The sequence below is a fragment of the Pan paniscus genome, chromosome 16 (genome assembly GCF_029289425.2).
Source record: "Pan paniscus chromosome 16, NHGRI_mPanPan1-v2.0_pri, whole genome shotgun sequence".
Taxonomy (NCBI): Eukaryota; Metazoa; Chordata; class Mammalia; order Primates; family Hominidae; genus Pan; species Pan paniscus.
In genome coordinates, this window is record NC_073265.2 from 61,901,664 (window position 1) to 62,045,842 (window position 144,179).

Consider the following 144,179-nt stretch of genomic DNA (forward strand, 5'->3'; position numbering starts at 1 on the left):
GGCCCAGGCTGGTCTCAAACTCCTGAGTTTAGGCAATCCACCCACCTCAGCCTCCCAAAGTGCTAGGATTACAGGCGTGAGCCACCGCACCCTGCCTGGTTAATTTTTATGATAATAAAAATATTCTCATAAAATTTGGGAAATTCCAAAACCTATGGAGAAGAAAATTTAAATTATTCATCATCCCACAATTTATTCATTTGCTTATTTGAGCAACAAATAAAAGTGCACACCTTATTAAGAGCAGGGCATGTTCCAAGACTGACTATCCAGAAATGATTGATAGCCTCTAACTGATTCCCTTCCAACCCGTTTCTCAGTGCACTACTACTAATAATTTTAAAATCAGATTATTTAGTTTGGAATCTCCTTTTCACCTAATATATCATAAGCCTTTTCCCAGGTTATCAAATAATATTCCAAGCTATGATTTTAACAGCTGCATAACGTCACATCATATAAATTTACACTGATTTATTAAACCATTGTACTTGGGACATAATAAGATGATCAATTTTTCAATATTATAAATAATGTTGCATGTAACATTCTTTGGCCACATACCTGATTATCTTTGAAAACTTCCCTAGAATTCAGATTGTTAGATCAAAGCCTTAAATATTTTTAAGGTCTTAAATACACAATACTCAACTGCTTTCTTGAAAGACTGTAATAGTTTTACTTCTACCAGCTACAAGAGTGTCTTTCAGTCATGCAACAAAGCCCACACCTCAAAACAATGAGTATTAGCTTTAAAAAAGTCATTGTCAACTGAGTTCAAATGGTTTTTCCTTTAATTTGCAGTTCTTACTTGGCAATGGTAAGTCAAACTGTCCAAAAAAAACTTTGTTCTCTTTTTTCATAAATTATATATGCATGCTTTTTGTCATTTTCTATGGAACTGTTAACATTTCTTCTTAGCATTCTAGTCTTAATATTTCTCAGTGAGGGATTTTTCTGACTTCATTCTGAGATCTAGGCTCCTGGCTGGGGCAGCAAGAGGTGGGATGGAGAAAGGGCGGGGAGTCAGAGTCAGGCTTGTTCTCTTAGTCCTTCCACAATCACCAAGGTGTGACCTGGGCCAACTCTTGGTATCTCTGGGCTTCAGTTTCCTCCTCTGTAAATAGAAGGGTCTTAATTAAGGTCCCTTCCAGTCGTATAAAAGGGAGTTAGAGATCCGTAGTTTCAAAGCTTCTTTCACTATCATGATTTGTGATCAGCTTTGAAGGAGGTAGTGCTAGTGGGTAAACATCAAACCATAAGCTTGTTTGCCAGTTCTAACCTACCACTACCACCTACCACTGAGAAAATCATTTCAAGGCTCTTAGTTTCCTGATCTGTAAATGGAAACCTCGTTTTACAGATTTGTTGTAAAAATTATGTGAAATAATAGAAATCAGGCCAGGCGCGGTGGCTCACACCTGTAATCCCAGCACTTTGGGAGGCTGAGGCGGGCGGATCACCTGAGGTTGGGAGTTTGAGACCAGCCTGACCAACATGGAGAAACCCTATGTGTACTAAAAATGCAAAATTAGCCGGGCATGGTGGCGCATGCCTGTAATTCCATCTACTTGGGAGGCTGAGGCAGGAGAATTGCTTGAACTCAGGAGGCAGAGGTTGCAGTGAACCGAGATCATGCCATTGCACTCCATCCTGGGCAATAAAAGTAAACTCCATCTCAAAAATAATAATAATGATAACAGAAATCAAAGTGTATAGAGCATAATATACCACAGACAGGCAGGATGCAGTGGCTCATGCCTGTAATCCCAGCACTTTGGGAGGCCGAGGCGGGTGGATCATCTGAGGTCAGCAGTTCGAGACCAGCCTGGCCAACATGGTGAAACCCCCGTCTCTACTAAAAATACAAAAATTAGCTGGGCATGGTGGTGAGTGACTGTAATCCCAGCTACTTGGGAGGCTGAGGCAGGAGAATAGCTTGAACCTGGGAGGTGGAGGCTGCAGTGAGCTGAGATCGTGCCATTGCACTCCAGCCTGGGCGACAAGAACAAAACTCTGTCTGAAAAAGGAAGAAAGGAAGGAAGGAAGGAACGAAGGAAGGAAGGAAGGAAAGAAGGAAGGAAGGAAGGAGAGAGAGAGAGAGAAAGAAAGAAACAAAGAAAGAAAGAAAGAAACAAAGAAAGAGGGAAGGAAGGAAGGAGACCATATTCATACTAGTAGCTGCTTATGACTAATAGAAGTAAGGATGAGGATTAGAAGGGATTTCAACTTTATAATACATTCTTTCCTTTATATAATAATAATGAAAAAGACAGCCAGTCACAGTAGCTCATGCCTGTAACCCTAGTGCTTTGGCTAAGGTGGGAGGATCATTTGAGCTCAGGAATTTGAGATCAGCCTGGGCCACCGAGCAAGACTCCATCTCTACAAAAACTTTAAAACAATTAGCCAGGTATGGTAGCCTGTGCCTCTAGTCCCAGCTACTAGAGAGGCTAAGGCAAGAAAATCATGTCAGCCCAGGATGTCGAGGCTGCAGTGAGCTATGCTAGTGCCACTGCACCTGCACTCCAGCCTGGGTGACAGAGTGAGACCTTGTCTCCCTTTTAAAAAAAAAATGAAGCAAATGTAACAAAATATTAACAACAGTCAGTGTTGATTCTGTGGTAGGAACATAGTTGTTTGCAAGATCATGCTCTGTACTTTTCCGTATCTTAAAAAATTTCCTGGCCAGGCGCGGTGGCTCATGCCTGTAATCCTAGCACTTTGGGAGGCCAAGGCAGGCTAATCACGAGGTCAGGAGTTTGAGATCATCCTGGCCAACATGGTGAAACCCCGTCTCTACTAAAGATACAAAAAATAAGCCGGGCGTGATGGCGCGTATCTGTAATCCCAGCTACTCGGGAGACTGAGGCAGGAGAATTGCTTGAATCTGGGAGGCCGAGGTTGCAGTGAGCCGACATTGTGCCATTGCACTTCGGCCTGGGCAACAGGGCGAGACTCCATCTCAAAAAAGAAAAAAAAAATTCCCCCTTCCCATACAAATATGCCTAGCTCATAAAAGCAATCCTAAAAGATTACATACAGTATGTGTGTAATTTTTTACTTTTTTACTTTTTAGAGTTTATTAAGCAGGGGAGTGGAGGGAAGATGTGGCATAAATAGAAGTATGTAACATTCAAACAACAGAATCTGGGATTTTTGAAAAAATCTTTCAGTTACGGTTACAGGAAGGGTCACTTCCTCCCCCAACGACACGGGGACCTCTCAAAGGAGAGGAGAGAGTAAGTCCCATAGTAGGGCCAGTGGTTGCTCCTGGGTTTTGGAATGATTTCTGCAGAGTTTTCAAGACCCTGGGCTCAGGGTGGAGACTTCATAGCGGTGGCAGCTAGACCCAGCAAGATGGCTGCAACAGTGAAGCCCTGGGCGGCGATCTGGGTGTGCATCATAAGCCGTGAACATTGGCTGTTGCCCTGGTGGAAGCAGTAGAGGCCGTTGGTGAGGACGGCCGCCGTGCACAGGAAACCTATGGGTACCACCGGATTCTCGCGGGTCTTGCGAAGGAACTTTTCCTTGAAACCCTCTGGATTGCTGTAAACAGTGGGGCTAAGCCCCTCAAAGATGGGGGGCTTTGATGATTCAAAGGGGGCCTCCGGAGTCACAAAGCCGGGAGTCGCCATGCCTAGGCCACAGCTGCAGGAGAAAATCCTTTGTTTTTTTTTTTTGAGAAGGAGTCTTACTCTGTAGCCCAGGCTGGAGTGCAGTGGTGCAACCTTGGCTCACTGAAACCTCTGCTTCCCTGGTCTCAGTTAAAGCAATTCTCCTGCTTCAGCCTTCCAAGTAGCTGGGATTACAGGAACATGCCACCATGCCAGGCTAATTTTCATATTTGTATTTTTAGTAGAGACGGGGTTTCACCATATTGGCCAGGCTGGTCTCGAACTCCTGACCTCATGATCCGCCTGCCTTAGCCTGCCAAAGTGCTGGGATTACAGGTGTGAGCCACCATGCCCAGCCTACATGTTTTATATAATGTTATTTGATATAACAACTTGGAAAGGACAAAATTATAGAAATGGAGAATAGATTAGTGGCTGCAGGGGTTAGGAATGGGGAGGTGGTGGGAAGGAGGTATATGTTTATTAAAGGGTAACGACAGGGAGGCTTATGGTGATGGAACTCTTTGTATCTTGACTATGGTGACAGATAGGAAAACCTACATGCGTGACAAAGCTGCACAGAACTAAATACACACAAATGAAGTAAAAGTGGGGAAGTCTAAATCAGATTGGTGGACTGTACCAATGTTAACATTCTGGCTGTGATATTACACAATAGTTTTGGAAGATGTTACCATGGGATAACTGTAGAAAGGGTATATGTGATCTGTCTATTATTTCTTACGACTGCAGGTGAATCTACAATTATCTCATAAGAAAAAGTAAGAAGAGGCCAGGCGTGGTGGCTCACACCTATAATCCCAGCACTTTGGGAGGCCGAGGCAAGCAGATCACTTGAGGCCAGGAGTTTGAGACCAGCCTGGGCAACATGGTGAAAGCCCATCTCTACTAAAAATACAAAAATTAGCCGGGCATGGTGGCACACTACTCAGGAGCTACACAAGAGGCTGAGGCAGGAGAATCGCTTGAACCTAGGAGGCGGAGGTTGCAGTGAGCTGAGATCACACCACTGCCCTCCAGCCTGGGTGGGCAACAACAGCAAGACTGCAAGGGAATAATGTTCTGTTTGGGAAAGAGATTGCATGTAAATAGGGGGTCTGGTAGCTGGGCGTGGTGGCTAATACCTATAATCCCAGCACCTTGGAAAGCTGAGGCAAGAGGATCACTTGAACCTAGGAGTTCGAGACCAGCCTGGGCAATATAGCGAGATTCTGTATCTATAAAAAATGAAAAAATTAGCCAGGCATGGTAATGCATGCCTGTGATCTCAACTACTCAAGAGGCTGAGGCAAGAGGATCAATTGAGCATCCAGAAGTTGAGGCTGCAGTGAGCCATGATCATGCCACTGCACTCCAGTCTGGGCGACAGGGCAAGACTGTATCTCTAAAAATTAAAAAAAATAAAATAATAAATAGAATATATAAAAGTAAATAAAAATCAAAAATAGGGATCTGGAGCTGGTAGAGAAGAAACAGAGCTGTATGGAAGAAAAGAATACTTTTCCTTGTTGATATATGGTCTGTGTCCCCTTTTTCTCCTCTTATTTTCTTTTGCATTCTTGCTCTGATTGACTTCTTTCTCAAGTGCCTCTTCTCTCTGACTTTCCCTGTGTCATTATTTTCCTCAATTCATTATTTTCCCTCTTTGCTTTGCTAAAAGACTCTATCCCTGCATCTTATTCAGAGCACACTGACTGCACTGGACAGGAGTTACAAGAGGGAAGAGGTACTCACAGAATCCTGGATTTCTAAAACACTTAAGCTACAAAGGTTGGTGAATATCAGAGTCCAATAGTCACATATTACACAGAGGAAAACTGAAGTGCTGAGAAGGGAAATAACTTGTGTCACTCACAGAGGGAATTTTTGGTAAAGTTGGAATATGAGCCTGGGATCCACTAGGACAGCTTCCCTAATTTTCTTTTCTTTTTGTTTCAGACAGGTTCTCACTCTGTCACCCAGGCTGGAGTTTGGTGGCATGATCAAAACTCACTATGGTCTTGACGTCCTGGGCTCAAGTGATCCTCCCGCCTTAGCCTCCCAAGTAGCTAGGAATGCAGGAGTGTGCCACCATGCCTGGCTAATTTTTTTGTATTTTAAGTTTGTAGAGATGGGGTCTGGATACATTGCCCATGCTGGTCTCAAACTCCTGGACACAAGTGATCCTCCTACCTTGTGCTCCCAAAGTGCTGGGATTAGAGGCGTGAGCCACTACGCCTAGCCCTAGTTTCTATAATTTTCAACAGACGGAGCTCACTAGTTGGAGAAAAAGAGATTCCTGGGGGCAGTCAATTAAAACATAGAGAAATTAGAGCAACATGGTAAGAGAAATAATCTGATCAGGTGCAGTGGTTCGCGCCTGTAATCCCAACACTTTGGGAGGTCAAGGCAGGAGGATCACTTAAGCCTTGGAGTTTGAGACCGGCCTGGGCAATATGGCAAAACCCCATCTCTACAAAAAATAAAAAATTAGCTGAGCATGGTGGCGCATGCCTGTAGTCCCAGCTACTCAGGAGTCTGAGGTAGGAGGATCGCTTGAGCCTAGGAATTCAAGGCTACAATGAGCCATGATTGTGCCAATGCATTTCAGCCTGGGTGACAGAGCAAGAGACTTTGTCTCAAAAATAGAAAAGAAAAGAAAGAAAAAGAAAAGGAAGGAAGGAAGGAGGGAAAAGAAAAAAGAAAAAAAAAAGAATGAAGGAAAGAAAGAGGGCAGCCAGGCGCAGTAGCTCACGCCTGTAATCCTAGGACTTTTGAGGTGGGCGGATCACCTAAGATCAGGAGTTTGAGAGCAGCCTCGCTAACATGGTGAAACCTCATCTTTACTAAAAATACAAAAAATTAGCCGGGCGTGGTGGCACACTCCTGTAGCCCCAGCTACTAGGGAGGCTGAGGCAGGAGAATCGCTTGAACCAAGGAGGCAGAGGTTGCGGTGAGCTGAGATTCTGCCATTGCACCCCAGCCTAGGCAACAAGAGCAAAACTGTGTCTCAAAAAAAAAAAAAAAAAAAGAGAGAGAGAAAGAAAGAAGAAAAAGATGCAGAGAGGGGAAGAGGAAAGAAGGAAGGGAAGGAAGGAAGGATATAGTTATTAAGTAGTTATGAGCCAGAATTATAAACTAGCCAGATGGTTTTGTGATAGGATTTGGGTAGAATGAAAATCTCAAGAGGTTAAATTCCTAAGAGGCAACTCTTCTCTCTTACTAACTATGGATTATTTTAAATGCACCAGATACCCCTCCTCAAGATGTAATATTATACCATAAATGTTATGGGGAGAAACTGCCCAAATGAACAGACCAGCGCTCACACTGAGAACAGGAATAGGGAGTAGCCTATTTTGAGCCTACCTTTTTAAAAAACACTTGCATTTTGGGAAAACATAAAAAAAAAATGTCCAACAGGGTTGTCCTGTTGGTACCAAAAACCTTCAGAAATTTCAGAGTATAGGATGTTGGTAAGAAGCACCAAAGCAGAAAGTACCTCTTTCTGCATGCGAGAAACCATCATTTATGTGAGAGTGATGTTCCCTAACACAAGAAAGGGTCTCTGCTAAGCAAGTGAGGGGTGGAAGGAGCTGTTGCCAGAGTCTACCAGAAGCATCCTGGTAACCAACTGCTGGTCCAAACATTTCCTACTTACATGGAACAGTGGAAAGTGCCAACAGAGTTCTCCCGACGAATGTCTTCATATTCCTCATAGATTCCCTGCTTTTGCCTGGGCAAAATAGTCCATCAACCAAAGTTTAGGTTTTCTGATCTTCTTCCCATTCTTACCCAGCTGGTGGAGTCTACAGCCTATTTCAGGTTTGACCTCAGTAGCTAGAGGAAAAGTGGTTAAACAAAATAAAGAAGTTAGAAAGGGTTAAACAAAATAAAGAAGTTAGAAGCTGATTTACCTTTAAAAATAACAAACTTAAGTTCTTGTCTACAGTAAGTTTTATGGATCAAAAACTATTCTGACTTCTTATCTCAACAGATATCTTACACATATCACACATCAGCATACATATATGCCTTTTAGAAAATTCTGTTATTAAAACTCGAAGGAAAAATGAGATCATGAATAAACTGAACATTTAAAAAAATTTATCTTTCATAACTTTTCATTCGAATATCTGTGTATTATAATCATTTATTGTTTCATGTACTAATTCATCTATGTATTTACCAATCAATAAATATAATCTGATATACACTATGATAAATGAGGTCAAAAAAAAGGAGATACCCTGATCCACACAAGATATAAAGATGAAGGGCTGGGCGCGGTGGCTCACGCCTGTAATTCCAGCACTTTGGGAGGCTGAGGTGGGCAGACCACCTGAGCTCAGGAGTTCAAGACCAGCCAGGCAAACATGGCGAAAACCTGTCTCTACTAAAAATACAAAAAATTAGCTGGCTGTGGTGGCGGATGCCTGTAATTCCAGCTACTCAGGAGGCTGAGCCTGAGGCACGAGAATTGCCTGAACTCAGGTGGTGGAGGTTGCAGTGAGATCGTGCACTCCAGCCTGGGTGACAGAGTGAAATTCTGTCTCAAAAAAAAAAAAGTGCTGTATTGAGGACTGAGACCTGAGATAGAGACAGGGATATACAACTTGAGTCATACTGTGGACTGACAGGATGGGAATAGCTAAGGGACTGTCTGAGGTGGGGATGCCTGTCTGGTTCACTTGTTACTGCCTTGTTTATGTGACTTAGATAGTACTTAGCTTCTGCTGCTGATACTCAGTGGGAGATACACCTAAACCACACAGACAGCATTATTCTGAAAAGGACAAGTTGCCAGGGAGTGTGGACCAGTAGTCTCAGTGGCCCTGTACTCTCCAAGCAGAAGTGTAGACTTCTTCTTCCCTGTGACTAGCCTTCAGGTGTAATTTCCAGTATACAGTTCCTTATAAATTCTATAGCTCAGGAGAATAAATAAGAGGCTCCTTTTCCAGAAAATCCAGTATTGGTTTTCCTCCTTTAGAGGCGTAGAGTCAGAACTCTCATGGCATGGCAGGATCCATGGAGGTGGCCACATCTCGCTTTTTCCAGCGAGTATTAGATCCCACAAGACAACCGCACAGCTAAACATAATTAAAACTTAGGTTTTATGATATTTGTTCCTTTCCTAAAACCCTCAGTGACTCCTTATTATCCATAGGGAACATATAAGCTAAATAAACGTGAACTTTTTTCTCCAAGCAAAACATTCTCCCCAGTGAATAGAAAATCTTGTTTTCCTGTGTTACCTTGAACCAAAATGGTTTTTTTTTTTTCTTTTTTTTTTGAGGCAAAGTCTTGCTCTGTCACCCAGGCTGGAGTGCAGTGGTGGCGCGATCTCATCTCACTGCAACCTCCACCTCCCGGGTTCAAGTGATTCTCCTGCCTCAGCCTCCCGAGTAGCGGGATTACAGGCGCCTGCCACCACACCTTGCTAATTTTTGTATTTTTAGTAGACATGAGGTTTTGCCAGGTTGGCCAGCCTGGTCTCAAACTCCGGACCTGAAGGGATCCATCTGCCTGCCTTGGCCTCTCAAAGTGCTGGGATTACAGGCATGAGCCACCGCACTTGGACTCCTTTAAAATTATTATTATTATTATTGAGACAGAGTTTCGTGCTGTTGCCCAGGCAGGAGTGTGGCACTACCTTGATTATAGACGCAAGTCACTGGGCCTTGGGATTATAGACGCGAGTCACTGGGCCCAGCTTTCTTTCCAGTTTTAAAGTATTATTTTTAATTATCCAAAGTAAATGTGTAGTAAATACTCTTCTTATAAATCTTTGTTTTCTTGATTGCTTCCTTAGCATATAATTTCAGAAATAGAACTGATCAAAGGGTATGCACATTTTTAAGGATTTATAATGCCAGATGCCTTCCAAAAGATGTTAACAACTTATTGAACTGACAGTATATAAGGGTGCTATAGAGTAATTTATTTATTTGAAAAACAAATCTTTATTGTGTAGAAATATGCATTTTAAAAATCCCCCAGAAAAGATGCTCTTCTCTCATTTCCCCATCCTCTTCCTTTTCTTCCACACCTCTGATATAAAGGACATTATTATATCTTATTAAAACTTCATCCACACTAGGCATGGTGGCTCATGCCTGTAATCCTGGCATTTTGGGAGGCCAAGGCAGGCAGATCACTTGAGGTCAGGAGTTTGAGACCAGCCCGGCCAACATGGTGAAATCCTGTCTCTACTAAAAATACAACAATTAGCCAGGTGTGGTGGCTGACGCTTGTAATCCCAGCTACTTGGGAGGCCAAGGCACGAGAATCACTTGAACCTGGAGGTTGCAGTGAGCTGAGATCGCACCACTGCACTCCAGCCTGGGTGATGGAGCGAGACTCTGTCTAAAAATAAGATAAAATAAAATAAAATGAAAACTTCATCCAGATGTCTAGACAACACTTTAACTATGTATTCTTCTGTATTTGCAAGTTACATGTTCATATAGCCATCTACAGATACCAGTTAGCCTTTGTAATCCATTCCCCACTTAAGTTTCACCATCTACTGGCTTTTCTGTTAATCCCTTGAGGAAAGGTTTGGAATTGAGGGGTAAATCCTTTATAAGGAGAATGCTGCAGTCTATTCGCTATTCACCGCTGACCAAGCTGCCACCTGGCCCTCCTGACTGCAGCAGGCACCCCCAGACAGTCATGTAAATGGACTAGGCCTGAGTCTGTAGTTCTTTGCTCTGAAAAAGGAGACGTAATGGCTTCTACTTTTTATCATTTGGTGGAAATAATAGAGGAGTTTCTCTAGAATGTTTTTTGATCTGGTGGTTAAAGGGACCTTGGACATTTAGTCCCTGAAATAAATTGTTGCATCTTTGAAGGAAAAGATGAAAGCAGTTTCCTACACTTTAGTGAAGAAGCCTTTGGAAAATTTTGTTCTGGATGTTGTATATTCTCTGTAGAGGAGTGTTGGGGATTCCCCAAATCATCAGAACTAAAGGGTAACTGAAGAGAACAGGGAGTGACATGTCAGATTGAGAATCACTCTTTTGAAAGTGGCAAAAAGAATATGTGTTAAAAGAAAAAATAGGGTAGAAGATAAAAAGAATAGGGCAGAAGATATTAGCTTCAATTCCTCTTTTTTTTTTTTTTTTTTGATCCTTGGGAATGATTTCTTCCTAGACTGCCAGTGTTGCATAGTAACCCTGCCCATGAAGACGACTGGAATACTGAAAAACTGCATGAAACTAAGCGCTGTGGGTTGGGCAGGGTGGCTCACGCCTGTAATTCCACACTTTGGGAGGCCAAGGTGGCTGGATTGCTTGAGCTCAGGAGCTTGAGACCAGCCTAGGTAACATGATGAAACCCCATCTCTACAAAAGATACAAAAATTAGCTGGGTGTGGTGGCATGAAGCTGTAGTCCCAGCTACTCAGGAGGCTGAGGTGGGAGGATCACTTGAGCCTGGGAGGTAGAGGCTACAGTGAGCCGTGATTGTCCCACTGCACTTCCGCCTGGGCAACAGAGCGAGATCCTGTCCCAAAAACAAAAAAACTAAGCACTATGGATTAGAAATGAATAATTTTTCATCTTTATATCTTTTTTTTTTTTTTTTTTGAGACAGTCTTGCTCTGTCTCCCAGGCTGGAGTGCAGTGGCACGATCTCGGCTCACTTAGGCAAGGTGTTTAATTAATCTCTGAAAAGTGGAGAATTTAGCACCAGGCATGGTGACTGGTGCCTGTAATCCTAGCTACTTGAGAGGATGAGGTGGAAGTGTTAAAGGTGGAGGGTGTCCAGGTTCTTGGTGTCTTGAAAAAAGAATTGGACAAAATGCACAAACAAAGCAAGGAAGGGACAAGGAATTTACTGAACATGAAAATACACTCCAGTGTGGGAGCGGGCCTGAGCTTAGAAGTTCAGTGGCTCCGTTACAGAATTTTGGGGAGTTTAAATAACCCCAGAGGATTCCATGGTTACTTCGGGTATGCCTTGTGTAAATGGAGAAGATGAAGTAAAGTTACAAAGACATTTATGGCCTATGCCCTATGGACAGAATATTACCTGTTATAGCTGAAGTGTGAATTGGCCTTATGTTCCCCACCTCCAGACCCTATTTTCCTACCTCAGAAGGATTACTTGAGCCTAGGAGTTCAAGTCCAGTCTGGACATCAATAGTGAGACCCCTGCCTCTGAAAAAAATTTTTTTTGAGACAGAGTTTTGCTCTTGTTGCCCAGGCTGGAGTGCAATGGGATGATCTCGGCTCACTGCAACCTCCACCTCCTGGGTTCAAGCAATTCTCCTGCCTCAGCTTCCCTAGTAGCTGGGATTACAGGAGCCGGCCACCACACCCGGATAATTTTTTGTATTTTTAGTAGAGACAGGGTTACACCATGTTGGCCAGGCTGGTCTTGAACTCCTGACCTCAGGTGATCTGCCCACCTCAGCCTCACAAAGTCCTGGGATTACAGGCGTGAGCCACCGAGCCCAGGAAATTTTTGTTTTTTAGACGGAGTCTCCCTCTATCGCCCAGGCTGGAGCACAGAAATGCGATCTCGGCTCACTGCAACCTCTGCCGCTTGGGTTCAAGTGATTCTCCTGACTCAGCCTCCCGAGTAGCTGCGATTACAGGCGGGCACCACCATGCCCGACTAATTTTTTGTATTTTTAGTAGAGACGGGGTTTCACCATGCTGGCCAAGCTGGAAAATTTTATTTTTAATAAATGAAAGGCAGAGTATTTATCTGAAAAAAGTGGGAGACCAAGAGTCTCGTGGGATTGTTATAAAGATTAAAAGAGAGAGTGTTACTGAAATACTTAGAAGAGCTGTTATTCTATTGCTGTCCTTTCCCCTTGTATTTGGATAGATTACCGTACTTGTTTCTTCTATGTAACTCTAATTGTCAGTGGGGTTCTCCTTCTCTTAGAGGCCTGGAGAAACTTGTCTTAAATGATTTCCCAGTTAATGAATTGGGAGAGGCAGATTTTATGTCTAAATTACAAGGGCGAGACTTAAAAGTATGAATTGGGGCTAATGTCAGTGCTCAGGTGCAGGGATCCTCCGTTTTGTTCATCACACAGCTCCCGGCACTTTAATAAATGAGGCTCAAAGAAACCACGGGCTTAGGTCATGCAGTAGTCAAATTCAGAACTCATGTTTGATTCCAAAGCCCACATGTTTTCCTAGTTTAGAAACACTAAACATTTAATTCACCGCACCGGGGGCCAGAAAGGTAATGGAGAACGCCTTAAGTATGTTAGGAAGGGAAGATTGTGGTAAAAAGGCGAAGAAATGTTTATCTACAGTCGCAGCCGCTATTCAGATCTATTTCACTGCCTTGCAGAAAAGGCCGACTGTCGTCTCTTTATCCCATGGCCGATTTCTTGTGAAATCTCCTAACTTTTAAATATTTCCAATCAAAAGACTGCCGTTCAAATGCAGCCCACCAGGAGCATGTTGGCAAACTCCGGAGTAAACAAGAGTGGGAAGCTGATAAGGTGAGTACCTCAGTTCGATAGTGACAGCCAAGAAACGGGGAGTTTTGTACCTAAGGCGAGAATGAAATTCTCCGCCGGAGTCTCCCGGAAGAAGGACTGAATTAAATGCAGATTAGAGTCAGGGCAGGGCAAGGTGGCGGGAAAACTAGGCTGCCATCCCAGGTGGCTGGCCTACCAGCCAGCGCGGCCGGAGGTACAGACCATGTACAGACCACGGCGAGGGGTGTTAGGTGCTTCTCGGGATAAAGGCAGCGAGTGGCTGCGCATTCCCTCCCCGACTCTTTCAGAGGTAAGCCTTCTGTGGAGCAGACCCTAATCCTCCCCCTGATTCCTTAGGTCACTCGGCGATTTACTTCCTTCCCCGGCTCCTCACAGTCCTCCACAGCCCTACGACTTCCGCTTGCCTCGTCGTCTGGGAAACCGCCGACTTCCGGCCGCGCAGCGGTGGGCTGAGCTAAAATGGCTGAGGAGAGAGTCGCGACGGTGAGCGCCGAGATTCTCTTTAGTTGCCCGGCCGAAGGGCAAGGCAAGCTGGCGGGTGGCTTTTGTCCCATGCAGCGGTTCCTGGAGAGAGGCGGAGCTGGGTGCCGAGCGGCTCAGGGTGGGCGGGGCGACACGGTCCCCTTTTTACTGTCCCGGGAACTGGTCGCCTGGGGCAAGTCTGGATACTTAGCAGCACAGGTCCTGTTCTAGGACTGTAGTCCCTCTTGGGGTGCGCTGGACGGAGAAGGGAGACTTCACCAGTAATGGCTCTTACCGTAGTGCCATCTTTTTCTGTCTCGGGGGTTTGGAAGGTAATGACTAGCACTTGTGTAGACAGTTTCTGTTAATCCCGTGAATTGGGAATTTAACATGACGACTGCCTGGAAGCTTGCAGCGTCACTGCCTTCTGCCAGTGGAGCGGGACTGTGTTTTTTCTGTGGTGATTAAGTTTAGGAAAGTACGGTTTTGGAATTCATCTGAAGGCTGAGTTGGGCGTTCACTCCACAGAACTGCTAATATAGAGGAACCCGATGAATTCAGGATGACCTAGTCGCTATTTTTTGAGGCATATATCTATAATTGGATCTAATTTCGGTAAAGTGCCAAGTGTGAAGCTTTGTTTACCTTGCTTTAGTGTTGGGTTTGAAAGCCTGTTCTGTCCATTTGTTAGAGTGATTTTAGGTATTCGGAATTTATTGTCTTTCGAAAAACGCCCTGGAAAACAGTACAAATAGCAGCCTTTGGCTGTTTTACAACTTAGTTTTGGCTAAGCAGCAAGGTTAGCGTTATTGTTAGAGGGCCTTTTGTTTGTTTTCTACTCTCATTTGCAGAGTAGTCATATTATTCTAGTCTAATTAGAAAACTCTGAAGACAGAAACTTTTTTTTTTTTTTTTTTTTTTGAGGCGGAGTGTCGCTGTTGTCGGCCCGGGCTGGAGTGCAATGGCGCGATCTCGGCTCACTGCAACCTCCGCCTCCCAGGTTGCAGCAATTCTCCTGCCTCAGCCGCCGGATTAGCTGAGAATACAGGCGCCTGCCACCACGCCCGGCCGAAACATTTTTATTAAGCTAAGAAATTTAAAATAGCTAGGCCGGCCGCGGCGCATCACGCCTGTAATCCCAGCACTTTGGGAGGCCGAGACGGGTGGATCACTTGAGGTCATGAGTTTGAGACCATCCTGGCCAACATGGTGAAACTCCGTCTCTACTAAAAATACAAAAATTAGCGGGGCATCGTGGCGCTTGCCTGTAATCCCAGGTACCTGGAAGGCTGAGGCAGGAGAATCGCTTGAACCCCGGAGGCGGAGGTTGCAGTGAGCCGAGATCATGCCATTGCACTCCAGCCTGAGCGACAGAGACAGACTCCTTCTCAAAAAAAAAAGAAAGAAAAAACAGATTTTAAAATAATTAAATAGGCCAGGCTCAGTGGCTCACGCCTGTAATCCTAGCACCTTGGGAGGCTGAGGTGGGTGGATCGCCTGAGGTCAGGAGTTCGAGACCAGCCTGGCCAACGTAGTGAAACCCTGTCCCTACTAAAAAAATACAAAAAAATTAGCTGGACGTGGTGGCAGGCGCCGGTAATCCCAGCTACTAGGGAGGCTGAGGCAGGAGAATCGCTTAGAACCCAGGAGGCAGAGGTTGCAGTGAGCCGAGATTGTGCCATTTCACTGCAGCCTGGGCATCAAGAGCGAAACTCCGTCTCAGAAAAAAAAAAAAAAAAAAGTAGCATGGTTAATGTTACTGGGTTTTAAATATTAAAAAACGTAGGAAAGAAAATACTTCCACTCCAGCCTGGGTGACAGAGCGAGACTCCGTCTCAAAAAAAAAAAAAAAAAAAAGAAAATACTTCTACGTAATCTTAAAGTGTAAAAGATAATGGGTAACATAACATTGCTACAAATATAGCTTATCCTCTAGTGCTCATCACAGGTGTTTGTGTAATAGAATATGAACTTGAGTCTGTGACAGCAGAATTGTCATGTACATTTGAATGTCTAATACTGTTTTAAAGAGAATAGCTTTTGTTTTGATATGACTTTAGCAATTAAGCCTGAAGTTAACTGTTTTCATTGATGTCAAATTTATTGCTAGTAGTGTTACGTTTATAGTAATTTTCATCTTTTCAAGTTACCAATGCATGGAAATGTGAATTTCTGTCCTTTTTGGAAGTGGTATTTTATCTTTTTTTTTTTTTTTTTTTTTGAGACGGAGTCTCACTTTGTCGCCCTGTCTGGAGTGCAGTGGCGTGATCTCAGCTCAGTGGAACCTCTGCCTCCCGGGTTCAAGCGATTTTTCTGCCTCAACCTCCCGAGTAGCTGGGGTTACAGGCCCTCACCACCATGCCTGGCTTTATTTTTGTGGAGATGGGGTTTCACCACGTTGGCCAGGCTGGTCTTGAACTCCTGACCTCGTGATCTGCACGCCTCAGTCTCCCAAAGTGTTGGGATTACAGGCGTGAGCCATCGCCCCCTGCCTTATTTTTTAATACAATTAAAAGAACCCAGTAATCCTACTCCTAGACCTGTGTCCCACAGAAAAAAGTGTTAAACATGAGCGTGTAGTACTACGGCATTCGTTGTAGTACTATCCGTAGTGGCAAAACGCTGGAAGCAAATTAAATGCCCATTAATAGGGTAATTGATGACTTCAGATATTTCCATACTGTGGAATATTATGCAGTCATTAAAAAGAATGTTACAACTAATTGCTTTTCCTCTCAGAAGCCCCTCTCTCTCACTAGAGAAAGCTGTTCTCCTTTCTTTCTTCTGCCTATTAAACCTCCATTCCTAAACTCAGAAAGAAAAAAAAAAAGTTACAACTAATTGACTTGGAGGGACTTCCATGGTGTAGATTTAAATAAAAGGTAGATGTGAAGTGGGGTATATTATGTGATCTTAATTTCATAACACAAAGGAAAACATATATAGATTCGTAGATAAGAATATATGGATATGGAGGAGAGAAAAGGAAAAGACTCAAAACTCACAGAATTTTTGAAGAAATGTATAGCTAAAAATCTAAGAAGGCTACAGTCAAGGCCTTGAGGCCAGAAGACACCCCATCAAAACTGAGTAAAACTAGCCCAGTGTGGGACACAGAAATTCTAATATGCTACCAAAATTACTTACGGATTGCTACCAGTTCCTTAGAAGGAAAACTGAGGACTGATATTTGTATTTTCAGTATAGTTTAGAATTCTTAAAAAATGAGCAAACAGGCTGTACTTGGTGGCTCATGCCTGTAATGCCAGGACTTGTGGAAACTGAGGTGAGAGGATAACTTGAGTCCAGAGGTTCGAGACCAGTCTGGGCAACATGTTGGAGCCCCATTTCTACAAAAAACACAAAAATTAGCCAGACGTGGTGGCACGCGCCTGTCTTCCCAGCTACTGGGGAGGATCATCTGAGCCTGGGGAAGTTGAGGCTCCAGTGAGCCATGATCATGCCACTGGACTCCAGCAGGGGCAGAGTGAGACTTTGTCTGAAAAAAACAAAAACAAAAAATGAATGAGCAACTAGCTCTGGCTTTCATGATTTGTGCTTATAAATCTTATTTTTTAAAATTATTATTTATTTATTTTGAGACGGAGTCTTGCTCTGTCGCCCAGGCTGGAGCGCAGTGGCGCGATCTCGGTTCACTGCAACCTCCGCCTTCCGGGTTCACGCCATTCTCCTGCCTCAGCCTCCGGAGTAGCTGGGACTACAGGCGCCTGCCACCACGCCCAGCTGATTTTTTGTATTTTTAGTATAGACGGGGTTTCACCGTGTTAGCCAGGATGATTTTAATCTCCTGACCTTGTGATCCGCCCGCCTCAGCCTCCCAAAGTGCTGGGATTACAGGTAAGCCACTGCACCCAGCCTATAAATTTTTTTTATAATGCCCTGATTCCCATTATTTGATGTATTTGGATAAATATGTCATCCTGTAAATTGAAGGATTAAACTGATAAGAGCAGAAAACAGAAATTAGTGCACTAGTTGATCTGGCTCAGATATAGTGCCTATGTATCAGGTGCTCCATGAATATTTGTTGGATGAATAAATGATCATAAAACTATATAAAAATGAAGAAATAACAGAATAAAATAATTTGTTCTATATAAATCCTATGAATGAGATTGAGTGGGCTAATAGAATCCTTTCCATCTCAAAATGTTCTGGAAAGTCTTGAGTAAAAGACTCATCAAAAAAATAATTCTGCTTTGTGCAGAAAGAAGGGTTGCTGACCTTTGAAGGTGCTTTTTGAGTCTTTAACATTCTTTAGTAATATATTCCCCAAAAGTTAAGAAATTCTAGTTAGATTTTAAAAAATTGAGTTAACATTTAAAAAAGTTTTGTTGAGGTATAATACACATACCATAAAATTTACTCAATTTAAGTACATAGTTTGATCAGTTTTAGTAAATTTATATAGTTGCACAGCTGTCACCAGAGGCTGCTTTTAAAACATGTCTGTCACTCCAGAAGGGTTCCTGTGTCAATGGAATTGCTGGGTTATATTGTTTAAGTATTTGTTTAAAAAAACAGAAACAGGCCGGGCGCGGTGGCTCACGCCTGTAATCCCAGCACTTTGGGAGGCCGAGGCGGGCGGATCACGAGGTCGGGAGATCGAAACCATCCTGGCTAACACGGTGAAACCCCGTCTCTACTAAAAATACAAAAAATTAGCCGGGCGTGGTAGCGGGTGCCTGTAGTCCCAGCTACTCGGGAGGCTGAGGCAGGAGAATGGCGTGAACCCGGGAGGCGGAGCTTGCAGTGAGCCGAGATCGCGCGCCACTGCACTCCAGCCTGGGCGACAGAGCGAGACTCCGTCTCAAAAAAAAAAAAAAAACAAAAAAAAACCAGAAACAAATCTGCCTAACTTCTCTGCAGGCTTATATATACGAGTTAACATTTCCATGAGCAATGCATGAGGGTTGTGATTTTTCCACATCCTTGTCAACACTTGGTTTGTCAGTTTGTTTTTATTTAGCTGTTGTAGTGGATGGGTAGTGATGGTATATGGTGGTTTTAATTTGTATTTCCTTCATGAATAATGATATTGAAGATTTTTTATATGTTTATTTTCCACCCGTATCTCTTTGGTGAAATGTCTCTATAAATTTTTGTGAATTTTTAAATCAAGATCATTAACCAAATGAGCCCCTCATTTGGGCTCAAGTGATCCTTCCACGTCAACCTCCCGAGTAGCTGGGACCACAGGTGCAGGCCACGCTTGGCTAATTTTTGTATATTTTGTAGAGGCGGGGTTTCGCCATGTTGCCCAGTCTGGTCTTAAACTCCTGAACTCAAGCAATTGGCCTGCCTCACATAAGTATTCTCTTTTATTTTGAGGATTAATTTTTGTTGTTGTGAAATATATCCTACCTGTAAAAGAGTGGTTAAAATGTCGTATGTATGCTTTAAAGGATAATATAATGGAAACTTGTGTTCCTACTGCACAGGTTAGGAAATGGGTCATTAATAACTCTGAAACCTCCTAAATGCCTCTCTCCTACTGCATTTTCCTTCCTCCACATCAGATGTAGTGTTTCTTCAATTTTATATTAATATTTTGTATTTTTTATAGTTTTACCATATATGTTTATATATATCCTTAATATATTAGTTTTTAAAATTTGTTATTAACCTTCAGTTTATTCATTATTTCAACACTGTATAGTATCCTATTGTAGTAAAGTATGTCAATTAACTTATCCATTCCACTAGATGGAGATCGGGATTATTTCTGGTTTTTAGTTATTAAAAACAATGCTGCTGCTGGGTGCGGTGGCTTACGCCTGTAATCCTAGCACTTTGGGAGGCTGAGGCTGCGGATCATGAGGTCAAGAGATCGAGACCATCCTGGCCAACATGGTGAAACCCCGTCTCTACTAAAAATACAAAAATTAGCAGGATGCGGTGCTGCGCGCCTGTAGTCCCTGCTACTCGGGAGGCTGAGGCGGGAGAATCACTTGAACCCAGGAGGCGGAGGTTGCAGTGAGCCGAGATTGCGCCACTGCACTTCAGCTTGGCAGAGCGAGACTTCGTCTCAAAAAAAAAAAAAAGCTGCTATAAATAGGGCCAAGACTAAGGAAAGGTAAGTGAGGTGCTTAGGGTTCACATTTTATGGAGTAAGAGTAAGTACCTTCTTAAGGTTTATACCCTAGGTTCTTCACTTGCCTCACTTTAGTCCTAGCCCTGAGCATTATTATGTAGGTCTTCTGATGCAATATCTAAGAGTTTCTCTAAGGTATACCTAGAAATAGATTGCTAGGTAATGGAGTAACTTTATTACTTACAGGAAACTATATGGTGGTTGTAACAGTTTATGCGTCTGCCACCAGTCATGGTGGATATGAAATTATGTCTTAATGTGATAATTTACATTGCAATTTTTTTTTTTTTTTTTTTTTTTTTGAGACAGAGTCTTGCTCTGTCACCCAGGCTGGAGTGCAGTGGCGTGATCTTGGCTCACTGCAACCTCTGCCTCCTGGGCTCAAGTGATCCTTCCACCTCAGCCTCCCGAGTAGCTGGGACCACAGGCGCAGGCCACACTTGGCTAATTTTTGTATATTAGCCAATATACAAATATTGTAATATTTGTATATAGAGGCGGGATTTCGTCATGTTGCCCAGGCTGGTCTTAAACTCCTGAACTCAAGCAATTGGCCTGCCTCAGCCTACCGAAGTGCTGGGATTAGAGGTGTGAGCCACCACACCTGGCTGTTTGTTTGTTTTGAGCCTATTCCTCAGGCTGGAGTGCAGTGGTCCAATCATGGCTTGCTGCAACTCGGCTTCCTGGGCTTAAGAGATCCTCCCACCTCAGACTTCTGAGTAGCTAGGACTAAGGGCACCTGCCACTATGCCTGGCTAATTTTAAAGTTTTTTTATAAAGGCAGAGTCTAGCTGTTTTGCCCAGGCTGGTCTCAAATTGCTAGGCTCATGTGATCTTCCTGCCTCAGCCTCCCAAAGTGCTGGGATTATAGGTGTGAGCCACCACACCTGGCTGATCTGTCTTAAACTGGAGAATTGCATTTTTTTCTACCTCCTTTCTTTTTTTTAAAAAAACTGAATTTCCATCTGTTACCCCTCCCTTTCTGCTCCTCTTATTTCATTCCTTGGAAGTTATACATTGCCTTCCTTTAATGAGTACCAAAGAAATTAAAAAATACATGTTTACTGTAAGTCCAGGCCTAAATGTTGCTACTACAGGGACCATCAAATGCTTTACTACCATCTATTGCCATCTGCAAATGTATGCCATTGTTGTTTAGTTTTGTAGTTCTTAATGTATTTTAATTAAACACCACAAATTCTGCTTTTTGTTTGTTTTGTTCAGTCCGTAGATGCTTAGAATACTTGCTTATTTTACCAATTCCTTTGCTTATTCCACTCCTTTGTTCTGGGATTATTTTTCTTTTTCGTAATATATTTTCATTAAAAGTTTATTTGGTGAGAATCTAAAAACTCTCAAATTCTGAAAGTTTTAAAAATTTGCCTTTGTTGTTGAAAATTAGTTTTGGTGGGTGAGAGAATCTAGATCAGGTGTTGGCAAACCTTTTTTTGTAAAGGGCCAGATAGTAAATATCGTGGGCTTTGTGGGCCATAGAGTCTCTGTGACAACTACTCAGCAATGCTGTTGTAGGACAAAAGCAACCATAGACATTATGTAAACATGAGTGTGGGTATGTTCTGACAAATTTTGTTTATAGACACTGAAATTTGACTCAATTTTCATGTGTTAAAATATTATTTTTTGAATTTTTTTAACCATTTAAAAATGTAAAAATCATTCGTAGCTTGTAGACCAAATAAACAGGATGGATTTGACCTGTGGGCCATAGTTTGCTGACCTCTGGTCTAAATTAACATTCATTTTACTTAGTACCTGACACTGGAGTAATTATTCTTATGATGTCTTATTGTGATATTGTCTTCCATTTTTAATTGTTGAAGAGCCAGCTGTCAGTCTTTTTTGTTTTTCTTTTTCTTCTTCTTTTTTTTTTGAAATGGAGTTTTGCTCTTATCACCCAAGCTGGAGTGCAGTGGTGTGATCTTGGCCCACTGCAACCTCTGCCTCCTGGGTTCAAGCGATTTTCCTGCCTCAGCCTCCCAAGTAGCTGGGATTACAGGTGCCTAGCACCACACCCAGCTAATTTTTGTATTTTTAGTAGAGATGGGGTTTCACCATGTTGGCCAGGCTGGTGTTGAACTCCTAACCTCAGGTGATCGACCTGCCTTGGCCTCCCAAAGTGCTGCAATTACAGGCATGAGGCACGGCGTCTGGACTTTCTTTCTTTTTTTTTTTTTTTTTTTTTTTTTTTTGAGACGGAGTCTTGCTCTGTCGCCCAGGCCGGGGGGCGATGGTACGATCTCGGCTCATTGTAACCTCTGCTTCCCAAGTTCAAGCCATTCTTCTGCCTCAGCCTCCCAAGTAGCTGGGACTATAGGCACGTGCCACCATGCCGAGCTAATTTTTGTATATTTAGTAGAGATGGGGTTTCACCATGTTGTCCAGGCTGGTCTTGAACTCCTGACCTCAAGTGATCCTCTCGCCTCGGCCTCCCAAATAACTGTCCTTTTTTTTTTTTTTTTTTCTTTTTTATTGATCATTCTTGGGTGTTTCTCGCAGAGGGGGATTTGGCAGGGTCACAGGACAATAGTGGAGGGAAGGTCAGCAGATAAACAAGTGAACAAAGTTCTCTGGTTTTCCTAGGCAGAGGACCCTACGGCCTTCCGCAGTGTTTGTGTCCCTGGGTACTTGAGATTAAGGAGTGGTGATGACTCTTAACGAACATGCTGCCTTCAAGCATCTGTTTAACAAAGCACATCTTGCACCGCCCTTAATCCATTCAACCCTGAGTGGATACAGCACATGTTTCAGAGAGCACAGGGTTGGGGGTAAGGTCACAGATCAACAGGATCCCAAGGCAGAAGAATTTTTCTTAGTACAGAACAAAATGAAAAGTCTCCCATGTCTACCTCTTTCTACACAGACACAGCAACCATCCGATTTCTCAATCTTTTCCCCACCTTTCCCCCCTTTCTATTCCACAAAACCGCCATTGTCTTCATGGCCCGTTCTCAGTGAGCTGTTGAGTACACCTCCCAGATGGGGTGGTGGCCGGGCAGAGGAGCTCCTCACTTCCCAGTAGGGGCGGCCGGGCAGAAGCGCCCCTCACCTCCCGGACGGGGCGGCTGGCCGGGCGGGGGGCTGACCCCCCCCACCTCCCTCCCGGACGGGGCGGCTGGCCGGGCGGGGGGCTGACCCCCCACCTCCCTCCCGGACAGGGCGGCTGGCCGGGCAGAGGGGCTCCTCACTTCCCAGTAGGGGCGGCCGGGCAGAGGCGCCCCTCACTTCCCGGACGGGGCGGCTGGCCCGGCGGGGGGCTGACCCCCCCACCTCCCTCCCGGAGGGGGCGGCTGGCTGGGCAGAGGGGCTCCTCACTTCCCGGTAGGGGCGGCCGGGCAGAGGCGCCCCTCACCTCCCGGACAGGGTGGCTGGCCGGGCGGGGGGCTGATCCCCCCACCTCCCTCCCGGACGGGGCGGCTGGCCGGGCGGGGGGCTGACCCCCCCACCTCCCTCCCGGACGGGGCGGCTGGCCGGGCGGGGGGCTGACCCCCCACCTCCCTCCCGGACGGGGCGGCTGGCCGGGCGGGGGGCTGACCCCCCCACCTCCCTCCCGGACGGGGCGGCTGGCCGGGCGGGGGGCTGACCCCCCCACCTCCCTCCCGGACGGGGCGGCTGGCCGGGCGGGGGGCTGACCCCCCCACCTCCCTCCCGGATGGGGCGGCTGGCCGGGAGGGGGGCTGACCCCCCCACCTCCCTCCCGGACGGGGCGGCTGGCCGGGCAGAGGGGCTCCTCACTTCCCAGTAGGGGCGGCCGGGCAGAGGCACCCCTCGCCTCCCGGACGGGGCGGCTGGCCAGGCGGGGGGCTGACCCCCCCACCTCCCTCCCGGACGAGGCGGCTGGCCGGGCAGAGGGGCTCCTCACTTCCCGGTAGGGGCGGCCGGGCAGAGGTGCCCCTCACCTCCCGGACGGGGCGGCTGGCCGGGCGGGGGGCTGACCCCCCACCTCCCTCCCGGACGGGGCGGCTGGCCGGGCGGGGGGCTGACCCCCCCACCTCCCTCCCGGACGGGGCGGCTGGCCGGGCGGGGGGCTGACCCCCCCACCTCCCTCCCGGACGGGGCGGCTGGCCGGGGGGGGGGCTGACCCCCCCACCTCCCTCCCGGACGGGGCGGCTGGCCGGGCAGAGGGGCTCCTCACTTCCCAGTAGGGGCGGCCGGGCAGAGGCACCCCTCGCCTCCCGGACGGGGCGGCTGGCCAGGCGGGGGGCTGACCCCCCCACCTCCCTCCCGGACGAGGCGGCTGGCCGGGCAGAGGGGCTCCTCACTTCCCGGTAGGGGCGGCCGGGCAGAGGTGCCCCTCACCTCCCGGACGGGGCGGCTGGCCGGGCGGGGGGCTGACCCCCCCACCTCCCTCCCAGACGAGGAGGGAGGACGCTCCTCACTTCTCAGACGGGGTGGCTGCCGGGCGGAGGGGCTCCTCACTTCTCAGACGGGGCGGTTGCCAGGCAGAGGGTCTCCTCACTTCTCAGACAGGGCGGCCGGGCAGAGACACTCCTCACATCCCGGACGGGGCGGCAGGGCAGAGGTGCTCCCCACATCTCAGACGATGGGCGGCCGGGCAGAGACGCTCCTCACTTCCCAGATGTGATGGCGGCCGGGAAGAGGCGCTCCTCACTTCCTAGATGGGATGGCGGCCGGGCAGAGACGCTCCTCACTTTCCAGACTGGGCAGCCAGGCAGAGGGGCTCCTCCCATCCCAGACGATGGGCAGTCAGGCGGAGACACTCCTCACTTCCCAGACGGGGTGGCTGCCAGGCAGAGGCTGCAATCTCGGCACTTAGGGAGGCCAAGGCAGGCGGCTGGGAGGTGGTTGTAGCGAGCCGAGATCACGCCACTGCACTCCAGCCTGGGCGCCATTGAGCACTGAGTTAACGAGACTCCGTCTGCAATCCCGGCACCTCGGGAGGCCGAGGCTGGCGGATCACTCGCGGTTAGGAGCTGGAGACCAGCCCAGCCGACACATCGAAACCCCGTCTCCACCAAAAAAATACGAAAACCAGTCAGGCGTGGCGGCGCACGCCTGCAATCGCAGGCACTCGGCAGGCTGAGGCAGGAGAATCGGGCAGGGAGGTTGCAGTGAGCTGAGATGGCAGCAGTACCGTCCAGCTTTGGCTCGGCATCAGAGGGAGACCGTGGAAAGAGGGGAGAGGGGAGAGGGGAGAGGGGGGAGGGGAGAGGGGAGAGGGGAGAGGGAGCTCTATCTACCACACAGTCCTTCTCTGAATATCCAATAACTGTCCTTTCTTTGTTGGTAATCTGGTGATATGTTTTCTTGTTTGGCTGCTTTTAAGAGCTGCTTCTTGTCTCTGGTGCAGTTCGTTATGATGTATCTAAGTATGTATTTATTTTCATTTAACCTGGTCAGGATTTGTTGAGTATCCAGAAACTAAGGATTGGTGTTTCTCATTACATCTGGAAAAATTTGAGCCATTATTTTTGCTTATATTGTGGTATGTCATAGGAAGTTGATAAAAGAAAAATTCATTTGATGGTTTTCTATGATGTTATAGTGGAAAATAATTATCTCCCTTTTAGAATTGAGTGCTAGACAGTTTCTGTGTAGATGATCTCATAAGCTTCCTTTTATCAAACAGTGATCACTTTTTTGGTTTGGCTGCTGAGAAGTATGGCATCAAGTATAATACTCATATGAGGTGTTTAAGAACTGAGTATATTTCTTATGCACATTTTACTATATACTATAATTATACATTAAAAATGCACATTGTAAATATTATAAATATGCGTTATACATTGTTAATAGTTTGGATAGCAAAAGTATGACTTGACGTTTGTTTTTTAAACCATATTTAAAATAACTCTATCACAATATGGATTTAATGGATTAATTGCATAATTGGTGAGCTACTGATTATTCTTGTTATTTGGATGCTTCTTTAAGTTAGCAAGTTTATATTGTGGTGCTTCAATATAGACTACTTATTTCATTTCAGAGAACTCAATTTCCTGTATCTACTGAGTCTCAAAAACCCCGGCAGAAGAAAGGTCTGTATGCAGTTTCATTGTATGTGTATGTTTGCACAGACAGATTTCTCTTTTATTTATTTATTTATTTTTTTGGAGGCAGAGTCTCACTGTCACCCAGGCTGGAGTGCAGTAGCACAATCTCGGCTCACTGCAATCTTTGCCTCTGGGGCTCAAGCAATTCTCCTGCCTCAGCCTCCCGAGTAGCTGGGATTACAGGTGCACGCCACCACACCTGGCTAACTTTTGTGTTTTAGTAGAGATGAGGTTTCACTGTGTTTGCCAGGCTGGTCTCGAACTCCTGACCTCAGGTGATCTGCCCACCTTGGCCTCCCAAAGTGTTGGGATTACAGGCATGAGCCGCCGCGCCTGGCCAGATTTCTCTCTCTTGTTGATTCTTTTATCTATTCTATATTATTTCAAAATGAGTGTTGGGAAAAGAAGTAATAGTCTAAATGTTCTGTCACATCTAGCTTTTATTTAATAGAGTTATTAGATATTAGGAGGTTGGTTTGACCTGGAAATTATTTAAATGGGGTTTGATTATTACGTAAGTGTGTACTAATTTTCTGCTTCTGGAAAAACCACTCTGTGAGGTTCCAGGTATCTTTTTGCTTTGTTGGTTTCTAGTTTAATTCTATTGTGGGTAGAGAACATTCTTTATATGGTTGGTTTTATGGCCCACAATGTGGCCTGTGTTGGTGCATGTCCCATGTACACTTGGAAAGAATGTGTATTCTGCTCTTGTAGGATGTAGCATTCTGTAAATGTCAATTAGGTCAAGTTGGTTGATAGTGTTCTGTATATACTTACAATTACAGATATTCATATTCTTACTGATGTAGTTACTGATTGGAATGGTGATAGAAGAGTGTTGAAGTGTGCAAATGTAATTGTGGATTTGTTTCTGCTTTCAGTTCTATCAATTTTTGATTTGTGTATTTTGAAGATCTGTTGTTGGATGCATATACATTTAGGATTGTCTGATTTCTTGGTAAATTGACCCGTTTGTCATTATGTAATATTCCTCTTCAATTTCTGATAATATTCCTTGTTTGAAGTCTACTTTGCCTGATAATATTTTAGTTTTAGTTATTTATTTAGCTATTTTAGTTTTGCTTTGGCCAGTCTTTGAATGGTATCAACATATAATTTTCCTAGAGTAAAATTCCCTTTTTTTAGTACAAATTCTGAGTTTCGACAAGTGAAACTAGCCATGTAACCACTAGTAGCACCATAATCAAGTTATAGAAGTTTAATTACTCCCCCAAAAGTCACCTTTACTTTGTAGTAAACCACTTCTTCCATTCCCAATTGCTGGCAGCCATTAATCTGTTTCTTTCTTCCTAGTTTTGCCTTTCTTGGAATGCCAAATAAATGGAATCATACATTATTATTATTTTGAGAGAGAGGGTCTCGCTCTGTCACCCAAGCTAGAGTGCAGTGGTGTGATTATAGCTCACTGCAACCTGAAACTCCTGGGTTCAAATGGTTTTCCCCAGTAGCTGGGTCTACAGGTGCATGCCACCATGCCTGGCTAATTTTTATATTTTTTTTTGTAGAAATGGGGGTCTGGCTCTGTTGCCCAGGCTGGTTTTGAACTCCTGGCTTCAAGTGATACTCCATCTTCGGCCTCCTGAAGTACTGGCATTACAGGCATGAGCTATTGCACCTGGGTTATGTAAATTTTTCAGTGGCTTTTAAACCTCATATAATGTTTGTTGGTTTGTTTGTTTTTGAGGCGGAGGCTCGCTCTGTCACCCAGGCTGGAGTGCAGTGGTGCAGTCTCAGCTCACTGCAACCTCCACCTCCTGGGTTCAAGTGATTCTGCTGTCTCAGTCTCCCAAGTAGCTGGGATTATCGGCATGAACCACCATGCCTGGCTAATTTTTTTATTTTTAGTACAGATGGGGTTTCACCACGTTGGCCAGGCTGGTCTTGAACTCCTGACCTCAAGTGATCCACCTGCTTTAGCCCCCCAAAGTACTGGGATTACAGGCATGAGCCACTGCATCCAGCCCAATATAGGGAAGTATTAAGAAAACAGAAGAACTATCATCCTTAAGTATTAACGGGACTTTAACAAATTAAAAAAGTAGTACTTTGAATAAAAAGCTGTCACATTTTACTGTGAAATCCTTAGACTTTTTTTTAAACCCTAGTTCAGGTTTTTTCAGCTTTGGCATGAATGATATTTTGAGCAAGATAAATCTTTGTTGGAGTTGTCCTGTATATTGTAGGATGGTTAACAACATCCCTGGCTTCTACCTGGTAGATGACAGTAGCACTTAATTGTAACAACCAAAAGTGTCTCCAGATGTTGCCAGTTATTCCTTCTGGGGCAAAATTGTTCCCACTTGAGAACCACTGCTCTGGTTAAGTAGTGTAATACTTGGAAATAGAAGGCAGAAAGTTGGTAAGTGCATAAAGAATTCACACAGAAGTTGGATTAGCAAGCTGAGAGACGTTATTTGAACAAGTAGCAATTGGAGGCATTTTGACTGAGAATGGATGTTGTGCCTCTCCCTCACCCTTTCCTCCTCAGCGTGAGAGGTCCATAGTCTCTCAAAGTTTGGCTCTTTAGTTTTGAGGATGATGACTGCCAACTGTGGAAGGGATAAACAGATTTCTGTTCGGTATTTTTGTCCAAATATATCAGGACTTTTTCAAGAACAGGCAATGAAATTGTTGATCAGAACTACTTGGTGGTTCTGAGAAAATAATATGCTACATGAGGCTACTGAAGTCCTCTTCCTTTTGCCCCATGATGTAACCTTAGGTGACTTTCTTCTGGCTTTCAGCTGAAGATCTTACCCATCATTGAGGTGAGCAAACTGATTTACTGCTTGAGTCTATTTTCTTCCTTAAAGGAGTCTTCATTGAAAACTTTACCCATTTTGGGGTGGCCAAAGCTGAGGATGAGTTTTGTCCACAACCTGAGACAACATACTCACTATGTAAAAAACCTGATCTCAGCTTGATAGCTGGTTTTAGAGTAATTGTTTAATAGAATAATTTATTATTGTAAAATATATATAAAATTTACCATTTTTAAGTGTGTAAGTCAGTGGCATTAAGTACATTTACAAAGTTGTGCAGCCATCACCACTGTCCATTTCTAGAAGTGTTTCATCATTCCAAACAGAAACACTGTACCCATTAAACAAATCTCCACATCCCCTTGCCTCCCCAGATCCTGGTAATCTCCATTCTATTTTCTATATCTATGAATTTGACTATTCTAGGTTTTTCATGTAAGGTGAATCATACAATATTTGCCCTTTTCTGTCTGGCTTATTCCACTCAGCATTTTCAAGATTCATTCATGTTGTAGCATGTGTCAGAATTTCATTCCTTTTTAAGGCTGAATAATATTCTAGTGTATGTATATATCACATTTTGTTTATCTGTCTGTTGATGGGCATTTGGGTTGTTTTCCTTAGAGTCTTTATATGTCAGTAATTCTTAAAGAATTTAAAAGTTGTAGAAACTAGGAATTTTGTAGATATTCTAGAAATATGTCATTTCCTGTACTGTATATAATAATTTATTCTACAGACTAATTACTGTGTATATATTTGGTTCTCAGACGTGATTTTGATTTTGTAGATGCTGTACATGCTCTTCACTTCATTAATCTTTTCCTTTTGCTAATTTTGGTTCTTGTGTATACAGAATTATAGAGTTACAAGGTAATTTAGTTGTTACCTAATTCACCCTAAAGTCTACATGAAACCACTGTCACAGTCTTTGATAAGTAGTTACTAAATCTCAGTATTTCTACTGTGATAGTGAATGACTTTCATTGATTAGCTTTCTGAAAGAATAGTTTATCTTACTTGTCTTGGTATCCTCACCTCTGAGTCTATTTGTCTATTGTAATCTGGCTTTTGCTCCACCGCTCCACTGATTAAATTGATGAGCTAAGCATTTTTTTTTTTTTTTCCACTGCAACCTCTGCCTCCCGGGTTCAAGTGATTCTCTTGCCTCAGCTTCCCGTGTAGCTGGCATTACAGGTGCCCACCACCATGCCTGGCTAATTTTTTGTCTTTTTAGTAGAAACGGGGTTTCACTATGTTAGCCAGACTGGTATCGAGCTCCTGACTTCATGATCCACCCCAAAGCCTCCCAAAGTTCTGGGATTACAGGTGTGAGCCACTGTGCTTGGCCCAATTCTGTTTAATTTTTGAGGAACAATGTTAACTTCTAATTTAAATGGAAGGTAGTATATATCTAATTTTTCCCTATTATTTTTAATTTCAATGCTAGTAAATCTTTAAATCTGAAGTACACACTCTTGAATTTTGACAGATATGTATACTCGTGTACATATTTATATTCCTGTAATCATCAGATCAAATTAAACATTTTTATCACTTAGAAAGTTTCCTCATGCCTTTTTCCAGTAAGTCTTCTGCTTCACTTCGCCAGATGCAACCACCATTCTGATTTCTGCCTGTATAAATTGATTTTGAACTTTCCTATAAGTTGTGCTTGAACTTCACACAAAGGGAGCCATACAGTATCTACTATTTAGCTTTTGGCAGCTTCCATACAACATGTTGTTTTGGAGATTCATCCATGTTGTTATATGTATCAGTAGTTCCTTTATTTAAAGAATGCTGTTTAGTATTCAGTTGCATGAATATACCACCGTTTGTCCATTCTCCTGTTAATGAGTATTTGCAATGTTTCCAGTTTTTGAGTACTGTGAAAGTTTCTATGAACATTTATTTATTTAGAGATGGAGTCTCGCTTTATTGCCCAGGCTAGAGTGCAGTGGTGCAATCTCAGCTCACTGTAACCTCCGCCTCCTGGGTTCAATCGATTCTTCAGCTTCAGCCTCCTGAGTAGCTGGGACTATAGGTGTGTGCCACCATGCCCGGCTAATTTTTGTATTTTTAGTAGAGATGGGATTTCACCATATTAGCCAGGCTGGTCTTGAATTCCTTACCCCATGATCCGCCCGCCTCAGCCTCCCATAGTGCTGGGATTACAGGCATGAGCCACTGCACCTGGCCTGAACATTTATTTACTGGTTTTTTTTGTGTGTGCATGTGTGTGCAAGTTTTCACTTGAATAAGTGCCTAGGGAGTGGAATTGCTTGGTCATATGTGAACTGTTTGTTTTAACTTTATAATAAACTGCCAAAGTATTTTCCAAAGTGGTTGTACAGTTTTACCCTACCGCCAGCAACGTGTGAGGATTCTGTTTGGCTACATTCTTGCCAACATTTGTTACTATCAGTCTTTTTCATATTAGACTTGCTGGTGGGTGTATTGTGTTTTATTGTGATTTTAATTTGCATTACACCAATGACTAGTGATGTTGAACACCTTTTCATATACTTATTGGTCATATCTTTTGTGTAGTGCCTGCTCAAGTTTTTTGCCTATTTTTAAATTTTTTTTCCTTATTATTGATTTGTGAGACTTCTTAATATATTCTGAATGTAAGTCCTTTGTCTGTTATATATGTGGTAAATATTTCCCCCCAGCCTGTGTTTTACTACTTTCATTTTATTAAGGTATCTTTTGATGATCAAAAGTTTTAATTTTGATGAAGGCCAATTTACTATTATTTTTCTTTTGTTATTAATGCCTTCTCTGTCTTGTCTAGGAAATCTTGATCCTTACCCCAGACTGAGTTGTGTGTCCCCTCCCTTTTCTGCATTAATATTGCAGAAATTAATTTTTTGGTTTTAGAAAATGTCTAATTTGGCTCAATCAGTAATTTTTGATATCTTTCTATTGAAATATATATACAGAAAAGTACATACATAAATCATAATTGTACTGTGCAGTGAATTTTTACAAAGTAAACATACCCATGTAATCACCATCTAGATTAAGGTATAGAATATTATCAGTGCCCTCCAGGCCGCCTCCTTATTCCCTACCAGTCATTAACCACCCCTCCCAAAGGTAGTAACTTGTATTTAACTTCTATCTTCTAGATCAGTTTTGCCTGCTTTTGAATTTAATGTAAATGGAATCATGCAGTGTGTACTTTTTAATATCTAACTTCTTTGCTCAGAATTATGTTTGTGAGATTTATTTATGTTGTTGCATGTAGTAGTGGTTGGTTGTTTTCTTCCTTGTTATATATATTCCATTATGGGGCTCTACCTAAGTCTATTCATTTTATACTTGATGAACATTTGGGATATTTTTATTGTGATGTATTATGAATAATGCCACCATGAAGAGTCTTGTACATGTTTTTTGGTACACATACATACTTAGGAGTAGGATTTTCAGGGTCACCAGGAAGGATATATTTAGGCTCAGTAAATACTAGCAAGCAATTTTTAAAATGCGGTTAATATAATCCCCATGTGTAAAATAAAGGTGTACAAACACACACACACACACTTACTCAAATGCTTATATGTGCATAGAAATTCCTTGAAAATAGTCAAGAAGTGCTTCACCTCTGGTAAGGGATAGGAATGGAATGGGTCTTTTGTTTAGTATCCTATGTGCCCTTTGAATTTTGTTTTACTGTAAGTATGTATTTTTAAGAAAACCAACTAGTTATTTTAAAAAATCATTTGAAAGTCTTCCTACTTTGATATATGAAAAGCACTGGTTTAAAAAAAAATAATAGAAAAGCTTTAAAATCATTATTATTTTTTTGAGACGGAGTCTTGCTCTGTCGCCAGGCTGGAGTGCAGTGGTGCGATTTCCGCTCACCACAACCTTTGCCTCCCGGATTCAAGCAATTCTCCTGCCTCAGCCTCCCAAGTAGCTGGGACTACAGGTGTGTGCCACCAGGCCCAGCTAATTTTTTTTTTTTTTTTTTGTATTTTTAATAGAGATGGGGTTTCACCATGTTGGCCAGGATGGTCTCAATCTCTTGACCTCGTGATCTGCCTGCCCCAGCCTCCCAAAGTGCTGGGATTACAGGCGTGAGCCACTGTGCCTGGCCGCTTTAAAATCATTAATGTTGCGTTGCTCAGTTATGTCTAATTGACAGCCCAAACATTTACATTGTAATATTAGAAAATCCTTTATGATTGGGCAGAAACTTGGTTTAATGGGTCACCTTGGAGACCTGGGTTATAGTCCTGCCTCTTCCATTAACTACTTGTTGAATGTGGACAATTTACTTAACCTTTAGGGCCTTAATTTCCTCCTTTATAATGTGAGAATGTTCTCTGAATTGCATAACTCACTGGCCTTATGTGAATATTCAGTGGAATAATAAGAGAGAAAAACTTTGAGATACATGCACACACACTCTTAAGAAGGATATAATTGTTAAATTTTGCTTTGAGGAAATAAAATAATCTAAGCTATAAAGTAAAACCATAATTAGCTAATCTTTTATATGACTTTTTTCTTCCTCATTTCAAGCTAATGAGAAGCAAACAAACTGGATAGCAGCAATATAATTAAAAAATTAAAGGCCAGCTTCTAGCATGTATTCTTGAGTCAATACTGATTCAGCCCAGTCTCTTCCTATTCCTTCATCATTTATGTACCTGAACAGAGTAGATGTTTCTCCTGATCCTGGGCCTGTTCGCCCTCAGATCCATTCCTTGCCTTCTCTTCTCTTTTTGGTATAGTGAGGAGCTGACTCTTGCAGCCTCCTTTTCTTGCCAGGCTTCCGTGTCAGCAGTTTCTGGCTGGATTAGCAAGTGGAGGAACTGGCAGGAGATTAGAAGGCAAGAAGAATGAGAAAACAGGGCTTCCCTCCCCGACCTTCAGGCCTCAGAGTCGTAGTGGTTTTTTGCTCATGCAGACTTCTGATTTGTCTCAGCATTCCCTGTTGGGCCTCTCATTTCTTCCATTGCCTGTTCTCTGCATTAAAGTCCTTGTGTTTCAAATCCTCAAGTGGTTTTTTGTTAGGCTTTGACTGATACAGGGCTCAAAATGATAGTAATGAAAATGTCTTACATTTATATTCTTTTCAAGATTTGTTATCTCCTTTGATACCCCAGATATCCTATTGAGGTAGAAAAGTGTTATAATTCCTGTTTGGCATGAGGAAATTAACATTTATTGAATGACATTTTCAGATTCTTTGGATTTTCAGGTGAAAATTTTAGGGGGGATAAATGGAGGCCCAGAGAAGTGAAATAACTTGCCCTAGGCCCCATAGAAGGCTGGTATTGAATCAAGATTGAAATTCTGCATGTGAAAACTTTTATGTGCTACATGTCTGCTAGTCCTGGAAGAAATCCTTTCTTTGATGAGTATTTTTTTTAAAAGGCTTTACTTGCAATGTATTTACAAAAGCCTTATTTATTTAGTAAATTTTTCAATGAAAAATCTGAACCATAATAATTTTCTGCTTAGTACTTATATAGCTAGCATACTATCCCTAGCATTAATCAAAGTGTCATGTAAAGGTTTGATTTTTGAGCCTAAGCAGAATTTGAAATTCTTCTAAGAGAATTTAGCACCTAGGGAAAACTACAGGGGAGAATTCTTGAGGTGTCATGTTTATTCACTTCTGGAATTGTTTAAAATATGTCAGGTGCATCCTTAAAGGGAGAAAGAAGGGGAAGAGATGTTACAAAAGAGTAGAATGGGGCAAGAGAAGTGGCAAGGGAGTATTGTTGCTAGGTTGCCAGCCTTCTGCCCCCACTGTCTTGGTGATGGTGGAGGGGTAGTGTGGCAGCTGGGATATGAATGAGGTGTTTTTTATAACTCACTAAAGGCCATTACCTTGTCTTCATCTCGTCAGCTGGCTACCTGACCTCTGTGGTAACATAGGCTCCTGAAATGTAGCATTGGAGATGATCACTGTGCTTTATTGCAAAATAGGGGAGACTCTGCTCTGCATTTACATGCTTATGTTTTGTGGAGGATCTTTCAACTAGTAATTCTCATAATACCTGTGAAAGCATATAAGAACCAGTATCTCCATTTTTAAGGGGAGTTGGAGTGAGCAATGATTTGGAATACCAGAAATTCAACTTATATATTTACAGGTAAAATTCTACTTGTAAATTCAGGATTCATAGATTCTAGGGATTTCTGAGGTATCCAGAATTTCTTCATCTTTGATGATAAGTAGATAATAATGGTAATAAAAATAACAGCAACAGGCCCAGCACAGTGGCCCACACCTGTAATCCCAGCACTTTGGGAGACTGAGGCAGGTGGATCACTTGAGGTCAGGAGTTCAAGACCAGCCTGGCGGACATGGCAAAACCCCATTTCTACTAAAAATGCAAAAATTAGCTGAGCATAGTGGCATGTGCCTGTAATCCCAGCTACTCAGTAGGCTGAGTCATAAGAATCATTTGAATCTGGGAGGTGGAGATTGCAGTGAGCTAAGATCGCGCCACTGCACTCCGGCCTTTATGACAGAACTTGACTCCATCTCAAAAAAAAAAAAAACAAACAAAAAAACAAAATGCAAAAAAACAGCAACAATAATAGGTAACATTTCTTTAAGGCCTACTATGTACCAGGCACTATTTGAACCTCTTTATATATTAGGTAATTCGATACTCACAACTCTATGAGAATGAGTATTTTATTTCCTGACCCTTCTATTTAAAAGTAAAACCCCCCACCCGGCACTGTTTCTCTTTCCTGCTTTATTTTTCTCCATAGAAAAATATCACTCATAAGTGTAACATACTTTATTATCTGTCCTGTGTGGTAGTAGCCCCTGCCCTCAATTATAAGCTCCATGAAATCAGGGAGTCAGTTTTGTTCACTGCTGTATTCCCAGTGCCTAGAACAGTGCCTGGAACATGGTAGGTACCCAGCAAATATTGGTTGAATGAATGAGTCTTGGTTTTACAGATGAGGAAACTATAAATTTCCCAGGTCAGACATTTGGTAATAGGACAGTTGTGTACACTGAAATGTTCTCTAAAATAGCTGATGGAACGAAAATTAGCTTTTGGACAGCTACATCTCCAAGAGTGTGAAACGACCTTCAGCACTGGATTTGGTGGATTTTCCTTTTTCTAATCCCTAGAGTTCCATTTAATGAGCGTTTGGGTTCTTGAGCTACCTTACAAATTGAACAATTTTTTTCTCCAGCTTTCACTCAAGAAACACAAAATGTGGCTTGTCCTTTTTTTTTTTTTGAGACTGGGTCTCACTCTGTCACCCAGGTTGGAGTGCAGTGCACAATCATGGTTCATTGCAACCTCTGCCTCCCAGGCTCAAGCAATCCTCCTAACTCAGCCTCCTGAGTAGCTGGGACTACAGGCTTGTGCCTCCACTCCTGGCTAATTTTTTTGTATTTTTTGTAGAGATGGGGTTTGTCCAGGCTGGCCTTGAACTGCTGGACTCAAGTGATCCGTCCACCTGGGCCTCCCAAAGTGCTGGGGTTACAGGTGTAAACCACTATAGCTAGCCCTGATTGTCTTTTATTGTGAGATTTTAATAACAGCTAAGACTTGAAAATTAACATTTTATAAATTTTCTTTTAGACTACTTAGTGATATTATACTAAGTATCTAAGGTTTGTAATACTTAGTATAAACTCAAAAGGGTTCAGTGCCTCATTCTCTTTTACTCTTTCCCTTTAGTAGATAGGTGACAGAGGACTGGGTCATGCAGTTGAGACTTGGTCCAAGATTACTTAGTAAGCTACTTGTCCCAGAACTATTTATTTATTTACTTATTTTTGAGATGGAGTCTCGCTCTGTCGCCCAGGCTGGAGTGCAGTGGTGTGATCTTGGCCCACTGCAACCCCCGCCTCCTGGGTTCAAGCGATTCTTCTGCCTCAGCCTCCCGAGTAGCTGGGATTATAGGCGCCCGCCACCACTCCCGGCTAATTTTTTGTATTTTTAGTAGAGACTTGGTTTCATTGTGTTAGCCAGGATTGTTTCGATCTCTTGACCTCATGATCCACCTGCGTGGACCTCCCAAAATGCTAGGATTACAGGCGTGAGTCACCGCCCCCGGACCCTGGAACTATTTATGACGATGCACTTTATGCACTTAACACACTCACATGTCTTTAAGCTTGGTGACTCGTGTGGCTTTTTCAAAGGAGATTTGATTCTGGAAGTGGTTAAGTAGAATGTGAATGGCTAAGGTCTGGTCATTGGTGAGGCCTAGGGGAAGAAAAGAAAGGAAACACAAGTCTTAGAAGAATTTCAGATCGGCCCCGACGACTAGAAGGGTGGTTCCACTAAGAAAATGTGTGTAGTCAGAAAATGAAGAGTCAGTTGCTTAAAATTTTACTTTTTTTCTTGTTCCTGGCATGTAAAGTCATATCCATACTTTCTGTTATAATTTCTTCTTACAAATTCCATTGATAATCCCTATTCTTGGATAGCAACGAGCAGCATTACTTCTTTTTTATTTTTTTTAAAAAATTAAATTTTTTGTTGAAATGAGGGTCCTGCTGTATTGCCCAGGCTGGTATCAAATTTCTGGGCTCAACTGATCCTCCTGCCTCAGCCTCCCAAAGCGCTGGGATTACAGTTGTGAGCCAGTGTGTCTGGTTGTACCTTTTAATTTTTGTGTTCAGGCAACATTAACTCTGAGTCACAGTAAGCTTTTTTTTTCTTCCTGTCATATTATGGACATAGAAGTTTTTTGGTTTTCTTTAGGTTGTTTCTCCTTAGGTTGCAGAACATCAAGAAATGGATTACAGTCATTTTCCTCTCTTCCCCATGCTCTTCCCTTTCTTTTCCTTTTTTCTTTTTTTTTTTGGAGACAGAATCTTGCTCTTTGGCCCAGGCTGGAGTACAGTGTCATGATCTCGGCTCACTGCAACCTCCCCGTATCAGGTTCAAGTGATTCTGGTGCCTAAGCCTCCCTAGGAGCTGGGATGTCAGGCATGCGCCACCACACCCTGCTAATTTTTGTATTTTTTTGTAGAGATGGGGTTTCACCATGTTGTCCAGGCTGACCTCAAACTCCTGGACTCAAATGATCTGCCCTCCTCGGTCTCCCAAAGTGCTGGGATTATAGGCATGAGCCACCACATCTGGCCTCTTTTCCATTTTTAAAAAGGACTGTCTCCAACATATTAAAATTCACAAAAAATAATATAAACACACATGTACTCACTGGCTAGGCTTAATAAAAAAGCATTTAGTCATGTTTACTTTAAAGCTTTTTATTTTTTTGAGAAATAAGCATTAAAGAGTTGAAGTCTCCTTTGTGTCTTTTCATAATTCTGTTCTTCCCTCTTCCTTCCTTGAGATCTTCACTATTCTTAGGTTAATTTGGATCTTTCTACTCCTTGTTACCACAGAAAAGTAATTTCTTAATGCATTTGACCATATTTTAAACTTCTGATTTCAGTGGGCAGGTAACTCATTTTATGGTTTCTGTATTGTGAGCCATTTTCAATGACTCAACTAGATTTTTTTCATCGTTGACTTCTCATTTCTGGGCAACAGCATAATGTTCTCATTTGAGCTATTTTTAAAGATTGTGTTTAACTATTTAAAATATTTGTGGTACTCTGATCGTCAGATGTGATTTTTTTTTTTTTTTTTTTTTTTTGAGACGGAGTCTCACTCTTTCACCAGGCTGGAGTGCAGTGGCGCGATCTCGGCTCACTGTAACTTCCTTCTCCCAGGTTCAAGTGATGCTCCTGCCTCAGCCTCCCAAGTAGCTGGGACTACAGGTGCGGGCTACCACACCTGGCTAATTTTTTGTATTTTTAGTAGAGACAGGGTTTCACCATGTTTGCTAGGATGGTCTCGATCTCCTGACCTCGTGATCTGCCTGCCTTGGCCTCCCAAAGTGCTGGGATTACAGGCGTGAGCCACTGCACCTGGCCAGAAGTGATATTAACTATCTTATATGTATATTTCTGTTGCGGGAAGTCAGGGGCCCCAAACGGAGGGACCGGCTGGAGCTGTGGCAGAGGAACGTAAATTGTGATGATTTTATGGACACTTATCAGTTCCCAAATAATATTCTTATAATTTCTTACACCTGTCTTACTTTAATCTCTTAATCCTGTTATCTTCGTAAGCTGAGGATGCACCTCACCTCAGGGCCACTATGATAATTGTGTTAACTGTACAAATTGATTGTAAAACGTGTGTTTGAACAATATGAAATCAGTGCACCTTGAACAGAATAACAGCGATTTTAGGGAACAAGGGAAGACAACCATAAGGTCTGACTGCCTGTGGGGTTGGGCAAAATAGAGCCATATTTTTCTTCTTTGCAGAGAGCCTATAAACGGACATGCAAGTAGGGAAGATATCACTAAATTCTTTTCCTAGCAAGGAATTTTAATAATACTCTGGAGAAGGAATGCATTCCTGGGGGGAGGTCTATAGGGCGTGTCTGTCTTATGCTGTTGACATAAGGACTGAAATACACCCTGGTCTCCTGCAGTACCCTGAGGCTTATTAGGGTGGGGAAAAAACCCCACTCTGGTAAATTTGAGGTCAGATCAGTTCTCTGCTCTCAAACCCTGTTTTCTGTTGTTTAAGATGTTTATCAAGACAATTTGTGCACCGCTGAACATAGACTCTTATCAGTAATTTTGCTTTTGCCTTTTGCCTTGTGATCTTTGTTGGACCCTTATCAGGAGTTTCTGATTTTGCCCTTGTCCTGTTTCCTCAGAAGCATGTGATCTTTGTTCTCCTTTTTGCCCTTTGAGGCATGTGATCTTTGTGACCTACTCACTGTTCTTAGGCCCCCTCCCCTTTTGAAATCCTTAATAAACGCTTGCTTATTTTGCAGCTCAGGTGGGCATCACGGTCCTACCGATATATGTGAGGCCCAGCTGTGAAATTCCTCTCTTTGTACTCTTATTTCTCAGCCGGCCGACGCTTATGGAAAATAGAAAGAACCTACGCTGAAATATTGGGGGCAGGTTCCCCTGATATATTTCCTTAGTGACATTCCTGCAATCTCCTTTAGAAAGTCTTTCTGTTCACCTTCTATAACCAGGGAAGGAGAGATTGAGAAGAGACGAAGGATGATTTTATGTTTTTCAGTCCCAGTCATTATTTGATGAGAAACTGATATTACAAGCTTCAAAAACTCAAGATATGTATTCAACAAGTAGTAGTAGAACAAGTATCTTAGTTTAATAGTCTGTAAATTTTTGATGCACTATAATATATTCTTGTAGTCATAGCATCAAAATTTTAATGTGATATTGCAGTATGTTTATGGTTAGTTTAGACATGAGGACAGTGCTAAAGGAGAAAATCTAATGACTGTGTTGTTTGTTTTGTCAAAATATGCTACCTAGCTCCAGAGTTTCCTATTTTGGAGAAGCAGAACTGGTTGATTCATCTTCATTATATCCGGAAAGATTATGAAGCCTGCAAGGTAAGAGATTGCCATAATAATAAAAATGAGAGGCAGGATGTTGGGTAGGCAACTAACAGTGCCTGCTAAACAGAGTGTGGCAGTTTATATCTCAGTGATAAAACATGAATTCCTTCTTCCCCATACTTCATACACTGGTTATCTTTTGCTATGGTAGTGATGTTTAACATACAACCTCAATATTTCAGTGGCCCCCAACAAACAAATATTTATTAATTGCTCATGGGCTTTCAGATCAGCTGTGGGTTGGCTGGGTTTGACTGCAGGCTGTGGGTCAGGTTTAGGTGTGTTCTATGTGTCTTCTCATGTCAAGAGCAAACAACTCTCTTGGACATGTTGGTCTTCTGGTGGAGGCAGATGTTCAACTCAGCATATTAACTTTTTTATCTTTGGATAGATGAAAAATGGTATTTTGTCGAGTTCTTTTTTTTTTTTTTTTTTTTGAGATGGAGTCTCACTGTCACCTAGGCTGGAGTGCAGTGGCATGATCTTGGCTCATTGCAGCCTTTGTCTCCCAGGTTCAAGCAATTCTTCTGCCTCAGCCTCCCCAGTAGCTGGGACTACAGATGAGTGTCACCATGCCCAGCTAATTTTTTGTATTTTTAGTAGAGATGGGGTTTCACCATATTGGCCAGGCTGGTCTCGAACTCCTGACCTTGTGATCTGCCCGCCTTGGCCTCCCAAAGTGCTGGGATTACAGGCGTGAGCCACCGTGCCCAGCCCTGAGTTTTATTTTTTAATTTCTCTCTTACTGCAAGGTTGATCATCATGTGTATATTTAAAAACCATTTGTATTTCCCTTTCTCTGTATCTTTGGTGACATACCATATGTGTTACAAACTTGCAGGCAGACAGTGGTAGTACTAACATGCAGAATGTATCCTTGGTGTCATCTTTTTTGGTATCCAGAGCTTTGTGACCCATCTAAGGTTTTTAATTTATACCCATGGCATTTATACCTATGGCAGTGCACAGAACTAATTCATACTGGTATGACAAAGATTCATACCAGTTTTTTGTTTGTTTTTTTTTTAAATGGAGTTTTGCTCTTATTGCCCAGGCTAGAGTGCAGTGGCGCAATCTCAGCTCACTGCAACCCCCACTTTCCAGTTTCAAGCGATTCTCCTGCCTCAGCCTCCCAAGTCGCTGGGATTACAGGTGCCCGCCACCACGCCCAGCTAATTTTTTTTTTTTTTTTTGTATTTTTAGTAGAGATGGAGTTTCACCATGTTGGTCAGGCTGGTCTCAAACTGCTGACCTCGTAATCCACCTGCCTCAGCCTCCCAAAGTGCTGGGATTATAGGTGTGAGCCACTGCACCCGGCCCATACCAGTTTTTTTTGACACCACTGATCCGAAGGCAGATACCAGTATGACTCTTTTTTTTTTTGGAGATGGAGTTTTGCTCTTGTCGCCAAGGGTGGAGTGCAATGGCATGACCTTGGCTCACCACAACCTCCGCCTCCTGGGTTCAAGCGATTGTCCTGCCTCAGCCTCCTGAGTAGCTGGGATTACAGGCATGTGCCACCACACCTGGCTAATTTTTTGTGTTTTTAGTAGAGATGGGGTTTTTCCATGTTGGTCAGGCTGGTCTCAAACTCCCGACCTCAGGTGATCTGCCCACTTCGGCCACCCAAAGTGCTGGGATTACATGCGTGAGCCACCGCGCCTGGCCACCAGTATGAATCTTGAAAGGTTCTCTTTCTTTTTCATCTGTGATAATACTTGGAAATCTTTTCACACTTTTCTTAGCTTGCCTAATTAGATTTTAGACAGGGGTTGGCAAACTTTTTCTGTAATGGGCCAACAATATTTTAGGGTTTGTAGGCCACATACAGTCTCTACATCATATTTGTTACCTTATTTTTTATAACCCTTTAGAAATATAAAAACCACTGTTAGCTTGAGAGCTGTACAAAAATATACAGGGCCTGTAAGCCCTGTAGTTTGCAAATCCCTGTTCTAGAAGAAGTAATCATAACAAGGGAGTTGAAATTTTAAGAAACTGAATGAACTAGTACTTTACTAGGCATTATTAATACTCTAGGTTTTTTTTACATATGATTCTTGTCCACGTCTGCTTTTTCATTACTATTTGTTTTTTTTGTTTTTTTTTTTTTCAGACAGAGTCTCACTCTGTTGCCCAGGCTGGAGTGCAGTGGCGCTATCTTGGCTCACTGCAACCTCCGCCTCCTGGGTTCAAGCGATTCTCCTTCCTCAGCCTCCTGAGTAGCTGGGATTACAGGCACGCACCACTACTGCCCGGCTAATTTTTGTATTTTTAGTAGAGATGGGGTTTCACCATATTGGTTAGGCTGATCTTGAACTCCTGACCTCATAATCTGCCTGCCTTGGTCTCCCAAAGTTTTGGGATTACAAGCATGAGCCACCGCACCTGGCCTGTCCATGTCCACTTTTTCTTAAAGACACCTGAAGAAACTTAACCACTGCTCAGAAGCATTTTTCTCCCTCTTTCAGGCTGTTATCAAAGAACAGCTTCAGGAGACTCAGGGATTATGTGAATATGCTATCTATGTCCAAGGTAAGACACATACTTCTTGTCTTCTTGCTAGAGAAATACACTTTTCCTAGGTTCTTGAAAAAGAGCAGGCAATTGAAGAAACAAGTTCAAGTACAGTCATGCACCACTTAACAATGGAGATATGTTCTAAGAAATGTGTTGTTAGGCAATTTTGTCATTGTGTGAACATTACATGGAGTGTACTTACAGAAACATAGATGGATGATATAGTGTACTATACACATAGGCATAGATATAGTGTACTATACACATGATATAGTCTGTTGCTCCCAGGCTACAAACCTGTATGAGCAGGTGTTATACCGAATACTGTAGGCAGTTGTAAAACAGTGGTAAGTGTATCTAAACATAGAAAAGGTACTGTAAAAATATGGTATAAAAGATAAAAAATAGTATACCTGTGTAGAGTACTTACCATGGATGGACTGGAAGTTGCTCTGGGTGAGTTAGTGGTGAGTGAATGTGAAGGTCTAGGACATTATTGTATACTAATGTAGACTTTATGTTGTATACTAATGTAGACTTTATAAACACTGTACACTTAGCCTACACTAAATTTATTTAAAAATATTTTTTCTACAATGATAAATTAACTTTAGCTTACTGTAACTTTTTACTTTATAAACTTTAAAACTTTTTGGCTCTTTTGGGGTAAAACTTAAAACACACAACAACATTGTACATTTGTACAAAAATAGTTTCTTTAGGTCCTTATTCTATAAGCTTTCTTCTTTTTCTTTCTTTTTTTTTGGTAGAGAGACAGAGTCTCACTTTGTTGCCCAGGCTGGTCTTGAACTCCTGGGCTCAAGCAGTTCTCCTGCCTCAGCCTCTCAAAGTGCTGGGATTATAGGCATGAGCTACGACACCCGGCCCTTTATGCTATTCTTAAAACTTTTTATTTTTTTACTTTTAAACTTTTTTGTTAAAAACTAACACACACACACTACTACAGTGGTAGTACTAACGTGTGGAATGTGTCCTTGCTGTCTTTTGTGTGTGTGTGTGTGTCACAAAGACATCTAAGGTCTTTGTGACACACACACACACACACGCACTGGTCTAGGCCTACACTGAGTCAAGATTATAAATATCACTGTCGTCCACCTCCTTATGGAAGGTCTTCAGTGGCAATAACATACATGGAGCTGTCATCTCCTATAACAACAGGAATACCTTCTGGAATACCTCCTGAAGGATCTGCCTGAGGCAGTTATTCTTTTTTTTAGTAAGTGGAAGGAGTACACTCTAAAATAAAGATTAAAATGTATAGCGTAGTAAATACATAAACCAGTAATGTAGTCATTTATTATCAAGTATTAAGTTCTATATATATGTAATTGTATATGCTGTACTTCTATGTGACTGGCAGCACAGTAGGTTTGTTTATACCAGCATCACTACAGATAGGTAAGTAATGCATTGCACTGTTTTGATTGCTATGATGTCACTGGGCAATTGGAATTTTTCCTCTTCATTATAATCTTAAGTGATCATCATCATTTATACAGCTGTCGACCAAAATGTCATTACAGGTGCATGAGTTTAAATGTTCCAGAAAGGTTTTATTCAGTATTAATCTTTTTATGGAATCTGAATATAATTACTGTGTTGGATTTGACTTCAGAAATGACTAGTAATGTTAAAAAATTGCTATGATTACCCATTCTTTAGTTTCTGGCTAGTGTTTTTTGGAATGGATGCTTAGGATTCCTGCCTAATACAGTGATTTCAGGGCCAAAAGATGCTTTTGGAAGGATTGCTTGTAATCAAGCTAAAAGAGATGAAGAAGAGCTTGAGGATTTCTGTAAGGTGAATCAGGATGAGGGGAAGAAGCCTAGAAATAAACAAGATAAAGCAGAGCATAAATTCAGCTCATTAGAAACCAAAGATAAGGACCACTCACTTACTTTTTTTTTTTTTTTTGAGACGGAGTCTTGCTCTGTTGCCCAGGCTGGAGTGCAGTGGCGCGATCCCAGCTCACTGCAACCTCTGCCTTCCAGGTTCAAGCGATCCTCCTGCCTCAGCCCCCCTATTAGCTGGGATTACAGGCACATGCCACCATGTCCAGCTAGTTTTTGTATTTTTAGTAGAGACGAGGTTTTGCCATGTTGGCCAGGCTGGTCTCGAACTCCTGACCTCAGGTGATCCACCTGCCTCGGCCTCCCAAAGTGCTGGGATTACAGGCATGAACCACTGCACCTGGCCCACTGACTTAAATTTTCCTCTTTAGTGGCATAAGTAGCATTCCTAGTTTTTCCAGGAACTTTCTTTTTGACTCTTGGGTGTAAATGAATGGTTTTGTTTATCATTCATTGCATTTGTAGTCTTCAGATTAACATATAATTTTCTGACATAATTGTTAAGATATTGACAAATTTAGGACATCATGGCAAAAAATGCTCTTATTCCCAGTGTCACAAGTATCAGACTTTCAGTGCCTGATAAATTCTTCTGAAAACATAGGCCTAGGAAAAACCTCTGGTTCTAATTGGTTGTTACACTGACAACTGAAGTCTTAAATGTTACTGTATCCTTTGCCAGAATCTCCATGTTGAATTTGAGGTATTGATTCCATTTGCCCCATTTGGGGGCTCGCTCTGAAAACTATCAGTTGGAAGTAAATTATGATAAATGAAGCATCTGATGGGGAAGCTCCAAAATGTTGTTAATGTGAAGAGTTTGTGTGATAATTTGCAAAGGAACTGATTATCTATGTGATGGATCCTGGGAGTAGAGAGAGAAGTAGGTAGGTTTGAGCTACCTTGCTAAAAGACAGTTGAGCTTGTCAGCAGTTTTGGTTGTTGTTTCAGCCTGTCCAAAGCCATATCTGATTGTTTTAAGGATACAGTTGTCCAAAGGATTTACTCGATGTGGTTTCCCAGTTTTCTCTTCTCCAATTTTTCTGACCCCAGGCTCCATTCTTCCCAGAACATGGTTTTACTTTTTTTTGTATTTTCTGTTTCTTGGCAGCATTGATATTTCGCCTAGAAGGAAATATCCAAGAATCCCTAGAACTCTTCCAGACATGTGCAGTTCTTAGTCCTCAGAGTGCTGATAACCTCAAGCAGGTGGCCAGATCTTTGTGAGTATTGGCAACCTGGAGGCCCTAGGGCACTCACGGAGAACAGTGTAAAATGCATTCCTAGGTCCAGCCTGCTGCTGGCAGCTGCATCAGCCTGATACACAAGTGGGGAATGGTTTAATAGGTACAGTGGGATTCACTCTGAAGAGCATGGATTAAGTTTGAAATTTGAGAAAATGAGATAACTAGTGTTAAGGAACTAAGCATTTTAAACACTGTGCATTCTAGTTTGATGGGGGACCGATATTGTTTATCATGTAAATAGAGACACCTTGTACCCTAAGTCTTCTAAACTTACTGGCAATCCTTGGAATTTTTCTCATCTACTCTTCTAACACTTAGTATTTGTCACACAGTAAGTTTTTAGTAAGGACAGAGAGTTCCTGACTTCTGATGGTTCAACTTATATAATTTTTCAACTTTACAATCATGTAAAATTGTTATGTATTCAGTAGAAACTGTACTTCAAGTATCCATACAGCCATTCTGTTTTTCATTTTCAGTATAGTATTCAGTAAATTACATGAGATATTCAGCATTTAATTATAAAGTTGGCATTGTGTTAGATGGTTTTGCCTGTCAGCAAATGTAGTTAAGAAAGTAGAGATAGGAACTCCATGGAACAGAGTAAGTGTTCTGAGCATGCTTAAGATAGGCTAGGCTATCTATGATGTCTGGTAGAGTAGATGTATTACATGCATTTTTGAATTACAGTATTTTCAATTTACAATGGGTTTACTGGGATGTAACCCCATCATAAGTTGAAGATCATCTCTATTTGTTGAGTGAATGTCCTAAAGATTCCTAGATGGAAGGAATCTCAGGTGTTTATAAACTACTAGATACTCCCTTTTCAGTCCTTTGTTCCATGGAGTTCCTATCTCCCCTTTCTTAGCCACATTGCCATTCATACCTGTGTTGTTTTTGCATAGAGCTTAGTTTTCCCTGTTTCTCTCTCAACTCAGGATCCAATATCAAGGAAAGAGACTTAGTCTTGGAAGGAAAGGACGTGTCCCTAATGGGTGATGATAAATGATGGTAGTTACTGCTTAACATGGTATATCATTAGGCTTATTTCTTTTTTGGTCTGCATTTATAGTACATTGTAGAAGAAAAATTCCACAAGACTCTCACTAAAATTGGTATAGAATGAGACCAAGGCCTTGGAACAGCTGCCAGTGCAATCCCTACTAAGAGAGCTTCTGCTGTTAGTGTATAGCAGCTTCACTGACCAAACCAGCACAACCACCTCATAGAGAAAAGGCTTCTAGAATTCTCTGCTGGATGAAATATGAGTAAAATGTGGGACTAGTAGGGTTAGTCTTCTAAGAATTTTGAGGTAATAATTATGGAAAATATATCTTTTACAGATTTCTTTTGGGAAAACATAAAGCTGCCATTGAAGTATATAATGAAGCAGCTAAACTCAACCAGAAAGATTGGGTAAGTAGAGAACTTTCAGTTCTCTCTTATTAGTAAACTTGCTAATGGTTCCATTTATCATCTGGCTGTCTTATTTCTGAATTCTTACATTCCAAAAATGTCTTGATTTTAACCTCATGCTTAATTCATGATTTGTATAAGTATAGGATCAAAAACCATGTTTCCTCATAACTTTGCAGGCATTGCTGCATGATTTTCTAGCAGTTTGCTGACGAGCAGTCTCTTACCAGTCTGATTCTTGTTGATGACCCGTAGAAGCTTTGGGTATTTTTTTCATCATTGGAATTCCACAGTATCAGCAATAGGCATCTAGTTGTGTTTCATATCTTTTTCCCATCCCCATCTGTGTGACATTCAGTTGACTCTTTCATTCTGAAGACCCTTGCCTTTCTTTGGGTCAGGGCCTTTGAGTAGTTCTTTATTTTTCCCCTCCCCTTCTCTTTGTATCAATTGAGGATTGGGTGTAAATGCAACAGAAAATTTGACTAAACATTGGCTTTACAAATTCGTTGTTTTTTTTTTTTTTTTTAATTCTCATGAAACAAGATGTCCAGGTAAGTAGTTGCTGGCATTGATTTGGTGGTCCTAGGATGTCAAGACTGAGAGTTTTTCCTCATGGTTACAAGAAGACTGCTGCATCCAGCATCATATCTGCATTCTAGGGAGGGAGAAAGAGAAAGCAACAAGGAGAAAAGGACAGAGCCTATACTGGGAAAGCACAACTTTCCCAGAAGTCCCCCACAGACTTCCACTTACGTCATATCAGCTCCCCTTCTATAAGGAAGGCTGGTTAAATGTCATTTTTAATCTGGTCACACTGCCACTCTAAACAAAATTAGGGTTCTTTTAGTAAGGAAAAAGAGAAGAGTAGGTAGCAGGTAGGCAAGTAGATAACTAGCAGCATCTGCCACACTGTTTTCCATTCTCTATGAGACATGTTCTCTAACTATTCTCTACAACTCTTAACTTGCCTCTCATTTTCTACCTCTGTTTCTTTTTTTTGTGTGTGTGGTGGGGGGGGGCACAGAGGCTCACTCTGTCGCCCAGGCTGGAGTGCAGTGGTGTGATCTCGGCTCACTGCAACCTCTTTCTTCCAGGTTCAAGTGATTCTCCTGTCTCAGCCTCCCGAGTAGCTGGGATTACAGGCGCCTGCCACCATGCCCGGCTAATTTTTGTATTTTTGGTAGAGACGGGGTTTCACCATGTTGGCTAGGCTGGTCTCCAACTCCTGACCTCAGGTGATTCACCTGCCTTGCCCTCCCAAAGCATTGGGATTATAGGTGTGAGACACCACGCCTGACCCTCCTTGTCATTTTATTATATGTTCAGGACATGTATTCAGTCTTATCTTCCATATCATCATTTTTGTTTTTAGCTATTTGTATTCTGTTATATACCCTATCCATCCAATATTTTTTATTTCATTTCCTTTTATTGTATTTTTAATTTCCAAAAATCTTGTCTTTTCTTCAATGTCTCTGATTCTTGAAGTTCTTTTCTGCTTCTCAGAATTATCTTTTTCTTCCTCTCTGCATTTTGGTTCTTCTATTTTATGCTGTTGGTATTTTTCAAGTATTTGGTGATTCTCAGAGAGACATTCATATCTGTGAGTGAAGAACTAGATTTATTAGTACAGAGAATTAGCATGGATTTCCTTTGCAGTTCTTACGGGGCACTATTATTTTTGAAGTGTGTTCAATTTGTCAGTCGCTTTTCTTCTGTACGTCGGAAGATTGAGTTGAGTCTTTATGCCATGGAGTATGTTATAGCTAACAGCCAGAGTGAAACTACAGATGAAGAAAAATTCATGTACTTTTCATTCAGTTGGTTTTTCAAAAAATGAGTATGTCTGCTATATGCCAAGCACTGGTCTATGCCCTGGAGATGCAAAGATGGACTGTTGGATTATAAGATACTCAACTAGAATAGGAAATGAAGGAAGAAGAGCAAGTTTTGGAAGAAGGTGATGGTAAGAAATCAGAGTTAAATCCTGTCTTTCAGAGGATTTTGGATATGATAAGTTTTAGGTTCTGAGGGGATATCTAAATTGAGATGTGTCCAGTAGGGTTGGATATAGAAATCTGAAACTCAAGTGTTTTGGAGTAGAGATGTGAATTCTGGAGTCAGCAACATAAAGGTGGTAATTGAAACCATTAGATTGGTTGACATTACCCTGCAATGAGCTGAGGATGGGACCCTGGAAAAAAAGAGTTTTTTACTTTTTTTTTGTCTGTTTGAGACAGCACAGGAAAAGTTACTGCTTTAATGCAGGGAGGAAGCCCTGCACTCTCTATGGGGGCCAGGATCATGGGGGTGGCCAGTGCCACAAATGGTCACCATACAGGCCAGGGAGGAGCCAGGGCCCACCAATAATCCCTGGAACATCCCTGGATGCTAGCAGTTTTTTACTTTCTAAACTTTTTTTTTTTTAAGAGACAAGGTTGCCTAGGCTGGAGTATAGTGGGGTGATCATAGCTTACTGTAACCTCCAACTCCTGGGCTCAAGTGATCCTCCTGCCTCTGCCTCCTGAGTAGCTGGGGCTACAGGTGCAAGCCACCATGCCTGGCTAAATTTATTTTGTGGAAATGAGGTCTCATGTTGCCCAGGCTGGTCTCAAGCTCCTGTCCTCAAGTGATCCTCCTGCTTTAGCTTCCCAGAGTGCTGGGATTACAGGTGTGAGCCATCAAAAAGCAATTTTGAAGGACTGAGCAGAAGAAGAGAACCCATAGAGGGAGATAGGGAAGAGGTAAAGCAGGAGAGCTCAGGGTCACAGGGGGAATGGAACGTATTTCTTAATCTATCCAGTTGGTTGAAAGAGCTCATTTGGTATTACTGACTCACTTGGGATAACCATCCCATTGTTACTAGTAGATGTGATCATTCACAAAACAGCCATTCTTTTTTTTTTTTTTGAGACAGAGTCTCATTCTGTCACCTAGGCTAGAGTGCAGTGGCTCAATCTTGGCTCACTGCAACCTCTGCCTCCTGGGTTCAAGCGATTCTCCTCCCTCAGCCTCCTGAGTAGCTGGGATTTACAGGCACCCGCCACCATGCCCAGCTAATTTTTGTATTTTTAGTAGAGATGAGGTTTCACCATGTTGGTCAGGCTGGTCTCGAGCTCCTGATGTCGTGATCCGCCCACCTTGGCCTCCCAAAGTGCTGAGACTACAGGTGTGAGCCACCACCTTTTTTTTTTTTTAACTTTAAAATTTTTCTTTAAAATTTTCCCCTTCATGGCATTTTTATTTTCTTTTTAGAATATTTTAATGATTTTGAATTTTACTTTTATTAACAGCCCTTACCTACCCTACATACTTCATAAGTACCTGTAGAAAACCTTATAGTAGCTGGAGCATGGTGGCTCATACCTGTAATACCAGCACTTTAAAAGGATGCTGAGTGGGGAGGATCACTTGAGCCCAGGAGTCTGAGACCAGCCTGGGCAACATAGAAACCCAGTTTCTAGAAAAATAAAATAAAAATTAGTGGTCGTGTGCACCTGTAGTCCTAGCTATTCTAGAGGCTGAGGTAGGAGGATCACGTTAGCCCGGGAGGTTGAGGCCGCAGTGATGCGGTGAACTGTGATTGTGTCACTGCACTTCAGCATGGAAAGCAGAGCAAGACCCTGTCTCAAAAAAAAAAAAAAAAAAAAAAAAAGAAACAACCTTGTAGCCCTACTTTCTTGGACTCATCAGGGTATTCCACAGTCTTGCTGCAACAGGGGAATAGTAATTCCTCCTGCCATTATCTTAGTTGACTTTTGGAACAGTTCTGTTAAGTAGGGAGAATTTCCCCCATTGACAAGTGAGGAAGCTAAGGCTTTGGAAGATGGAAGTTGCTACAGTGAGGTAGTTGCTGAGCCAGAACTGGAATTCAGACCTGTGATCTAGGATGATCTAAGATTCCTCGTCTTAAGACTGTGATCTTTTCCACTGTACCAACTGCCTTTGCAGGATGTCTGCTGGATTCCCTTACCTCCTGAAAGATAGGATTTGACTCTGATTTGTTCTGTTGCCCTTTCCAAATTTCTTTTGCAGTTAGTTTGTTAAAGGTATATTGCTGCCTTCTCAACTATCTCAACTATCTATCTCAACTATCAACTCAGAGGTTAGCCTTCAGGACATCTATTTACTTACCTACCTTGACAATTCCTACTGCAGAGCAGGACATTTAAAGGACAAGAAAGGCTTTATTTCTGCCTTGTCTCTCTCCATGCATGCATTCTTATAGCATGACAAAGTTGGCAGTATACAAGTTTTGGAAGCAGGCCTGAGTTCAAATCCCAATGTTCTATAATATGGACATGATTTGTGATTGAATAAAAAAAATTTTTTAATGTGCAGCATTTGTGAGATAATTGGAAATTTTAACGTAATTGAATATCTAATATCAAGCAGTCACTACTTTTTTTCGAGTATGACGATGTGGGTAGGTTTAAGAAAAAGGCCTTATCTTTTAGAAATACATACGGAAACATTTGTGGATAAAACGTTGGGCTGTTATTTGCTTACAAAAGTTGTGGGAGTAGATGGGGTGTGGATTGGATGGTTGTTGGGACAGGATGATTAGTACCTAATTCTGTCTGCACTTACGTAGGATTGAAATTCTCCCTAGGATATAGAACTAAAAAAGAAAAAAAAAATCCCAATACTCTCTGTCTTAAGTTAGGTAATCTACTCAACCTCTCTGAGCTTCAATTTCCTTATCTGTAAAATTGGAAAGATTATAACTATGTTGCAGATTTGCTGAAAATTAAAGTAACATATATGAAAACATCTGGCATAAAGCCTGATGTTAGTAGGTGCTCAACCAATGGTTGCTGTTTTGTTGTTTTTACTATTTTTGGAGACTTGGAAAACATTAAATCAGTTGTTATCTCTGAGCCTGGGGGTCCATGTTTCCTCAGACAGGGACACATCTCCACTACTAATAGGGTAGTTCTTACTATGTTTCCCAAGAGCATTTTCCTTACCCTTGCTTTCTCCTTTTCCAAAGCTACCTTAAATAAAGGGAGGTTTATTATAAAGGAATTTGAGAGTCCATAAAACAGTATCAAGAGATGCAGGTTGGTCTTTTAGTGAAGCAGAACTGGAACGCTTCAGCATCCAAGGTAGCTACTCTGCCTTTTCTGCTTCATCTTTTCTTTCTGTAGATCAAAGGTTGGCAAACTTTTTTTGTAAAGGGCCAGTTAATAAATATTTTAATTTGTATAGCTTCATACAGACTCTGTTGCAACGACTTAACTCCGCAGTTCTAATGCAAAAGAGCCATACAAAAACAATAGTTGTGTCTGTGTTCCAATGAATCTGTACTTATAAAAAAGGGCAGGGAATGGATTTGGCCCATGGACCATAGTTTTCCCATGTCAGCTCTACACTTCTGCAGATGGCTCCAATTACATGTATTCATCACAGCAGACTCCAGGTGGCGCTGTCAGTCCTCAAGTCCACATCACCTAGTAAATTTAGTACTTGTAACTAACTAGCTCTCTTCCAATTCCAGATTCCTAGGGAAAGGACTTCAGTTGAGTCAGGTGTCACTATCCAACTGTGTTGCCTTAAGGGCGGAAATGTGTGGCTAGCAGCCCTCTCAGCAGGGGCTGTGGGTAGTCTCTCCTGAGAAGGAGGAGCAAAGGGTATGGGTAATGGGCAACTCTTAAAGAGAAAAGGTATGGGGATGGGCTGGGTATGTGCCCCAGGGTTCCCCATAGATCCAGGAAGATCACCTGTTTATTCTGCTTTTATTTCTTATAATCTGTATTTTTTTATATTGAGGAACTTATTTTTAACAATTAAATATATTTGAGTATGAACTCTAATAAAAAGCTGACTGTAATGCATAGTTTAAAGTTTAAACCTTGCCGAGCAATAACAATCTCTAGATGTCTGTTGTTTCACTCTAATACTTACTGTGGAATTACACCTGAGTTGTTTTCCTTCTTTTTTGTGAGCCTAGGAGATCAGCCATAACCTAGGAGTTTGCTACATATACCTGAAGCAGTTCAACAAGGTAATTTATAGAAGTGGTGATAGATTTCACTGAGGGTGCACTTGTTGCAGAAGTTGTTACATTGCTCATTTGGTATTATCCCTAGTGCTTGCAGAGGTTTTTGGAACTGAAAATTGAAAGTACCTTTATACATTTTTTTCTGTTTTAATTCTCACTTGTCATTATTCATCTGTTGTTTTCTGCTTGTAATAAGAACATGGAAAGTTCTAGAAATATGAGGGAATGGCAGTTTTTCTCCTTTCTTCTTTTTCTCTACCTCCAGTTAAATTTCCCAGTTTAGAAACAGATGCTTAATAAAACATACATATCAAAAAGGGGACCCTTAAGTCTTAAAGGTGTGATCATGACCATGTGAGCTATCTCCATGCCCTGACGGCAACTTAGTTTTTAGGGTCATTGAAAATAAATTTTAAATTTTAAGTGGATCTGATTTCTGAGTTTTCAGTTTTAATTTTGTAGTTATTTTCCATGATGAGAATTTATATTTCACTGTGATTAAGCTATAGACTCCTATATCAGAGAAGACAAGTTGAGCTTACCTCAAATTTGGTACTCAGGTAAGAAAAAGTATATATCATAATTGAGGAGTAGACAAAATTACTGAGAGCTCTAAAACTTACTGATGAGAGCGTTGGGTAGTTTCCTTCATAGAGCTCACAGTTAGTGATTATGAAGTTTTATTCTCCTTTCTCCAATGCCACCAGGACTGAGAATCTGAATTGGTTAGTACCCATTTGACAATGTTTAGTTTGTGTCAATTTGCAGACTGGTGTAACTAGTATCCCACACTGGTGTGGAAAAAAATATGCACATTAGCAGTTGGGGTGTAAAAGTAACTTTTCTCCTGAGATAACAATATATATACATAAAATACATTTAGTGGGCCCCTTAGGTTTTGTAGATGGATCTATAGTTTTATATACTTGGTTAGGAGATTTTTCTCTTCAGAGACAATTTCAAACAGGCACATTTCTATTCACAGGATTATTCTGAGTCAGGGGAAAAGAAGGATTTGTCTTTGGTTGGATCTGTGCTGAGAAGAAATATATTTAGATTTTACTGTACAGCTAACAGTCTAGGCAAATACAATACCTGGCATTTATATAAATGCTTGTTGAATCTGTGAATGACTAAACAAAGCCCTTTCGTTTACTAGGAGAAGGTAGGCTCCTCCAGAGCAAGGAGTTGGTTTTATAAACTCAAATATATTTAGCATCTAGAACAGCAAGCAGTTGGGTGAATAAATGAGAACAATCTATTTATTCATTTATCATCACATTGGTGGGGAAATCTGGGCCCACCATAGGGAAGGTTGTGCACTTGGTCAGTGTTACAGCTGGGATTTAGTTTAGTGTAGTACTCTACACTGTACTATGATGGCTCTTTTGACTTATGAAGTATGAGTCATAGGTGTGAATATCAGGCAGAAAACATTCAGAAAGATTAATCGTCTTGTATAAATTCTTCCAAGTGGCTCCAGAAGCAGATATCCCATGTTGCCAGCTGTCTTTTCAACAAGGACAGTTTTGGTATGTTTTGATCTTTGGGTAATGGGGGCTGTTTGCTGAAATGTGATGTTCCTATGTCAATACAGCAGAAAGTGTCTTTACATTAGCCATATAAAGGTATAGTTCGTTCAGTGGTAGTGATTTGGTTTTCTTTATTTTGTCAAACTTGTCAGGCACAAGACCAGTTGCACAATGCCCTGAATCTTAATAGGCACGATCTGACTTATATAATGCTGGGGAAGATCCACTTGCTGGAGGGAGACTTGGACAAGGCCATTGAAGTCTACAAGAAAGCAGTGGAGTAAGTGTACTGTTTCCTTTAAAACAGTGAGAAACTAAGAAAATTGAGTGGATACGTGAACTCCCAAGCCTAAAAGAGTGAATATGTTTGATTAATTACTTACTGTATGAGTTAAAGGTTAAGCTGAAGTTTAAGAGCTCCCAGTGGCTTCAATAAGGTAGACTGTGTTTCTTTCTTACCTATAAGGATGACTGCTGCTTTAGGTTAGCTGGGCAGCTCTATTCTACAAGGTCAGCCAGGGATCCAGGTTTCTTCCTTATTAACTCACCATTCCTTAGGCTGTTGTCTTTACCTGCATGGTTGATGCTGAATGTAACATCCACATCCAGGCTGTGGTGGAAGGAGATGGTATGGGAAGCTAAGCATGGAATAAGCATCTGGCTATATATATATATAGAGAGAGAGAGAGACATGATCTTACTCCATCACTCAGGCTGGAGTGCAGTGGAGAACACAGCTCACTGCAGCCTCAACCTCTTGGGCTAAAGCAATCTTCCTACCTCAGCCTCCCAAGTAGTTGGGACTACAGGCATGTGCCACCATGCCCAGCTAATTTAAAAAAAAACTGTTTTTGTGTTTACAGGGTCTTGCTGTGTTGCCCAGGCTGGTCTTAAACTTCTGGGCTCAAGCGATCCTCCTGCCTCAGCCTTCCAAAGTGCTGGAATTACAGGTGTGAGCCACTGCACCTGGCCTTGGTAATAAGTTTTAAATGACCCAGAAATTGCACACATCGTTCCTGTTTACATTCCATGGTTCAAAACTACATGATAGTTACAAGGGAAGTGGGCAGACAAGCACTCAAGGAGAAGGAAATAACAGATTTAAGAGTTGTCCGACAGTCTGCCATTTTGGTATCATATGTTAATAACAGATCTTCTGTTTTCAGAGATATTATTAGGGACAGAAATCTCCTGATTCAGTAAAAAACAAAACAAAACAAAACATTTGGCCTTATTAGCATGAGACCAGTATCTTTTTCCCCCCTTCCCCATTTTCCCTTCCCCTTCCCCATTTTCCCTTCCCCTTCCCCGTTTTCCCCTTCCCTTTCCCCATTTTCCCCTTCCCTTTCCCTGTTTTCCCTTCCCCCTTTTCTCTTCCCCCTTTCCCTTTCCCCCTTACCCCTTTTCCCCTTCCTCTTCCCCTTCCTCCTTCCCTCTTCCCCCATCCCTCTTTCCCCGTCCCCCTTTCCCTGTCCCCCTTTCCCCATCCCCCTTCCCCCTTTCCCCTTCCTCCTTTCCCTTCCCCCTTTCCCCTTTTCCCATCTCCCTTCCCCCTCCCTCTCTCCCTTCCTTCCTTTTTCTCTCTTTTCTTTCCTTCCTTTCCCTCCCTCCCATTCCCATCTTTCTTTCTTTCTTTTCTTCCTTTCTTCCTTCCTTTCTTTCCTTTCTTTCATTTATTTCAACAGTCTCGCTCTGTCGCCCAGGGGTGAGTGCAGTGGCGCGATCTTGGCTCACTGCAACCTCTGCCTCCTGGGTTCAAGCGATTCTCATGCCTCAGCCTCCTGAGTAGCTGGGACTGCACGAGCACGCCACCACCCCTGGCTAATTTTTGTATTTTTAGCAGAGACAGGGTTTCACCATGTTGGTCAGGCTGGTCTCGAATTCCTGGCCTCAAGTGATCTGCTTGCCTTGGTCTCCCATAGTGCTGGGATTGCAGGCGTGAACCACTGCACCCGGCCTTGTGTTGTTTCTTTTAAATGGGATAGCTGTAGCAAAATGCTTTGTCTCATTTGTTTGGTCCCTTAATAGAATGTCTGGTCTGTGGTTCAAGGCTTATTATTCCTAATAATTAGATTCTGAACTAAACTTAGATTTCTATTAATTTGTTAATCATCTTTGTCTTCTACCATGGTAGTAAATTTTCTGGTTATATCAGTCACAGCACTGCTTTCTGAATTTTCTTCAACCATATTTTGTGTCTAAAACAGAAAAATCACTTGGTTTGTTAAGCTACAGAAGAGACTTTTGTCATCAAGAGGCTGTATATTTGGGCAAGTAGTAAGGAGCCATGTAACATGTTCAGTGCCTCTGTGGTGCTAGGTAGTAGCCCTGATCCCTGACCCCTGCCTTCTAGAGGTTAGCTCTTTGAGAATAGCATACATAAATCCCAAGGGGAACATTGTTCCAGTAACTGATCAAGGACTTTGGTCACTAAATTTCCTAAGGGAGAAATGTGGACAGCTAAAATCTGAAGCCTTACTGAGAAGATAGAGACCATTGTTCATGACCTACAGCTTTGAAGAGAGTAGTTATGTTGTAGTGGGGAAGCCGATATTGCTAGAATTACAGAAGTTACCTGGCTTTGGGGAGGGAAGTGATCAAAGTGGATGTTTATTATGGCAGAAAGTGAAAGGCGGATTCCTAGTTGAATTGAGAAAGCTCTGTTTGGTCAGCTCAGGCCTCCCCTGGCTGGGGCTTTGCATCTTCTGGTTCAGGTCTTCCTATAGGTAACCAGTGCCCTATATCATTCCTTAGAAGCAGAAGACATTGTTCATAGCCCTTTGGTGTTTTACTGTTGAAACTGTCTGATGATCCTATGGTCAGATCATCTCAACTCAGTGTTGCCTTGGTTTTGTGACAAAGACAAATACTAGTGAGGGATTGAGCAGGCAATCCCTGACGTGAGTATTTTACTTACATCAGTGTTTACTCCCAAAGGTCAGTAGCACCTTCTTCCCTAGGATTGGTATGTATCTTTCTTCTTTTGTTTAGTTTGGCTACTTGGTATATAGCTCTTTGTTTAAGTGGAGAGAACAGCATTAGGGGCCTTGGGATCCTAAATTACACAGAAAATTATGCTGCCTGGCATTGTGAGCACAATGAGAATAGAAAAAAAATCCCACAAGAGAGGACTGGTGAAACTGTGTGGGTTCTAGGCTGACTTGGTTTATAAAGCATTGTTCTTTAATTTTATCAGTGTGACCAAGACAGTCATGCAAAACATTCTATAGGTTCTTTCTTAGGACTTTTACCCTAAGAAAGGAATCTGAATTCTAAGCCTCATTTTTCTTGCTGAGCAGTTCTCCTTATCACCAGGGTTGAGATGACCTACTTTTGATGGCAATTCCCAAATTGCCTTCAGGTATTTCCATGGGGAGGAAGAGGCTCAGTGGGGTCTGTCAAGTATTGCACGAGGGCATATTACTGTGCATGTGTCTCCGTGTTTCTCATCTACATCTTGTTCCCTCTGAGCATCTCTATGTTGCAGGTTCTCACCAGAAAATACAGAGCTTCTTACAACTTTAGGATTACTCTACTTACAGGTAATGAAAACTCTGTACTCATTCATGCACTGATGTTAGAAATGGTTTTGGGTTTGTGTGTATGGTGGTTTTCCTGCATTCTGATATTTATTTTACTAAAGGTCATATAAAGTTCATGAACTACACTCTCTCTATTTGATACTCTTTGCTAAAGGAATTAATTTTCTGCATTTAAATTGGAAGCAATTCTATTTTAGCCTAGTGCAATTATAATTCCTACCTAGGCTGGGTGTGGTCTCATGCCTGTAATCCCAGCAATTTGGGAGGCTGAGGCTGGTGGATCACTTGAGCTCAGGAGTTGGAGACCAGCCTGGGTAACATAGTGAGACCCTGTCTCTACAAAAAATACAAAAATTAGCCAGGCATGATGGCATGCTTCTGTAGTCCCAGCTACTTGGGAGGCTGTGATGGGAAGATTGCTTGAACTTGGAAGGCAGAGGTTGCAGTGAGCTGAGATTGAGTCACTTGCACTCCATCCTGGGTGACAGAGCCAGATCCTGTCTCAGAAAAAAAAAAAAAATTCTTATGCTATCCAGGAAAGAGCATATATGAGAAATAAGTCTGGTCTTGGAGGCTGTTATTTTGTTGTGAGGAGAGAAACAGATACAAGTGAGCACTTAGGGCTTTGGGGCAAAGCCATTTCTTTTGATCTTTCTTCCCAGCCAGAGTCTTATTGGAAAGAGAGAAGGCAAAGTATACTTTTATCTAGAATAAGAAGTTTTCTGTCCCCTCAACATTCCTGAATGTGAATGGGATTCTTTTAGCTCCATTGATTCTCTGGCTGAGGACCCAGGGCCCAGGTATCCAAGGGGCTTTTACCCCTTGCCCAATATACACATTTGCCAAGTTCCTTGGTCAGCTGATTCTGCCTCCAGCCCTGCCTCTGTGGTGGCCTTTATGTCTATTTCATTTTTCTTTAAAAGGAATCAGGAGCTTAACCCTGGGTCTTCCTGGGCTTTGGCTTGGGAGGTTGGCTCCACGGGAGATGAGGATACCCAGCTCATTTCCTGCCAAGAGGCATTAATGTGGAACAGTACTAGTGGGGCAGAGATGGTTCTTATCAAATAGATACTTTGACCTTATCAGGTGACAAATTAACAAAAATAGAAGGAAAACCATGACTGGGGATTTTTAGTTTTCTTTTTTTATTATCTGGTAACTGTAGCTGCTTTTTTTTTTTTTTTTAAAGTCAAGAGAACTCAAAAAAGCCAGAGCATTTCTGTTCTGGGTGAGGTTGGCCAGACTTTTTTTTTTGTTTGTTTGGAGATGGAGTTTCACTCTTTTTGCCTAGGCTGGAGTGCAATGGCGTGATCTCGGCTCACTGCAACCTCTGCCTCCTGGGTTCAAGCGATTCTCCTGCCTCAGCCTCCCAAGTAGCTGGGATTACAGGCATGTGCCACCATGCCTGGGTAATTTTGTATTTTTAGTAGAGATGGGGTTTCTCCATGTTGGTCAGGCTGGTCTCGAACTCCTGACCTCAGGTGATCCACCCACCTTAGCCTCCCAAAGTGCTGGGATTATAGGCATTAGCCACCACGCCTGGTCTGGCCAGACTCTTTTAACTGCCATCTCCTTGCTGATGTAAATTGTCTTGTTTGCTTTTTTCCCAAGCTCGGCATTTACCAGAAGGCATTTGAACATCTTGGCAATGCACTGACTTATGACCCTACCAACTACAAGGTATTACAGGCTGTGAAGGCTCTGGCCTTCATATAGACGGTCCCACTGCTCCTAGAGGTGATCTGACCCTGGAAAGCAAAGGAATAGCTTCTTAAATTTGGATACCTGAGAAATAGAAAAAATATAAATAAAAGGTGGCTCTTCTTATTTGAAAATAGTGTCAAGTATGCTCTACTTATCTTCTAAAAGTGCACATTTGTTATAATAGACGTGTAACCCCTGCAGAAGGCAGATCATAGTGCTAGTAAAGCTTATGTGTTACTTAGGAAATTAGCAATGCCTCCACAACTATTGTCAAAAATAAATCTGCGGCCCAGCGCGGTGGCTCACGCCTGTAATCCCAGCACTTTGGGAGGCTGAGGCGGGCAGATCACGAGGTCAGGAGATCGAGACCATCCTGGCTAACACAGTGAAACCCCGTCTCTACTAAAAATACAAAAAAATTAGCTGGGCGTGGTGGCGGGCGCCTGTAGTCCCAGCTCCTCGGGAGGCTGAGGCAGGAGAATGGCGTGAACCCGGGAGGCAGAGCTTGCAGTGAGCTGAGATCGTGTGCCACTGCACTCCAGCCTGGGTGACAGAGCGAGACTCTGTCTCAAAAAAAAAAAATAAATAAAATAAAATAAATAAATAAATAAATAAATCTGCTGGGCATGGTGGCTTATGCCTGTAATCCCAGCACTTTGGAATGCTGAGGCAGGAGGATCACTTGAGGCCAGGAGTTCAAGACCAGGCTGGGCAACATAGTGAGACCCCCAATTCTACAAAAAAAATTATCCAGGCATGGTGGCACACACCTGTAGTCCTAGCTACTCGGAAGGTGGAAGAGGGAAGATCACTTGAGCCCAGGAGTTTGAGGCTACAGTGGGCTATGATGGCACCACTGTACTCCAGCCTGGGTGACAGAGTGAGACCCTGTCTCTAAAAAGAAACAATAATTATGTTGAAATGACTTCTAGAGTCCTAATGATTTGATATTACAACTTTTTTTCTAGATGTGACTTTGGGAATGAGAAGGAATAGCATCAAATGGATGAACATCATTGAGGAGATGCAGCAAGACAAGCTGTTTATTAAAAGATACAAACTGAATTCTGATTTAGGAAGTAGCATTAGCCTGTCAGCTCCCACCTTGATACCTTTCCTTAGAGAAATGAAAGGGCTGGGCTGATGAAGCCTAAAGCTGACTCACCCTCTGTTCTATGGTAGAAAGAAATTTACCTTAAGTAGCCACGTACAGGTGTATTTCAGGTATCTAGAACACTTGGTATACCAAATAGGGGCTGCAGAGAACAGATTAAAGGAAGTTTTTACTTAAAGGGCTCTGGTATTCATTCTGAAATACTGACTTTCCTGGCTAGAAGTAGGAAACAGATGGGTAAAGCAAGTAACATCTTTTTTTTTTTTTTTTTTTTGTGCTGTGCCAGAGAGCCACAGTGTAGGGTGCAAGGACATTCCTCAGGAACATTTGTCCCAATAGGTTGGATATATTTATGTCCCTGGAAGAAATTTTCCAGTCCCATCTATGCTGATGGGCCTGCTGAGTATAGACTCAGGAAAGCTGCCTCACTGCTACAGCCTTTTGGGAATGACTGAATGACTTTCTCTGTGCCATGTTTTCAGGCCATCTTGGCAGCAGGCAGCATGATGCAGACCCACGGGGACTTTGATGTTGCCCTCACCAAATACAGAGTTGTGGCTTGTGCTGTTCCAGAAAGTCCTCCACTCTGGAATAACATTGGAATGTGTTTCTTTGGCAAGAAGAAATATGTGGCGGTGAGTGTCCCCTCATGTTCTTTGTTTGCATTTCTACATGTGGTTATTGGGTCTGTTTAGCTTGCCCTTCTCATTGAGTGCCCCTTCTCTCTCATAGGCCATCAGCTGCCTGAAACGAGCCAACTACTTGGCACCCTTCGATTGGAAGATTCTGTATAATTTGGGCCTTGTCCATTTGACCATGCAGCAGTATGCATCAGCTTTTCATTTTCTCAGTGCGGCCATCAACTTCCAGCCAAAGATGGGGGAGCTCTACATGCTCTTGGCAGGTAAGAAACATTTATGTGGAAAACTCTCTCTGCCATCTGTAATGAGGGAAAAATGGATTAGAATCATAGAAGATCAGTGGCTGTCTCATAGGAGCCATTCCCTTAGAGATCCTATAGGAATCTGGATTACTGTCCTGGAGCTTGAAGAAATAGAAAAAGATGACAAAAGAACTTGGTTGTTTCTAACTTGGGGGAGTTTCACTCAGATACCAACAGGTTAAATAAAGATCATCCCTAGTTCACCTTTTACCAATTTTTTCCTCTTGCCTTGACAATTCATTTATGTATATATTGAGTCCAACTAAGTTCCAGACAGCAAGTGTTAAGAGCTTGGGTTTTAGGTAGGGTCCTGCCTCTACTACTTATTATATGTACCTAGGGCTGATGTGAGGATTGTGTGATTAAGCACTCAATTAATAATACTGGTTTTGTTGAAATACTGATTTTTGAAAACTGTTGGTTTTACTGTGGTTATATAATTGGTCTATTATTATTAATATTGTTGTTACTATAATTGGCCCCTAGGTGATACTTCCAAGTCAAGCTACCTTATGTTGAAACCCTTATCTCTTCTGAGCATGTTACATAGAATGCCATTCTCTTCCTGAAACTCCATTTTATGCCATGCAAATACTAAAATTGATCATAAAAATAAGTTAAAATTAATCAAACACTTTAACAATTATGCACAACCATTTTAAAGTACTGACTAAATAGTCTTCCTAGGAATTTTTTTCTCCATATACATTTACTTACTAAATGTAAGACCCAAAGCAGATTTCCATGTCCTCATTTGGCAGTCGTCTTCCAGTGGCTTTTTGTTCATTACTGTGGGTTCTTATTTAAAAGAGAAAGCTTGCAAAAGCAATTGTGGTTATTTGAGGGTTGCCTGAATACAAAGATAACTTAAAAAAAAAAAACATAGGTTTTATTATTATTCAGATATGGTATGGGCAACAGATCAGAAGACATCTGCCACTGGAAAGATAGTCTGTTACAATTCCTGAGAAGGAGGGCATGCTACACCATGCAGGGCTACATGGGGAAGCACCAGGTCAATCAGGAGGTAGAGGGAGCAAGGGGTAAATGTGAGCACAATTCTTTATTGTAGTTTTCATGGGTAGAAATGCCCTCTCCGGGGCAAGACCGGGAAAGCAGGTTAACCAGGTTGGGGATTGGCCAGTTTGAATAATTTCAGTGGGCTCTGGGCTATAGGGCTGTCTCTAGGTGTCTGGTACCTGACCCTCGGGTGACTAGGACTAGGGAATATTGGCCCAGTGTCAGGGCCCAGTAAAGGAGGCAGTTAAGAATATGAACACTGGATTGGTTGGTCTGCATACAGAAGGCACTCTTGTAGGGGTTATATCTAGGAATTAGCTGACTGTGGGAGGGACAGTCTCCCCAGGGTCAGTAAGGCCCCAGATGTCAAAACATCAGAATAAAAAGGCTAAAGTGGGGTGTGATGGTACCTACCTGTAGTGCTGGCTACTTGGGAGGCTAAAGCAGGAAGTTTGCTTAAGCCCAGGAGTTGGGAGTACAGCCTGGGCAACACAGTGAGACTCCATCTCTCTCTCTTTTTTTTAAAATTTTATTTTAGGTTCAGGGGTACATGTGCATCCTGTTACACAGGCACATGTGTGTCATGGGGATTTGTTGTACAGATTATTTCATCACTCAGTACTAAGCCTAGTACCCAATAGTTATTTTTTTCTGGCCCTCCCCCTCCTCCAGTAAGCTCCAGTGTCTGTTTCCCTGTGTCTCCATGTGTTCTCATCATTTAGCTCTTATAGTGAGAACATGCAGGATTTGGCTTTCTATCCTTTATTAATTTGCTAAGGATGGTGGCCTCCAGCTCCATCTATGTTGCTGCAAAGGACACGATCTTGTTCTTTTGTATGGCTGTGTTGTATTCCATGGTGTACATTTACATTTTGTTTATCCAGTCTACCATTGATGGGCATTTAAGTTGATTTCACATCTTTGCTATTGTGAATAGTGCTGCATTGAACACACACGTGCATGTGTCTTTATGGCAGAACGATTTATATTCCTTTGGGCATATACCCAGTAATGGGATTGCTGGGTCGAAGGGTAGTTGTATTTTTAGCTCTTTGGGGAATTGCCACATTGCTTTCCACAATGGTTGAACTAATTTACACTCCCATCAACAGTGTATAAGCATTCCCTTTTCTCTGCAGCCTCACCAGGATGTTATATTTTGAGTTTTTAATAATAGCCATTTTGACTGGTGTGAGATGGTTATCTCACTGTGGTTTCAATTTGCATTTCTCTAATCAGTGATACTGAGTTTTTCATATGCTTGTTGGCTGCATGTATGTCTTCTTTTGAAGTGTCTGTTTATGTCCTTTGCCCACTTTAATGGGATTGTATTCTTCTTGTAAATTTGCTTAAGTTCCTTATAGATCTTGGATATTAGACCTGCATGGTTTGCAAATATTTTCTCCCATTTTGTACGTTGTCTGTTTACTGTGTTGATAGTTTCTTTAGATAGCTGGGTTCTAATGGAACATAGAAATGTAAACAGCCATAATGTAAGAGATAACAGCGATGCTAACTTTACAAAGTAGAGATGGCATTCAAACTGGATCCTGAACAACAAGCTAAAATGGAATAGCACAGAATGGCTGAGGAGCCACTGTGAAGAAAGGCATGTAGCCATGAAACTGCAGTGTCCCTTGCTGTTAGTGGGGGTTAGTGTTAGAGAATATGATGGGAGATGAGTCAGGAAAGATATTCTGGGGTCAGATTATGGAGGTCATGCGTACAGTGCAAGGACTTTATCTTAGAGGCCATGTTTGTCCAGCTGTCTTCCTAGATCTCCTCTTAGGTGCCTGGTAGGAGTGAGTGCATAGCTGGTGGGGAGGTGGAATGGGCAGGGCTTCCAGAGCAGCTGTTTTTGTTTTATATATTAGGTGTCAAGGAAATACTGATTTTAAAAAGTGGGGGGAGTGTTTTACTGCTAAATGAAAGTGTAAAGATCATGGTTATAGATGTGGGGGGCCAGTGAGGATTCCTAAGTAGGATGGTAATGTGGTCAGATTTGTAAGGCAGTGAGATACCTGGCAGCGCTGCGGAAAGTGGAATGGAGGCAGGTGGGGACTTTGACACTGGGGAATAAATGGAAAGCCTGAAACTACTTGGGCCTGAACAAGGGCAGTGTCAGAAAAGAAACTGCAAAAAAAGGATGCATAGAACCTGGCAACTGATTGATTGTAGAAGAGATGGTTGAAGATAGCACCAGGTATCTAAGCTAACTTAGTAAACTCTGGTGCCATGAGCTGACAGGGTGAAGTTTACTTTGGGGGTAGTCTTTAATACTCCTTTTGTCTTCTAAGCTGAGCTCTCCAGCTGCAGTGCTTTCTTTGTTGCAGTGGCTCTGACCAATCTGGAAGATATAGAGAATGCCAAGAGAGCCTACGCAGAAGCAGTCCACCTGGATAAGTATGCGCTTTGTTGAGAATGGTACTGGCAGGGGTTGGACTCTCCAAAGCCATGAGGTGGTGCCATAGCATTGGTGCTGCCTGTGTCAGCCCAGCTGTTCCTCTATGGCATTAGTACATAGCAGACCTCAGTGTGGAGGGATGTGTCTCCTAAGTATGTGGTGGCTCAGCAGGAATTGACACTCTGAGAAAATGTTTCCAGTCCTAAACTGAGTAATCAGGAGGCTAGAGAATGTCAGAACTGGCAGTGGACTTGGGTTGCTGATAGCTATGGGCTAGCTGGAATATCAGATGGGACTCTGGGCTGTTTAATTCAAGATAAAACTTGACTCTTCCAGGATTTACTCCGCTGGCATCTTCTAGACAGCAGGGTAGAGATCCCTTTTTCAACCCTGGCCTAGGTAGTCTCTGTTGAGGGCGGAGATGCCAGATTTGGTCCCAATACCAGCTTTGCTTGTTAGGCCATTAATTCCTTGATTCTTCTCCCCAGGTCTGCTTAGCACATATGTACCTACCTTGCTGCATAATGGAGAAATCTCTACTTAACCAGTTTTGTTTTGTTTTTGTGTAATGAGAAGGATCTCTAAATGACCATTTGTTGCAGAGCCCCCAGCTCCATAGAATCTCTGTCTGCCACAGGTGTAACCCTTTAGTAAACCTGAACTATGCTGTGCTGCTGTACAACCAGGGCGAGAAGAAGAACGCCCTGGCCCAATATCAGGAGATGGAGAAGAAAGTCAGCCTACTCAAGGACAATAGCTCTCTGGAATTTGACTCTGAGGTATGTCTTTTATTAGCTCCCTAGAGTCATAAGTAAGCTCTCAGGAGACTTTTAAAAATCAAGCCCAAATCATCCAAATCCAAGGTATTACACGTTCATGGCTGTTCTGGCTTTGATGTTCCTAGCAGCATGAGTTCATCAATTAATAACCGCCTGAGAAAAACTTTCCTAGAATAATAATAAAAGGAAATTCAGGCTTACTGAGTTGTTATTGCTAATTCAGCTCATCAAAGTTGAGGTCTGTGTCTGTCTGTAGCTTCCTTCTATTTCACTTTTTTTTTTTTTTTTGAGACGGAATCTTGCTCTGTTGCCCAGGCTGGAGTGCAATGGCGCAATCTCAGTTCACTGCAACCTCCGCCTCCTGGGTTCAAGCAATTCTCCTGCCTCAGCCTTCCAAGTAGCTGGGACTACAGGCACGTGCCACCACGCCCAGCTAATTTTTGTATTTTTAGTAGAGACGGGGTTTCACCATGTTGGCCAGGATGGTCTCAATCTCTTGACCTCGTGATCCACGTGCCCAGCCCTATTTCACTTGTTGTAGGAAATGCACTATTTGGCCCAGTAATGCACCAGGCTTGAATTGTTGGGTTTTGAGATCCTATGTGAACCACCGTGCCATCCAGTAAAGGCAATCTGTATTCTCTACTGTTTGATAAGTACTTCCTGCCTCAGCTGCTAGTACGACCAGACACTATTTCAGCTAAAACCCCAGCTCGAAGACCAAAGAAGTGGGTTGGCTTGTCTCTGACAGTCATGCTTTTGATTCTTTTACTTCCTTTGTGGACACAAGATGGTGGAGATGGCTCAGAAGTTGGGAGCTGCTCTCCAGGTTGGGGAGGCACTGGTCTGGACCAAACCAGTTAAAGATCCCAAATCAAAGCACCAGACCACTTCAACCAGCAAACCTGCCAGTTTCCAGCAGCCTCTGGGCTCTAATCAAGCTCTAGGACAGGCAATGTCTTCAGCAGCTGCATACAGGATGCTCCCCTCAGGTAGGACCATACAGAGCTCCATGAAGACCTTGCAGGTACAAGCCACATGTGTCAGCAAAGAGATTATAGCTTTCAGTGAGGTTCTCTTCAGACTCATATGTCCAACATAGTATTGGCCACAAGGGGAGAAAAAAAACACAGGGTGGCTAAATTGGCACTTGTTTCCTTAAGGCGAGCTATGTAGTAGGTAACAGCTACTCACAGACTTAGTTGGATGGTCTATACACTGGTCTTTCCAATTTTAGCAATATGTTATTAAGTATATCCTGTTATGCAATGTTTAATTTTTACTGCTTTATCAGAAGTTGACACGTAATTAAATATTTTTCAGTGACTCATTGAAGGCAAACTTGACTGTTGCTTTATTTCTCAGTTATAGTCTTCCCTTATAGCTAATGGGTCAGTCCCACTGGTTCCAGAAAATATGGGGTTTCCTCTTGAACTCTAACAGCAAAAAAGAATGATTTCTTCTGAAATTGTGGAACATGAGGATTCAAGTTTTTTTTTTGTTACTAGGTGCTGGAGGAACATCCCAGTTCACAAAGCCCCCATCTCTTCCTCTGGAGCCAGAGCCTGCGGTGGAATCAAGTCCAACTGAAACATCAGAACAAATAAGAGAGAAATAAGAATAGAATGAATGACCCCAAAATAGGGTTTTCTTGGGCGAGGATGTGCTGGATTAGGAAAGGTGACATGACACAGGCAGAGTGGCACCCACCACAGAATACAGTGTGTGTTATGATTACGAGGAGCCAGCAGTTGAGCCTAAGGTCCTTCTACCTACCTGGTATTGGCATTTGAGGTCGGAAACCCTCTACTGCCCCATAAGCCAGGAAAAGTGAAGAGAACACAGTTCCTTTAAGAACTGGCAGCAAGGCTTGAGGCTTTATGTATGTAGCTGAGTCAGCAAGGTACATGATGCTGTCTGCTTTCAAAAGGACTTTTCTCTCCTAGCTGACTGACTCCTTCCTTAGTTCAAGGAACAGCTGAGACAGACTTCTGCTGAGTAGCTCTGTGATGACAAAGCCTTGGTTTAACTGAGGTGATCCTCAGGTTGTGAGGTTTATTAGTCCCCAAGGCAAACACAAATATTAGATTAATAATCCAACTTTAATAGTATACATTTAAAAGAAAAAAAACAAAAGCCCTGGAAGTTGAGGCCCAGCCTGCTGAGTATTGCAGCTGCATTTGCCCAAAGGGAATCCAGAACAAGTCCCTCCCTGTATTTTGTTCTTGAGAGGGGTCAGTCTAGAAGCTAGATCCTATCAGTATGAGGAGCAGCAGCCCAGGGCTTGTCTGGATCAGCACCAACGATTTTAAAGAAAAAAGGAAGAGTTTCTTAGATGAGTAATTGTTATTGAAGATAGTCAGTGATAACCACTGACGAGATGCTATCAATACACTATGTGTCCTTTTTAGAATAAAGATTACATATCATCATTCCTTTGGGGAAAATTGTTATTCAGGTATAAAAACAAGAGATCATAATAAAAACCTAAAAGAACCTATGATCACGGTCTTCCCTTACCTGTGTCTAAGCCTATTTTGAAATTGGAGGAGGAACCTCAAGGCCAAGTTCCTGCTTGGTACAGGCATGGCCTCTGCAGCAACCCTGATGCATGATAAGCCAGCAATTTGCTTACTGAGGGCCAGTCCCCATTTTGCACTGAAAGTGCCCTTTAATCACCATAATTTAAAGATGATAGATAGATAGATGATAGAAAACTGACCTACTACCAAACCGGTTGGAGTTCCTTATTTTATTACAGGGTCTGTTTTGACATTGAAGAAGCAGCTAACTGAGCAGGACCCCCTTCATTTCTTGTATCTCAAAAAGTATCAGAAGTGATGCCTTTGTCATTCAGCTGGTGGTATGTGGCAAACGTGGATTTGTACCCTGAACAATTGCGAACACTTCTACATCAGCATGGAGTCTAGTATATTAGAATGAAATGGTCTAGTTACTTTCTGAAACTGGAAAAGTCTTAGTGAAAAAAGAGGAAGAGAGATTTAGGAGCTAGTATCAACAGGAATTGGGGATTGATTGGATGTGGCAGGTTAATAATTGGGTACCCATTTTGGGGCTTAGATAACCAGGGAGAGTAAAGGAATATTGGACTAGGGTCGAGGGTTGGTTGTGGAATCTAGTTTTAGATGTTTAAGATATCTAATGATGATATCCATCAGATACCTGAATAGCTGGATTTCAGGAATGAAACCTGGTTTGAAGATAAAGATTCAGGAGTAGGCCAGATACGGTGGCTCACACGTGTAATCCCAGCACTTTGGGAGGCCAAAGCCAGAGGATCACTTGAACCCAGGAGTTGGAGACTGGCCTGGGCAAGATGGCTCAGACCTCATGTCTACAAAAAATTAAAAAGCCAGGCGTGGTTGTGCGCACCTGTAGTTTCAGCTATTTGGGAGACTGAGGCAAGAGGATCACTTGAGCCTAGGAATTTGAGGTGGCAGTAAGCTATGATCATGCCACTGCATTCCAGCCTGGGAAACAAAGCAAGACCCCATCTCAAAAAAAATTTTTTTAAGATTCAGGAGTAATTTAGATTTGAGGAATCATCAAAACCATAGTTTTGAAAGGAGTCATCTACGGAAAGCTAGGAATAAGACGACAGGCAACCAAATGAAAGAAAATAAGTATTTAGAGGGAGAAGCAGAAGAGCCCACAAAAAAAGAAGCATATGATACAAGAAAAAACCCAGGAGAGTGGTATTATGGGAAGCCAACGAAGAAAGGTTTGGGAAGAGAATGGTCAGCCTCACTGAACACTTCCAACAGAGAGGTACTGTTATCCCCATTTTATAGAAGAGAAAGCTGAGGTTAGGAGAGACAAAACAAATTTTCAAAGGTAAGTGGCAGGACCAGGATTTTAATCCAGGTCTGGATGCAGAGCTCTTGCTCTTAACCATCAATCATCAAGCAGTGATGTATCTTTGATGAAGCAGTGGTGGCAACAGAAACTTAAGGACTTGAAGACTGAATGAGTAGATATTGGACTACTTTTATTTCAGAAAGCTTTGATGTAGAGGGAAGAGGTTTTCAGAGGACAGAACTGTATTCATTACTCTGATCCGAGAAACTTCTAATATTTGGGGAGAGAAGGGTAAAAAGGTAGTCTTTTTTAAGTATAGCATGGTGGAAACAGAGAATGCAAGAGCAGAGCTTTTGAGTTTTTCCACATTTGGGGGCAAGATGGTGCTTTGCTTCCAGGGATAGCAGTAAAGAAGCAATGCTTTCCACATTAATTTGACTTAGATTTTCTTTTAAAAATAAACTCTACTAGGGTGTGCAGGGTCAGTCTTTTGGGCATGTGAATTTGCAATTTTTCTTTCACTCTGGTGAGATAGGAGCTATTCTAACTTCTAGTATGGGGGTTGGTTGCTCATGTCATCAGAATTTGTAACAGAATTAGGAAAATGAAACCAAGAACATAATCACAGCTACAGATGTGGTTTTAGAAAACTGAAAGAGAGAGGCAGGAAAGTAGAAGTATGAACTAGCAATGAGAAAAAAGTATCCTTCTTGCTGAATAATATTGGGCAAAACTGTGCATTCCAAAGACAGTAAACCACTTTGGAGTGTGTCACTACAATGATTTTTGTTTTCAAGGAAAACTCATTATTGTCTGATAATGGCTTAGTAGTTCATGTCGGACCAATCCTTCCACAAATAACAAATGTAAACAAGTGGTAAATATAAAATACTCTCTCGGTTTAACTTTAAAAAAATACATATGATTGTTCAAAGAAAAAATATCACAGTGTATTGTGAGGCTGAACATACATAAATAACATGACAACTATAAAGCATATATGGTTGCAAGGTTTTAATATTTTATGTAGTGGGACACAAAATTAATCCTAAATAGTTTGTGAAAAGCTGAACATGGTCCTAGCCAGAGCAATCAGACAAGAGAAAGAAAGGGCATCCAGATCAGTAAAGAAGAAGTAAAACTGTCGCTGTTTGCTGATGACATGATATACCTAGAAAACCTTGAAGACTCATCCAAAAAGCTCCTAGAACTGGTAAATCAATTCAGCAAAGTTTCAGGATACAAAATTAAAGTACATAAATCAGTAGCCTTGCTATATGCCAACAGCAACCAAGCTGAGAAATCAAGAACCCAACCCCTTTTACAATAGCTGCAAAAAAACAAAAAACAAACAAAAAAACAACTTAGGAATATACTGAACCAAGGAGGTAAAAGACCTCTACAAGGAAAACTACAAAACATCACTGAAAGAAATCACAGATGACGCAAACAAATGGAAATACATCCCATGCTCATGTATGGGTAGAATCAATATTGTGAAAATGACCATACTGCCAAAAGCAATCTAGAGGTTCAATGCAATTCCCATCAAAATACCAAAATCATTCTTCACAGAATTAGAAAAAACAATCCTAAAATTCATATGAAACCAAAAAAGGGCCTGCATAGCCAAAGCAAGACTAAGTAAAAAGAACAAATCTGCAAAGCCAAAGCGAGACTAAGTAAAAAGAACAAATCTGGAGGCATCACATTATCTGACTTCGAACTATACTACAAGGCCACAGTCACCAAAACAGTGTGGTACTGGTATAAAATCAGGCATATAGACCAATGGAACAGAATAGAGAACCCATAAATAAAACCAAATACTTACGGTCAACTGATCTTCGGCAAGCAAACAAAAAAGTGGGGAAAGGACACCCTATTCAACAAATGGTGCTGGGATAATTGGCAAGCCACAAATAGAAGAATGAAACTGGATCCTCATCTCTCATCTTATACAAAAATCAACTCAAGATGGATCAAACGCTTAAATCTAAGACCTGAAACCATAAAATTCTAGAAGATAACATTGAAAAAAATCCTTCTCTACATTGGCCTAGGCAAAGACTTCATGACTAAAGAACCCAAAAGCAAACGAAACAAAAACAAAGATAAATAGATGGGACTTAATTAAACTAAAAAGCTTCTGCACAACAAAATAAATAATCAGCAGACTAAACAGACAACCCACAGAGTAGGAGAAAATTTCTGCAATCTATACATCCGATGAAGGACTAATATCCAGAATCTACAAGGAACTCAAATCAGCAAAAAAAAAAAACACAAAAAACAAAAAAAACAAATTCCCATCAAAAAGTGGGCTAAGGACATGAACAGACAATTCTCAAAAGATATACAAATGGCCAAGAAATGTGAAAAAATGCTCAACATTGCTAAAGATCAGGGAAATGCAAATCATAACCACAATGTGATACCATCTTACTGCCACAAGAATGGCCATAGTCAAAAAATCAAAATACAGATGTTAGCATGGATGTGGTAAAAAGGAAACACTTTTACACTGTTGGTGGGAAAGTAAACTAGTATAACCACTATGGAAAACTGCGGAGATTCCTTAACTAAAAGTAGTTCTACCACCTGATTCAGCAATACCACCCCTGGATATCTTACCCAGAGGAAAATAAATCATTATATGAAAAAGATACTTGCACATGCTTGTTTATAGCAGCACAGTTTGCAATTGCAAAAATATGGAACCAGCCCAAGTGCCCATCAACTGATGAGTGAGTAAAGAAATTGTGGCTCATGCCTGCAGTCCCAGCACTTTGGGAGGCCAAGGCAGGCAGATCACTTGAGGCCAGGAGTTTGAGACCACCCTGGCTAACATGGTGAAACCCTATCTCTATTAAAAATACGAAAATTAGCCAGGTGTGGTGGCGCACGCCTGTAGTCCCAGCAAGTCAGGAGGCTGAGGGAGCAGGATTGCTTGAGCCCAGGAGTTTGAGGCTGCAGTGAGCTATGATGGCACCACTGCACTCCAGCCTGAACAACAGAGGGAGACCTTGTCTCTTACACACACACAGCAACTCATAAATCAAGGGAAAAAAAGAAGAAATACTTTGAACTAAATGATAATGAAAACAAAATGTGTAGGATTCAGCTAAAAGCAGTGCTTAGAGGGAAACTTAGAATTGTAAATGCTTCTATCAGAAGAAAGGAGAAAATCAGTGATACAGGTTTCCACCTTAAGCTAGAAAAAGCAGAGAAAAATAAACCCAAAGTAAGTAGAAGGAACAAACAAACAAGTATTAAAGAAAAATTTGAGAAGCCCCGAATTCTATGGAAAAAAAATTTATGATAAATCCCTACAAAGAGCTGAGTGCGGTGGGTAGCTCATGCCTGTAATCCCAGCACTTTGGGAGGGGGAGTATTGCTTGAGCCCAGGAGTTCAAGACCAGCCTGGGTAACATAGTGAGACCTACGTCTCTCCAAAATAATTTAAAAAATAAAGAATAAGTTAGCAGGGCACGGCGTCACATACCTGTGGTCCCAACTACTTGGGAGGTTGAGGTGGGAGGATTGCTCGAACCCTGGAGATTGAGGCTGCAGTGAGCCACGATTGTGCCACTGCACTCCAGCCTGGGCAATGGAATGAGACCCTCTCTCCTGAAAAAGAAAAAAAAAAAAAAATCCCCAGCTAAACTGATCAAGAAAAAGACAAATTACCAGTATCAGGAATGAAAGCGGGTATAACATTACAGATTCTGCAGACATGAAAAAGGGAATGTTATGAACAGTTTTATGACAATAAACCTGACAAATGCAATAGACAAAAATCTTTGAAAAATACAACATACTGCCTGGCATAGTGGCACATGCCTGTAGTCCCAGCTACTCAAGAGGCTGAGGCAGGAGAATCACTTGAACCCGGGAGGCGGAGGTTGCAGTGAGCCAAGATCGTGCCACTGCACTCCAGCCTGGGCAACAGAGCAAGACTTCGTCTCAAAAAAAAAACAACAAAAAAAACCCCCAAACAGAAACAAGATGAAATGTAAAATCTTAAGTCCTACTAAAGAAACAGAATTTGTAAATCAAAAGTAATCCTTGAAAGCAGACTCCTGGCTCAGATGATTATACTGGTAAATTCTGTCAAACATTTATGGGGCAAAATAAATTCAGCCTTACAAAAATTTGCAGAAAATAGGAGCGAGAACTTAACTTGTTTATATCAGGCTAGCAATAACCCTGATGTCAAAACTGGACCAAAGACATTACAAAACAACAAAACTATAGACTATTACCCTGTATGAACATAGGTACAAAAATCCTCAACAGAATATTAGCGAATCAATCCAGCACTATATAAAAAGGTGAATATGTAAATCATGACCAAGTTGGAGTTATCCCAGGACCCTAAGCTTGGTTCATTATTGAAAACCAAAGTACTCACATGCATTAACAAAAGAGAAAAGTCATATGATTTTAGTAGATACAGAAAAAAAGCAATTTTTTTTTTTTTTTGAGACAGTCTTGCTCTGTTGCCCAGGCCAGAGTGCAGTGGTGCAACCTCAGCTCACTGCAACCTCTGCCTCCTGGGTTCAAGTGATTCTCCCACCTCAGCATCCCGAGTAGCTGGGACTATAGGTGTGAGCCACCAGGCCCAGCTAATTTCTGTATTTTTTCTGGGGGAGGGGAGGGGGGGCGGTCTCGCCATGTTTGCCAGGCTGGTCTCGAATTCCTGGCTTCAAGTGATCCACCTGCCTTGGCCTCCCAAAGTGCTGGGATTACAGGCATGAGCCACCACACCTAATAATTTTTTTTTTTTTAGATAAGGACTCACTGTTGCCCAGCCTGGAGTGCAGTGGTTCAAACAGCTCACTGCACCCTCGAACTCCTGGACTCAAGTGTTCCTCCTGCCTCAGACTCCCAAGTAGCTGGGATCACAGGCATGCGCCACCATGCCCAGCTAATTTTGTTTAAGAGATGGGGGTCTCACTTTGTTGCTCAAGCTAGAAAAAAATAAAATTTTAAAAAGCCAGTATAGCCAGGCATGGTGGCTCACCCCTGTATTCCCAGTACTTTGAGGGGTGGAGGCAGAAGAATCACTTGAAGCCAGGAGTTCAAAACCAGCCCAGGCAACATGGTGAGACCCCATCCCTACAAAAAAAATTTAAAAGAAAAATTAGCTGGGCGTAGTGGCACATCTTGTGATCCTAGTTACTTGAGAGGCTGAGGCAGGAGGCTCACTTGAGCCTGAGAGGTTGAGGCTGCACTGAGCTATGATCTGTGATCATGTCACTGCACTCCAGCCTGGATGATGGAGCGAGAGCCTGTCTTAAAACACACAAACACAAAAAACCCATCATGTTTCTTTAATGATAAAGGACTGTTACATAAAATATACAAATAACTTCAAAAACTCTACATTAAGAATACAACCTGAGGCCGGGCGCGATGGCTCACGCCTGCAGTCCCAGCACTTTGGGAGGCTAAGGCGGGCGGATCTCTTGAGGTCAGGAGTTGGAGACCAGCCTGGCCAATGTGGCGAAACCACGTCTCTACTAAAAATAATACAAAAATTAGCCAGGCATGATGCCTGTAATCTCAGCTACTTGGGAGGCTGAGGCAGAAGAATTGCTGGAACCCGGGAGGCAGAGGTTGCAATGAGTGGAGATTGCACCATTGCACACCAGTCTGGGCAACAGCGAAACTGACTTAAAAGCAAAAAAACCAACCTGACTAGAAAATGGACCAAAACCCCTCACCTCACCAAAGATACACAGATGGCAAATAAACATATTTAAAAATGTTCCACATCATATATCATCAGAGAAATGCAAATTAAAATGAGATACCACTACATACCTATTAGAATGCCCAAATCCAGAACACTGACACCACCAGATGCTGGTGAGGATATTGAGCAATGGACTGTCATTTATTGATGTTGGGAATGCAAAACAGTATAACCACTTTGGAAGACAGTTTGGCAGCTTCTTACAAAACTAAACCTACTTTTAATGTTAGAACTCAGCAATCACACTCCTATTTACCCAAAGGAGTTAGAAATGTATGTCCACACAAAAACCTGCACATGGATGTTTACAGCAGCTTTATTCACAGTTGCCAAAACCTGGAGGCAACCAAAATGTCCTTCAATAGGTGAATAAATGAATAAACTGTGGTACATCCAGATAAAAGACTACTACTCAATTCTAAAAAGAAATGAGCCATGAAAAGACATGTAGGAAACTGAAGTGCGTATTACTATAGAAAGGAACCAATTTGAAATGGCTGCATCCCACATGATTCCAACAATATGGCCTTCTGGAAAAGGCAAAACTATAAGACAGCAAACCGATCAGTGGTTGCCAGGCGTTAGTGGGGAGGGAAGGATGAACAGAGCACAGAGGGTTGTTAGGGCAGTGAAATTACCCTGTATGATACCATAGTGGTGGATGCATGTTGTTATATTAATATATTTGTCCAGGCCAGGTGTGGTGGCTCATGCCTGTAATCCCAGCACTTTGGGAGGCTGAGGTGGGCAGATCACCTGAGGTCAGGAGTTTCAGACCAGCCAGGCCAACATGGCAAAACCCCGTCTCTACTAAAAATACAAAAATTAGCCGGGCATGGTGGCGCACACCTGTAATTCCAGTTACTCAGGAGGCTGAGGCAGGAGAATGGCTTGAACCCGGGAGGTGGAAGTTGCAGTGAGTCAAGATTGTGCCACTGTGCTCCAGCCTGGGTGACAGAGTGAGACTCTGTCCAAAGCCACAGAATGTACAAGACTGAAGCCAAAAGTAAATTATGGACTTTGGGTGATAAAGATGTGTCCGTATATATTCATCAGTTGTAACAAATGTGGGAGATGTTGATAGGGAGGGAAGAGGCTATGCATGTGTTGGGGCAGCTGGTATATGGCAAGTGTCTGTATTTCCTCTCAATTTTGCTATGAACCTAAAACTTCAATACCCTTCTCAGCCCCTGAGAAAGTAAAAACAAAACAAAATCATAAAAATTCTCAGCAAATAAAGAATAGATGGGAACATCTTCAACCTGATGAAGGGCATCCATGAGAAAAAAATGCAATGGATATCATATTTAGTGAAATATTGACTACTTTGCCCCTAAGATCAGGACCAAGGCAAAGATGTTTGCTCTTACCACTTCTATTCAGCATTATACTGGACTAGAGTTCTGGCCAGTGCAATAAGGCAAGAAATAAAAAGGCATAAAGACTAGAAAGGAAGAAATAAAACTCTTTACAGATGACATGATTATGTAGAAGATCCTAAGGAATCCTAAAAATAAATTATTAAAATAAAAGTGATTACACCCAAGTGGATTTGGCAAGGTCACAAGATACAGTCAATGTACAAAAATCAATTGTATTTTTATATACAAGGAACAATTTTGAAAATAAAAAATCACAAAAGTGTCAAATACTATTGATATGAAATACTTAGGAATTTAACAGACTACACGTAAGACCTCTACTCTGAAAACGGCAAAAGCACTGGTGTGAAACAGAAGGCCATTATAGAAATATATATCATGTTCATGCATTGTACGACTAAACACTGTTAAGATAAAAATTCTTCCGAAATTCATCTATAGATCCTATCATAATCCCAGCAGGTTTTGGGGTAGAAATTGACTTGACAAGCTGGCTCTAAAATGTTATGGAAACACAAAGGACCAAGAACATGTAAAGCAATCATGGAAAAAAACCAAAATTGGAAGACTTACACTGCCTTACTTCAAGACTTACTATAATAGTGCTCATGTAGCACTGGCATAAAGATAGACAAATAGAGCAATAAAACAGAAGTGAGTGCATACATAGACCTTACAGTTATACAGTCATTTGATTTTTGATAAAGGTACCAAAGCAATGCAATGGGAAAAGTCTTTTCAACCAATGTTGCTGGAATGACTGGATAGCTGTATGGAAAAGCAATCTAGGGGCAGGGGTTGGGGAGATGTACAACACGGTGACTCTACTTAATGTATTATTGAAAATTTGCTAGTATATAAAAATACAATACAAAAGAATTTAAAGAAGAAAAAGTTATTGAAAATTGCCAACAGAAGATTTCAAGTGTTCTCACCACAAAAAACTGAGACAATGCATAATTAGCTCAATATAGCTATAAACCTACAGCTAATGTAAAGGTAATATATACATATTTCAAAACATGCTGTACATGATAAAAACTTACACATTTTATATACAAAGTGAGACTATATTTGTGACATAGGCATGGTCCAATATTTCTTTGGGCATAGAGAAGAACATTAAGACATTAAGAAAAAGGATATCAAGCCACAGACTTGGAGAAAGTACAAAACATATCTGACAAAGGACTTGTATCCAAAATATTTTGGATGCAATTCTTATTACTCAAAAAAACCTAACAACCCAAACAACATACACAAAGCAAACAACTCAACTGGGGGAGAAAAAGGCAAAAGATTTGGACACTTCACAAAGAAAGATATATGAATAGTCAATAAGCACATGAAAAAGTGCTCATATGTCATTAGGGAAATACAAATTGAATCCATGCTGAAATACCACTGTATAACTGTCAAAATGGGTAAAATTAAACATTGACAACTCCAGATGGTTGTGGGGAAGAAAAGCAACCACAACTGTCATATGCTGTTTTAGGGAGTGTAAATGGTCCAACCATTTTGGAAAAAAGGCCTTTCACCCAGCAATTTCCCTCCTATAGGCCTTTACCCAAGAGAAATAACAGTACGTCTACACAAACACTTGTTGACAGCAGCTTTATTCATAATAATTCCAAAGTGGAATGCTCTGTACTCACAGTGGAGTACTATCTAGCTATAAAAAGCAACCAACTACATGCAACATGGATTACTCTAAAAAATACTATGCTAAATGGAAGAAGCTCTATACAAAGGACTAAATACTGAATGGCTCCATTTTTAAGTTGCATTCTGAAAACAGGCAAAACTGATTTCTGGTGGAAAATAACTGGTTGTTCTGGGGCTTGAGGTATGCGGTGGGGATGACTTGGAAGTGGCATGAAGGAACTATCTAGGGTGATGGAGACTTTTCATTTTTGCTGCTCCTTGCAGATCAAGACTAACTCAGACAATGTGCTTGGGGCTGTCCATTCTGAATCTTTTTTTTTTTTTTTTTTGAGACAGAGTTGGCTGTGTTGCCCAGGCAGAAGTGCATGATCTTGGCTCACTCCAACCTCTGCCCCATGGGCTCAAGCAGTTCTCTTGTCTCAGCCTCCCCAGTAGCTGGGATTACAGGCACCCACCACCATACCCAGCTAATTTTTGTATTTTTAGTAGAGACCGCGCCTGGCCCATTTTGAATCTTGGTAGCCACTTGGGTTAGGTAAGCATATGCATTTGTCAAAACTTACCTGGCTGGGCGTGGTGGCTCACGCCTGTAATCCCAACACTTTGGGAGGCCAAGGCAGTCGGATCACCGGAGGTCAGGAGTTCAAGACCAGCCTGGCCAACATGGTAAAACCCCATCTCTACAAAAAATACAAAAATTAGCCGGGTCTAGTGGCAGGCACCTGTAATCCCAGCTACTAGGGCGGCTGAGGCAGGAGAATCGCTTGAACCTGGGAGGTGGAATTTACAGTGAGCCGAGACTGAGCCACTGCACACCAGCCTGGGTGACAGAGCGAGACTCTGTCTCAAAAACAAAAAGGCCAGGTGTGGTGGCTCATGCCTGTAATCCCAGCACTTTGGGAGGCCGAGGCGGCTGGATCACCTGAGGTCAGGAGTTCAAGACCAGTCTGGGTAACCTGGTGAAACCCCATCTCTATTAATAATACAAAAAACTTAGCTGGGCGTGGTGGCAGGTGTCTGTAATCCCAGCTACTCCGGAGGCTGAGGCAGTTGAATCACTTGAACCCAGGAGGTGGAGGTTGCAATGAGCTGGGATTGCACCATTGTACTCCAGCCTGGGCGACAGAGCGAGTCTCTCTCAAAAACAAAAACACAAAAACAAATTTACCAAATGGCACACTTAAAATTTGTGCAGTTTCACTATATAAACATTTTCACTTTAAAAAAAAAAAAGACCAGAAAACAAAATGTTAAATTATTACAAGTAGCTTTTCAGTGATTTAAAATAGTTCTAAAGAGACCCAGGAAATTCTCTGTTCAGCTTGGTTATAACTGACAATTATTTAGCTCTTAAATATGTGCCCCATACTGTGCTAAATATTCCACATGGCAGTCTCCTGTAATCAACAGCCCTATGAAGGTAGGTACCGCCATTAACCCCATTTTACAGATAAGCAAAGTAAGGCTCAGTAAGGGTAACTTGTCCAACATCATTCAATACTCACCACCTCAAAACCTTTTGTAGAATTTGGATTTCTTCTCAAACTTGCCAGGAGAATACAATGCAAACTGTACCTGCATGATAAGATGACGGATTTTTGGCTGTACTCTTACTTCTTGGTAGTGCTTTGTATGCTGCAGCTTTTCTTTTCCCTGAAACTAAAATCAGTTTCAAATGAAAGCCAGAGGGAGTGTACCAACACTTTTCAGGAAGACTCACCCTTCACCAGGCATCCTTTTTAGGCCAATGGATTTTCAAAGATTTCTTCATATAAAATCATATGTAAAATACCTGAAGCCCCCACCCGTTCAGCTTATCCTACCCTTCCAACTCACCTCTGCATAATCTGTCTTGTGTGATAAATACCCATCACTTCTATTGCTTAGCTGCTTCACAAAAAAGATGGACATTCTGCAGCGGGATGTATGTATGTTCAAATCTATATACACTTAGACAGTCACTGACATTTTACAAAACAATGCTTACTTATACTTACCCTTATAATGTATCATGTTTTTATACTTTTTGTGATAACCACCAAATGGATTTAGTAGCTATTAGTTCAAGATCCATTATTTGAAAAACACTGCTCTAGGGTATGTGTAGTCTATACTCCCTGAACTAGTCTTTACTGGCATCACCAATCAAAAAATGGAGAACGAGTTAAGAATATACACTCAGGACCAGGGGCTTAGTCAACTTAGACATTAGAAAAGATCATGTCAACACTTCAGGACTCCTAATAATGTCTTCTTAGGTTTAGAATATAAATATTTCAATTCTTGAGAAAATAAAAATTTCATGTGAGCCTTTCTAATAAAAATAGGCTAGAAGGTTGGTGGTTATTTTTAACTTATCTGGGAAACAGAAGGAAGAGGTCGCAGCCAGAGATTTCCTTAATTTAAGCCTAGAATGCAGCTTTGAGTTACAAGCTGCATTCTAGGCTTAAATTTACTTTGAAGGAGTAATCAAGCTTTCTTATCCAAAGCAGGGAAAGGGAGGTCACAAATGAAGAGCTTGAGGTAGCTTTGAGATTCCAGAAGCTGCTGTGGGCCCAGGGGAAATGAAGACCCCTGAACTAGGCAGGCCCACCACCAGCTGCCATGTTCATACTGCCCTCCCAACAAGCTGAAAAGGCTCACCATGCTCTCAAACTGCTATGCTCCAATTCAGCTTTAACTGGGCTACTTCATACTAGTACTTTATGTCACTTTCAACCCCACAGGACAAGCCTATAGCTCAGGCTCAGCATGAGGGACTGCAAGCACCTCAAGAGCAAAGTAACATGCACATCACAAATGAAGATCAGAATGATTTTTATCTTATCTGGTTCCAGAGTGGTGATGGAGACAAAAATCAATTACAGACAGAATTCCTGAAATGTAAATTGTTTTTAATATATTTAAGAGCACACAGAAGTCTTGATTTATAAAAAAATAAATATATAACATGACAAATTTACTGATGATCCTGGAGCTCTGAGGTCAAACTCTTTAAATGATCAGTGAAAACATAAAACATCCATGATCTGTTAACACACACAGGAGCATATTCCAGTTGTAAAAAACAAATTCCTTGAAGGCTCAGAACGAACAAAAATCAGTCTTTATGGCAGAAAGCACATCCAAAGCTAGGCAATGAAGTTCAGCCTGGGCCACGTGAACCTTTCACCAGCCAGCCTATAACCTATGGAGCCAGGACAGGAAAGCACGATCCTTCAGCTCATGACGCTACCCAGGCTTCCAGACAACTGCAGAATGAAAGAGTCCCTCAGAGGCTCCCCAGCCCCTGCTGCCATCATAAAGCACGGGAGGGATTGTTTTGTCCTTAGCGGCTCTGTCCTAAATTTGAGAGCAGGAGACTGAGAAGGTTATGCTCATTAAATATTGTCATTGTAACACTGAATGGAAATCATGATCCTTGCCCATGGGCACTGAGCTGAAAGAGGAACCTCACATGAGGCTTTCCTAGAGACCAGGATGTTGGGTGAGTGGGCGTGCACTTCTCAAGTGGGCAAGGAAGAAGTGCTTTTCTCCAGCTGACATGCTCTCAGGGGTGAAGAAGTTTAGCTTAAAATACCTGATGGCGCTGCATAAACTGGGGATTTAGGAACTGAGTTGTTAGCTCTGTGACACACAACATAAAAAACAAAAATCCAGTCTCATTAGCTAAATTCGGATTAAAATCTGAAATGTTTTTATGGAGTTGCCAACAGGCTGGAATGTATCTGATACAGTTTAATCTGCTTTTATTTCTTTGGCTGTCTTCCAAACCACTTTCTTCCTGTAATTCTTAAGTTGGCTAGTTCTCCTTCCTCAGAAAAATTACCCCTAAGAATCTTCCTAATAGTGAGGGTGTACTTCCGAATAGAAGAGTCCTTCGGCTGAAATGGCATCTCCAAGGCCTACAGTTCGAATGGGGTCTTTACACACCAATACTGGTGTGAAGTGGAAGGATATTCCCTCTCTGTGCCATTCTACTACTGGCTTGTTTGGGTTTAATACAATCCTGGAGCCTGCCTCCGAATGGGAAGTCATGAACTCTTGGGGTGCCCTCAGAGACACTCGGCTGGTGTCTATGGTTTCTGTGGCGCAGGCCTGTGTCCCAGCCACACGAGCTCCTGCAGCCACGGCTGCCAGCTGGTTGGCCCAGTGTCCATCCACAGTTGCCAGGATGTGGTAGACCAGCGTGTGGAAATGGATCCTGGTGAGATCCGAGGCTCTGCTTTTACTCCTCCCATGTTCTTTCAAGATCCAGAAGAGGATGTCACTGACCATGCCCACATCAGGAACACCGTTCCAGGAAGAGAGAGAAGAGTGAGGTCCAGAGGCCGACTGGGTGAGAAATAACAGCTCCTGTTCATTCAGCCCAAGGGAAGTCACCGCGGGAAAGACCTGCTAACAAAAACAACAACAGGTATCTTTCTGATGGAGATAACCTGGCTTCTAAGATGTCTTATGACACAGCCAGTGACTAAATGACAGGGAACACAGGCAGGCAGCTTTCTTCCTTGATACAGGACTCCCTGGCCCTGAAGTCACTGTTTTAGCTATCACACCCCTATCTTCACCTTCATCATCATTTGGGAGAAATTGGAAAGCTGCAGTAACATTGTTTCAGATGCAGTCTTTTGTGATATGCCACTGTAAGACAAAAGGCAGAGGTGTCTATATTTTGTGTTTCTTTCCATGGTCCCTAGCTTTTGCCACTGCACACATAGGAGATACTGTTACCACTGATGGGGCATGGCTCTCAGTTCCTGAATGTCAGCAGTATTAGACCACTAAAATGGAGACCTCAAGCAACATACTGTCAGGGTTATAATGATTTTTTTTGTACAAAACACCAAGAAGCAAAAAGCATACAGTTTCATGTTAGAGCTAAGCTTTTTAAAAGCAGGTGTGGGTTAGGAAGACTGTCTGAATTTAGCAATAACACTGTAAGAAAAAGATTACCAAACAGGTGTCCGTGTTTTCTGTCTAATGGGGAACCACAATATCCACCTCCCTGTCTTTCTTACTTAGCACTTCCCTCCTTAGAACCAGAGAACCACACTTAAGGTAACAATTTTTGCAGGAGAGAGGAGTCCTTGTATGTATGTATGCATGTATAAAATGGTTTTAAAAATTTAATGGCCTACATCTTTGTTGGAGCAATAGCAGCTTTCCTTCACTGCATGTTCTTCTGTGTCAGGCACTGAGCTAAAGGCTTTATTTCATCCAATTCTTACTGTAATCTTCTGAGGGAGGGAGGGACTGCCTCCATTGTACAGACTAAGCCTCAGAAGGGTTAAGTAGACAGTTACAGAGAAAATGAAATAGAAATGGCTCATTTTTTTAAAGGTGAGAAGAAAAACCCAAACAAAAGCTATACTGAAAAACACCAAGAGTGAACCCAAGTGTAAACTATGGACTTTGGGTGCTGATGACGTGCCTGTGTAGGCTCACTAGCTTAACAAATGTACCACTCTGGTGCAGGATGCTGGTAGTTGGGGAGGCTTGTGTGTAAGGGGACTGGAAGTATATGGGAACTCTCTTGGATTCTGCTCTATTTTGCTATGCACCTAATATTACCATAAAAAAAAATGAAGTCTATCGAAAAAAAAACAAAAAACAAAACCGACAGTCAGCCCTCCATATCCGTGGCTTCAACCAACTTCAGATGGAAAACAGAGTATTCAAGGATGTGGAACCTGCAGATAGGGAGGGCCAACTTGTCTAATCCACAGATTCCACAGGGCCAACTGCAGGACTTAACCATCTGCAGATTCTGGTATCTGGGAAGGGTTCTGGAACCGCCCTCCCGCCCCACACACCGCTGATGACGAGGGATGACTGTATACTGAAATACCATTTTTTCATCTGTCAGACTGATATAAATGCAAATTTTAACATTCTGGTAGCAAGGATATGAGGGAACAAGTATTTGTAATTATTGCCAGTGGGAAGTAAACTGGTATAATTCTTATGGAGGGAAATCTGGCAATCTCAAAATTACAAGTGCTTTTTTATGCTCCAGTCCAGCTGTTCTACTTCTGAGACTTTCTCCTAAATATGGACTTGTTCACAGGCAAAATAAAATCATGTATAAAAGTTGTTCACTGCAGCACTGTGTGTAACAGCAAAGGGCAGTAAATAACCAATATGTCCATCAAGAAGGTTCAGGTTAAGTAAACGGAGGTACATCTACACATTCATTTTAATCATATGGCTGTGAAAAGACAGAGGATACTCTCCATGTTAGTGATGCAGGAAGATCTCCAAGATATATTTAGTGAAAAAAAGAGCAAAGTGAAGAACAGAGTATTCAGTAGGCTATGCTATCTTTTTGGGTAAAAGGGGATGGAAAACAAAATCAGGATATATTTCCGTATTTTCTTGTACAAAAGAACTCTGGAAATAAACTGATGAAGGGTACAAGTAGGGAAGGGGAGGAAGTAGAAGGGAGACGTCATTGTATATCTTTTCATAGTTTTTGGGTATTTTTTAACCAAATGAATATATTACCAATTAAAATTAGGTAACACTAGATTGCCAGGTGAGGTAACTTGCCTGAGTTCATGAAGCCCGTGAGTGCAAGGCTGGAATGCCAACCCAAGTCTCCAGAGCTTGTGTTCTGAAGCTTCACCTGCTCAGATTTATACTAATCAATGCTGCTGCCCAGAGGCAGGCACTGAACACCCAGATGCCTGAGGAAGGAGGGAGGTTCCCTCAAAGTTTCTTTGCTTTGAGCTTCTTGAAGTTCAACTGAAAGCAGCTGAGCTGGGCTTTCAGTTTTTTCCATTCACTTTCAACTTTTCCATTCCAGAGGAGAAATATGATCAACAATCTGTCAGTTACACTGCCATAACTTTAACCTAGTAGGAGATACTGCTGTTTCAGAACAGTCCTGGATCCTTATTTGGATCTCCATGGACTTGGGTCTGAGTGACACAAACCTACATGTCAGTGAGCCAGTCCCTGAGCCCAAACAGATGGTCCCACTGCACAAAAAAGCTTCTCTGCAAGGCTCTATGAGGATCAGGGCCAAACGATGGTCCCATGAGGTTACCTGATGGACAATGCTGCTCATGAGCTCCCTGTTAGTCATACTGGCCAGCTCTAGGTGAACTGGAATACCAGTGGGGATGTCAGAAATGGAGGTTACAACCTGCAAAGAGAAGAAGATAAGCACTGCCATTAGAAATAGAAGGAAGTCAAGAAAGAGGGAAGAAAAGATCAGATCCTGAGAGGCGGTTCCTCCTGGTAATGGCCTTCTTTGCATGCTCACGGGAGCTACAAGCAATGTGGGTCCCCCACCGCCTCTGTGGACAAGGGACACTCTTCCCACCAGGGAAGACTAGGCTGTGCAGAGCTATCAGGGATACAGAATCAGAGATGGCAGTTCACTTCGACTGCTGTACGAATCTGTAGGAGTTGCAGCATAGCTGATGTGAAGTGAGATGATACAAATAACACAAAGGACACAAACTACAAACCCTGCAGCTTGCAGCCATGGTCGGTTTAGCACAGGATGCAGAGGCTCAGGCAAGAAGATGTTCTGCCCTGTCCTACTCAAGCTGCTGCCCACATCTGAAGGGATACAGTGAGGTGCCTCACTGCAGCAGGAGGCAAGCTCCACAGCCAGCTGCCAAGATATGTCCCTGGGAGGCCAGGACCTAAGACAAGGCAGCAGATGCCAAGAGAGGCTGGAACCTGAAGAAAACCACCAGCTGAGATCTGTGAAATTCTGTAACAGTGCCATTACCTCCAAGAGTCTCTTCCTCTGGAGCTCCTTGCTTTGTCCCTCCATCATGTGCAATCCAGAGAGGACCACCAGGTCTGGCTGAAACTCCTCCAGGCTAGACACAAACACCTCCAGCATATTCATGGCCCCGTTGGAGAGGTCGTGAGAGAAGATGAATCGGTTGGCATGGGGAGCTTTTAACTGGCCCCACTCCTCCCCTGGAAAAACCCAGTCAACACAATGGGAAGAAAAGGAAGAGGCTTTAGGTCTCCTAGCTGTGGGGGCACTTTCAGGCACCTCACAGGAGCCTTGGCTCCAAGCAGGCTGGTTTCTGGCTGAGGAGACCCCAGCAACACTGGCCTAAGGTCAGCATGGCACTGCAAGAAACAAACCAAAAACCTAAACCCAAACCCAGCCAAGAAACAGAAACATAGTATGGGTGCTATATGCCTTTTTCAAGGTAATTAGCTCCCCCTGAGTCCCAGGAGAGCCCTACTTGAGCTCTCAAACACAGGAGAGACAGTACAGAACGGCAGCATGACTTCCAAATACCAGCATACAGTGTGCAGCACGCACGCCCTGCAGACAGTATAGGCTGTCATTGTTTAAAGCACATTCTTCCTCACAGCATTGCCCTGAGCATCTTTCATTCAGTTGGAACTTAAGCAGGCTGAATTTCTTCCCAACAGCCAAGCTCACTGCATCTCCTCTTCCCTGCTGCCCATCAGTGGTTTCTGGGCACCTGATCCAAAGGGTCAGACTATCTGGCTGCTCCAGTTGCTTCTATGTGAGTTGCTTTAGAGGAATGACTGTTTAAAGACCCAAGTTCAAGTGCTAGTTCCTCCCTAAACATGAAGCCTTTCCTAATCCTACCACCCCTAAGCAGACTTGATTACCTCCTTTCCGGGGCCACCACTGTACCCTAATACAGGACTGAGGCACATGATTTTGCAATTCCTTTTTCTTTTTTCCTTTTTTTTTTTTTTTTTTCCTGAGATGGAGTTTCACTCTGTTGCCCAGGTTGGAGCGCAGTGGCGCGACCTCAGCTCACTGCAACCTCTGCCTCCCAGGTTCAAGCGATTCTCCTGCCTCAGCTTCCCGAGTAGCTGGGATTACAGGTACCCGCCACCACGCCTGGCCAATTTTTGTATTTTCAGTAGAGACGGAGTTTCACCATGTTGGCCAGGCTGGTCTTAAACTCCTGACCTCAGGTGATCCTCCTGCCTTAGCCTCCCAAAGTGCTGGGATTACAGGTGTGAGACACCATGCCCAGCCTGCAATTACTTTTTCCAAGTGTCTATCTCCGGCAGTAAACTGTGAGCTGAGGGCAGGGCCTGTGTCATCCTCTGTCATATCCCTTCTGCATCATGCTGTGTCTGGCCTATAGCCATGGGAATGAATTAACAAAAGAACAAGCAAATAAGAGAACAGACTGATGACCTAAATGCCCATGACAACAAAAAATATGGGTATGAACCCCAAATCCAACATTTTGCAAATCAACAAAGACTCTGTACGATGGGAAAAATACATTACATTGATATTCTCCAGAGAGCAAGACGTGGACTCAACCCTTGAATAGTGACACTGCTAGGAAACACGACCTAACTGAACCTAGGAGAAAGGAGCCACACTGTATTCAAAATACAGTGATTTCTTCAGGAAGTGACAGAGGCAAAAATAAACAGGCTTCTGCAAGGCAAGGATGAGAAGAACCGTGCAGAGCTGCTTGCTGTTTCCACAGGAAACAAGGCAGCAGATGCCAAGAGAGGCTGGAACCTGAAGAAAACCACCAGCTGAGATCTGTGAAATTCTGTAACAGTGCCATTACCTCCAAGAGTCTCTTCCTCTGGAGCTCCTTGCTTTGTCCCTCCATCATGTGCAATCCAGAGAGGACCACCAGGTCTGGCTGAAACTCCTCCAGGCTAGACACAAACACTTCCAGCATATTCACGGCCCCGTTGGAGAGGCCAGGGCAGGGGGCAGATGCAAATGGATCTAATTCTGCCTGTAATGGTAGTTAGCACCCCTCTTTCCTCACAAAGTGTTGTATTCATTTCTGTAAGCAATCTCTTCTCAATATATCATCCCGCCCTCAGCCAGTAAGTCAGCAAAACCTCTGCGTAGTGACTCACTGGATTCCCAGCCCAAGCCTGACAATGGGCTTCTCTGGGGAGATCTGGTAAGAGAGAATGTGGAAAAAAAAATGGACAAATCCCTTGGAATTTCCCTATTGAGGTCAGAGAGAAGCTGGGAATGGATTTCTGTTGAGAGAGCTGAGCCCAGGGCTGCTGCCACTAGACTAGGCTCCCTCCTTGGACCTAGGAAAATGTCACTTCACAAAGTTTAATGGAAGTCCACTGCTTTGTATGCAGAAAAGGCATAGGAAAGAAAAACTGAAGTGTGAAGCTTATAAACCCAAGGATGGAGACACTCTTTGTGCGGTGAACTGTGCTGTCTCCTGAACTACATACAAGGCACAGCTGTCCAATACAACATCAAAGTCTTGCTGAAGACATAAGACTCTCCACTCTGTAGTCACCAGGAAAAATGACAAACCAGGAATCACAAAGGTCCCCAGTTCCTGCTGTGGGTGCCAAAAAAACTGACATGAATCTGGAACTCATGGCAGCAATACCTCAGAGGCTCATCTTTAGCAATTCCAGACCCTTCCAGTCCACAGTCAGGTCATTCTTTTATTTATTTATTATTATTATTTTTTGAGATGGAGTCTCGCTCTGTTGCCCAGACTGGAGTCCAGTGGTGCAATCTCAGTTCACTGCAACCTCCGCCTCCCAGGCTCAAGCAATTCTCTGCCTCAGCCTACTGAGTAGCTGGGATTATAGGCGCCCGCCTCCACACCTGGCTAATTTTTGTATTTTTAGTAGAGACAGGGTTTCACCATCTTGGCCAGGCTGGTCTTGAACTCCTGACCTTGTGATCCACCCGCTTCGGCCTCACAAAGTTCTGGGATTACAGGCGTGAGCCACCACGTGCGGCCAGGTCATCTTTTCATCCAAGCTGCTCACAATGTTTCCGCACACCAACCAATCTCTTAATTCTTACCACAATGATCAGGCAGTAAAAACTATTACTCTTACTTCCCATTTGGGAAAACTAAAGCTGAGAAACTCAAAAACTTGTGTAGCATTAAGTATGAATTGCCTACGTCAACGCTGTGTCCCTAATTTTCAGACCCTATCCTTCTTTAATTCCCAACTGATTCTAGTAAGCACCCGAAAGAGAACCAGAACATGTTACAACTCTTTTTTCTACCTGGAGAAAGGCATAATTCTCAAGAAATAACATAGTTCATATCTTATGTTAAAGTTAATTACTCTAGTAGAGAAGATTCTCTTAATTGACTTGGAAGTAGTTCACTGAAGAGTATTAAGTGCTGCTTTAAGGTACCAATTAGTCTGTTTAGATGCTTGAGTCTTTAATGTGTATTAACAATGTGTTGAATCAGAAACTCAAGAGTCTGAGTTCTGGGCAGAGGGAAAATTACAGCAGGAAATACACAGGATGAAAGTATGTCCAAGTATTTAATATTCTCTCAGAAACCAGATGCCTAATCTACGTAACATATAAAATCTGCTGGGAAGAGGGGATGGGATGCAGTGGATGTGGATTTATTAACATTAGAACATCTGATGGGAAACAATACAGTGATGTTAAATACAAAACACTTCCATTCACACACCCAAGGAAAAATAAAATGCTCCAGAGAAACTTGCCAGAAGCTTGGAATCAACCCCAAGCAGCTTGGAAGAGTCAGTCAGAAAGGCCTAGGGCAGAATCCAGCACAGAGTTGAATGGATGCTACCTGCCTTTCTCTTGTCTTAGTCATAAAGGAAAACTTTATATATGTGTGTTTAACACGTTTTCACTTTTATTTGAGATGCTTGCTTTCCTATGACCTGATTTATCTTGGGTTCGGAGCAATTCTGCTTGTAGACCTGGGAATTTTCTTCCATGTTATAATACTCAGTCTCCCTTGAGACAATGGCCAGTATCAGCTCAGTAGAACCAATAGGTCAGGAAACTTTCAGTATGGCAAAAACAGGATCCTGCTAATTTACAAAGATAAATTTCTGGCACAGTCACACCCCAATCTGACAATACACAGTCCCTTGACTGGTCTTGCCACCATTACTTACTCATTTCCTTACCTGCTTGATACTCTAAAATGAGGTGGAACTCATCCACTTCCTGCAATGACTCTGGTGGAACAAAGACATTGTCATCAAGAAGCTCATGTAGCTTTGGACCAACTGGACCGCAAAGAAGAACCTGGAGGCAAGCAACACAAAGTCCATCAGGAGCCCCGTTCCTTTCCCCACAGAACCTCAACGGCACCCCAGGACAGTACATTCAGGCTGATTCTAATCATTTCAACAAAATATTGGAATCCAAATCTAATTCTGAAAGCTGTTGGTTTGGAGGTGTGCGGCAGAAGGCATGTCACCAGGGCTAAGGCCTCTGGAGGGTATGGCCATAATGTACCCAGAACTGAGAGGCTGACAAAAGAACTGTGTCACAGCCGTCAGGCACCTATGCAGCTGCTGCATCTCATTCCCTCTGCTGCAGACTGCACGTTTGTGTCACCTCCCCAAATTTAGATGGTGAAGCCCAAACCCCCATGTGGCTTATTTGGAGATAGGGCTTTTGGAAGGTAATTAATATGAAATGAGGTCATAAGGGTGAGGTGAGGTCCTAATCAGATAGAACTGGTGGCCTTATAAAAAAAGAGAGAGAGATCAATCTCTCTACCCCCACCGCATGCACCAAGGACAGGACATGTGGGAACACATTGAGAAGGTGGCCACCTGCAAGCCAGGAAGAGACTTCTCACCAGAAGCCACACCTTGCTGGAACCTTGTTCTGGGGCTTTCCAGTCTCCACTGTGAGAAAATAAACTTCTGTTGCTTGAGCCCCCAAGTCTATGGTATTGTGCTACTATGGCAGCCAAAGCAGACCCTACCCCCACTTTCTTTACTCACTCACACCTTGTGCAGGCAAACAGACATGGGATGTTGTCTGCAACAAAGCTGCCAGATGAAAACTGTTTGAGTTTTTATACAGTATAAAAAAAGTTTCTGGATCACCATATCCTCAACCGGGTGACCTCATTTGTGGAATAAAATTCTCTCCCATTACTGAACTGTTAAGTGACTAGGACAGCCTTTCCAATATGAGAATTAAAGAGCATCCCAACTGAGAGACTTCAGGGGAAGGTGCTCTGCAACTTTTCCAAAACCTTTTTCTTCAACTCCAACCAGAGCCTCCCTCTGGCTATTCTTTCTAGAAGCCATTTCGTATCTGTTCCTGCTCCTTAACTCCAATAAACCGCTGTTTTTGACACAACATTCAAGGCCAGGCTAGCAGACTCAAAACCACTGAACAATGAGGACGGCACTGAGATTTAAAGGAAAGTCCACAGAGATTATCAGCAATGCTTCATGATTTTTTTTTTTTTTTTTTTTTTGAGACAGAGTTTTGCTCTGTTGCCCAGGCTGGAGTGCAGTGGTGCAATCATAGCTCACCACAGCCTTGACCTCCCAGGCTCAAGCGACCCTCCTGCCTCAGCCTCCCGAGTAGCTGGGACTACAGGCATAAGCCACACCACCTGGCTAATTTTTTATTTTTTTTAAATTTTTTTGAGACAGTCTCACTCCGTCACCAGGCTGGAGTGCAGTGGCACAATCTCGGCTCACTGCAATCTCCGCTTCCCAGGTTCAATCAATTCTCCTGCCTCAGCCTCCCAAGTAGCTGGGATTACAGGCGCGTGCCACCACGCCCAGCTAATTTTTCTATTTTTAGTAGAGACGGGGTTTCACCATGTTGCTCGGGCTGGTCTCAATCTCGTGACCTCGTGATCCACCTGCCTTGGCCTCCCAAAGTGCTGGGATTACAGGCATGAGCCACCGCGCCTGGCCTAATTTTTTATTTTTATTTTTAATAGAGACAAGGCCTCACTATGTTGCCCAGGCTAGTCTCGAACTCCTGAGCTCAAGAGATCCTCCCAACTCAGCCTCCCAACTTGCTAGGATTACAGGCATGAGCTAACATACTCAGTCCGTTTCAGATTTAGTATGTCCCACCCAGAAGCTTCAAAAGGCATTAACTTGCTAATTAACTGCTTATATAGACTGCTTTGTACAGAGGTACTTTTGTGTTATCTAAGAAATCCCAGCTTCTGGATAAAAACATACTCCTCTCCCTTTTCTGCCTTGACACATGCCCATTACTTGCCAATTCTGAAAAAGTCTTGCCCCAACCACTTTACTTCCTTTCTCTAATTCTTGGCTAGTGCTTCACTTCCAAGATGAGACAAGGGCCATAGGCCATATTTACCCTCCTGCCTGAAACAATAAAAAAGACAAAATATATGAAACAATGGTTTTCAAAACATTGTGTGAACATCAGACAATAAAGGACGATCCCTAAAAAACAGGAATAAACTGGCCAGGCGTGGTGGCTCATGCCTGTAATCCCAGCACTTTGGGAGGCTGAGACAGGCAGATCACCTGAGGTCAGGAGTTCGAGACCAGCCTGGCCAACATGGTGAAACCCTATCTCTACCAAAAATACAAAAAATTTAGCCAGGCGTGGTGGCACACACCTGTAATCCCAGCTACTCAGGAGGCTGAGGCAGGAGAATCACCTGAACCTGGGAGGTGGAGAGCCAAGATCGTGCCACTGCACTCTGGCATGGGCGACAAAGTGAGATTCTGTCTCCAAAAAAAAGGAAACAGGAATAAACTTAGTAAGCCCTACAAATGTCTTAGCATATTACTGTAAAAGAATTTCCAGGTATACGGAACCTGAAAGAATTTATCACCAGCAGACTCGCACCACAAGCAATGTTAAAAGAAGTCCTTCTGGCAGAAGGGAGAATGACATGAGATGGAAATATGTTTTTATATTTTTTTGAGACAAGAGTTTTGCTCTGTGGCTCAGGCTGGAGTGCAGTGGCATGATCTTGGCTCACTGTAACCTCCACCTCCTGCGTTTAAGCGATTCTCCTGCCTCAGACTCCCAAGTAGCTGGGATTATGGACACACACCACCACACTCGGCTAATTTTTTTTTTTTTTGTATTTTTAGTAGAGATGGGGTTTCACCATGTTGGCTGAAACAACCTGACCACACCAGGCTGGTCTCAAACTCCTGACCTCAAATGATCTGCCCGTCTTGGCCTTCCAAAGTGCCGGATTACAGGCATGAGCCACCATGCCCAGCCAAAAATATGGATCTAAACAAAGAAATGAAGAACAACAGAAATGGTAATGCTAGATAAGTACATAAGATTATTTTTCTTATTATTTAAATCTCTTTAAGAGATAACTGAAGAAAAGTACTAACAAATGTAATGTGAGGTTTGTAACATGAGGAAGTCAAATATCTCATAATAATAGTATAAAGATTGGAGGGAGAGAAGTACAGGCCTACCTCATTTTATTGTGCTTCACTTTACTGTGCTCTGCAGATACTGCAGTTTTTACAAATTGACAGTTTGTGGCAACCCTGTGGTCCCCTATGGGCACCATTTTTCCAACAGCATGTGCTCACTTCGTGTCTCTGTCACATTTTGGTAGTTCTCACATTTCGAAGGTTTTCATTATTATGTCTGTTATGGTGATCAGTGATCTTTGATGCTACTATTATAACTGTTTTGGGACACCACAGATCATTCCCACATAAGACAGTTAACTTAATCAATAAATATTTTATGTGTTCTGACCGCTCCATGGACTGGCTGTTCCCATCTCTCGCCCTCTCCTTGGGCCTCACTAATTTCCTGAGACATAACAATATTGAAATTAGGCCAGTTAATAACCCTACAATGGCCTCTATGTGTTCAAGTGAATGGAAGAATCACACATCTCTAACTTTAAATCAAAAGCTAGAAATGATTAAGCTTAGCGAGGAAGGCATGTAGAAAGCTGAGTAAAGCCTCTTATGCTGTTAGCCAAGTTGTGAATGCAAAAAGTCCTTGAAGGAAATTAAAAGTGCTACTCTAGTGAACATACGAATGTAAGAAAGCAAAACAAAACAGGAACAAAAAACAGCAACAAAAGGAAAGCAAAACAGCCTTATTGCTGACATGGAGAAAGTTTGAATGGTCTGGATAGCAGATCAAACAAGCTACAACATTCCCTTAAGCCAAAGCCTAATCCAGAGCAATGTCCTAACTCGCTCCAATTCTATGAAGGCTGAGAGAGGTGAGGAAGCTGCAAAAGAAAAGTCAGAAGCTAGCAGAGGTTGGTTCATGAGGTTTAAGGAAAGAAGCTGTCTCCACAACATAAAAATGCAAGGTGAGGCAGCAAGTGCTGATGTAGAAGCTGCAGCAAGTTATCCAAAAGATCTAGCTAAGATCACTGATGAACATGGCTACACTAAACAACAGGTTCGATGTATACAAAACAGCCTTCTGTTGGAGGGTAATGCTGGAGAAGTACGTAAAATTATTGTAAGAAGATGCCATCTAGGACTTTCAGAGCTAGGGAGTAGAAGTCAATGCCTACCTTCAAAGCTTCAAAGAACAAACTGACTCTCTTTTTGGGGCTAACACAGCTGGTGACTAAGTTGAAGCCAATGCTGACTGACCATTCTGAAAAATCCTAGGATCCTTAAGTATGATGCTAAATCTACTCTGCCTGTGTTCTATATATATAACAAAGCCTGAATGACAGCCTACCTGTTTACAGTTTAATAGGTATTTTAAGCCCACTGTTCAGAACTACTGCTCAGAAAAAAAAAAAAAAAAAAGTTTAAAGTATCACTGCTCATTGACAGTATACCTAGTCGCCCAAGAGCTCTGATGGAAATGTATATGGAGAAGGATGATGTTTTCACACCTGCTAATGCAACATCCATTCTGCAACCCATAAATTAAGAAGTTATTTTGACTTTTTTTTTTTTTTTTGAGACAGTCTGGCTCTGTCACCCAGGCTGGAGTATAGTGAGTGGCATGATCTCAGCCCACTGCAATCTCCACCTCCTGGGTTCAAGCGATTCTTGTGCCTGAGCCTCCTGAGTAGCTGGGATTACAGGTGTGCACCACCACACCCGGCTAGTTTTTGTATTTTTAGTAGAGACGGGGTTTTAACCACATTGGCCAGACTGGTCTCAAACTCCCGGCCTCAAGTGATCTGCCCACCTCGGCCTCCCAAAGTGCTGGGATTACAGGCGTGAGCCACTGCACCTGGCTGGAATTTTGTCAAGTCTATTATTTAAGAAATACATTTCATAAGGCTATAGCTGCCATAGATAATAACTCCTCTGATGGATCTGGGCAAAGTAAACTGAAAACTTCTGGAAAGAATTTACCATTCTAAATGCCATTAAGAACATTTATGATTCATAGGAGCAAGTCAGCATATCAACATTAACAGGAGTTTCAAAGAGATTGATTCTAACCCTCTTGGACGCCTTTGAGATTCAAGACTTCAGTAAACTGCAGTAACTGCAGATGTGGTGAAAACAGCCAGAGAACTAGAATTAGAAGTGGAGCCTGAAGATGTGACTGAATTATTGTATTCTTCATGATAAAACTTGAATGGATAAAGAGTTGCTTCTTATGGATGAGCAAAGAAAGTGGCTGAGATGGAATCTACTTCTAGTAAAGATGTTATGAATATTGTTGAAACGACAACAAAAGATTTAGAGTATTACATACACAGTTGATAATGACAAATAGCAGGAAGGTTTGAGAGGACTGACTCCAATTTTTAAAAGTTTTTTAATTTTTCATTTTTAGAGATATGAATTTGCTCCACCACCCAAGCTAGAGTGCAGTGGCACAATCATAGCTCACAGTACAGTAGCCTCAAACTCCTAGGCTTAAGAGATCTTCCTGCCTCAGCTTCCCAAGCAGCTGAGACTATAAGCATGTGCCACCATGCCTAGCTAATTAAAAAAAATTTTTTTTGTAGAGATGGGGTCTCGCTATGTTGCCCAGGCTCAAGTGATCCTCTTGCCTCATTTTCCCAAAGTGCTGGAATTACAGGTGTGAGCCACTGTACCTGGCCTGATTCCAATTTTGAATGAAGTTCCACTGTGGGTAAAATGCTATCAAACAGCATCACATGCTACAGAGAAATCTTTTGTGAAAGGAAGAGTTAACTGATGTGGCAAACTTCATTGTTGTTTTAAGAAATTGCCACAGCCACCCCAAGCTTCAGCCACCACCCTGATCAGCCAGCAGCCATCAACATCAAGGCAAAACACTCTGCCAGCAAAAAGATTATGACCATCTGAAAGCTCAGATGATTGTTAACATTTTTTGGCAACCAAGCACTCTAAAATTGTGTACACTTTTTTTCAGACATAATGGTACTGCACACTTACTTGATGACAGTACAGTGTAAACATACCTTTTAATGAACTGGGAAACAAAATTCATGTGTTTCATTTTATTGCAGTATTTGTTTTATTGCAGTCGTCTAGAACCAAACATGTAGTATCTCTGAGGTATGCCTGTTATCACTTGAAAGTAGACTGTGATAAGCTAAAGATGTACAGTATAAACCCTAATGCAACCACTAAGAAAAAAAGAATTATACCTAATAAAGTCAGAGAAGATAAAATGAAATCATAGAAAATAATCCAAAAGAGTACAGAAAAAGAGGGACAAAGATAGAGATGGGACAAACAGCAAACAAATAGCAAGATGTCAGATTTAAACCTAACCTGATATATCAATAATCACATTAGATGTAAATGGTCTAAACACTCCGATTAAAAGGCAGAGATTGTCAAAGTGGATTAAAAAGCAAGCCCCAACTATATGCTGTCTATAAAAAATACACTTTAAGGTAAAAAGATGCAAATAGATTAAAAGCACAAGGATAGAAAAAGATACACCATGCCAATACTAATCAAATGAAAGCTGGAATGGCTATTTCAGTCAAAATAGATTTCAGAGCAAAGAATATTATGAAATGATTTTATTTATCCCTAGTAATGATAAAGGAATTAATTCATTAAAGAGATGTAACAATCCTAAACATTTATGTACCTAATAAGAGTTTCAAAATACATAAAGCAAAAAGTTACAGAACTATAAAGGAAATAGACAAGTATCCAAAATTACAGTTGGAGACGTCAACATACCTCTTAATAACTGACAGATCAAATAGACAAAAAAAAAAAAAAAAACCAATAAGAATATAGAAGACTTGAACAACACTATCAATCAACTTCATCTAATTGACATTTACAGAACACTCGACCCAACAACAGAAAGGCTTATGTATATTCTTGAAGCTTTCAAGTACACACAGAACCTCACCAAGATAGACCATATTCTGCACCATAAAAAAGGTCTCAAAAACTTAGTAGGATTCAGGTCATAGAAAGCATATTTTCTGACCATACTGGAATTGAAATAGAAATCAGTAACAGAAAGACATCTGGAAAATCCCCAAATATTTAGGAACTAAATAACATACCTCTAAGTAGTCCATGAATGGGCTATTAAATGGCACATCTCAATAAATCAAAGGGATATTAGTATTTTGAAATGAAGGAAAATAAAAATAATGCATCAAAATCTTTGGGATGTAGCTAAAGCAGTACTTAAGGGGAAATTTATAGCACTAAACCCCTATATGAGAAAACAGGAAAGGTCTCAAATCAATGACTGTAGCTTCTCACCTTAAGAAACTAAAAAAAGAGCAAGTTAAATCTGAAGCAAGCAAAATCCAATGAAAATAGAAAAACAGAGAAAAATAAATTCACCAAAAGCTAATTACTTATTAAAAAGAGCAATAAAATTTATAAACCTCTAGCCAAGCTGATCAGGAAAAAAAAGAAGATACAAATGACCAATATCAGGAATGAGAAGGAAAACATCATTACAAATTGTAGAGATCTTAAAGGAATAATAGAATACCATAATTAACTTTATGCCAATAAATCCAACAACTTAGATGAAACAAATTCCTTGAAAGATACAAACTACTAAAGCTCATTTAAAAAAAAAAAAAGGAAAATCTGGATTTCCCTATATCTATTAAAGAAATCAGTTATTTAAAATCTTCCTACATAGAAAACCCTGGGCCTAGAAGGCTTCACTAGAAGGCTTAAATTCTATAAACATTTAAGGAAGATACAATACCAATTCGACACTAACTCTGTTTTAAAAATTGAAGAAAGGGCCAGGTGTGGTGGATGAATCCCAGCACTATGGAAGGCTGAGGCAGGTGGATTACTTGAGATCAGAAGTTGGAGACGAGCCTGGCCAACACAGTGAAACTCCCTCTCTACTAAAAAATACAAAAATTAGCTGGGCATGGTGGCACACACCTGTAGTCCCAGCTACTCGGGAGGCTGAGGCATGAGAATCACTTGAACCTGAGAGACGGACATTGCAGTGAGCTGAGATCGCCACCACTGCACTCCAGTCTGGGCAGAGTGAGACTCCATCTTAAGAAAAAAAAAAAAAAAAAATTGAAGAGAAGATAGGTGTGGTGGCTCACACCTGTAATCCCAGCACTTTGGGAGGCTAAGGCAGGTGGATTGCTTGAGGTCGGGAGTTGAGACTAGCCTGGCAACATGGTGAAACCTCAATTCTACAAAAAATACAAAATAATTAGCTGGCTGTGGTGACGTGTCTGCAATCCTAAATACTCAGGAACTCGGCTGAGGTGGGAGGATGGCTTGAGCCCAGGAGGCAGAGGTTGCAGTGAGCTGAGATCATGCCACTGCACTCCAGCCTGGGTGACAAAGCCAGATCCTGTCTCTCAAAAAAAAAAAAAATTGAAGAGGGGGAAACACTTTCCAACTTATTCTACAAGGCCAGTATTGCCGTGACAGCAAAACCACAGACATTACAAGAAAAGAAAAATACAGACCAATATTATTCTTGGGCATTGATGTAAAAATTTTAAACACAATTTTAGTAAACTGAATATATGAAAAGGATAATGAATACATCAGAACAAAGTAAGCTTTATCCTAGAGATGCAAGGTTGGTTTAATATGTGAAAGTCAATATAATTACCATATATCAAACTAAAAAACAAAAAACCACACAATAACCTCAGTAAATGCGGAATTTGACAAAAGCAGCATTTGACAAAATAAAATAACTATTCCTAATTCTTGCCTAATTCCACAAGTATATATTTTTTTGAGCTGGAGTCTTGCTCTGTCGCCCAGGCTGGAGTGCAGTGGCGCAATCTCGGCTCACTGCAACCTCCGCCTCCCGGGTTCAAGTGATTCTCTTGCCTCAGCCTCCTGAGTAGTTGGGACTACAAGCGCCTGCCACCATGCCCAGCTAATTCTTTGTATTTTTAGCTAAGACAGGGTTTCACCATGTTGGCCAGGCTGGTCTTGAACTCCTGACCTCAGGTAATCCGCCTGCCTCGGCCTCCCAAAGTGCTGGGATTACACAAGTATATTTTTTAAAGGCACGGTTCCTCTCCTGAAATTTGGCTTCTATTCTATCATTCCACTAAACCTGCCTTTACTATATTCACCAGCGTCTATTTCAAAGATGCAATATAGCACGGCTATGGGGAGAATGGATTCTGAAGCTTGACTACTTGGGTTCAATTCCCGCTCTACCCATTATCAGGTATGTGATTTTCACCAGTTTTAACTTCTCCATGCCTCATTTTTCCTATCGGCAAAATGGGGATAATAAAAAGACTTCCCTTATAGGGCCCTATGAAGATTTAAATTGGTTCATACACATTTAAAGCACCTAACTTAAAACAGTGCCTGGTATATGGTAAAAAACTATAGAAGGAAGTGCCAGCTATAATTACCACCTCTGGAAAATACCTAGTTCTTAATCTCTGTAGTTCTCAGATGATCTCTCAGTCCATGTTGAGAAGCATTTCAGAAAGTTAAACTGAGTCTCTTTGAGAGTGCATACAGGGTGAAGTAAAGGCAGAGCCTGACACTTGAATCCTGACTCTATCATTTACTAGCCAGGTGCCCCTGGGCACCTTACTTAGCCTCTCTAGACCTCTGTCTTTGAAATCCTAAGACTGTTGTGAGGATTGAGTAACAGAATGCTTCTCTTTCCTCAGTCTCCTACCAAAGCCAGACCTGTTTTATTAGAATGCCTTCCAATCAGACTGGTCCCAGGACCAGCTACTCCAGAGACCAAGAGCAAATGCTGGTCCCAGGGGAGGTCAATACTGAAAGGTCAATCTTGTACTCAGCCATGACCGTCCAGGGTATTGTCTTCCCAGAGGGCAGAATTATTTCTCAGGATCAGGAGGGTGGCTTCTTAGGAAACCATGAAAACTCCTGGGATTCTGATGGGAATGGCCTGGGCTCTCTCTAAAGGGCTTATGATCACTCTCCTTTTCTTCCACCCATTAGCTGGTAATATTTCCAAAGGTCAGCCCTGGAATTTCTAGTCTTCTCTATTTGGGAGTTAATTACAATTTATAAACATAATGACTGCAAAAGTCTATATTTTCTTTTTATTATTCTTTCCTAAAAGTATTTTCTACCCTAATATTTCATGAGAACTTTGATTCCTATTAAAATATGAATGTTCACATTTTAATATCCTCTCTAAACTGAAAGCACATCTATCTCCAGGTGTATAGTGTGGCTCCATATGAATTTTTCCCTGAAACTGCTGATGACCTATCCGTATTTCTGAGTTCATCTCTGGCTTCTGGTTCCACCACTCTGACTCACATTTCTAATTTTAGGCTGGTCCCCCAAAACTAGAAGACTGTTCACAGTCTGTTTTCTAGTGTTAGCGGCCACAACCATTCTGCACTGATCAAGGTTATTTACTCCAGAATCATCTTTGATAAATCTCTTCTTTGTTCCCCATGTATTGTAGTAGGTTTTAGATACATGTTTCTCCTCTCTGGCTGCTCTAATCCAAACCTTAATCATTATACAGGAAAACAGCGATAACTTTCTTGTTGGCCTCCCCCTTCAGGCCTATTCTACTCATAGCAAGAGAAACTTCTTACTCAGGTGTTACTGTGAACATGGCAACAATTTTTAATTCTACTTAAACCAAACAATTTAAGTCTTGAAGACACTCCCCTACTGACTCTCATCTAGTGGCTTTTATTTTTTGGCACTCTGGATCGAGGCTCACCAACACGGCCAACCGTGTTTTCTCTCATGACTTGTATAATCCTTAGTCTCAAGGCCCACGTGCTCCTAACTATTACATGATATGGTGCCTAAGAACATGGGTTATTGGGTCAGACTGCCTGGGTTAAATTTCTCATTCCATTACTGATCAGTTGTGAACCTCTGTGTGCCTCAAGTTTTCTCATGCAGAAAGGAAGAACAATGGCAGTACCGACTAGCCTTACAGGGTTTGTTGCAAGGATTAGATAATCTATGCAAAGCACTAAAGACAATGTCAGGCACAGAGTAAACACTCAGGAAGTATTAGTTACTACTATCTCCTACTATTACTGCTTCCTAACAAAAGACCCAGGGTCTGGTACATAGTAGGTGATCCATAAGTTGAATCAAGGAATAGATACTCATTCTTGCTCCTAAAATTATTGAAACACTAGGGAAAGGCATAGGTTTTAATCTAAAAACTTGACCTACCTTTAAATCTGAGTTGGCTGCAAATTTCTGTCCAATTAAAGCTGCATTTCCTCCTACATAGTGCTGTAAGAGAGTTCAAGGCTTTTAGACAGTATTTTAACACAACGATATCACCCAAGTTTAATCATTTTTTATTTTAAAAATTAATTTATAGTCCATTTTCCCAAAAACATTTTGAGGTGATTTTACATCAAAGGACACACAGATGAAGTGAATGCAACACAGAAATAGAAAGTGAGTAAGAAGGTGAAGAAAATAAATAGGACAACCATGAAAATGAGTCTGATTGCTTTAACTGTTGATCAGATTCAGCTCTGAGCTTACAGACAGCCAGAAGAGACACAGGAAACAGGAAAAGTGTGGACAGGGCTTATCGTCTACATTATAGTCCTTCTAAAATGAAGAAAAATTTCACTATCCTGTGGAAAATCATTCAGTAGATACTATAATGAACTAAAATCTAACTCCTGAGTGAGGCACATATGGCCTTTATCTAACCCATGTTTTCCTTACCACCTTCATCTCCTGCCCTTCCCTTCCACACCCTGCTTACAGCTCTCCAAGTCGGCCTTCCCCTGTCTCTGTGCCTTTGGCACATGCTGTTTCCTTCCATTAGGACACCCTCCCCTTCTCATATACTAGGTAAAACCCTGATCACTTTCCAAGAATCAGCTGCAGTGTCACCTCTTCTGTAATGCCTTCTCTGTTCCCCTTACACCCCACTGACATCTCAGCCTTCACAACTGCCCTCACCAGATAGGATTACAGATCTCTTCCTACCCCTATAACCTGAACAAACCTCTAATGCAGCTCTTGTCTGCTTGGGCTACTATCATCTGGGTACACAACTAGGTCCTTCGGGGCAGGGACTGTCTTCTTCTTAAGTGTTCAGTAAATGTTTGTTGCTAAATTTTGAGAAACGAAGAAACACACTGATGTGTTGGGAAATATAAAAGTTTTCCTGGGAGTAAATTCTAAAGATAATGGGCCCCTAATATAGGACAGTACTTTCCCTTAAACACCACATCTCTCAGCTGAGGACCCGGAGAACAAATAATTCAAGGTTGGTGTTCCATGTTGCTAAGGATGGATCCATGTGCCTTGGAAATCTAACACATAACAGCTAAGGCTGCTGTTCTATTATAAAAGTTGAAAAGCCTGATAGTGTTACCTGGGTGGAATGCTACTATCCCAGCTTCCTAGTCCTCAGCCCACGCAGAGGCATAGACTAAACCAGGGGTGTCCAATCTTTTGGCCGCCCTAGGCCACACTGGAAGAATTGTCTTGGGTCACACATAAAATACACTAACAATAACGACAGCTGATGAGCTATTAAAAAAAAAGGGTGGGGGGGAGGTTAAATCTCATAATGTTTTAAGAAAGTTTATGAATTTGTGTTGGACCACATTCAAAGGCATCCTGGGCTGCAGACTGGACAAGGCTGGAGTAAACAATTCTAGATGGTAGACATCACTCTTATCCCAATTTTGTGCTGACTAACCTCTGAATTCAGGTGGGACAGTAATAGCTTTTTAGAGATAATTTAAAACTTTCTGTGATATGTAGGCTGAAATTTGGCCCTTTAACATGTCAGCCTTAATGTTTTATTCAACCATGACAGTTAGAATTTACTAAAAAAAAATCTTGGGAAAATAGTAAGATATCTACAAAGCGGATTTCAGAATTTTCACATAATGTTTATCAACCTGCCTTAAACTATAAGGAAGTATGAAAAGGCACTCCCCTAGTGAAAGGGGTTTTACAATGTTAAGAAATAACCTGGACCATCACAAAGCTAGATCAAGTTGCTGTAAAAAATTTTTTCATCAAGAAATAAAGGCAGAATCAAGAGAGAAGAGAAATCAAACTGGTGGTTTAAATTCCATAATCATAAAGACTTTTGAGCAGTGAACTCATCATGTTAGAACTATCGAGATTCTCTCATAAGAGATAAGAATCTCACTACTGATCCCAGTTGTCAAAATGATAATAACTGAAATCTTAACTTGCTGTCACCTTTAGAAACTCAGCTAGGTAATGCCTATGTCCATTTCTAATGTTCAAATAGGCAGCTTCGAAGACAAAAAACTTATTATTTTTAAAATTTTTTTGAGACAGGGTCACACCCTGTTGCCCAGACTGGAGTGCAGTGGCACGGTCATGGTTCACTGCAGCCTTGACCTCCCGGGCTCAGGTGATCCTCCCACAGGCACATGCCACCATGCCCAGCTAATTTTTTGTATTTTTTGTAGAGACAGGGTTTCACCATGTTGCCCAGGCTGGTCTCAAACTCCTGGGCTCAAGCAATCCACCTGCCTCAGCCTCCCAAAGTGCTGGGATTACAGGTGCGAGCCACTGTGCCCGGCCTAAAATCTTAAGTCATCAAAATAAAAGTAGTCACAAAGGTTTGCCTGTGAAAGGTGCCAATTAAAAATGGCATTAAGAGCTTCCCTGGCTAGAACTACCAAACCAGACTGGGTGCCCAGCCAAAGGGAGGTTTAAATGAGGAGGAAGAATGGGGTGGGGGCAAGACACGGGAGATAACCAACCAACCAAAACTCAGCCTCAAGAGGCATGAGGGTACATGCAGGAGCAGGCATACTGGGGTGAGGTAGGAAGAGCCATGGTTGGGTCTCCAGCCCCAGCACTGCCTCTTATTCCACATGAACCTCCAGGAAGTGCCTGGACCATGCAGGGCTTTGTATATAATCACCAGGTGAGCTTGGAAACCACTAAGGTTCTAACTTCGACAGGTTCTACACCTTGCAGACCAGTGGTTCTCAAAAGGAGGTTCTCAGACCTACAGGATCAACCAGGAAACTCGCTGGAAAGGTAAATTCTTGGGTCCCATCCCACATCTACTGAATCTGAACTCTGGTAGTAGGCCCAGAAATCTGTGTTTCAACAGCCTCTCCAAATGATTCTGACACATGCTCAAGTCTGAGAACCATCAACCTAGACCCACAGTTTTCAACCAGGGGTGATTTTGCTCCCCTCCTCTTCAAACTGGAATGAAAAGTTGCTTGCTTGCTTCTAGGAACCATATGAAAAAGGCATCTTTTTCCACCCTTAATTTACTATTGCTGAACCAAACAGACCTGGGCTCCTGGGAACTCTGACGCAACCTGGGCAATGTCGTGAAAAGTTTCCTTATCACTGAAGAAGCGCTCAGCAGCTGCTCCCTTCCCCATGAAGTGAATGAAGGCTTCTTCCAGATCATTCCTTGAATGCAGAATGCTGTGATCTTTCCCATTCCCAGGACTAAGGCCAAGTGCCTGCAAGAGCTTCACCCCTGAGAGCACCACATCAACACATGCATTGACTCTAGAAGGAGGAAAAAAACTGTGTGAAAGCAGCAGCAGCACCAAGTAGCCATTTTGCATTTAACAAAAGGAAAATGTTTCTCAGAACCTTATTCAACAGAAAAACGGGAAGTAGATCTGAAACCTGAATTGGAAAGTAAACGGCACACGGCAGGAGAAAAATTACTTTAACTGGACATATGTATTAGCATCAGAACACAGGACTCTTCAATAATTTGGCAAACTTTTACACTAGTTACAAAGTGAGAAGATATGTGCTTAGCATTTCAGAACAAAGCTACTGTAACAAAAATGTAACATTTCTGAGAAAACGCTGGCAGAGCCAAACAGGATTCATGCTGGCTGTGTGACTTGGGCAAGTCACTAATTTCTCTGTGCCTCGGTTTCCTCATCCACAAAATGGCAATAATATGAGCATTTAACTCATAGAGCTATGGTTAAGATTAAATAAGTGAATGTATACTTAGGACAGCAACTGGCGCAGAGTAAGCAAAACATGTGTTTCAGTCAAAGGCTAGGTATCAGGCATCTTCCCTCTAAAGACAAATGAGGATGGTAAGATACAATAAATTCCTAAATGCCTGAGTACTCCCAGCTGAAACCCTGCCTCTTAGAATTTAGTGGTGTTTTATAGACTTAGGCACACCTGCAGCATTTTAAGAACTCACCCTTTGGCCAGTGTTCACAGGACTGACCCATGAACGTTAAAGACCTGCCACTCCTGGTTGTCTCGATGGAATTTATAAAGTACAGGTTGAATCCCCTATCTGAAGTGCTTGAGATCAGAAGTGTTTCCGATTTTGGAATATTTACATATACATGAGATATCTTGGGAATGCAACCCAAGTCCAAACACATTTCATATATACTTTATACATACAGCCTGAAGGTAACTTTATACAATGTTTTAAATACTTTTGTGCATGAAATAAAGTTTCTATTCCTTACATGTGGGTGGAATTTTCACATATAAGTACTTAATATACATCAGTGGCATCATATCAGTGCCCCAAAGTTTTGGATTTCAGAGCATTTTGGATGCTCAACTTGTACTAAGGTTGTCTGGCATGACCTCTCCTATGTGTGTATGGAGAAAGTCTGTCTTTCATTTTCAGGGTTTCTTTGCTAAGTCATCCCTCTTTTAAAGAGAACGTTCAAATAATTAAGGTAGCTAGATGAGGTCTTCCCGCCCCTACCCCTATCATGGTCATCTTTATTCCTGCCTCTGCCTATTGGGATGTCATTCTGGCCAGTGAGGTTGGATTACCACACAGGCAGCTCCCAGCTGGCCAACTGAGACCGCCCCTAGTGATATGGGTGACTGGGCTTCAGAGTTAATTCTGAGCAGCTCTGAAACCACAAGGTAAACTCATTAATAAAAATGTCCCAATGGATGAGATTTTGGTGTAAAATACATAGTTGTATTTCCCTTTTAGTCTCTTTCAAAAATGAAGAGGAATGAGACTGGGATGAAGAGGAATTTTACCAGGTATATTTCTACTTTTAACATGCTTGTATTCCTTTTAGAATTTTTTAAATGACATAACTTTAAAAAGGTTTGTATGCAGACTAGATATTATTTACATCACTTAAGGAAGATTTACAAGGGCAAGGAAGAGACATCCTCCCTCAAGACACAAAGAGAGCATCCTCATTATAAGGGTCCTTTTTATTAATTCTTCCCCTAGGGATTCATGTTTTGAAAGGAGTTTTGCCTATCAAATAGCATTTAAATACTCAGTTTCTTGTTCAAGACACACATAATGACTCTGGTCAACTGGAGAAGCACAACCTAAGAGTTACTATGCCTTTCAGTGCATAAAACATCTAGCTACTGTATTTGGCCCTTCTCTTTAAAAGAGGGATGATTTATAGTAAAGAAACACTGAAAATATAAGCCAGAACTTCTCCATGACACACACAGAAGGGGCCATTCTGGACATGCACGTGGCAGTTGCTTAAAGATATGTTTAAAATCTTTCCTTTCACAACCTTCAATGTTAAGAAACCAAACACACCTTGCAAACTGGTCTCAATTTTACCTCAGACATGGTGCCCTTTATTTCTAACGAATGCAACATTAGATTGGTAGGTAGAATCAACAGGAATACAAGTATCTGTAGCTCTCAGACGCCAGTAGGTTCCTAAGTTTCAGACAATGAGGGCTTGAGTAAGGAGGGATACCATTTCCTCCAGACAGCCCAGTCTAAAAAAATTGTATCCAAATGGATTTGGGTCCCGAGTCTGAAGAGTAAAGGTTCAGAAATGGAGGGAAACCTGTCTTTGAAAATAACTACTTCAAAAACTATAAACTCCCTCAAGCCTGTAATCCCAGCACTTTGGGAGACCGAGGCAGGTGGATCATGAGGTCAGGAGTTCGAGACCAGCCTGGCCAAGATGGTGAAACTCCGTCTCTAATGAAAATACAAAAATTAGCTGGGCGTGGTGGTGGACACCTGTAATCCCAGCTACTTGGGAGGCTGAGGCAGGAGAATCGCATGAACCCGGGAGGTGGAGGTTGCAATGAGCCGAGATCGTGCCATGGTACTCCAGCCTGGACAACAGAGCGAGACTCCATCTCAAAAACAAAACAAAACAAAACTATAAACACCCCACTCTCCATATCTAGTACTGCTGAGATTTTAAACAGTCTGACTCCTTAAAATGAGAATGGGGAAAGCTGTTCAGTATATTTTGTAACACAAGGCAAAACCCAACAGAACTAATTTTGAGTTACAAAATATCACTATCATGGAACATTTTCCATCCCTCACCTAATCATACCAGGAATACTGGGGGAAAATAACCAGTTTTTCAGACTGGTTCACGGTTTACTTGATAACTTTTTATAATTAAAAAAAACCAGGCTGAGCACGGTGGCTCACACTTGTAACCCCAGCACTTTGGGAGGCCAAGGCGGGTGGATCACTTGAGCCTAGGAGTTCCAGACCAGCCTGAGCAATATAGCAAGACCCCGTCTCTACAAAAAATACAAAAATTACCCAGGTGTGGTGGTGCACACCTGTAGCCCCAGCTACTCAGGAAGCTGAGGCAGGAGGATCACTTGAGCCTGGGAGGCAGAGGTTGCAGTGAACCAAGATGGCACCACTGCTCTTCAGCCTGGGTGAGAGAGCAAGACCCTGTCTCAAAAAAACACTGAACATCTACTACATGCCAGATGCCAAACAAGTACTTTACATGTACTTTCTTGTTCTGTTTTATAATACTTTAACCAGAATAAGAATCTTTCTCTGCACTTTCTCAACTCAATAGCATCCCAAAATGTAAAAAGCATATTACCTAAGGTGCTGTATTGTCAAGGGGAAATAAAGGGAGACACAGTTAAAGAATCAGAAGACAAAATTATGCTCATCTGACATGCAAGCAGAAGCTCACACTTCAGTAAAAAATGTATATTAGATGACTGTGATTTTGGAGAAAACACAGATGAAACAACTAGAAAATAGGTCAAGACAACAGATGCTGAATGTCAAAATGGGTTGGGGGGCTGGCAAAGAGGGCACAGTTCTCCCTTCTAGACCATAAGTGCCTCTAAGGCAAAGACGATGTTTCCTATCTCCTCCCTTCTGTTTCATCACCTGTAAAATGTTTTCTAAGGTTTTCTCTAGCTTTACATTATGTGCATCAGCTGTTATAAGAGCTAATCGTAATTGTTAAGACATAGAACTGTAAAGAGGCGGGGGAAAAAAGGCTAGGGCAGTGGTCCCTGTGCTGAACCCTAGCTCCTGCATCTAGACAGAAGAAAGGCGGCTGATCTTTAAGAAGCACCCCATGCTAGGCAGGCATTTTCAGATAGATTAAACCTATTTGCAAAATGCGGTAAGATCGCTAATTAGTCATCACTGCTTTCAGCTGAGAAGAGTGAGGCCGTGGATTAACTAACATTCCAAAGGCCACAGACAGGCGGAGCTGAAATTCAAACCCAGATTTATCTGCTACTGAAACCCACGTAGAAGTATACACAAGCAAAGTTGTACACGAAGGGATTAACCTTGTGTTTGGATACAATAAAGAATTATCTAGCTAGAATGGAGAATTCATACAGGGGAGAAGACCAAGATATATTTCAAGGTTCAGGGTGAAGCCAGTTCCAGGGGCAATAAATATTAGCATGAGGGTTTTTTTTTTTTTTTTTTTTTTTTTTGAGATGGAGTCTCACTCTTGTTGCCCAGGCTGGAATGCAATGGCGTGATCTCGGCTCACCGCAACCTCTGCCTCCTGGGTTGAAGCGATTCTCCTGCCTCAGCCTTCTGAGAAGCTGGGATTACAGAAATGCACCACCACGCCCGACTAATTTTTGTATTTTTAGTAGAGACGGGGTTTCTCCATGTTGGTCAAGCTGGTCTCGAACTCCTGACCTCAGGTGATCCACCCACCTCAGCCTCCCAAAGTGCTGGGATTACAGGCGTGAGCCACCATGCCTGCCGGGTTTCATCATTTTTAAACCAATGAATAGGTACCAGAGTTTGCTTAGAAGCAGGGGAAGTTTCCTAGAAACGCCTTAAAACTCCTCCTATCCTTTATTTCTTTGACCCCTTTTCACCAGCCCCTTAATGCACTAGCATTTACGGGCTAGTGCCTCCCAGAATTCCACCTTTACCATTTTTACCTTCTCCTCTTCTTCTCTTCCTGGGTGATCCTATCCAGTCTCTGGCTTCAACCTAAGTGCCAGTGTCTCCAAAATTTGCAATCCTGTTTCTCAATATATTCCTAAAAACCAGCTTCTCATTTTCAGTAGCTGACAGAGAAGCTTCATCTGAAATCCCATAACAATGTATGTACATTTCTCCTCCTCTGAAATCCAATTTACCTTCTGAAACTTGTTTTTCTTAAATCTCTCTTAATGGCAACAACATGGCATCAACAAGGAACCAGAAATGGGAAAGACCAGGCTTCAATTGCTCCTCTGGCACTTGATAGCTACAAGATCTTGGGCAAATAAATCAATGTGTGAAGACTCGGTGACAATATCTGTTATCTGCCTCCCTCATAAAGTTGTTGCATTAGTCAATTTTCATAATGCTATAATGAATTGCCTGGGACTGGGTAATTTATAAAGGAAAGAGGTTTCATTGACTTACAGTTCAGCATGGCTGGGAAGGCCTCAGGAAACTTACATTCATGGTAGAAGGTGAAGGGGAAGCAAGGCACCTTCTTCTTAAGGTGTCAGGAAGGAGCCGTGCCGAGTGAATAGCAGGGAAGAGCCCCTTATAAAACCAAAGGATCTCATGAGAACGAACTCACTATCAGGAGAACAGAATGGGGGAACCGCCCCCATGATTCAATTACCTCCACCTGGTCTCTCCCTTGATTAGCTTATGGGGATTACAATTCAAGATGAGATTTGAGAGGGGACACAAAGCCTAACCGTATTAGTTGTTATAAGATATTTAATACTGGGCTGGGTGTGGAATCACACCTGTAATTCCAGCACTTTCAGAGGCCAAGATGGGAGGCCAAGGCCTGATCCCAGTAGTTGAAGACCAGCCTGAGCAACTTGGCAAATCCTGTCCCTACCAAGAATACAAAAATTAGCCAGGTGTGGTGGTACATGCCTGCAGTTCCAGCTACTTGGGACACTGAGCATGACAGGTCAAGGCCATAGTGAGCTTGAACATGCCACTGCACACGCCAGCCTGGGTGACAGAGTGAGATGCTGTCTCAAACAGAAAACAAAAACTAAACAAGATATCCAATATTAAAAACCTGTCGTTTTTGACTGCCTTTCTTTACTCCACCACATCCAACCTATTATTCAGGTTATCTCTCAAATCTCACCTCTTCTACATCATTGCCAAGTTTGGTTCGGGCTCCTTTCTCCCTTTACACAAACCCTACAACGGCCTGTTAAACCAGTGTCAGGATGTCAAGATATTCCTCCTTATGAATCACATTAAATTGCATTTTGAGTGTGTCTGTGTGACAGAGAGTGTGAATATGAGTGTGTCTCTAGAGAAGTCAAACTACAACCTCAAAATAAGATTCTGATACTAGTACTACACCTGCTCCCCCTCATCCCTCCTATATCCCCCTATCTTTGGGCTAAAAATCCTCTTTGGGTAATAAATGATGAGAAGCAGTGAAACAGTTTAGAACCACTGCTCAAAATCCACCCTTCACATTCCCACCAATTCTCAACAAAGAACTTGTCATCAGTTAACTACTTACGAACCTTTATGGCTTCCCCATAAAAGGCCCTTCACAATCTGGTCCAACCCTTCGTTCTCAGCATCATCTCTTTACAACCCTCTACCATAAGATTCTCGCTCCAAAACAAGGCCGACCTGTTCCCAAACAAACCATGTACTTTTTCACATTTGGTTCTCTTGCCTAGGTGGACCTGTTCCCACTTTGGCTTGAAGAAATCTCATTTATTTAGTGTCTGTCCTATGAAAGTCACTGCAGTAAAATATATTTTCCAAGATGGTCGCAATAAGATGCCCCATTCCAAATGTTCTTTTCACAATGTGATACTGATGCTCCTCCCATCAAGGTTTGTTCTATGTCCCCTCCCTTAAAACCAGGTGGACCTGTGACTCTGGTAGAAGAGTTCCTATGTGCTTCTAAGGTTAGGTCGTAAAAGGCATTAAGGCTTCTGCCTGGTCCTCGTGGGTTGTTCCTCTTCTAACCATAATTGTTACGGACTGAATTGTCCACCCCCCCACCAATTCATATGCTGAAACCCTAATTCCCAATGTGACTATATTTGGACGTAGGGCCTTTAAGGAAGTAGTTAAGGTTAAATAAGGTCATACGGGTGAGCCCTATTCCAAAAGGACCTAGTGTCCATATAAGAAGAATAAGAGGCACCAGGAGTGTACATGCGCAGACTAACTGAAAAGCCAGCTGGCTGCAAGCTAGGAAGAGAGGCCACATCGGAAGCCAATCCTGCCAGCACCTTGATCTTGGACTATCAGCCTCCAGATCCATGAGAAAACAGATTTGTTGTTTAATCCACCTAATTTGTGGTATTCTGTTCTAGCAGCCCAAATGACTGATACAATAATATGTTTCCAACAAGTGAGACAGGGGCCTTGCTTCACCCATCTCTGTATCTTAAGAATCTAGCACAGACCTGACACTAACCATGTAGTTGGTGAATATCTGCTGAATGAACGTGCATAAAGCAAGGAAGGACAATTTAATCCCAGCACTTTGGGAGGCCAAGATGGGAGGCTGGCTTGAGCTCAGGAGTTCGAGACCAGCCTGGGCAATATAGCAAGAACTCGACTCTACTAAAAAAAATAAAATAAATAAAAAATTGGCTGGGCGTGGTGGTGCTTGCCTGTCGTCCCAGCTACTCCAGAGGCTGAGGCAGAAGGATCTCTTGAGCTCGGGAGTTCGAGGCTGCAGTGAGCAGTGACTGCACCACTGCACTCCAGCCTAGGCGACAGAGAGACCCTCTGTCCCAAAAAAAAAAAAAAAAAAAAAAAACCCAAAATTATAGCTAATATCGAATGCTTTTTAAAGCAGGCACTATGCTAGAGAGATTACATGAATGATGTCATTTAATCTTCAGGACAAGTTTGCTCTACTTTACCCCTCCCGGCCCCAACACTCCACAGAAAGTAGTGAGCTACATGGTAGAGGGCCTGCTTTTATGTGGTGGTTATACATAACTCTGAGATTATGGCAAGAAAGTCAAATCGAACTGAGACAGGGACTAAAGTTAGTGTTTACAGTATCAATACTATAAAGGGAATAATTACATTCCCAAAGAAAAGTACAAAGAAAGGAGGTAGTGTCATTTGGAAGAACCTTAAATATGCAGTGTCACTGAAGTCAGGGGAAGAAAAGAGTTTCACGGAGAAGGGCGTGTTCAATGCGTGGAAGGCTGCAGAGTAGCTAATGAAGATTCAAAAAGGCAAATCTGAGAGGAGTTGCAGTACAGTCGTGTGGTTTCTAGACTACACGGCGTTTCGAAAGAAAGTGGGTAAAGGCAGAGATCACGCGTCTTCAAGAAGTTCAGAAGAAAGAGGAAGAAGAGTGTTGTCATAGTGGGTAAGGTCAAGTATCTTTGATTGCAAAACAACAGTCGCCAGAAGAAAAGGGGCTAAAAGTTGGAACGAGGAAGAAGGCTCGGAGAAAGGTGTCAGACAAAGCGGGATTAGCAAGAAGCTGTTAGGGCTGGTCCTACCGGGATGAGAGAAAGGCGCAGAGGCCAGCCGAGTGGAAAGAGCAGCGGTGACGAACCGGGTTCCACTCAGACGTCCGACACTTCTCGCCAAGGGGCCAGCGCGGACAGCAGCGCCTCCCGGGGACCTCTGAGAAGCCCTGTTTCTGCGCGGCTCCGCCCGACCTCCAAGGCCGACCTCGGAGGCTCAGAGACCCAGGCCCCGTTGGCACTCACCCCACTGCCACGCGGCGCCAGCGCCGGACTGGCCGCACGATAAGCGCGTCCCAGGCTGCCGCCAACCGGCCCTCGGGGGAGACGGGTCCCGGGGGCGCAGGCGCGGGCCCCAGACACAGCGAGCTCCAGAGAGAGCGCAGCGCCGAGCCTGGCAGCTCTGGCTCCAGCAGGAAGACGCAGCCCACGGCCAGCGCCAGGAAGCCCGCGTACGCGGAGCCGCGCCACAGCGCCATGGGGACCCAGGCGCCGCACCTGCGCGAACCAACTCCTTTCCTAGCCCGCGCCTCTTCCGGGCTCGGCGCGCGCCGATGTCGACACAAGCGCTACGTCACAAGGGTGCGCCACGGGGCCCCCCCAAGGGGCGGGGCGACGGGCGGCGCCAGGACGGAGCCGGGGCGGACCCCACGCCTCAGTCCCAGGCCTGGCACTGCGGTGTTGCCGCCCTGGAGGAGGTGGGACAACGGCGGTTGTGCCAGTCCGGGCGCTGCACCCCCTTCCCGGAACTCTAATCGTATCCCCAAATAGAGGGATGGGAACACATTTGCTTTCGCAGTAAAACGAAACGGACAGATTGTGAAGAAGCGGACGAACCTCGCGTTAATATTCGAACCAGTGGGTGTCCCCATTGGCACGGATCACACCCCCATCTTTTAATCCCTCCCTCCGCCCCTGTGTCCCCTCATTTGCTAGACTTGTCCTCTTCCAGGCCTAGTGCTCGGCGCTTCTGAGAGGAATAGGCTCACAGAATAGCGGCGCTGCCGAGACCCCTGGGGTACGCGAGGCAGGGGGATTCCGCCCCTTTGGAAGGTGGCCGAGACCCTCAGCCACTAAAGGACTTCGTCGAGACAGGAGAGCCCGCAGAGATCGTTCTCTTCTGGATAACCAGATTATTCCACAATCAAACTTTAACCCTTTTGGGGGCGCTGTTCCCTTTAACAAACTGGAAAATGCACACAATCTTGTGCACAACACGAGAGTTATGGACCTGGGTTAAGAAACGCTGCTTTCTTTTGTTCCCCTTTGGTGACATCACTTAAACCCAGCCCTCTCTTCGCTGGTACTTTTCTGTGCATGAGGCTAGGTTGAGAGACAGTGAAGCTAGGCTGGGTACCAGCTCATTCTCATCAGCCACAATGCCCGGCCTAATCTTGTTCCCTGGTTTGTTTCCACTTTTCCAATTCTCTCGGCTCCTGACCTTGGCTTTGTGTCCAGTTTTCCACTGTGACCCTGACCTTTGGACTTGGCAGCGAAACTTTATTTCCCTAACTTTGATCTTGGGCATTAGTCTTCATTCTCCTCAGCCCCACCTCATCAGAACTTCCCCATCCTGGTCATCTACCTTCCCGCAGTTCATCCTACCCAGCCTACCTGACCATGCCATCCCTTTCGACAAAGATATTCACACAGGAACAGATTTGGGCTACCTTGGAAAAGAAGCCAAAGAGCCAGTCAGATCTTTGTGAAGCCATGAAAGCCATCTTCCCTAGAGTTGCCTGTCACCTCTCTCCTTAGGGAGACATGTCAGTCAGTTCCTAGAGAAACTGCTTCTTCTCACAACCCTCAGCTGTCAGGTTTCCCTGGCACCCAGAGGGGACTGAGCCAGCAGCTGACCTGAAAACAGCGAGTCTGCTGACTGTCCAGCGATCATTTCCCTCTATTGAGAATTTTAACCAAGTGTCTGTTGTCTGTAGTCATTTGATATTGGCTGTGGACCCACAAAGTCACACAAGGCTAAAGGTCAGAACCAGTTAAATATGTTTCCAAGGTGAAGTTTTGGGGAGCACAGGAAGCTGAACTGTGGGAAGGCCATAGAACAGACAGATCTAGAGGACTAGGAGAGTGCTCCACATTAAAGTGATGTGGACAGAAACCTGCCTGGGGCTTTCTTGCTCCCACGAGAGGCTGCTAAACTTCCAGCACTTTGCACCTAATTCTGCTTCTTTCTAGATTTGCCAGAACTGTTGATTTAGTCACAGAGACAAAACAACAGCAGTTGAACAAAGTGGATGTTTATTTCTCATGTAAAAGTCTAAATGGGGTGTTGGCATGTTGTGGGCTGTGGTAGCAAGCTTGGCCCCCTCTGGTTGCTATGGGACCTGCTGTGGGCCTCTTGCTGGTTGGTCACTCAGTGTGGGTTTGCATTGTGGGTGGTGAAGGGGGCCAGACAAGGAAACGAGAGAGCTGACCTCAATTCCAACTGAGAACTGAAGAGTCAGGAGCCGCAGGAGGTGAAGAACAGAACACCAGGGACAGTTGCCAGGCCTGGCGGAGCCTGATGTGGCTTCTGGTCACATACATAGTCACAGGGCCCTTAATTCCTTCTCATCAGGGGCTCAGGGGCAGGCATTCACTGTCTTGGTGCCACAGTCCCTCTTGAAATATTTCCTTAATGAAAATCAGAAAAGATTCTGATCATCTGTCTGTTCAGAGAGTCTGGAATCCTTTGCAAGCCAATTGTTTTTCTAGAAGTTAGGTTTCTGGGGACAATTAAAACAGCTCTGAGTGGGCAGCTGTGGCTCCTTTGCCTAGGCTGAACAAAGAGGAAAGGGCTGGGCTGGGCAGGCCTCAAGACACCCCCCGCCCCCACCCAAATTGCTTCCAGACATGGCCTTTGCTATTGGTTCTCTCTCCTAGGACCTTGAAATGAGAGAAGAAAAGCAATTTGGTTCTAGAAAATTCAGAGGCAAATGGAAGCTCCAGGTGTCCCACCCAAGATCCTGACCTGGAAGGCCAGGGAGCAGATCCTGTATGAACACAAAGAATTAGCAGAATCCTGTCAGCTTCCAAATTAGCTGACGGTTTTGGCTTTAACATAAATACCCATCAGCACCACCCCCGCAATCTGAAAGGCCTTAAGGGGCACATTTGTTCCCACGTGGAGCAGAAACTAAAGTGGGACCAAATGGTCCCTGTGAAAGCTGGGCTAACCCACTCTCCTTGCAGCTCCAGGCCTCTGGGGTTTCATCCAAGCTGCTCTTTGAAGGCCACACTGTGTCAAAGCCTTTGTTGATGCCAGGGACACAGCCCACCACAGGCCATGCCCAAAGGCCAGAGTCAGAGCACAATTTTGAAGATTACAGAAAACTCCAAAGAGATTGAAGAGATGGAATAAAGGATCCCAGCCCCCGAAAAGAGAAAGCTTTGTGTCTGTAGCCATAGCCCTCGGCAATCAGACATCCTCCTCACTAATGTGAGGTCAGGAGGGGACTAGAAGTGCTCAGAGGATGGACTGCCTCTGGCCAGTGCAGGGGAGAGGCAGGGGTGTTGAGGCACAGGAGCCAGATGAGAGGAACGTCAGCAGCAAAGCAGTAAGAAGAACATGAGAGTTTCTTGATAGTAATAGAACTTCCTACACAGACTGGGAACCGGGTTGTAGCTTGAGGGGATGTGACAACATAGTGGCCCGGAATTTTCACTTTGGAAATTAACTGCTTTGGACCAGGAAGAAGCGCTGAGCCTAGAAAGGCAGGAGGCACAGGACTGTGTGGGCTTCTGTCTGGCAGGGACCTATGAGCTTCATAGGGCGAATGAATCAGGGGGCAGGATAAAGCAGAGGCCTCCACCCTCACAGTGCTCTTAGCCATCTCAGGCTTCCCGGAACACTGCTACCAGGCTGCCTGCTGGAGCCCTTTACACTCACAGGCCTTCCTGCTTGGGTTCTCTTCTGCAGGCTGCGTAAACCAGTCCTGTTGTAGTCCTTGTAGCATCTGCTGTAGTGATCTGGTTTGGGTTTCAGTATTCCTTGCAATGGTTTGGAAGGAAATGGGAAGTTCTAACTACATTTTCTTTTTGATTCAAGAACCCTAGCAGTTCTACAACCACTGGGCCTAAAACTAAAATAAAGGAAAAATAAATAAAAGGAAGCAAAAACATCTAACTGGTATGGCCTGGCAGCATTGCCAGAGAGAGTCCTCAGGGGCCCATGCTTGTTCTGTCTTTTGCTCTGCCATCCCTAGGATGGACAGCACGGAAGAGGCAGTACATCTTAACAAAATCAGGGTTCTGGATGAAGGGGGGGTGGTGAATGGTTGCTGCAATCAACAGTTCATACTTCAATGGAAAGAAGGTGGGATTTGATTCCTGGTTGCAAATCTTCACTCTGTCACCTGCTATCTGTGTGCCCTCAGGTAAGTCATTTAACTTTTCTGTTCTTCAGTTTCCTTATATGCAAAATAATTCCTACTTTGCAGAATGGTTGTGGGAGGTAGAGTTATCTTAAGACAGTCTAGCACAGTGTCTGCTACATGCTGGAATTCAAAACATTCCCTGCTGTTGCTATGGTTGGTTCTGAGAGCTATATTTAATTTTCTTTTTAGTCTTTCTTGCTGGTCTGTCACTCTCTTACTATAAGGAAGACAGCCATTTCTGCATAGGTCACTATGCAGTAGCCTTTTCTATTTTTTGACGGCTTAGCATCTATGTAATATCCCACTGAATGAAAATACTAAAATTTATCTATTGTACTATGAATAGACGATTTGGAGTTTTCCCAGTTTTTTACTATTACATACAGTGTTGCTATGTATATGCTGTGGTACACGTGTATAGCCATTTCTTCAGGGTAGAAACAAAGTAACATTTCTGGGTCATATGATATGCCTGTCTTCAACTTTACTATATAATATCTGACATCTTTCCAAAGTGGTATGCCAGTTTATCTTCCCACTGGCAGCATATGAGAATTTCTGTTGCTCCAGCTACACTCCAACAGATTCTTAAAGCTTTGTCATTTTGTAGGGTGTGTAGTGGTATCTTACTGTGGTTTTGACAAGTTTCCATTTGTTGGTTATTTGCAAGTATCTTGCCTCCCTCCCAGTCACTTGTCTATTCATTCTTTTTATAATATCTTTAGTGAGTAGAGTTCTATGAAAAATTATTCTTATTTATGTATTTTTGTAGAGATAGGGTCTCTCTGTGTTGCCCAGGATGGTTTTGAATTCCTGACCTCGAGAGATCCTCCTGCCTTGGCCTCCCAAAGTGCTAGGAATACAGTTGTGAGCTACCATGCGCAGGCTTAAAGTTCTTAGTTTTTAGTGTAGTTAACATTTTGTTCTTTTTTTATTACTACTTTCCCCTTATCATTGGTGCTTTTTGTTACTTATTTAAAAAATCTTCCCATACTCAGGATTGTGATGGTATTTTCCTGTACAACCTTCTAAGAGCTGTAGGCTTTCACATTTCATGTTTAGGTATTTAATCTACCTTGGAATTGATTTTTGTGTGTTGTGAGAAGAATGCTTATAGATACCCAATTGACCCAGTGCCTTTTACTGGTCATTTCTCAATGACTCTGCATTCCCACCTCTGTCCAATACCACGTGTCTATGTATGTGTGGATCTGTTTTGGGGCTCTTCAATCTGTTCCATTGGTCTATTTTTTTATCAGCGTCTCACTGTCTTGATATCTGTTAATGTAAATTCTTTCTCCTTACTCTTCCAGAGTGTCTTGGCTATCTTTGGCTTTTTAAAATTCCCATATACATTTTTGAATCAACTTGTCGCCCTCCCTCCCAAAAAAACCCAATTAGGATTTTTATCATTCTAGGACTATGGTAGATCCCTTCATTTATTTAGATCTACCTAAATGTCTCCCAATATCATATTAGACTTTTTGTGGAGGATTTGTATGTCTTTAGTAAGTTTTATTACTAGGCACTTAATATTTTTAGTATGCTTATTGAAGTAAAATTGATATGCATTAAGGGCATAATATTTAAAGTGTACAAATTAATAAGTTTAATATATGTATACACCCTGAAACTGTTACAGGAAAGGGGTCCCGATCCAGACCCCAAGAGAGGGTTCTTGGATCTCATGCAAGAAAGGATTCAGGGCTAGTCTGTAGTGCAAAGCGAAAGCAAGTTTATTAAGAAAGCAAAGTGGTGAAAGGACAGCTACTCCATAGACAGAGCAGGACGTTCCTGAAACTAAGAGTAGGAATGCATCCACCCTAGGTACAATGCTTGTATATATGGAGAGATGTGCTCTGCTACAAGGGTTTGTGATAAACTATTAATTTTCTTAATTATGGTATTTGGCAAGAATCAATATTATTATCTTTCAAGCAAAATTAGGAATGCCTTTGTTCCCCAGATATTGGGATATCTGGACACTCCCAAGTCTGTGTCTGTTTTAGTAAACATTATTAATTTGTTCCCTTAACCGTAAACATCTAGAGGCTAAGAATGCCTAACTTTCTGGGAATTCAGTCCAGCAAGTCTCAGCCTCATTCTCCTAGCCCTCACTCAAAATGGAGTCGCTCTGGTTCGAATGCCTCTGACGAAACCATCACCACAATCAAGGTAATATAGTAAACATATCCATCACCCCCAAACATTTCCTCATGGCCCTTTGTAACCCTTCCCTCTTACTCCTTCCTGCCTGTACACCCTCCCATTCCTTGTACCTAGGCAATCTGCTTTCTGTCCCTATAGTTCAGTTTACACTTTGCAGAATTTTATATAAATGGGATCATACAGTACATACTCTTTTTGATGTGGCTTTTTTCATACAGCATAATTATTTTTGAGATTTATCTAGGTTATAGTGAATATCAATTGTTAATTGCTCCTTAAAAAACTTTTAACTTCAAAACAGTTATATATTCACAGGAAGTTGCCAAAATGGTAGGGTCTGTGTACCCTTCACCCAGTTTCTTTCAATGGATATATCTTACATAATCATAGTGCAGCATCAAAACCAGTAAACGGACATTGGTGCAAGGTATATGTATAGTTTTGTGCCGTTTTATTATATATGGAGATTCGGGTAATCACCACTCAATCAAGTTGCAAGAACTGTCCCATCACCACGAAGATCTCCCTCATGCTATCCCTTTAGAGTCACGCCCAACCCCCATCCTCTACCATTCCTAGACCCTGGCAGCCACTAATCTGCTTTGCATCACTGTAATTTTGTCATTCTGAGAAATGTTATAAATGGAATCATACAGTATGTGATCTTTTGAAAGCATAATACCCTTGAGATGCATCCAACACTGTTGCATGTGTCAGTAGTTCATTTTTGTTATTTATTTTTATTTTTTGACTGAGTAATGTTCTGTGGTATGGAAAGATCACAGTTAGCTTAGTCATTCACTCATTGAAGGACATTTTGGTTGTTGCCAGTTTTGGGCAATTGCAAATAAAGCTGCAATAAACAATCATGTACAGAGTATTGGGTGCACATATTTCATATCTCTGAGAGAAACGCCCAGGAATACAATTGCTGGGTTTTATGTTTAGTTTTCTCTTACATCCCCACAGGCAGCATATGAGAGATCCAGTTTCTTCACATCCTCACCAGCACTTGATATTGTCACTAATTTAGGTTTTGTTCTAATGGGTGTATAGTGACATCTGTTTGTGGTCTTAGTTTACATTGCCCTAATGGCTAGTAGTGTTGGGCATCTCTTCATGTATTTATTTGCCATCCATATATCTTCCTCAGTGAAGTGTCTCTTCAGGTTTTTTCTTTTTCTTTTTTGAGACAGAGGCTCGCTCTGTTGCCCAGGCTGGAGTGCAGTGGTGTGATCTCGGCTCACTGCAACCTCTGCCTCCTGGGTTCAAGCGATTCTCCAGCCTCAGCCTTCCAAGTAGCTGGGACTATCTGGGCACACCACCACACCCGGCTAATTTTTGTATTTTTTAGTAGAGACGGGGTTTCATCATGTTGGCCAGTCTGGTCTTGAACTCCTGGCCTCAAGTGATCCGCCTGCCTCCGCCTCCCAAAGTGCTGGGATTATAGGCATGAGCTACCACGGCTGGCTGTCTCTTCAAGCCTTTTGCCCATTTTATAATTGAATTGTTTGTTTTTTTGTTATTGAATTTTGAGACTATATATCATATATTATAGATAAAAGTCCTTTGCCAGATACATGGTATGCAAATATCTTCTTCCAGTCTTTTCATCCTCTTAATAGAGCCTTTCACAGAATAAAAGTTTTTCTTCTTGATGAAGTGTAATGTGTTGATTATTTTTTCTTCTATAGATTGTGCTAGTTTATTGCTTTTTGTTGCTGAATAGTATTCCGTTGTATGGATATACCATTATTTGTTTATCTATTCATTTGTTGATGGACATTGGGTTCTTTCTAGTTTTTGACTATTACAAATAAAGTTGCTATGAGCATTTGTTTACAGGTCTTTTTGTAGGCTTTAATTGCTCTTGGGAAATATCTAGGAATGGAATACCTGAATCATGTAACAGATGTATGTTCCACTTTTTAACAAACTATCAAATTGTTTTCCAAAGTGGTTGTACCGTTTTATATATCTACCAGCATTCTATTAGAGTTCTAGTTCTTCTGTGTGCTTGCCAAGACTTGGTACGGTAAGTCTTTTAAATTTAGCCATTCTAATAAATATGTAGGTATATCTTTGTCTTAATTTTTATTTTCCTAATGACTAATGATGTTGAGCATCTTTTCATATCTTCATTGGTCAACTATCTGTTCATATCTTTTGCCCATTTTTATTAGATTGGTTTTTTCTTATTACTGAATTAAAAAAATACTCTAGATGCGAGTCCTTTATAAGACATGTGATTTGCAAATATTTTCTTGTCTGTCTTTTCATTCCCTTACCTGTTATATTGGATTAGAGGCCACCCTACTGACCTCATTTAAACTTAGTTACCTTTTTAAAGACTGTACAGTCACATTTTGAGGTACTAGGGATTAGGACTTCAATATATGAATTTTGAAGGGAATACAGTTCAGCCCATAACACTCCCCAACAATTGCTCTGGACATGCTGGAATTTTTTTTCTGTTCTTTGTTCATTCTTGCTCATGGTGTGTTACAAATATCATAATTCTCCTTTTCTCTGTGACCTTGTCTCTCAGTCTCCCATCAAGGAGTGATGTCTGTTTCTCCACTTCTTGAATCTGGGCTGGCCTTGCCAATAGAATATGGCAGAAGTGACATCGTTCCATTTCTGAGTCAAAGCCTGAGGAGGCCTTGCATGCTTCTACTCTCTCCTGCAACCCTGCACTGCCACATATCAACAAGACTTATCAACAAGCCTGGGATAGCCTGCTAGATGATGAAAGATATATGGCCCGCTTGCTCCCATCACTCCAGCTGATAGCCAGGCAACCCTAAGAAGCAAAGTCACCTAGCTGATTAGTAGCTGACCACTGACACAAAAGTAAGATCATCTGAGACCAGAAGACAGCCCATCTGAGCTCAGCCCAAATTACTGACCCACAAAATAATAATAAATAAATGGTTATTATTTTTATGTCACTGAATTTTGAAGTGGTTTATTATTGAACAAAAGCTACCTGATACCCATCCTTTTTTTTTTTTTTTTTTTTTTTTGATATGGAGTCTCGCACTGTTGCCCAGGCTGGAGTACAATGGCGCGATCTCGGCTGACTCCACCCTCCGCCTCCTGGGTTCACGCAATTCTTCTGTCTCAGCCTCCTGAGTAGCTGGGATGACAGACGCACACCACCACACTGGCTAATTTTTTGTATTTTCAGTAGAGATGGGGTTTCACTATGTTGGCCAGACTGGTCTTGAACTCCTGACCTCATGATCCGCCCACCTCAACCTCCTAAAGTGTTGGGATTACAGGCGTGAGCCACCGCACCTGGCCTACCCTTCCTAAGAGTCTTTGCTCTGGCTCTTACTTTCATCTGGAATACTCTGTGACTTGATCTTTGCATGCCTGGCTGCTTTATGTCATTCATATCTCTGCTCAAATACAATTTCCTCAAAAAGGGCTACACTGACCAATCAATATAATAAGCCTGTAGGTCTCTACGGCTTCTCCCTATTTATTTGTTTATTTTTAGAGATGAGGTCTCACTCTGTTACCCAGTGGCATCATCATAGCTCACTGCAGCCTCAAACTCCAAACACTTGGGCTCAAGCAATCCTCCCTCCTCAGCCTTCTGAGTAGCTGGGACTACAGGTGCATGCCACCTTGACTGGCTAATGTTTTGTTTTTAATTTTTTTTTAGAGAAGGGGGTCTCACTATGTTGCCCACACTAGTCTTGAACCCCTGGCCTCAAGCAATCTCCTACCTCAGCATCCTGGGTAGCTGGGATTACAGGTGTGAGCCACAATGCCCAGCCATTTTTTTTTTCTTACACAGAAAAGCTCCAATATTCACTTACATACTGCAGAAGGAAAAGAGAGGCTGAAAGGGTTGGATCAAGGAAGTAGGAAAGGGAATTTCTGGGGGCATTTCCTTCCCCCAATCCCAGAATAGCCACAGAAATCACGGTCACCAAGAGCTGCTGCTTCTGAATAACATGACAGTGATGGTAAATTTTCCAAAATGTTGATTGTAATAGAGTTTGCCACATGACCAAACTGGTGGATCATAGAGTGGACAGACATCAGGAGCTCTGGAAAAAAAATTGCTACTCAGTACCTACTCAAGTTGTAATGGGGAGAGAAATGGACTGATATGCCGGATTTTCGTTGCAGAGAGCTGGCAAACTTGCAGTAAGTAACTAGCTGCATTCAAACTGACTGACGCACATAGATGGAGCTCTGAAATCCACAGCTCCGTTGAAGAGGCAGCAGAATTTATCTACTCTGACCCAGGTTTGTGGAATTTATCAACTCCGACCCAGGTGCTAGGCTGCTTGTTGTAGGGAGTGAAGCCATCATGCTGATGGATTTGGTGGTGACAAAGCAGGCTGTCAGGAAGAAGTAGGTCCCCCAGATTCTCCCGGGCAAGGGGACAACACTGGAAACTACATGTGGTAGTCTCCAGTATGTTAGGCTTTTCCTTCTGAAACTTGGCAAAGTAGAATTTGCTGAAAAGTAAGCAGTACAGCTTGTTTTTAATTTCGTTTCTCAAGAAAACCCAGCTAAGTCTCATCATGACTGTTTACTCTTGTTTCTTTTGGGAAATTAACTTCTTAATATAACTTTGACTAAAGATATGTAGATTTGTGGTATGAAAAGAAAATCTATCTGTTGGATGATGTTCCCAGTGAAGTACTATCCATTTGTTATTTTAAAAGTTATTCTCTTTTGTTCTAAACAGTAAATAGTGCCAAAACTAAGAAAAACATGTATTATAGTTTCAACGTCAGGCTGACTTGCCTGCAGATCTGTTCGCAATAGACTGTAATGCCCCTTTAAAGAAAGATTTAGAAATAAATTATTAAAAGTATTAATTCATTTAAAAAAATGTAAGCATGAATGGGGACAAGCTGGGGAGAATGATTTGTCTGCTCTTTCTGGGAGGGTGGCGAGCAACATCCATGAGAAACCTGCAGGCCTTGCCACTGCTGCTGAGAGCCAGTGACCCCAGGGGCTGACCACTTGGGACGTTAGCTGCCCCTAGTCCAGGCACTGTGGTCTGGGCCTGTGGTATAAAGAAGGGCTATTGCCATAAAAGGAGATAGACACAACCAGCTTCAGTCTATCCTGCTTCCTGTCTCAGAATTTTATTTTTTTCTTTTTTGAGATGGAGTTTTGCTCTTGTTGCCCAGGCTGGAGTGCAATGAATAGCGTGATCTTGGCTCACTGCAACCTCTGCCTCCCAGGTTCAAGCGATTCTCCTGCCTCAGCCTCCCAAGTAGCTGGGATTACAGGCACCTGCCACCACGCCCAGCTAATTTTTGTATTTTTAGTAGAGACAGGGTTTCACCACATTGGCCAGGCTGGTCTCAAACTCCTGACCTCGTGATCTGCCCACCTTGGCCTCCCAACAGAATTTTTTTTAAAAAAGAAATATGGTATGTCTTTGGAAATCCGAGACTCAAATCTTAGCACCCTATATCCCCACCACCACTACCATTAACAGTGCAGTTTGGAGCAAGTCGCTTAATCTTTTCCAGCCCAGTTTCCCATTTGTAAAATGGAAAGAATGACATCCATATAATGTGGTTGCCGGAGGATTCATTATTTTATTATTCAACAATTATTTATTGAGTGCCAGACATTAGTCTAGTCACTAAGACAGACAAGGTCCATGTTCTCATGGAATTCATATTCTAACAGGGTAAGATCACAAGAAATAAATAATAAACAAATGAAAAATATCAGATATTGATAAGTTTTAGACAGAAAATAAAATAGGGAGCTGGGCATGGTGGCTCCTTTCTAATCCCAAAATGAGAGAATTTGCTTAAGCTCAGGAGTTCGAGACCAAACTGGGCAACAGGGCAAAACCTCGTTTCTACAAAAATACAAAAATTAGCTGTCCCAGCTACTTAGAAGGCTGAGGTGGGAGGATCATTTGAGCGCGGGAGGTCAAGGCTGCAGTGAGCTTGATCACACCACTGCACTTGATCAGCGTGGGTGACAGAGTGAGACCTTGTCAAACAAAACAAAACAACAAAACAAACACAAAACAATACAGATTCACTGTATAATATTATTTAGAAAATGCAGAAAGGTACAAATACTTATTTTATAATAACTCTTAATCTTAATATTCAAGTTTTTGGTGTATATCTTTGCAGAGTTTTAAAAAAATGTGTGCACACACATGCATCTTCACAGAAATGGAACTTTGTTATTGTATATGCTGCATTGTAACCTGCTTATTTGCTTAACAATAGAATGGCGTCTTTAATATATCCAAACTTTTTACCCAGAATGATTTTTCATGGCTGCGTAGAATACCGTTTATTTAACCAAGCGGTAGAGAGTTAGACTATTCACAAGTTTTGCTATTATGAACAACTAGGGAGAAGCACTTACACAGCAAAATCTGCTGAGTTTCTGAATTGTCTCCTTAGTATAGACCACGCAAGTGAAACTATCAGATCCCAGGGCGCTCCCCTGCGGTTGTCAGATTTCCCTCCTGTAAAGTGGATCAGTAACCCCACTCCACATGCACTCCCGTCCACACAGCTCTTGAAAGGCCGAACCAGGCGACGCTGTGGCCCAGAGAGAACCAGAAGAGAGGGTGCGTGGGGTGCACGGCAAGCCATTGAGTCTGTGGCCACACCTAGGCGGAGAGAGACGAGCGCGGGTGAGGGTGGGCCGCGGGATCCACAGACTCCTCTTCGTGCGGTGGATGCATCAGGCTCCGTCTCTGAACCTCGGTTTCCCCATCTGCAGAATGGGGATGGGATCTCCTGGTGATGGGGATCTGTGGACGCGGCGCCCTCGGGGGTGCACAGAACTAAGGCCGGCCTGCAGCAGCGACCTCGGGGGCTGGTGGGGACGGAAGACCGGACCTCCTGGCCCGAAGGCTGGGCGCAGCCCCCGCCCGCCCGCCTCTTCCCGCCGGCGCCTCCCCGGGGTGGCAGTGTGGGGAGAGTGGCTCGGAGCCCGCAGGGGGCGCCGCGAGCCCACCGCGAGAGCGGCCGCGGCGCGGGGTGGGTGCCGCACGGGCTGCGCGCCGCGCTGCTCCCGACCCGCGGGTCAAGTCTGGCGCCTGGGAGGTCCTTGAATTCCGCGGGATTTGTTTTTCCGCAAAACCAAAAACGCCATCCACTTAACAGATCCGTGCTAGGAGGCCCTGGCTCAGTCCTTCCACCAAACACCTCGGCCCAGCCGCGGCTGTGCGGCTCCCAGGCTCCCAGTGTTTCCTCCACGCTTTCAAACCTCAGCGCTGAGGTGACCGCCTCCGGGCAGCCTTCCCGGACTACCCCAGGACTTGGGGGCGTGGCTCCACAGCGGGCCTAGTTCCGCCTGTGTGCGGGCCTCTTCCACGACCGGCAGTCTTTGAGGATGGGGCTTGGCCTCCATCCCCTCGAACCCCTCAGCGTCGCACCCCAGAGCCACTCTGACCCATGGCCAATGATTATAAGTGAGGGAGCCACCTCTTCTCCCTGCGTGGCACAGGCCAGGGTCCGCAGAAAGGGGCCTTGCTCATCCCCAATCTTAAGCTCCGCTGAGATGAAGGAACCAAGAGCAGGCTTGGCACTGGGAGGGCGGCTGTCCCAGTGGCGGGGAGGGGAGCTCTGGATGTGTGGGGGAGTTTGTGCAGCATGTCAGCGGCGGGGGGGGGGGGGCCTGTGGATGCCCGCAGGTGTTTGTGTTTGTGCATGTGTAAGTCTCTGTGTGTATATATTAGTGGGAAAGCATCTTCTAAATTAAGAATATATTTGTGTAAGGTAAATGGTCAAGTCAAATAGAAAGTGACTTCAATACTTGTTACCTGATGGTTGTAAATACAATAGCCAAGGAATTCAGTCCAAAAGCTCACATTTGAGGGTTAGGGATTGGTGCTGTATTTGTTACAACAGGCGTCTAACCTTGGGCAAATCTCTTCCTCATAGTCTTCGTTGTCTCTGGTTTGTTTGTTTGTTTTTCTGGTTTGTTAAATGATCCTTTTTTTTTTTTTTTTTTTTTTTTTTCCCGAGACAGGGTCTCACTTTGTCTCCCAGGCTGGAGTGCAGTGGCGCAATCACCACTCACTGCAGCCTCACCTACCGGGCTCAAGTGATCCTCCCACCTCAGCCTCTCCAGTAGCTGCGACCACAGGCACGTGCCACTAAATGATTATTTTTTCAAGGGAGAAATCATGCCTGTCATACAAATAAAAAATGAACAAGTGTAAAATATTTTGTTTAACTCATTAGTTAATGAAGTTAAAAACTGATTCAAAGGACAACACAAAGGCCAGATACACACACTGGCATCAGAAATAATGAAATAAGTTTGTTAATTGATACAAAACTGGCTTCATCCACTCTGTGTGTGTGTGTGTGTGTGTGTGTGTGTGTGTGTGTGTGTGTGTGTGTGTTTGGTAGGGGGTGGGGCGGGGGGCGGGGGATCACTTGCGTCTCCACCTGACAAAACTTGTTTGCATTGCCATGGACAATAATAATTTGTATTATTTTCAGTTTTCTACAGTTTACAGATTCAAAGACAATGAAAAATGGAGACTACCATAGAATGACATAACCTGGAAGGGCACACCAGGCCTGCATTCCATAGGGTACATTTTCTCCCCATTTCAAAAGTCTTTCACAATTTTTCCTGGCGGCTTATACAACAGGCTTGAGTTGCATAAAGGTTTTTCAAACTTTTTAGTGGCGGAACTCTCTTTCTAAGTGAAATGTAACAGCAAACCCTATTATCTATCTATATATCTAATAGATAGATACTTTATTTTTTAATTTTTAATTTTCTATTTTTTGAGATAGGATCTCACTCTGTCGCCCAGGTTGGAGTGCAGTGGCATGATCTCAGCTGACTGCAGCCTTGACCTCCCCAAACTCAGATGATCCTCCCACCTTAGCCTGCCAGGTAGCTGGGAGTACAGGTGCATGGCACCACATCCAGAAATAATTTTTGTGTTTTTTGTGGAGATGGCGTTTCGCCATGTGGCCTAGGCTGGCCTAGAACTCCTGAGTTCAAGTTATCTGCCCACCTTGGCCTCCCAAAGTGCTGGAATTACAGGCGTAAGCCACTGCGCTTGACCTGAATATATTTTTTTTAACATCTCAGAGGGTTAAAATAATGTATTATACAGTTAATATATGCTTACTGTAAAGATGTCAAATAGTACAGAAAGTTAAGTGAAACATTTGTTTCCCTTCTCTTGCCCTTTCTCCCTGTCCCCTTCTCATTCTCCAGAGCCACCTACTTTAACAGTTTCTTATGTACCCAATAGACACTCTACGGATATATACAAACATATGCATATATTTTTTGAGACAGGGTCTGGCTCTGTCACCCAGGCTGGAGTATAGTGGCTCAATCTCCACTCATTGCAACCTCTACCTCCTGGGCTCAAGCTATCCTTCCACCTCAGCCTCCCGAGTAGTTGGGATTACAGGTACACACCACCGCACCTGGCTAATTTTTGTAGAGATGGGGTTTCACCATGTTGCCTAGGCTGGTCTAGAACTCCTGGGCTCAAGTGATCCTCCCAAAGTGATGAGATTACAGGTGTGAGCTGCTGCACATAGCAAACACACACACACACATACACACACACAAACACACACATACACACACGCACACACACACACACACACACACATATATATATATATATATATTTTTTGAGATGGAGTCTTGCTCTGTCGCCCAGGCTGGAGTGCAATGGTGTGATCTCGGCTCACTGCAGTCTCCACTTTCCTGGTTCAAGCAATTCTCCTGCCTCAGCCTCCTGAGTAGCTGAGATTACAGGCACCCACCACCACGCCTGGCTAATTTTTTGTATTTTTAGTAGCTATGGGGTTTCACCATATTGGCCAGGCTGATCTCGAACTCCTGACCTCAAGTGATCCACCCACCTTGGTCTCCCAAAGTGCTGGGATTATAGGCATGAGCCACCACGCCCAGCTGCAAACATATATTTTTAAAAACACAAACAGGATAAAATACATTGTGGATATCTTCTGATGTCAAAACATAGAGGTCCACCTCAGCATTTTAAGTGATTAAGAGTATTCCATGGTATGGCTGTCCCTTAACTTATTTGGCTAGGCTTCTATTAATAGACTTTTTTTAGTTGTTTCTAATTTTATGGTAATATAAACAAATGCTACAATGAACCTCCTTAATCAGTATTGTGTGTGTGTGTGTGTGTTTGTGTAAACTTTTCAGGAGTGGAATCATTAGGTTTAAGGGTAGCTGCATTTAACATTTTGATATACCTTGCTGAGCTCTCTTCCCTGGAATTGCAATCATTTACTTTTTCTGCTACATGCTGTATCTTTACACCCCCGCCTACGTTGTGTATTATCAAACTTCTAAATCTTAGCCAGTCTGATAGAGGGAAAATGACACCTCATAATTTCAGTGTACTTTTCTACAATTATCTCTAGCTGTTAGAATATTCCCTTTGGTAGGAAGTTGCTTCATTATTTTCTGTGACTTCCCTTTGCAGAAAAACTCACGTGGCATAGTTCAAAAACCCTTGATCTCGACAGATTCCCTGAGCTCTCATATTCCAGGAGGCAGTTTCTCTGCAAGTGTGTGTTTGTCTCCGCTCTGTGTCAGTGTGTAGCTTGTGTGCCACCTCTGTGTGTGTGATGTGTGTCTGACTGCCGATGTTCATGTTAGTGAGTGTTTACCTTTCCCTTCCTTGAGGATCAGAGACTTACTCAGGAGAGCCCAGGTTACCAAGAAGTTTACTGTAGGATACAGAGATCTCTCCCAGTTAGGAAAAGAAGAGCAACTGGATTTTCTGTAACCAAGAACTGCTTATGGGAAAGGGATAGAGGACAGAGGCTGCCTTCTCTCTGCGGACCCATAAACTTGCCCATGGGCCGAAGCCAGCCACCCTGGTCTGACTCTGCATGCCTTTCAGCTGAAGGAACAATTGCTGCCTGCAACAGTCATTCAGTTTCCCAAGGAATCAACCTCTCTGTGTGACTGGGGAAAAGGAAACAGACATCAAGAGGTCTGCTGGCAGGGGGTGATGCAAGGATTGTAAATCTCTGCTTCATCACATGTGCATTATTTGGGAAGTGGCTGGAAGTTCAATTCATGCATCTACTGGCAGTGCATCTAGGGGAAAGAGTGGGAACACCGGAAGAGGAACAGGCTGTTTCATCCTTAATTCTGCCACTTACTGGCTATGTGTCCAAGGGCAAGCCACTTCATTTTTCTGTACCTCATTCCCTTATCTGTAAATCAAGGGAAACAATGCCCACATCATGAAGTCACTGTGATGAGTAAGTTAAACAATACTTATCATGGATCTTAATAAGCGTCTCAGTCAACACAGAAGTTCCCTCTCTTAAGGGTGACGTTTTGATAATGACACCTTTTCAAAATGAGGATCTCAAAGAACATCCCCAAACATTAGAGGAGGAGGGAGTCTTTCTTCCTTTAGTGTGTCCATTCAGCAGCAGCCTTGTGCCTGTGTACCACTGTGAGAATGGCAAAGTCCAATCCTGCCTGCCCTCCTGTGCCACTCACAGCCACACGTTTTTAATTTTCACCACACTCATGCAATCTCCTGCACACATCGTGATACTTCATGCCTCCGTACCTTTGCTTGTGCAGCTCCTGCAGCCTGGAATGTTCTCTCTCACTCCACTGTACCTGGCAAATGCTCACTTATACCTCAAAACATATCAGGACAAAGGACATAGTATTTAGTCTAACACATCTGGCTGTTTGCCTGGAAGAGAATCAGAGTGAACCCCTATCTCTAGCCATATACAAAGATAAAATTCCAGAGGGATTAAGGGCTTAAAAATGTAAAAAATAAAGTGTTAACTATCTGTCAAGACAAGCCACAATGCAACACTAGCGCGTACCTGCCAGAACAGCTAAAATGCAAACGTCAGATGATATAAAGTATTGGGGTGGGTGTAGAGCAGCTAGAAGTCTCTTACATTACTGGTGAGAGTGTAATTGATACGGCCACTTTGGATGACTGGCAATATCCACAAAAGCTGAACATACACGTTCTCTATGACCCAAAAATTACACTCTTGGGTAAATACTCAACAGAAATGCAGACATAAATTCACCAAAGAAAGTTTGCAAGAATGTTCATAGCAGCACTATTTGTAATAGCACCAAATTGGAAGCAACCCAAACGTCTATCAACAGTAAAACAGATAAAGTGTGGTATGTTACATACAGGACTGCTGCACAGCAATGAGAATGAATGAACTACATGAATTCATCTCACAAACATAATGCTGAGTCAAAGAAGCTAGATAGAAAAGAGTACACATGGATATTTCATTTAAATAATGTTCAAACACTAATCTATGATGTTAGAAGTCAGGGTAGAGGTTAATCTTTGAGGACGGTTGTGACTGGCAAGGGGGTGTGAACTGAAGGAATGTCCAGGGTACTGGTAAGATTCTGTTTCCTGATTTCAGTCCTGGCTACATGAGTGTGTTCACCTCATGAAAATTTATTGATCCATAAAAAGATGTGCATTATTTCATACATATATCTCAATAAAAATTTTGGCAAGGAGGCATCATATAATCTAAGGGTTAGAATACCTTCTCAACCAAGGTTGGAAACCTAGAAGATGAAAAAGATAAGTATTTTTGCATGTATATACATATACATACACACACATATATATAGCATTTTTGTGGGAAAAGATACTGTAAGCAATGTCAAAAGACAAGCAGACTTGGAAAAAGTGTAATGCAGATGATGGACAAAGGCTAATACCTATAGTATGCAAAAAACTCTTATAAATTGATGCGAAAAGACAAACAACCCAATAATGAAATAGGCAAAATGATATGAGTAGGTGATTCAAAGAAGAAAAATATCCAACTGATGGAAAGATGCTCAGATTCATTAGAATTCAGTTGAATGCAAATTAAAGTAGTAATAAGATACTCATTTATGCTCTTCAGGCTGGCAAAATTAAAAAGAGTTTCTATACGTATTGTGTGTGAGGTTGTGGGGAGCATGCTCTTATTCATTGCTGGTGGAGATGTAAATTATTACAGCCTTTTTGCAATCAATCTGGAAAAATCCATTAGAATTAAAAATACATATATCCTTTGACCTAGTGATCCCACTCCTGGGAATCTATTCCACAGAAATAGAAGGATCCACCTAAGGGTCCATGTAGAAGGGTGGTTATTGCAGCATTGATTGCAGAGGTGCATTCATGGTGCGCATGCATGCACACACATGCACACACACAGAAAACAAAGCCTGTGCCTCTCAGCAGGGAAATGGTATAAATGGTGGTACTTTCCCTTGAGGCTCACAGTCTAGAGGGCTGGGGTAAACTCTTGCCGGTTCACAGGAGGTCTTCACATCTGGAGGGGGTGGTCTGGGAGTGGGGTGGGCAGAGTCATGGATGACCAGAAGCCCTCTTCCTCCTAGCCTGAGCTAGTAGCATTGATTCCAGAGCAGGCTTTGGAGAAGTGACTGTTTAGAGTTCGGACATTCCCATGTCCCTTCTTGGCGGGACTCAGTTCCTATCCCTCCAGTATCAAAGAAGTGACATCAACAAAGGATCACAGAGGTGGCTCTTATTGACACCCACTGTGGGTCTCATTTAAAATGGCTTTCTTAAGCCAAAGGCAGGCAAATATCTCTACTAACTGAAGAACAAAGGAGACATGGAATCAACTGCAAATAATTATTTCTAAAAATCATGCCTCTCTTCTGAAGTTTGTGTTTGTCATATCTCTGTCTACCTAAAAATTGCTCTCTCTTAGGTGAATTAAAATATAGAGTCAATTCCCTAACATTCGGTCAGTTGTTGGGCAGCCCTGGCCTAGCTTAGGAAGGTAGCCCTAAGCAGGCCTTTAACACTAAGTGAAAGCCCCCGTAGCATATGTATAAATATTTAAAATCATAAACTAGGCCAATAAACTATTAGATAAAAAGTTCCATCTTTCTGTCTTGAAAAATATGCCCTCTTAAGATCAAAATTTTTAAAAAGTATAGCACTACGATTTTTATATGAACAAAAATTGGTAAAATAGTAAAGATGACAGAATTTAATTATATGTGCATCTATTTGGATATTCTGTTGATGGGCTGGTGATGTTTTGGTAAGTTATAAAGTCAGCATATACCAAATTTATATTGTAAATCATTCAAATTATTATTTATCTTTTCATTAGATTTGTTTTTCTTACCTTCCTTATTGCAAAATTACCTAATTATGTTGTTATAATCAAGATTTTTGCACAATTTGTGTTTTATTGATGATGACGCCAAATTAGACTACCTTTTTTGAGTTGTAATTCTTAGATAATTAAAAAAATTAATTTCAATTTGGAGAAAGTTCAGGAATAAATGGAATTTTCATTAAAATCTTAAAACGATGTTTACATTTGGAAATGAGCCATGAATTTTACATATCCTGTTCAAATACTTCAGTGGAGTTGTGTTAGGTAAACTGTAATTATTGCAGAAAATACTACAAAATATTTTAATTTCATAGTAGAAATTTCTATCATACTGCAATTTTTGCTATCTTTTAAGGTAATAGTTTATGCACTAACATGAAGAATAGCTTCGTACATATTACATCTACACTTATACCTCTACTGATTTGAAGGTAAAATAAAGTGTTCATATTGCACACATGTTCCTCAGCCACTGTGCAACAATCAATACCACACTAATTCGTGAGACCTCCTGAACCACGAACTGGAGCACAAAGAGAAACATGAAAATGGACGTGTGGCCCTACTGGGAAATGGTATTTCACTGTGCAAGAAACAATTGCATTCTTGCTATCAGAGATAAAGGATTTGACAAGCTAATAAATTTGTCTTTTCCCTTACTTAAGTGCTTCCGCCACTCAAATCCTCCCTGTTCTCTGAAGCAGTGTCTGTCTCCAATATTGGCGGAAGCACAACCCAGAAACCTCCGTGACGTTCAGACATGGTTGCTTTCTGTTTTGAGGACACAGGGCAAAAGGTGAGGAGCCGCATTTCCCTGGGACATGACCGGTGTTGTCATTGGACTGACGTTTCTGTTGCCAGCAGCGCTGAGCACTCGATCCCATGTGCTCCATAACCAATACATTTTATGGGTGTTTGTGATATATGCAACCTTTTCAAGTAGGGCTTCTTAGTTTCTAATTATTAGTTTTTAATTTCCCAACCCAATACAGATCAATTATTTGATTCAATAATTCACTAGAAATAATTCACTAGGAAAATGAAATTAAAAAAAAATCTATATGAGGACCTGTGGGGTGGCTCACGCCTGTCCCAGTACTTTGGGAGGCTGAGGTGGGTGGATGATTTGAGGTCAGGAGTTTGAGACCAGCCTGGCCAATATGGTGAAACCCCATCTCTACTAAAAATACAAAAATTAGCCAGGCGTGGTGGTGGGTTCCTGTAATCACAGCTACTCGGGAGGCTGAGGCAGGAGAAACGCTTGAACCCAGGAGGCTGCTGCAGTGAGCCAAGATCACACCACTGCCCTCCAGCCTGGGCGATAGAGTGAGACTCTGTCTCAAAAAAAAAAAAAAAAAAAAAATCTATACAAGTTACAAGCCCCAAGTTTTAAAGATTCAACAGATATAACCTTACTGTTAGTTTCTGTGTGTAACTCATCAAGAACAAGTAACAGACCACGTGTGGGCTGGCACTGGTCCACCGACCACACTTCTCTGTGGAGGACTGCTTCAAGTCACTGGAGTCACCAGATGCAGGGTAGGGACCCCCTCTTGCCTCTGTCTAAGAGTGGTGCCGGTAACCACGAGGCTGCATCCTGCCCCACAGTCTTTTTCAGTCTCTATGTGAGCACTTTTGCCTGTGCCATGCAGCTCTCATTTCACACCAAGTTCTCTGTTCTCTTACTGTCCTGATACAAGTGTAGCTCCCCACGGCCCCTTCATTTCCACCAGCCTTGCAGCCCCTTCTCCTTCCTGAGGGCCCCATATCAGTGTATGATGAGGGGCCTTGAATGCATGCCGAGAAAGGAAGCTTCTGAGCTGGTGGTCAACTCTGAGAATGTGATGTGGCCTTTCACCCAGCCAGGACCTCTCCTGGGCTAAGCCGTCAGCACCAGGGAGTCCATGTACAGCTGATGCCTCCCTGCGGTGGGGGAACAGAAAGGATGGGGCAGCTCCCCAGAAGGCCTTGGGATTTCTTAGCAGAGATAGGAACTCCCATTCACACTCTGCCAGGGGTCAGCAGCAGTTCTAGAGCTTACCACGTGCTCCCAGGAAATCATACATGTTTCTAAAATCATCCATGTATCTTTTTTTTGTCACCTACATTTTTTAAGGACCCAATTCCAATTTCCTGCCCTTATCATCTCTCCTTCTCATTGATATTTTTCCAGTAGATGTAGCTTTACTCATTACCAACTACTGCCAATTCACTTAAGCTTTCACCTTTAATGTTTTAAAATAACAAGGGAATTCAGAAGCATAGAATGTGGAAGTCTGCCTTCATCATCCTCACAGGCCTGTGCTCCTCAATCCCATTTCCATGAGTTAAGGACTTTTAGCAACTATTAACAGCATGTCCTTCCCAGTTCTTGCCTACACATTTCAAAACACCTATCTCTCTCATCACTCAAACTGGGGGAGCAGGATCATGAGCAGCCCTGTGGAGAGGCCCAAGTGGAGGGGAATTGAAGACTCTGGCCAGCCACCATGTGAGTGTTTGGAAGCAGGTCCTCCAGCCTCAGCTGGAGGTTCTCATGGCAACCTTTTGAGAAACTGAGTCAGGACTGCTCTGAAGCATTCGTTACCCTCAGAAACTATGAGATAATAAATTAAACTGCTAAGTTTGGGAGGTTCTGTGTTACATAGCAATATAATACAACTTTCATTTCTCTCCAATGGCCGTGTTAGTTTTTAGCCCCTCTGTAGCAAAGCCCTTCAAAAGAGCTGTCTGTACGCAGTGTCTCCCTTTCCACCCTGTTTTCTCCCATCCAATCCCATCTGTTCTAATATACATTCACGGAGGTCTGCTCCCTGTGAGACTAGGATGTGTAGTTGAAATGTTCTCATGTTCCCTGTTGCAGACCCTGAGATGAGGATTCTTATGCAAGCAATTTGTTGTGGAAGTGCTCCCGAGAGAAACAGGGGAAGGAAGCAGGGAAGCAGGACAGGGAAGGGAGGAAGTCAGGTAAGGGTGAAATTTCAGGCAAAGTCCAGGTCTCAGAATGATCTTGATGGCTCTGGAGAAAAGGACACTTTACAGCTATCTGCATCCTGCTGGTGGGGCAGAGACTCAGCTACTCCCCACAAGCCTGGACTCCAAGCCACTGCTGCCTACTCTCACCCCAGGCCCCGGGAGCTTTAACCCACAGCCCTCAGTTCAGGTGGCATTAAAGTGAGCCCTTCCTAGGAGTACTGTTGTCCCTTCCTGAAATGAGGCTCTGTCTGGGGCTGCCCCGGTCCATAAGACATATTTTTCTGTCCTCAAAGGGACAAGAATGATAATTGTGCTTGTCCCATAGCAATGTGTGGTGCAAACTACACTAAAGGCTAGATACTAAAGGCTCAGCTTAATTCTACTGTCAGCAGCTCTCGGGCCCACCCCTGTGGAAATAGACATTGGAGGGAGTGTGTTACCTGACTCGGATCAGCATGGCACCCTCAGCTTACTAACACAGAAATGGATGGGCAGGCTTGAAGAAAAGGGGAAGGGTGTGGTTAGCGCCTTTTCCCCCAGTCTGTGGGAAGCCAGCTGCCACCCAGCCAGCATGTCTTATGACTTATTTTAGTTTTCAGAACTGCCCTTAGACAATTGAAGCATGAACATCTTTTCCTGTAAAAATGGATTATTCTACTTTCTTGCTTTAGTCTGGGACTCTGCTCTTGTGGTCTGATGAGACTTTTGTACATGTGGGGCCTGAGAACACTTTTGGTAGAGCTGTCTCTGCTGAGGTCTTCAGAAGGACCTTTGGGCAGCCTCATGTCTGTCTTGGGCTGCCAGGACAGAAATGCCCAGGTGGCTTCTGGAAGGCCTGGTGGCCAGAGTGAACATTCAAGCTGTGCACTCATCCTCAGCCCAGGCCGCGCACTGTGCTCCTCCCAGAGCTCTGACATTCGTTCACTATGGAAAAGGTGTGATGTAGAAATACAATATTTGTTATTTATAACCCCTCATTGCTTTCTAAAGAAAATGAAGCCCCAGGACTATTTGTTGAAGGTCATGGAAGGGAGAATACAAAATTGGAAGCAAGGTGGGGAAGAGTTAAATTGTTCTGCAGAAGGAGAGGGAAATATATGGGGAGGGGTGGGAAGTAGAGGCTGAAGCTTCGTGGAGGAGGATCAACTGGGAGGGGAATGCGCATGGCTGGGGAGAAACTTTGCAGGGAGAGTTACAAAAAAAGTTAGAGTTTGCTGTGTGCTATGCGATGTGATCCTTTACTACATCTCTCCTGTTGACACTTTAGAACACTATCAGTTTCTTACTCGAATGCATTGTGGACTGGGTTTTCTTTGAAGGAACGAAGAGGAATGCTGAGTCTTGCTTCGAGGTTGGTGAGGCGTGGATCAGAGGCTCCCAGTGGAAGCTGCCAGGCCTAGGTTCAGGGTTACATGGAGCACTAGGTACCTGTATGCTATGCTCTCCAGTCTAGCCATTCCCTTCTTTAAGGAAAAGAACATTTCAGGTAGAGGGCACGACCAGAGAAAAAGGTAAGTTTGGAGAGGGAGAGAGAAACCAGAGTGAGTGGGGAATGTATGTGAGTCTGTTGGGAAATGGGGTGAGGAACAGAGGCAGAAAGTGGTGCTAATAGGTGAATTAGTCCATCCAGGCTGCTGTAACAAAGCACCATACACTGAGTGGCTTATAAACAACAGAAATTTATTTCTTATGGTTCTGGAGTCTGGGAGTCCAAGGTCAGGGTACCAGCATGGTTGGTGGCTGAATTCCTACTTCTGGTTGCAGACTACTGACTTCTAATTGTAGTCTCATACCGTGGAGAGCAGAGAGAAGCAAGCTCTCTCGGGATTCTTATAAGGGCACTAGTCCCATTCTTGAGAGCTCCACCGTCTTGAAGTCACCTAATCCTAATTATCTCTCAAAGGCCCCACCTCCAAATACTATGACACTGGGGGGTAGGGTTTCAACACATGAATTTTGTGGGGACACAAACATTCCGCTCATAACAGTAGGTTAGGACTCCAGGTAGGGCCTTGCTTATCTTCCACATCAGAGGTCCTCTCAGCTGTCCTACCACTCAAAATCTTAGGGTAATCCAAATACAGCTCAATGCACCATGTGGCCCAGGCTTGATTCCGTATCGCATTCAAAGCAACACAATTCACCTTCATTGTGCAATTCATATTGTCTCTTATAATCCATTAGCTTCTTCCAAATGGAACCCTCAGTTCTATGGGTAAGAAGGCTCTCACCTGCAGGGGCAACCACCGCCTTAGGAACTGGCCATGGCACTGGGCAATCCTAGGCTGCTCTGGATGGTTCATAAGGCATACCCCAGTGGCAGATGGACTGGCACTGGGGAAAGTGGTGTCCTGTTGGCTGCAGGGAGGCATTTCGGACAACCCACTGCCTCTCTGTACGTTCTTGCTAAGGTCCCCAAAGAGCTTCCTGGCAAAGACATTTTAGACCTTTTAACTACTTGGCAAGTGGCTTACGAGTCCTTCTAAATACAGCAGATTAGTCAATGGAAATACAAAACTTTAGAAGAAATTCACTGAAAGAGCTATTGAATTGGGGAGGTTTTGCCGGAGTAAGTATTTTCTCTATGGAATTCTGATCTATTCATTTAGTAATCCTAATTATGGTTTTGCTAATTTGGAGGTAATTTCAGAGAAAGGGTTTTATTCCACTGGGAACTGTCAATAGGTTAAGAGGATTTTGCTTTTTCATTTGTGATGTTTCAAAGGAATGTCATTCTTGCAACAGCTTTAACTATTTTTTGCTTATGTCTGCCACCTTGCTGCTCAAGGTTGACAAGAAAATATCTCTGCTTGTTAGCTCTCATGGCTGGTTTCTTGTATACCAGCTGTGCTCTCTCTACCAACTCTCCTAGGGGCCAGCAGAAGATATGTGCAAAGGTGAATGTACTGCATTTTCCAGGAGTTTCCATTCTCTTCATTATCTTCAAAAGGATGGCCAGACTATCAGAGTAGAGGCCAAGCCTTCCTGGGCCTTTGGGCCTCTGTGTACCCAGTGCCTCTGTGTACCCCATGCCTTTACCTAAGAACACTCTCTCTCCTTCCTCTTACCAGGCTCTTTTTATTTTATTTTATTATTATTATTATTTTTGAGACGGAGTCTCGCTCTGTTGCCCAGGCTGGAGTGCAATGGTGCCATCTCAGTTCACTGCAACCTCTGCCTCCTGAGTTCAAGCAATTCTCTTACCTCAGCCTCCTGAGTAGCTGGGATTACAGGTGAGCACAACCACACCCAGCTGATTTTTTTGTATTTTTAGTTAAGACGGGGTTTTGCCATGTTGACCAGGCTGGTCTCAAACTCCTGACCTTAGCTGATCCGCCTGCCTCAGCCTCTCAAAGTGCTGGGATTACAGGCGTGAGCCACTGTGCCTGGCCACCAGGCTCTGTTTAAGTCATGCTTGGGTTCTCAGCTGCAGCTCCCTTTCAGAAGTCTTCTCTGACCCCATGTCAATATCCACAGCCATGGACTCTTCTCTGGGGCTCCAGACCTGTGCACTCATTAATATCAGACATTTCATTGGATGTTTCATAGGCACCTCAAATTCAGCATGTCCCAAACCAAATGCATCATTGCCCTCTCCCTTCCACCTTCATCCCTTCCCTCTCTTCTCCTCTGAACCTGCTTCTTCTTCCATGCTCTGTGTTTCCAGGCAGGGCACTATCGGGCCATCCTTCTAAATATAGCAGACTAGTCACCAGAACCAGAAACCCAAGGGTTACTTCAGAATCCTCCCTCTCCCTTACCCTCACATCTCCCTCCATTCTACTCTATTCCGAAATCCAGTAGATCCCACTTCTTAAATCTCTCTCAGATCCTTTCTTCCCTTTTCTTCCTCTCCGTGGCCTGGGATGCCATCCTCATTTGCTTGAATTACTGTATTGGTGTCCTAACTGGCCTCACTGCCTCTGGTCTTATCTCTCATCCTGGCCACCGTAGTGATATCTGATGTGAACCATGCAGATCACAAAATTATACTCCTTGCTCTGGCTTCTCCACTTTCCACAACATCTCTCCCATTGGATATCATCTAAATTCCCATCTGGTGACTGCTGACTTGTCTAACTTCATCTTCTGTCACTTTGGACCAGTTAAGATTTCTAACATTTCAAGGAAGAGAAAATCCAACTCAAATTGACTTAAGCAAAAAGGAAATATATTGGTTCACACAACTGAACATCCAGGGAAAGATGTGGCTCGGTTTCAGGCATGGCTGGATCCAAGGGCTCAAGCAGTGTCATCAGAAAGCTGTTTCCATCTCTCAGCTCTGCTTTTTGCTTTGTTAGCTCCATTCTCTGGCAGGCTTCTTTTCATGTTGTGGTGAGATAGCTGCCAGCAGCTCTAGACTGCTACCTCCTCGCAGGAACAAATCCAGCAGAAAGAGTATCCCTCTCCCATTGCTGCTCAAACCAAGTACCAGGATTACCTTTGCTTGGACCTGATTGGCTTGCCTTGGGTCAGGTGCGCACCCCTTAAACAGTCACAGTGGTCAGAGGAAGGCAATGCTCCGGTAATCCAGGTCTGAATCATCATATGCTCATCCCCAGAGCAGGTTGGAATCAGCTTTTCCCAAGGCACATAGACTAAGAGTCGGGGAGGGCAGCTTTCCCCAGAAACAATGGAGAAGTGACTCTAGGAGCAGATGGAATGGAGAATAGGCTGGCCAACACAGGCGAGCACCGCACCCTCCCTTCTTGCAGGACCGCCCCTCGTGCCAGCTCTCTTTCCAGCTCTCCCCACTGGCTGACTTCTTCTCTATCAAGTTGCAGCCTATGTGCTGCCTCCTTGGGGCCTCCTTCCCTAGCTCCCCAGAGACTTGGAGGCCCCGCCTCCTGCTGTTCCCAGGGTCCTTTGCTTTGCAGCAGTGATGCTGCTACATTGTAACTTTTTGTTTGTTTGTTTGTTTTTTTGAGACAGAGTCTCGCTCTGTCACCCAGGCTGGAGTATAGTGTCATGATCTCGGCTCACTGCAACCTCCGCTTCCCAGGTTCAAGCGATTCTTGTGCCTCAGCCTCCCCAGTAGCTAGGATTACAGGCACGCACCACCAAGCCCAGCTAATTTTTGTATTTTTAGTAGAGACGGGGTTTCACCATGTTGGCCAGGCTGGTCTCAAACACTTGACCTCGAGTGATCCGCCCGCCTTGGCATCCCAAAGTGCTGGGATTACAGGCATGAGCCACCATGCCCTGCCGCTACATTGTAACTTTGGGCTTTCATGCCTCTCCCTTCTAGACTGTGAGCTCCTTGAAGACAGACTCTCTCTTTACATTTCGGTATTGCCTGTATCTGGTACAGGGTCTGGCCTAGAGTGGGTCCCTATTAAGTGTTGAATGAGAGAAGTTATAAGGAGAATGTGGATGTCACATGGGCCCTGATCCTGCATGTCATCAAGGTAGGAAGAATAGCCAGGATCATGGATAACAGAATGAGAATCCATAAAGAGCTCAGTAGCCTGGAAAAATGGACCAAATCTGTCAAGAGGAACTGAAATAGAACTAACTGTGGAGCCCTATATTGAGGTCTAAAAAGCATTTGTTTGGGTATGGGGTGGTGGTGGTAGGAGTATCTGGAAAAGATGCTTAGTTGTCTTTATGTGGCTACCTAAAAATGCTAAGATAATCTTGGGCCACATTAATGGAAATATACTGTTTCTCCCTATCTCTTTACTATTTAAACTCTGATTCTTGGCACACCACCATCGTTAGTCCACACAATATCCCTTTCTTGTTTTCTTTGTGTATTCCTTTTATCTCCGTTCCATTCCCATATGGAATACATTCTTTTTGTCTGTATGCCTTCCTATACTTACAAAGTTTGTATTGCTGTTGTTTTGAATTTGTGTGAATGGTGTGGTGTCATGGAGCACATTCTATTTCTTATTTTTCTCATCCAGCATTTTGTTGTTAAATTTCCACTTATGTTGCCATGAGTATACCAACTTCATTGCTTCTAAATGCTGAATCCCCCCTACGTGTTACCTATCCATGCTCCTGGTGATGGACACCCAGATAGCTTTCAATTTCCTGCAACCACAAACAATTGTGGTGAACATTCTCATACATGTGCTTTATGAATCTGAATGAGAATGGAATTGAGATATATGCTCAGGTGAGGATCTGCTGGAACAGAGGCTAGTCCATCCTTATTTTACCTGGCAGTGCTAGGTTGTTGTCCCAGGTGGGTGCACTATTCAACACTCTCACAAGTGGTTAGAGTTCCATTGTTCCCACACCCGGCTGCCAATACTTGTTACTCAGCTTCTGTTTTTGCCAGTGTAACAGGTATAGTCATATTGCACTGTTGTTTTCATTTGCATTTCTTGGATTACTGATGTGGTTTGCACATTTTTTGCTTTTATTAGAAAAGGGTTTTCCCTATGTTGCCCAGGCTGGTCTCAAACTCCTGAGCTTAAGCAATCCCTCCAACTCATCCTCCCAAAGTACAGGGATTACAGCTCCTTGCCTGATTATATTTTCAAATGCTACTGAGCATTTGGGTTCTCTACTCCATAAATTGTCTGGTCATTATCCTTTGCTCATTGTTCTATTGAGATGCCTGTCTTTTTGTATTAATTTTCAGGACTTCTTAGAATTTCCTAGATATCAGTCCCTATCTCTACCTGGTTTTGGACAAGGCAAATACTTTTCAATGGTCCTGCTTACTCTGATTTGTCTGGTCCGAGAATTGTGTTGAGTTCTGAGGTTCATATCTTAAAGAGACCATGATGAGCCTGGGACAGAGAATAGACACTTGGTTTATGAAACTCATCAAGGAGGAGCTGTATCAGTAAGCGAAATTTACAGGGGTGTTGATTTCAAGCAATATAAGGAAGGTATTTCCGGTGATTAGAGCCACTGATGATAGGGTATACTCTCTGGAGCAGCAATGAGCACCAGAAACAGCAGCAGGGGTGCTTAAAGAGAAGACAGACAGTGACTTGTTGGGGAGGTTGCAGAAATGTTTCCAGCATTAGATGGTTCATTCCAAACTTGATATTTTCAGGGCTTTTCTGAGTCACCATGTGTTGAAAGTCAGAGAAGGAATCATGGGAGAGGAGAAGGGGAAAACACAACTTTAATTCCCCTTTTCTTCTTTCCTTATGA

General features: G+C 42.8%; 3 protein-coding genes across 11 annotated transcripts; 1 reads left to right on the plus strand and 2 right to left on the minus strand.

The window, feature by feature from the left end:
* Positions 1 to 1,404: 1,404 nt before the first annotated feature.
* HIGD2B (HIG1 hypoxia inducible domain family member 2B) lies at positions 1,405 to 13,500 on the minus strand. The gene is made up of 3 exons (XM_055098923.3): positions 13,137 to 13,500; positions 7,279 to 7,457; positions 1,405 to 3,651 (listed from the first exon to the last, which is right to left on the minus strand). The coding sequence occupies exon 3, from the start codon at positions 3,636 to 3,638 to the stop codon at positions 3,318 to 3,320; it is 321 nt and encodes a 106-aa protein (XP_054954898.1). The 5' UTR covers positions 3,639 to 3,651; positions 7,279 to 7,457; positions 13,137 to 13,500; the 3' UTR covers positions 1,405 to 3,317.
* On the plus strand, positions 13,490 to 68,511 carry BBS4 (Bardet-Biedl syndrome 4). Of its 6 annotated transcripts, none has more exons than XM_003818565.6 (16): positions 13,490 to 13,569; positions 25,632 to 25,683; positions 39,820 to 39,899; positions 42,377 to 42,440; positions 45,411 to 45,522; positions 46,893 to 46,965; positions 52,922 to 52,975; positions 54,657 to 54,784; positions 57,992 to 58,046; positions 59,658 to 59,726; positions 61,347 to 61,499; positions 61,597 to 61,768; positions 65,161 to 65,230; positions 65,869 to 66,010; positions 66,801 to 67,002; positions 67,519 to 68,511. In XM_003818565.6, exons 1-16 carry the CDS (start codon positions 13,546 to 13,548, stop codon positions 67,626 to 67,628), a joined length of 1,560 nt encoding a protein of 519 aa, XP_003818613.1. In that variant the 5' UTR covers positions 13,490 to 13,545; the 3' UTR covers positions 67,629 to 68,511. The 6 variants fall into 6 exon arrangements, with proteins under 6 accessions (XP_003818613.1, XP_008970148.1, XP_034794978.1 ...); XM_003818566.6 differs by having other exon boundaries at positions 13,524 to 13,880; XM_008971900.5 differs by lacking the exon at positions 59,658 to 59,726.
* Positions 68,512 to 81,513: 13,002 nt separating this feature from the next.
* Positions 81,514 to 113,955, minus strand: ADPGK (ADP dependent glucokinase). Of its 4 annotated transcripts, none has more exons than XM_003818567.6 (7): positions 113,621 to 113,955; positions 105,025 to 105,250; positions 101,927 to 101,989; positions 90,539 to 90,659; positions 86,388 to 86,584; positions 85,692 to 85,790; positions 81,514 to 83,038 (listed from the first exon to the last, which is right to left on the minus strand). In XM_003818567.6, exons 1-7 carry the CDS (start codon positions 113,851 to 113,853, stop codon positions 82,484 to 82,486), a joined length of 1,494 nt encoding a protein of 497 aa, XP_003818615.1. In that variant the 5' UTR covers positions 113,854 to 113,955; the 3' UTR covers positions 81,514 to 82,483. The 4 variants fall into 4 exon arrangements, with proteins under 4 accessions (XP_003818615.1, XP_008970150.1, XP_034794980.1 ...); XM_008971902.4 differs by having other exon boundaries at positions 81,514 to 83,035; positions 113,621 to 113,953; XM_034939089.2 differs by lacking the exon at positions 113,621 to 113,955 and adding an exon at positions 113,408 to 113,614.
* Between the last annotated feature and the right edge of the window lie 30,224 nt (positions 113,956 to 144,179).

What these genes read in the sequence shown, in the direction of transcription:
- HIGD2B (XM_055098923.3), bottom strand. Translation starts at nt 3,638, where the DNA reads ATGGCGACTCCCGGCTTTGTGACTCCGGAGGCCCCCTTTGAATCATCA.
- ADPGK (XM_003818567.6), bottom strand. Translation starts at nt 113,853, where the DNA reads ATGGCGCTGTGGCGCGGCTCCGCGTACGCGGGCTTCCTGGCGCTGGCC. An exon ending in CAGAGTTCCCAGGAGCCCAG is followed by an intron (nt 101,990 to 105,024) that starts GTCTGTTTGGTT and finishes ACTCTCTTACAG; the next exon opens with CACTATGTAGGAGGAAATGC. An exon ending in CAGCCAACTCAGATTTAAAG is followed by an intron (nt 90,660 to 101,926) that starts GTAGGTCAAGTT and finishes GCTTGCCTCCAG; the next exon opens with GTTCTTCTTTGCGGTCCAGT.
- BBS4 (XM_003818566.6), top strand. Translation starts at nt 13,833, where the DNA reads ATGGCTCTTACCGTAGTGCCATCTTTTTCTGTCTCGGGGGTTTGGAAG. An exon ending in AAGATTATGAAGCCTGCAAG is followed by an intron (nt 39,900 to 42,376) that starts GTAAGAGATTGC and finishes TCCCTCTTTCAG; the next exon opens with GCTGTTATCAAAGAACAGCT. An exon ending in ACCTGAAGCAGTTCAACAAG is followed by an intron (nt 52,976 to 54,656) that starts GTAATTTATAGA and finishes CAAACTTGTCAG; the next exon opens with GCACAAGACCAGTTGCACAA.